General features: G+C 43.2%; 1 protein-coding gene and 1 pseudogene across 1 annotated transcript; one reads left to right on the forward strand and one right to left on the reverse strand.

Moving 5' to 3' along the window:
• Positions 1–14,768: 14,768 nt before the first annotated feature.
• LOC142434277 (integrator complex subunit 6-like) lies at positions 14,769–80,184 on the forward strand. Its single transcript, XM_075538992.1, has 18 exons — positions 14,769–15,214; positions 15,366–15,443; positions 43,189–43,338; positions 44,990–45,079; positions 45,341–45,524; positions 46,091–46,219; positions 47,456–47,619; positions 50,695–50,847; positions 55,710–55,842; positions 60,774–60,868; positions 62,129–62,239; positions 64,477–64,695; positions 66,857–66,980; positions 68,674–68,816; positions 73,628–73,850; positions 77,345–77,716; positions 78,724–78,817; positions 79,304–80,184. Exons 1-18 carry the CDS (start codon positions 15,104–15,106, stop codon positions 79,425–79,427), a joined length of 2,697 nt encoding a protein of 898 aa, XP_075395107.1. The 5' UTR covers positions 14,769–15,103; the 3' UTR covers positions 79,428–80,184.
• Positions 80,185–110,864: 30,680 nt separating this feature from the next.
• Positions 110,865–113,076, reverse strand: LOC142434195 (lipid scramblase CLPTM1L pseudogene; annotated as a pseudogene).
• Positions 113,077–144,179: the final 31,103 nt, after the last annotated feature.

Consider the following 144,179-nt stretch of genomic DNA (forward strand, 5'->3'; position numbering starts at 1 on the left):
CCTCTCCTCCACCATTGTCTACCATGTACATCCCTGGTTTTGGTCTGGTATCTGCCATACTACACAGTCTTCACCCCAAAAATGTTTGTATACAGTAGCTTTTTCCCCTATGCCACTTTTGTTTTTTAAAAATTTTTTTAATTCTTACCTCAGCGGGCTCATGTTGTACTTGTCCTTTTGTGCCTGACTTACCTCACTTAGCATGATTTCCTCCAGTTCTTCCCATGCCGCTATGTGCCTCATACGTTCATCACTGCTTTTTAGTGATGTGTAGTACTCCATTGTATGTATATACCACCGTTTTTTAATCCAATCATCAGTTGATGGAAATTTGGGTTGCTTCTAACTCCTTGCAATTGTGAACTGTGCCGCAATGAACATTGGAGCTCAGATGTCTGGTCTTGGTTTGTTTCTTGCCTCTTCTGGGTATATGCCCAGTAGGGGGATTGCTGGGTCATATGGTAACTCTATTTCCATCTGTTTTAGGTATCGCCAGATTGATTTCCATAGTGGCTGTATGTACTTACAGTCCCACCAGCAGTGGATGAGAGTTCCTGTCTCCCCACAGCCCCTCCAACACTTGTTGCTTTCTGATTTTTTGAATTGGGCTACCTTTGAGGTTGTCAGGTGGTACCTCATTGTTGTTTTAATTTGCATTTCTCTTATGGCTAAAGATCGGGAACATTTTCTCATATGTTTGTTGGCCAGCTATTATTTCTTGACTGGAGCATGTACAGATAAGAGCTCAGGCCACACAGAACCCAGGCCGGATAAACCTCTCAGGAATAGAAATGGAAGTAGCAATACCAGGAGGGTAGGGGGAAGGATCAGAGAGTGGGGAGAAAGGGAAAACTGATCTCAATGATCAACACATTACATCCCACCAAGGAGGAGGAACAACAGAAACGTAGATGTGAAGGGAGACAGCAGTAGGTATAAGATCTGAAAATAATAACAATTTATTCGTGATCCAGGGTTCACAAGAGTGGGAGGGTGGGGAAGGAGCAAAAAAAAGGGGAAGCTGATACCAAGGGCTCAAATCTAAAGCAAATGTTGTGAAAATTATGATGGCAACCTAGGTACAAAGGTGCTTGGCACAGTGGATGTAGGGATTGTTAGAAGATCTGTAAGAGCCCCCAGTAAAATGATCTTAAAAATATGTTTCTTGACATGTTCTTCCCCCAGGTCCATACATTGCCAAAGACAGTGTTTTCAGCACCCTAACCCTGCCCCGAAGAATTAGCTGCTTGTTGATTTACACACGCACATGGAAGTCGGCCATCCTCCAGGAACTCCAGTCATGTTCTTTGTCAGTGTTGTGAAGGGGCAAGGGCATGGCTGTAGGATGGATGGGGGATGGGTTTCTAATACTATTTCCATAGGACAGACCATTGATGTCCTCAAGGAATGCAGGTGCATTGTCATTACAGAAACAAATGTCTCAGCACAATTTGGACTGGCCTTTCCTCATCAATGCAAAAAAAATGTTTAATGCCTTCATTTAAATCTAAACCACCTTGGTCATCCTGTGGCCTTTGAGAAAAATCTATCCAATTTTTGGAATTCATTCCTCAACCCTAAACAGTCACCACCATACCCTTCATTGCTGATCTCTCTGTCATTTGAGGTCTCCTGACCTTTCAGAAAATCCTTGGTTCATCTGTAAAGGATGCCTTTGTGCAGGGCACCATTCTTGTGAACTTGTTGTAAAGCTTCAGTGACTTGGGAAGATGTCCACTTGAGTTTTATGGAATCTTGGATGAAATTTTTAACCTCAAAATGTTTCCTGCCCATGCTGCAAAAGGTATCCATTTTTAAAGACACCCTGATAAGACTAAGACAAGTAATAAGACTTGTATTACTTCAAGACTGTGTGGAAACTCATTTTACGTGGCCTAAACCTGGGAATGGATGAAATGGAACCCTAGTTAGGAGCAGTACCTATCCAGAACAATGCTTGACATACAAAACGGGCTCAATAAACATTTGTTGCATGAATGACTGACTCTCTCACTACAAATCTGCTTTTTTCCCATTGTGCCCTATCACAGTGAGCGACTCCACCATATCAGTCTTGACCGTTCCTTTTCCTCACATCTCATCCTTAACCAATGGCCAAGACCTGACTCTTCTACTTTCTAAGTACATGTGCCCCCCAATCCCCAAACAACATCTTGTCAACACCACAGCTTAGCTCACCTGTATTACAGAAATAGACTCTAACTGGTTTTCCTAAATCTATGTTTGCCTTCATCTTACCCATTGTTCATTCTGAAGACAGGTACACCCTTCAAAGTTTCTCAGTGCCTCCAGATCTCCATTTAAACTCTTTATTAGGGCCCACTGGATCCTTCATGGCGTGGCTTATGGTAGTTACATAATCTGTTGTCAATTTGCGACTTAAGAGTGAAGGGGTGGAGTTTATCCTGTTAATCAGGTCTCAGGTTGATGACCTCATTTGGAGGCGCTAAGGAGCTAAATAGCTCACTGAAGGGGGACACATGCTCGCTCCCTGTGAGACATTCCTGCAGACAAGACACATGGAGCTACGCAAGAGCCCTGGAGCTGGAGGAGCCACGTGGAGACTCCTGCCAGTGCTGAGATGCCTCTACTGCCACTGGATCCACAAGACTTTCCACCCACTGGCCTGTGATCTTCCTGCATTCTGTGTCATTGCATATGTTGCGTGAGTCTGAAGAGGACATTATAGATTGGTAGCAGACATATGGGCAAATATCAGATTTATGGACTTGATCTGGACTGGCTTGGATGTTTTCTCAATATTCAACTGCTCTTGTATATAAAGCTCTTTCTTATACACATGAGTGTCTATGAATTTGTTTCTCTACTCTACCCAGACTAACACATGGCTCCTGCCCACCACTCTCAGCTTGTCTCTAGTAATCTCTCTCCTCATCCTATTTTCCCACCCCCAGCAGAGAGACCTTCTTCCTTTCTTTCACCTATCTCCCCATTCTCTGTCTGGAACAGTCATCCTCTTCCCAACACCATTATTTTACAGTCTCTATAATGTATGCTTCAGCTCAGTACTGCATGTCCTCTCTCATACTCCTTCATATAACATTGCACCAATTTTTTTGGTTTTATCACTAGAATGTAAGTAAGCTCCACCGGGGTGTAGACGAAATTTATTCTTGCTTCAAAAAAAAAAAAGTCTGTGTAGAACTCACTCTGTGTTAAGAAGTTTTATAAACAATTACAAACATTAACTCAATTCATCCTCATATTGTTATCTAGATGATGAGATTGAGGCAGACAGAGGTTAAGTGACTTGCCCATGTTGAGATAGCTAGTAAATGGCAGAGCTGGAGTTTGAACACCCAAATCCATACTCTTTACCACTCCAATATGCTGGTTTCCTTGCTCTCGTGCATGTCTTCTGTGCCCACCTATGAAGTAACTGCATGAAAGAAAGAGTGGCTAAATATAGTGAATATAAGTCTTTCGTGGGGGCAGTGTGAGAAAAGGGGGTAGCCATAAAATGATACAGAGATTAAGTTTCAGAGGCAGCGAAGGAGGAATCAAATAGCTCACGGAGGAGGAGGGTGACGGAGGTGGGAAGCTTTGAAAGGCCAAGTGAGCAGGGGGCCCCAGGAGGGCAAGTGACATATAGCTCCTCCGTCAACAAAGGAACATGCCGAACAGACCATTGGCTTTGGCCAGGACTTCTGAGCAGCTTCCCTGGAGTGCTGGGGAGAGAAACCAGACTGCTCTGGGCATGAGGAGGGAGTGGGTGCTGGAGGAACTAGACAGTGAGCTGATACTCCCCTGGGAGCCACAGATAGGCTGGAGGTGGGAGTGGGTTGCCAGTAGGTTCAGTAAGGTCGCTTTGTCAAGAGGCGATGACAGGGTTTGCTTAACAGCAAGAGGTAGCAAATCTTTGGAGGGTGGGAAGTAGCCAGGCCCGACCCCGTCCAAAGCCAACGTCTGCTGCCTGATGGTGGGCCACATACAGAAAACGTAACCGGGGGCCAAGTGTGCTAACATTTATTCTGAAGGGAATGAAGGCCTGGAGATGGTGGGTGCCTGGTTGGAATGCTTTCCTCAGAAATATCTGGTAACCCCAGGCATGAGGTGGAAAGGTCTGGGATGGGGGAGTACAGTGAGGTATTGAAGTGAATCGATTTCGGGGTCAGTAGTCAAACAAAAGCAGGGAAAAGGCAGAGGCATGAAGAGGAAAGAGGTAACTTTTCAAGTTTAAATAGCATGAGCAAACCGGAAAGAAGACAGGATGGCTAGTGCGGGTCAGAGAGCTGCGATGGTAAAAGAATTCTACTAACTGGCCGGAGGCAGTGGAATGAGGCCTGAAATCTGGGAGCAGCTGGAAAGAGGATTTAGCCCCAGAGATGAACAGTGACCATTGGCTCAAAGAAGAGCCGCTTCACAGGGAAGCATGCATAGAACAAAAGCGAAGTTGTGGGGCCTGGAGAGGTGGGTGTCAGGTCAAGGCCTTGGCCTGAAGGGGTTGACTGGGCCCCAAATCCGGAAGGCCACAGGGATGGGCAGCTGGACGTCTCACCCCACTCCAGCGGGAGTTGTCAATCAGGAAGCAATGAGCCAGGCAAGACCCGAGAGCCTGGGAATATGATGAAAGAATGAAAGCCACAGCCAGTCCACAATTGTGTTCAAAAATCTTTTTTCTTTGCAGCAGACTTGGGTTGTAGGTTCTGCCTCCTCTGAAGGCATTCTCATTCTAGTATGACAAAGCCAAGCGACCTGGAACACAGGGAACTGAAGTTTTGTAGCAGAGAAAGATGTAGCCACCACCTCCCTCTCCCAAGACAACCAAGCCCCAAAAAGCCTGCGATAAAGAGGCCATTCTAGCTCAATACAGGAACTCCTTTTCTCTGGGAAATGGGAAGTGTCGCAGAGAGCTTTCATACTGCAGCCCTCGAGGTTGGTTTATTTGGAGAAAGTCTATATATTCAGGAAATAGTCATCGTTTTGCACGTTCTGTCATTTTTGTAGCTTAAAATGAGACAGGTATCTTTTTGAGATTCTATATTTATATCATTACAACTCTATTTGAGCCATGGCAAAAAGTGTCAACAAGATGTCGTGTGAAGGACAACCCAACCCAGCTCAGGAAATGTCATTCACCTACATGGAAAAAATCGTTTCCCCAGAGAGCCACCCAATGGGGCCTACACGTCCTTTACTACTGGAACCCTGTCACTGGAACCATTTATTCTTCCCCGTTTGACAGGCTCATCAGCTAACTGAAAGGCTGGCAGGTCAATTCCACCCAGAACAAAGACCTGGCCACTTACTTCCATAAAAGTAGCCATTGAAGAGTCTAGGCAGCAGTTCTCAACCTGTGAGTCGTGACCCCTTTGGCAGTCGAACGACCCCTGTGGTCGCCTGATTCATAACAGTAGTAAAATGACAGTGATGAAGTAGCAACGAAAATAATTTATGGTTCGGGGGTCACCACCACATGAGGAACTGTATGAAAGGGTAGTGGCATTAGGAAGGTTGAGAACCCCTGGTCTATGGGGATCAGACATAGTCCTTAAAGGGCAGCGTGTTTATATTAATGTGGGAGGAGTAATTCAGAAAAGGATAATGATTACCCATCTAAAAAATGGAATGCCATCAATTGGTACATGTAGAAATGGTTGCATTGGTTTATGTTTTGCCATGTATATTAGCTAAAACAACTATTCAAATAAATGCATAAACCTATGGTACACAGGAGTTTGGTAGCCTAGTGGGTTACACATTGGGCCGCTAACCATAAGGTCAGCAGTTCCAAACCGCCAGCCGCTCTGATGGAGAAAGGCGAGGTTGAGGCTGTCTGCTCCTATAACGATTTACAATCTCAGAACCCCACACGGTCAGTTCTATTCTAGCCATTAGAGTAGCAATGAGTCAGAGTTGACTCACTGGCAGTGAGTTTGGTACGGAGCCTAGTTCAGTTCTGGTACACTTGGTATCATCTTGGGTTGGGATCAATTTGATGGCAACTGGTGGTAATAGTGGTGGAATGTAAATTGTTTTAAAAAATTATTTCAATGGTATCCACATTGGAGAGTTTCTTTTTCTTCATATCTTTTATATAATTTTTTAAAGATGGCCTCTTTTCTGAGTATAAAAGTAAGTCACACTACAGGAAAGTTGGGGGAATACAAAGGAGACTTCAAAGCTTAATTTAAAATATCCTTTGTGAACTGGGACACAGAATGGCTTGGTTGTCCTTATTCTTATAGGCATTCCAGTTATCATAATAAAACAGAAACATTTTGGAGGAAATCTTGTTAATTCTTCAACTAGAGTGTAGTCATATCAGTGAATCAATCATACATTGATTGGGTGGGCTGCAAGTGATGTTTTATCCCTTGGAGTTGACATTGACAGAAATTAAGCAAAGTTGATTTCCAGGTCATCCTCCCATCCCCGTCTAACATTAGGTAGAATTCTTAGATGGATCCTATGATCTCTACCCCATCCCTGATGTTATGCCCTGTACAAACTCCCCTTGTATGAGTCAGACCTGTGACTTTCTTGCCATCAACAAAATATGGATGTGTTGGAATGTCGTTCTCCTTTATATGAGTACAAGGCTCCATCTTGATAGGCTGAAGTAAGAGCTTCTCCTGCTGGTCCTGAGGATGCAAACAGCTATGGAATGACCTATGGAGAAGCTCCATACAACTGTGCGTAATCTGCAGTACATGAGGACAGCCTCCAGCCAAAAGCTAGCATACGGACATAAGTAAGTGAGTTTGCCCTCATGAAGAGATCACTGAGGATATGGGGTACAGCAAGGTGCAGTGACCAAAAAAGATGGTGCCTGGTTATCAGAAAGAATAATGTCTGCGGTCTTAAAGGCTTGTGTTCGGGCATGTAGTCAACTAAGTGAGGTGCCAACTAAGTCCACATGGAAGAGGCACATCAACCTGTGCAATCCAAGGATTGTAAATAATGTTTATAATTGTAAATAAAACCCAAATCTGAAGCAGCAAATGGCTCCAGAACTTAAATTGTGCACATCTGGCTTTCAGAAGGCTAGGAATGACAGTGGAAGCCCAAAATCCATTTGCAGGATCCACACGTAGTTCAAACCTCTGGTGAATCCCTATGAACACAGTCCAGGGATGTGAGCTGTCTTGCTGTGTCAGACACAGAGCATTATAAAGTCGATTACGGCAGATGTGGTTAGGCTAAAATGCAATACCTTATCATGTGATCTCCCTTTTCACCCATTCTAAAGTTGTTTCAGTTTTTAATATTTTCTTTTTCCTTTGTGACTGAGGGTTTTCTCTGCTTTGTCTAGTCACTGTTGTTGGTTTTTTGTTTGCTTGCTTCCTGCTTGTGTTTTGTGTGATTTTCTATATATGAAATCCAGGCTAGGTAGATCTATAGAGATAGTAGTGACTGGGTTGATAATTCCTAGGGGCATGGCAGGGGAGAATGGTGGGGGTGGGGTAATGGGGAGCTAACAAGTATGAGAAGAAAATGTTCTGAAATGGATTTTAGTGACAATTGCACACATCTTAATATGATTGAACAATTAAATTGTATGTGTGAAATAGATGCCAATAAAACTATTTTTAAGTGAGTCCCAGCAACAACTTGGAGGAGCTGAGAAACTGGTTCTTCCCCAGAGGAACATCCAGATGAAAATCCAGACTAGTCAACACCTTGATTAGAGCCTTGTGAGACTGAGAACCCAGCCAAGTGTGCAGACTCCAGACCTGCAGAAATGGAAAGAGACACATGTGCTGTTTCTAGTTGCTCCATTTGTGGTCATTTTTTGTACGGCAATAGTAAGGGATACATGGTCCCCCACCAGTTCTAGTCCCGCACTGTTAGCACCTTAGCTTTTGTAGGTTTCATTGGATTTGTTAGGTGCCCTCCAGTCAGTTCCAGCTCCTAGCAACCATCCATTCAAAAGAAGGAAACAGCTGGCGGTCTTGCACTATCCTCAAAATTGTTCTCAGGTTGTGTCAATCCATCTTGTCAAGAGTATTCCCGTTTTTTTCACTCCTCTCTAATATTTGTTCTCAGAATGGAAATGGGGCTTTCTAGGGCGCTTCACACCCTCATTCCCTCACTGATTCTTATATTCCACCAGGATAGCCTGAAATGAATCATGCAGATTACTGTCTCTGGCTGATCTTTGGTTCACACCCTATTTATGTCTCATACAGGGAATTTTCTGAACTTCCAAACCACTGGATCACTGCTTCCATGTCACTTGTTTGTATCCGTTGTTCCTAATTGACATACTGGGGTCCCCTGGAAGAGTGCAAGGGGTAAAGGCTGCTGACGGAAAGGTTGGAGATGAAAGTCTACCCAGAGGTGCCTTGAAAGAAAGTGAGGACCAGAAAAACTAATAGTCCATGTAGGAGGTGCGCAATGAACCTGAACAGACATTTCACAAGGGCCGAAATCTGAATGGTCAATAGAGATATGAGAAAATGTTCCCGATTATTAGCCATCAGGGAAAATGCAAATAAAAACAACAATGAGATACCACCTAACACCCTCAATAATTGCCCAAATCAAAAATTCAGAAATTAACAAGTGTTGTAGGGGCTCTGGTAAGATAGGAACTCTCGTCCACTGCTGATGGACCTGTAGGTATGTATAGCCACTATGGAAATCGAGTTGGGGATATTTAAAACAGATGGAAATCAAGCTACCATATGACCCAGCAATCCCCCTATTGTGCATATATCCAGAAGAGGCAAGAAAAAAACTACGGCCAGACATCTGTGCTCCAATGTTCATTGTGGTGCAGTTTACCATCGTAAGGAGTTGGAAACAACCCAAATTTCCATCAACGGAGGAATGGATAAAAAACTGTGGTACATACATACAATGGAGTACTACGCGTCCCTAAAAAGCAGGGATGAATGCATGAAGCACATTGCCGCATGGGAAGAACTGGAGGAAATCATGCTAAGCGAATTAAGACAAGCACAAAAGGACAAATATATGAGTCCACTGAGGTAAGCTTAAAAAATGGGGCATGGGGAAAAGCTACTCTAGACATACATTCCTGGGGTGAGGCCCAGCTACTATGGCAGGGGCCAGACCCAACCCAGGGATACACATGGCAGCCAACTAAACAGGAAAGAAAAATAGAGAGAGAAAAGAAAGACATGGGGAGGGGGATCAGGGCACTAATCTACCCACGGGGAGGGTATTATTTATATCTCCACAGGAGAGGGAGAGAGAGACCAGGGCACAATCTGGTGCTCCAAGATGTGAATACAACATACTGGCATGTAACAGGGAACCAATAGAGAGGTCTTCGGAGCCAGCCCCAAACCTAACTACATGGACTCCCACAACACCCCCCCCCCAGCCAAAGAATACACTTAAGAGGACAACACTGAAGCTACAGCTCAGGGAGAGGGGCACGTCTGATCAGAGCACACAGGAGCAAACGAAGAAGGAATGCGAGAATGTGGAACACATCCTGGCCCACCAAGCCCAAGAACGATATTCCTGCTCTGAGCAAGCAATGCACAGAGAGGGCCATAAGGCCGGCCCCACCACAAGACACACATCCCTCACTGAACCATAGCTCCAAGGGGGACAACACAGGAGACACAATGGGGGACTTGTGCCTGATCTGACCCCACCACACTGGGGAAAACACTAAAGGCATGCAACAGAGCTGCAAGGGGAGCCAAGCAATGCAGTCCCCAGGGAATACCAAAAATAGACTTTGGGGCCAGAGCGTGGCACCCTATCAGACTCGACTGGAAAACACTCCTAAAGGTCATCAAACAGACCTGGAACTATTTATAGGCTTTTCCTTTTAGTTGTTGGTTTTGTTGTTACTTTGGCTCTTTTGTTCGTTTGTTTTATCTGGCTTTGTCTTGTTTTTGCGCGTATTATTGTCTCTGCATGTCTATCCAGATATGATAGGTGGGATAAAGAACTCAGAGGAGAAAACAGCAGAACCAACGGTTCTGGGGGAACACAGGAAAGGAGGATTCAGGAGAAAGGAAGAGGGATGTCAACCAACGCAGGGACAAGGGAACAACAAGTGATCTAAAATCGATGCAGAGAACACCATAGGATTCCTGGCAGGGCTTGATCAAGGGCAATGTAACCAAGAGGAATTACTGAAATCTGAATGAAGGCCAAATATGATAGTGGGACAAGAGGAAAATAAAAGGAAACAGAGGAAAGAACCAGGAGGCAAAGGGCACTTACAGGCATGTACATTTGTAAATATATTTATATATAAGGATAGGGAAATCTATCTATGTACTTATATTTATATGTTAAGTATTAAGGTAGCAGATGAACATTGGGCCTTGACTCAAGCACTCACTCAATTCAAGAACACTTTGTTCTAATGATCCAGCACTCTGTGATGTTCACCTTCCCTGACACAATCGCTGAAGACAAAATGGGTGCATAAGCATGTGTGGTGAAGAAAACTGATGATGCCTGGCTATCAAAAAATATAGCGTCTGGGGCTATAAAGGCTTGAAGATAAACAAGCGGTCATCTAGCTGAGAAGTAACAAAGCCCACATGGAACAACCACACCAGCCTGTGTGATCCTGAGGTGTCCATTGGATTAGGTATAAGGGATCAAAGACCCTGAAAAAATCATATTAATGTGAATTAGGTGGGGGGGGCGTGGAATGGAGACACAAGGCCTATCTGTAGACAAGGAAGAGGTGATTAAGCCAGGGTCCAGTCTAGCACCGATGAAATGTACAACATTCCTCTAGTCCTTTAATGCTTCCTCCCCGCCACTATCAGGACCCCAATTCTACCTTACAAATCTGGCTAGACCAGAGCATGTACATTGGTACAGATAAGAGCTGGAAACACAGGGAATTCAGGACAGATACACCCCTCAGGACCAATCATAAGAATAGAGACACCTGGAGGGTAAGGTGAAGGTGGAGGGGGAGAAAGGGAAAACCGATCACAATGATCTACATATAACCCATTCCTAGTGGGATGGACAACAGAAAAGCAGGTGAAGGGAGACAGTGGTTTAATATAAGACATGGGGACGTGATTTATAAATTATCATGGGTTCATGAGGGAGGGGGGAAATGAAGAGCTAATATCAAGGGCTCAAGCAGAAAGAAAATGTTTTCAGAATGATGATGGCAACATATGTACAAATGTGCTGGACACAATGGATGGATGAATGGAAGATGCTAAGAGCTGTAAGAGCCCCCAATAACAAGATTTTTTTTAAAAAAAGGAAGAAAATCTTTTGAAATGGAAAACAAGTTATGTTTACACTATACTGCAGTATAGGAAGTAGGCAATAACCATATGAAGAAGTGTGAAATATTGTGAAAATTACCAAAGCGTGACACAAAGACATGAAGTGAGTGGTTTGTTGGGAAAATGTCACTGATAGACTTGATTGATGCAGGGATGGCACAGACCTTTATTGAAAATGGAACCAAATTTGTAAACGAAAAAATGCACTATCTGTGAAACACTATAAAGCAAAGCATAAGAAGATGAACATGCATGTATATATAACACATTCACTGTCATTGAGTCACTTCTAATTCATAGCAACCCTATATAGGGATTTTAAGACTGTCAATCTTGACTCGAACAGGCAGCCTCATCCATGGAGTGGCTGGTGGGTTTGAATATCCAATCTTGCAGCGAGCAGTCCAACACTTCATCCACAGCACTACAAGGGCTTAATATATATATAATATATAAAATGAATATAACAGAGTAAATATGTTTATAATAGTGAGTGTACATAGAATATAGAGTATGTTAATGTGGGATTTAGTGATATAATAGAATATATAGTGACTATATAGAATTTATAGTGATATGTATAAAATATGGAACCAATATGTACATAATGTAGAGTGAATATATATACATACACGCCCACAGAGTTGTCCAACGGCTCTAAGCTCAAATAGCAAAGTTAAAATAAAAATCTGCTCAGTTATTGTGACTGTGCTTGATAGGCTAATTGAAAGTCTGACTAGAAAAACCCTGTACTGGCTGAGAGTGAGTCACCTGTTGCATCTCACCTTGGACACAAAGGGATGGCATCTTAGTCTAAGCGTCACTCTTGCTCAGACAACCTATAGTGCTTTTGTTCGTGCATTAAAACATTCGTCGGTGTGTTTTTTCATGCGTTATTTGCGTCAAACGTCATAATCCTGGTTTCTAAGGAAGTCAGTGAGCGCAGCAGTAAGGCCAAGAGGAAAACTGAGAATCACGATGGAGTTCAAGAAGGAAATCATGGCAAAATTTGAATCAGGTCACTGTTTGTCTGATCTGGTGGCTAAATACAACATGGTTACGTCCATATTATCAACATTTCTGGGGAAAAAAGAAATGTGATTAAAGTGGCAAATGTAGCAAAAGGTGTGAAATTATTAACCACGAAACAAAGAACCCAGACCGTCGAAGAGGTTGAAAAGTCATTGAGCATTTGGCTAAATCAGAAACAACTCAATAGCAATAAGTATCTGAGACAGTGACATGTGAGAAGGCTACAAGACTCCACGGTGATTTAATGCAAAATGCAACAGGACTGAGTGCTGAAGTGCCCGAAGTGTTCCAAGCCATCCATGGCTGGTTTGAAATTTTCAAAGAGAGAGCAGGTATACACAGTGGACTGAGACAAGGGGAGGGGCGAGTGCAAATAAAGAGGAAGCTGAATGTGCTGAAGCCATGGACCCCAAGGGATCCGTTCCCTAGCAAGTGTCCAACTGCAACAAAAGTAGACTTTTAATACCCAATAGGCTCTTCAGTACTAAAGAGGAAAAGGCATTGCCAGACCACAAGCCTATGAAAGACAGGCTCTGGGAATCCAGGACAGATAAACCCCTTAGGACCACAACCCTCTGTTGTGGTGTGGGAGTGCTAGTGGGGATTTTAAAGTGAAGCGCATATTAGTGTACCATTCTGAAACCCCACGGGCTTTTAAACAGCAAAACATAATGAAACAAAAGCTCATTGTATTGAGTGCATTTTTGATATTTAATGTACTGTATTTATGGCGTTTAAATGTGAGGAAGGATTTACACAATCTAGGGCTGTTAACTTTGTGTTAAAGTCCTGAGAAAATGAATTTATAAGTGCAGTTTTTGGGGCCTCAACCAATGATTAGTTTTCCCATAATATTTTATGGGGGGAAATGTTCAGTTTTTGAATTTATCAGTGTTCATACATGAATTTGGAATGAAATGAGTTCGACAACCGAGGTATCACTTGGCGGGGCTGGGGGTGGGGGGCGGTGCACACACACGCTTCTGTCCCCCAATCCAAACTTACTTCCTTGGTGTTGATTCCGACTTACAGAACAAAGGAGAAATGTCCCTTTGTGTGTCCAAGGCTGTAATCTGCATGGGAGCAGAAAGCCTCATCTTGCTCTCAAGCAATTTGTGGGTTCTAAGCACTGACGGAGCAGGAGCCCTGGTGGTTATGTGTGGGGTTGCTAATGGCCAGGCCATGGAAGAAAGAGTTCCCATAAAGCGTTATAGTCCCCGAAACTCACAGGGTCGCTATGGGTCTACATCAACTCGATGGCAGTTAGCTAGGACAGAGTGCTTCACTCCACCATGCCATAGCAGGATGCAAAATCTTTTGTCAAAGAGGGTCTTTATTTAATCCAGGATCCCACATTGCATGTTGTGTACCACGTGGGATACACACATCCACATTTAAAAGCTGTCTTACATAGCTTCCCAAGCATAGTTGGTGTAGGACAGAGTGGAACTGCCCTGTGAGTTTGTGAGACCGTGAACTCTTTACCAGAGTAGAACGGTGTGCTTTTTTTCTGCAGCGCTGGCTGGTGGTTTTAAACTGCTAACCTTGTGGTTAACTGCCCAGCGCATAACTACCACGTCACCAGGGCCCCTTGGCCCTTCAGAAGTGCTCCATAAACACGAGCTGAGTGCAAATGTAGGCTGACTGACTTCTCCAGTGAGTCCAACAACCTGGGGCGGTCCGACACTGAAAGCGCTGCAGGAGACTGAAGCCTGTATGTACGCATAGCAGTCTGATTTAGGCAACTGGGTTTAAGTTTCCTTCCAGTGTAGATCTATGTGGAATGCAAGGCCATCAACAGACTACAAATACGTGTGTGTGTGCAGGGTGTCAGGGGGGGGGGGTTTCCAAAAGAATGCAAGTAGGTTTTGCCAGGAAAGCTGCTTGCTGCTTCTGAAATGTTTTTGGTCTTAGCCACGGGCACGCTCCACTGAGTGTAGTTAGGAGAGCTTCGCCGCGCAGCCGGTGCCAAGCATCTGTTTCTGTACAACTGTTGTTCAAACCTGGTCTCCCTTTCCCACCATTGTCTGTGATGAACAAGAGCCACCCCATGCCCAAACCTCCGATTGAATCACCCTAACAGCTCCCAAGTGCTGCGGAGGAGAGTGGGTTAGGCGGTTGGTTGCTAACCACAAGGTCTAGGCGATCGCAAACTCACCCATGGAGGCTGCTTGCTCGGGAAAGAGTTAGCTCCTCGGAAACCCTGAGGGAGCAGCAATTCTGCCATGCTCCCTAGGGTCCCTCTGAGGTGTGATTGACTCCTCCACTGTGAGGTTTTGCCTTTTGGTTTTAGTCAGGATGCTTAACTTTTCCCCTTACCCCCTGCCTGGGTTCACACTTCAATTCCCAAGGTTCTTCCAAGTCCCTCCCATTGTTCTGTCATCTAATGCATATGCAAATATCGCATAATTGGCAGCCAATGGCGAGGGTCCTGGTCACATGGTGCCCATGCTAGGTGATCGGACAGAAGTTGTGTGGCGGTGAACCAGAGACTGCTCTCAGTCTGGGCGAGCGCTCCAGTGAGCAAGGACGGATGCTTGGGCAGTGGTCCCGGCAGTGGCAGTGGCAGTGGCGGCAGTAGAGGTGGCAGGAGAGTAGAAGGGGGAGAGCCCCGGGCTACACTCACTCCCACTCTCATGTTCCCAGGCAGCTAGGGGACGGTGGGGCTGTAGAAAAGCAGCGTGCAGCAGCAGTCCCATCGGTCCGGCCCTTCTCTGCCGCCCTCCGCCTCTGGCTCCCAGGCGCCAGGAGAGTTGTGGACTCTGGTGACGGGCAGGTCGGCGGGGACAGTGAGGAGCAGAGGGGAGCTGGAGCGAGGGGTGAGGAGGAAGATGCCCATCTTGCTGTTCCTCATAGACACGTCCGCCTCTATGAACCAGCGCACTGACCTGGGCACCTCCTATCTGGACGTTGCCAAAGGCGCTGTGGAGTTATTCCTGAAGGTAAATGGAGGGGAGGGATGGACCGAGGCGGGAGAGCGCCCCCAGCCCCACACCGGGGATGGGTCGGCTTCAGGTGCTTCGTTAATGTCCCTGTCGCCCCCTCCTTCTTCCCTGCGCTCATCCCTGCGCTCCGTCATCCCTGCACCGGCAGCTGCGCGCCCGAGACCCGGCCAGTCGCGGAGACAGGTACATGCTGGTCACCTACGACGAGCCCCCATACTGCATCAAGGTAAAGGGGCCCTGGGGCCGGGCGGGCAGCTTACCCGCGTCCGCCGCCCGCGGCGGTTCTGCATCGCCCGGCGGACCGCGGGGGGCGCGCCCAGGGCGAGGGCGGGCGGAGCAGCGCGGGCGGCGGCTTCCGAGGCGCCGGGGCGCGGGCGGGGAGGGGTCGGGGAGGGCGCTCGCGGGCCAGCCCCAGCGGGCCAGGCAGGCAGCGGGGCCGGGCGCCGCCGCCGCGGAAGATGGCGGACATTTTGCTTTTGTATAAGGCGGCGAGAGAGGAACCGAGGGCGCTGCTGAGAGGAGGGAGGGCGGGAGGAGGGCGGCGGCGAGGCGGCCCGCCCGGGTGCGCTCTGCAAGCGCGGGCCGAAGGGGCGGGCTGAGCGCGCGGCTCCGCCCTCGGGGCCTGCGTCGCGCGCGCTTTCGCCCCTTAGCCACGCCCTTTCCCCCGCCCCGTCTCCCTCCCTCCGAGGCTTGCTCGCCTCCTTTTTCCTTCTCCCTCCTCCTCTTGCTCCCTCCCCTTCCTGCTGAGAGCGTGGCAGCAGAGCCACGGGGCCTTCGCCACGGCTGCTTTTTCACTTCTGTCGCCTGGAACCACCCCCACCCAATGACAAATCTGTCCGCCCTGCAAGCCTCCCCACGCCCAGACGCGGAGAAAGGCTTTCTCTTTCTTCTCCGGAATTTGTCCGGTTACCTTAGTTACTGCTCCCATTTCAGGGGATGATTGCAGCCCAGGCTTGGATGGGGTGGGGGCGGGATGCTGGTCCCAAGCCACCAAGGCTAGGTATTTTAGAGACCTTGCTGGCCTATTTACATGGCAAAGGAGTTTGTGTGGGACTCGTGGGGGGTTGGGGAGGGGAAAAAAGAAAGGGAGGGATGAACCAGCCCAAGCAAATCATCCAGAGGCACATTCCAGAATTGGATTCCCAGGGTTCTGACCTGCAAGGGGAAAGGTGGGAAACGTTCATTTCCTTGGGTTCATTTACATTCCTCTGGTGAAGAGATCGGGAAGGGCTTTGCTGACCTTGGCCAGATGAGAGCTCAACACAGGTCGACCTTGCCCCAACATCCTGCTCGCATATATATTTGAAGTGTAAAAACTACGTATCACCACAAAACTGTAAATTAACCATATTCCCTGAAGCCTTTTGGGAGGCATCTAACCCTCTCCAAGCGCTCCCCCCAGGGTGATCCTAATAGTGCCGAGGAGGTGTCCTCTGGATGTGTTGTAAGCTCTTCAGGTGCTTAATGACTGTAGCAGCCCAACCAAGAGTTGTCCATACATAGTGTTTCTTCAGAAAGAAGAAAACCAAGGGGGAGGTTAATTTTTAATGCACTTGATTCAGAGTCGCCCCCAAAAGTGTTCAGGCTGAATTACATTGTTTTTAATTTCCATTTTTCTCTTTAGAAAGATGGAGATAGATGGCTTTCAAAATTTCATGATCTTTTAAAAATGTCAGTTTTCCCAACGGGCGTGACCAATTTTTTCCCTCAAGAGAAAAGCAGATGTTTGCATGTCCGGAGTCTGGACTTGTCCACTCTGCATACAAGCACAGAAAGGAACCCTTTATTTCTAGTGTGGACCATTACGGTTTTGGTCCATGCTTTTTTTCTTTCTGCCTCTCTTTAAAAATGATATTTAATTAATAAAACTTAAATAGTTGTGTGTACAGAATCCTTGGCAAAGAACAAGTCTTTACTCTAATAACCAGCACCAATGCACCCTTTCCCAAAGCATTCTTTTCTTCCCCACAGCATTCTAATTGCTTTCTATACCTTGGCATTCTGCTTTCTCCGCCTATTTTATCTCATGGCTTTTTCTGGGTTGCCACATAATCTTCATGTTTACACTTTTTAGTGGCTGTGTAACTTTTCCAGGGGATTTTTAAGACTCCAGATTGCTGTAGGAAATGGGTGGAGTGGAAAGAAAGTTCATCCATTAGCTGTTTATCCTGTTGTGTACTTACTACATTTTTTTTAAAAAAAGAAAAAAATTTCCTCCATGTTGATTTTGATACATTTTATTTTCATATGTAGGCCAGACACAGGGCAATGGTTCCTGGAATGCTCCAGCTTGACAATAATTAGATGTTTTCTTAGTCTTTATGCTCGCCCAAGGTTTAGATGTTTTCTTAGTCTTTATGCTCGCCCAAGGTTATTCAGGTTTCCCAGTTTAATCTTATGTGATAACTACATGGCCTAGGAAATGACTTATGATCTGTACAGTGTTCTTGTCATTTTGCTAATGATAGGCCATATTTCCAGAACATTTTCCTTTTCCAAGGCTTTCAGTCACCCCTCCTGCTCGCTCCCACTCTTCCCTCCCCTCAGCCTGCTGTGATGGTTGCTCTTTGGCATTTAGGATCTACCCAGTTTGAAAGGGTTGAAATTTTAGTTTCTGGTGATTTTATATATATATATATATATATATATATATATATATATATATATATAATGTAGTCAAATGTTTCACCTTCTAATGGCTTGGAGACATACGTGTCTGTGGTTTGTCACACTGATTTTTCTCAAGTAGGTCTTTCTACATTGGTCAGCAGGCACCTCAGTTCCTACTTAAAGCATCACTGTTTGTTCGAATTTTGTGGTTCTTTGGGATTGTGTGTGGAGTGAGGGCTATTTTTTTCCTCATCAAACGAGCAGATAGGTTTCTCTGTGGTCCGTTTTCCGGCAGAATCATGAGAAATGCGTTTTCAAATTTCTCTGCGGCGGGAGAGCCATTGTCTTGTCTTACAATAGCTGCTGCTTTGTCAAATCGTGGTTACAACCAACTTTAAACCCGGCAACACGGAGGCTATATATCACTGGAAAGCTCCTTGCTAATGGTGCTAAAACAGGCCTGAGTTGTGAATTTGGATGGGGCGGGGAGGATTTTCCCTAATAGGCATGTAAGTCTTCCCAGTATATCCACTTACAAGCTTGGACAATAAATCGTGTTGTGAAAAATTCACTGTGACTGGAATTTTCCCCTTGAATTTCTAGTGTTATGAAGGTGACTGTAGCGCTTCCCTGAAGACATATGCTCTTTTAACATTAGTCATATCTGTAACTGCAGTCAGCTCCGCAGGGATGGCCTTTTATTTGTCCACTACCTGTTGCGATCCGTCGATTCTGACTCACAGTGGCCCGACATGACAGAGTAGAACTACCAGTTGGCTTTCCCAGGCTGTCATCTTTACAGAAGCAGACTGCCACAGCTTTCCCCTACAGATCAACTGGTGGTTTTGAGCTACCCACCTTTCAGTTCTGCAGCCGTCCAGCACCTAACCACTGTGCTACCACATGCAACATTGGAGACACGTTTTGTACACAGTGTTAGCATCATGTTTACACAATGTTAGCATCATGTTTACACAATGATGTCTGTTAGCATCATGTTTACACTGTTAGCATCATGTTTACACAATGATGTCTTTATGGTACACAAGGGGAAACACTTGATGGATATTTTCACATTTGCAATGTGTTCTTTTAAGATGAATCTTTTTTTCAGTGTTTTCTTTGTCAAATCATTCTTCATAGGCTTGACTGAAGTTCTGTCAAGTATGTTTTGCTTTGTTATGAGTCACTACTTCCTTTTCTGCCGTGAATAACAGAGGTAGGCTTGTTAACTACTGCTAACTTGGGGCAAATGGAAAGTACCAGGCAGAAAGTGAACCAGTCGACTGGGTACCCTATTGAAGACAAAAGTGCTTCTCTGAGTTCGGGTATAGTAACTTCACATTTGAAACTACTTCTCGACATGGTAACTCTTTATTGAAGGACAAGCCATCTTCAAATAAAATGGAGCTACTTGGCTAGAAATAGCGGAAGCACCCATATAAATAGTGGTCCATGTGTGTATAGGGGAAGGGTGTACATACACATATACAAATTTCACAGAATATCCTGTCTGTAATTGGAACACATAAAGCAATCGAAAGTTTATATAGATATTCCCTTGACTGTGTGGTCTTTTCACAGCCGGTAGCTAGCTTTGCTTTTGCGAGACTTGGTCATTGTAGATCAGATCTAGGCACTAAAATGACACTTTTTGCAAAACCATGTGTTTCGGACATTTATTGGAATTTTTACCAAGGACTAACTTGTGCAGATGCCCATGAAAGTAACATATGGACCTTATGCGGAGAAGGAGCCATTTGCTCTTCGGGGGGAGAGACTTGCAAGGTCAGCGGAAGCTAAGGAAGTGAGAGCCGTCTGAGACAATGGAAGGAGCTTTGGGAACGCACAGGGCCACACAGGCAGGGCATGCACTTTTATGAAGAATTGTTTCCCTTGCAGATCTTGTTTCCTTTTTAGCCTGCCTCCACTGACCATTTGAAACACAGAATTATAGTATTTCGAACTGAGAAAAGGAGAGCATTATTGGCAGAAGGCTGGGTTTTGTAGGCCAGGGAGTCAGTACCAGTCTTTAGGTTGGAGTCCTGCCTATTTCGTGTCCTAAATCTTTCTTACATCTGGTCCTTCTTCATTTCTGAGACAGGTTGAGTGGCATATACTTCACAAATCATTCAATTCAATAGTTCAATCGTGATATGCAGAGTTGGCCCATCATCACCAGCATCTGCTCATTGTTATTTGCTCGCCCCTTGTTTCAGTCTCCCTCATTCTAACTGCTCAGTGAGGCCCCCCCCCTTCTTCCATTCTCACCCTCTCCTCATTCTTCCTCCTCCCTGCCACCAGGTGGGGTGGTCCTGATCGGAACAAAAATGGGGGAAAAAGTGAAGTAAACGTAAAGAAAAGAAAAAGTCATCAACGTGCTAAAAATCCCTCAGTGGCATTTGAGGATAAAACCCAAACTCCGTAGTTTAGCCTCCAAGGCTCTTCATGATCTGTTCTTGCCTTACCTTTCCAAGCTTCTCTCTTTATGAACCTCAGGCACCAGCCTTGCCGAGCAATGAGGCCTCTGCTCACCTTTGCGACACTTCCTGTGTCTGCTTTAGTATTCATGTGGTTTCCTCTGCTTGGAACTCATGCAGAATGACCTGGCGTGCCTCAGCTCGGCGTTGTCCGTTCTCAAACGTCTTCCTCCCCCACTGCCCCATGCACACTCGGAGCAGGTTAGCCACTCTCTGTGACCCCATAGCAGTGTGTCCATACCTTAACTATAGCACTGGACACGTTATGCAAAAACCCAAACTCACTGCCCTCAAGTCATTTCTGCCTCACAGTCCTTATAGGACAGGATAGAAGTGGCCCGGTGGCTTTCGTAGATTGCAACTCTGTATGGGAGTTGAAAGCCCTGTCTTTCTCCCACAAAGCAGCTGGTGGTTTCACACTTCAGACATTGCATTTAGCAGCCCAACTCGTAACCACTACACCACCGGTGCTCCGAGTGGGCATGCTAGATGGTGATTATTAGTGTTCGTATTGGCCACTCTAATGTGAGCTCTCTACTGTCGTGTTTTTGGACGCCTCCATATTTGTACCCAAAGGAGTGACTAGATTTTACTAGGTATTCAATGCATGGGAAAAAAGGATCTCAAGCGATTCCAAGAAGCTTCAAAGAGTTCGTGAAAAAATCCTATCATCTTTAAATTTCTGTTTTCAAGAGGAGCTGATACCAAGGGCTCAATAGAAACTAAATGTTTAGAAAAGAATGAAGGCAACAAATGTACAAACATGCCTGATACAATTGATGTATGGATTGTTATTCGAGTTGTAAGAGCCCCAATAAAATGATCTTTTAATTTTAAAAAATTTTCATTTTTCATGCACTTTTTGAAGTCCTCCCCACTCACAGGCAATACCTTCAGCCCCCTCCAATTCCAACTATTCTTTCCCAGAGGGTAATCGGTAGGAACATTTTGATAGGCTTCCATAATGTTTAGTCATTTTCGTTTAGATTCAGGTTTATCATGTGATAGAATTGTATTTTTATAAGATAAACATTTACCCCTCTGTTTCCTTTTGTTAAAAAATTGAAGCATAACTTACATACAGTAGAATGCATGAATCGGAAGAGAATGACAGGATGCATTTTAAATATTTCTATAGTCATGTAGCCACTGCCTCAGGGCAGAATAAAGCACATTTCTGTCTGTCACCCTTGAAAGTACCTCATGCTTCATCTTGAAACTCCCCCTCCCCTCTAATTTGCCTTGCCTTTTATCACCATGGTAAGTAATGTGATAAACTTGGTGTGTTTCTGTAAGATTAGCTTGACGGTGGTTTGTAAAAGGGATTAGAAAGGAGACGAATGAGTTGTGAGGCTACTATAGTAATCTAGACACTCATCGACAATGTATTTATTGAACACTCCCTCAGTTCCAGACTCTATTCCTGGGACCGCAAATGACGCCAGGAAAGTCCTGGCCCAAGTGACAGAATAGCAAGACATGGGTCTGAGGGGATAAGCATTGGGGAGAGGTAACTGGAGAAGGTGGATTAAGGTTTAGGTCAGTGCTTCTCAACCATCCTCATGCTGCGACACTTTCATACAGTTCCTCGTGTTTTGGTGACCCCCAACCATGAAATTATTTTTGTTGCTACTTCATCACTGTCATTTTGCTACTGTTCTGAATCATCATGTAAAAGTCTGATATGCAGGTTGTATTCATTGTGACAAATTGATCATAATTAAAACATAGGGATTCATCACAAAACAATATGTCATTATAGATTGTTTCTAATGACAAATAAATGACATTTTGTCTTGAAGCATGGTGTAGCATGGGTGACAGTCTTCATGCCGGGTGCTTGTAGGTGGGCGTATCTGCGTGTGGGGGGACCTGCCTGGAGACGGATAGAGGAGCAGTGTCTCAGTTCCTAATACCATCTGAAAGGGTCTTTTGACCCGCAAAGGGGTCATGACCCACAGGTTGAGAGCCGCTGGTTTAGGTGGTGTCAAGTGAAGAGAGAACCATCAACCAACAGTTTGCAGGCGAGGGAGGCCAGAGCCTACATGGGAATACAGTTGATTGGCCAAGGTTGTGTCTAGGTGAGGTTGGGTGGAAAAAATGCTTTGAACTACATTAGAGTTTGTACTTGTTCCCCTGGGGGAAAGAACTGTCCGGTGGATTTGAAGAGCCAGATGGCAACTGGCTACATGCTTACTTGCTTCAGTATTCTTGTAGAACCCCACATTGAGATAGTCCGGAGGGAGGTGAGAGACCCAGAAGCAATGGCAATTGGCTAGTTTTGCGTTCGTGCTGGCCTGATCAAGAACTGTTGGTCTGGGGGCCAGGATTGGGCAGGTGGCATGGTGGAAGGACAGGGTGCAGGTCAGGAGCGGGCAAGCATTTGCTTTGGTTTCAGAAGATGGGTTTCTTCATTCTACAGACTGGCTCACCATGGCAGCTTTCCACATCTCGGAGTGCAATGTGCTTTCAGACAAGCTCAGGATGGAAGGAACCCTGTATGGGAGGATGGATGAATAAGGAAACGGACTGGTTTAATTTCAGTCCTTAAATGAAAAAGAAAAAAAAAAAACACGACACAAAACCGCTAACATAAACATGGCCTCTAGGGTATCGGGACCTTGGAACACGTTATCTCCTGCCTACAGTGTTGGAAATGGTGATTAGCTTCCTAGACCGTGCTCCCCAAGAAAAGCCTCTTTAACCCTTAATGTCACGTCCCCCCAGAACTATTGTGTTTAGCATTGTTTCTACTGGGAAACAGATTTGGATTTCTAACGAGTTTGTTTTAAAAACCTCCTGCCCCCTTCTTCTTTATAACTCCGGGTGGACTGTGAGCCCAGTGAGGGGTGTGGGCCCCACAGAGTCTGCAGGAAGAGGGTGAAGGACCGAGGGGGCAGCAGGAGTAGTTAAGACTCTTCCAACACACCAGTTATTCATGTTTGCTTGGCTGTCTTTGCTCTGATAAGCATGTAGGACCCACTGCCATGCCATGTGGTCGTTGAAGTCCTCGAAGGGGGCGTCATCTGACTTAAGTGGTGTTGTAAGTGTACATGAAGACTTAGTATGGGAGAAAAAAAGAGTATGTCATTTTATTTGAATTCTAAGTAATCTTTAGGATACTACTATGGAGCTAGATAGTGGATAACTCAGACGGTTGTTAGCCACAAGGTCAGCAGTTGAAAACCACCAGCTGCTCCATGACAGAAAGACAAGGTTTCTAGTCTGTAAAGTTACTGTTTCGGAAACCCTCAGGGGCAGAGCTACCCTGTCCTCTAGGGTCGCTATGAGGTGGAATCGACTTGATGGCAATGAACGTTTTTGTTGTTGTTTCGGTTTTTTACATTGCTAAAGTAAATATGATCTTATATAAAATGTATTATTGAAATTAATTGGATCTCTGTTTGCTCCTATAATGCAGCTAATTGGAAATGGAATAATCTTATATATGGCTTGTGCTGGGTTTCTCTTAAACAGTGTTCATCTGTGTTCTTCCGGTAGCTTATGATGCTCATGTCCTAGAAGTTTTCGCTGAAGGAGGAACCTCCCTTTCGACATTCTGCTTAAAATGAACAACATCATGAAGGCTTCATTTTTATAGGAAGTTTATCATTCAGTTAAGAGTTGACGGGTTCATAACCCTGGACCCTGGAGCAAAATATGAAAGCATCTCATCCTAGTTGGGATTCAAAGCCAGTCAGTGTGCTTGGACTCGAATGCAGTTGGTGAGCTGCTAACCCCACGGTTAGCAATTAGAAATCACCAGCTGCTCTGATGGGGAAATACCGCGCTTTCTACTCACGTACAGAGGGAGTGTCAGAAACCCACAAGGGCAGTTCTACTCTGTCCTATAGGGTCACTATGAATGGCAGGGAGTGAGAAGTACAGTGAAATGTGCATGTCAACTCTGAATGCAACAAGGATTCAGAAATCTGTGTGTAATATGTGTTCAACAGTGGCACTGAATAGTTCATATGTTTCATGTTACTAGCAAACGTGCTTAGCATTAGGATTAGGGTGAGGGTAAGGTTTAGGGTGAAGGGGAGGGTTAGGGTTAGGGTTGGTGTCGCCCAGAGTGGCAACTCAGTGTGCTGCCTGCCCAGAATCCTTAGTTTTGCTCAGTGTCCTCAAGTAGATGCTGACTCATAGTGACTCTGTAGGACAGGGTAGAATTTCCCCTGTGGGTTTCCCAGACTGGCACTCCTTACAAGCATAGAAAGCCCTGTCTTTCTCCAGCAGAGTGCCTGATGGTTTCGAACTGCTGGCCTTGCTTGGTTCAGCTAACTTGAAACCACTACCAGAGTTCCTTAGAATCCTTAGTTAAATGTATTATCAATTTTAACCATAGAATAATACATGATACATAAACACTTATGGTGCACATTGCTTAAATTCCTTAGCTTATGTGCATACTGAGCCAAGTCAGTTCTTTCTATATCCAATCACATTCTTAGGTACACCATTATTAGTGACTTTAACAATAGGAATTTTTAAAAAAGTTTCTTCACCTTTTCCTTTAATTACAAAAAATGTTATTGAGATAGGTTCCTAAACACTAATTACCAGAATATGGTAGGTTAACACCAGGCCTTTTTTTTTAAAACAAACCAGAGTGTTAAGGGAGAAGCAACAGGACATGTTTGGAGTCCGTGTCAATGAAACCACATGATGCGAAGCTCAGAGCAGAGCCCACTAGAAAGCTCACAACGTGGATTAGTCTTGGAGTTTTTGCCTTGTAGGCAGGTGCACGGATGCATATACACTGCCCTTACGAAGAATGTTTTTGTTGTTTTAACTCAATACAGAATTATCTTTCCCAAAGCAGAACAAAACAATAGATTTCTGCTGAAACTCTGCCCAAAATGTTTTTAGATAGTCGTTTGGTGTCACCTTATCTGGCAATGTCACTCCACTGGTAATGCCCCAGACTAGGAATATAGTGCATGTTTCTTAACAGAATTACATAGTTAATCTGCCCGAGACTTTACAGAAACTGTGTTCGCCAAGAGAAGTGAGATGAAGGAAAAATTCTCCCGCGTGGCTGAGTACCAACCCTAAGAAGCAAAGCTGGGGGAAAGCGTGTATCATTGCTCTTATTCCAGGCATTTTTGATGTTCGCGAGCAGGACCATGTCTTCTGGGAAGTCATCATGAAAAGCGGGGAGGGGAGGGCCGAATGCCAGGAAGGCTACTGTCTTTATTATTATTTGCCCTCACCTTCCTGATGAGGGGTGGTGTGGGAGCTCCTGATTAGGCTCATTTCTGCCACTATAATGTTGGTGTTGTTCTTAGTTGCTGGCGAGTCGCCTCTGACTAACGCACAGCAACCCCATGTACTGCATGACTGAACGTTGCCCCATCTTCATTACCACGGAGCGGTTTCAGTCCCGATGATACGCTTGAGTTGCTGTAGCCATTGAAGTAATCTATCTCACCAGAGGGCTCCTGGGCCTTCTCCTTTAGAAAAGATGGTGTCCTCTGACTCCCGCTGACGATGGGGCCAAAGCAGGCACGTTTCCAGTGGCTAAGTTTTAGAACTAGACTACTTGATCTTTCTTCCTAGTCTGCCCTTAGTGCGGAAGGCTCGCTGAAGCCAGTACACCATGGGGGATCCTGCTGCTGGTGATTGAAGTACCATAGCCCAAGCGTTATAGCAACTCAAGGCACCACATTGAAGCCAACACAAGCTGCCAGACAGGTGGTGGGTTGCTCTAGTAGCTTCCATTAATTTCCAAGGTCAAAATCTGAGCCTGACTTAGATGCAAACAGCCATGTTGATCCATGGCATAGCTATGAGGTGGAAAACTATTTCATAGCTCTCTGTTACAGTCGGAGCTTTTCTAGCACACCCTTACACTGTATTTCAGATATGACTTGACTTATATCTATTTCCTTACATAATGGGCAATATTATAATAGGTTTCTCATAATAGCTGCTGACATTTATCGAGTAGTGCTTATATACTGGGGCATTGCGCCAATGAATCTAAAGTGCTTATTTTGTTCATCCTCTCAGCCATCTTATATTATGAGGACTATTATTATCCCCATGTAATATATCAGAACATCTGACCCCAGAGGGGTTAAAGAACAGCTGAATAGTAGCCCAGGTCCATCTCCATTCCAGCTTCTTAAGTAATTAACTACGTCCCTTTTCCTATCAATCATACTAGAGCAGTCCTTTTAATAGTGTCTCACTGGTGTTTTCTCATTATGATACATGTCCTCGAGCTATAACTTTTTGGAGAGAAGTGACATACTATTATTTATAGCTGCTTTTTAATATAACAGTGCTTGATATTATAGCAAGCACTCGGTGAATAAAATGATCATTGCTAGCATTATCATTTTGATTGTTTTCCTAGCTAAACACACACACAGACACACACACAAACACACAACCCTGTTGCCATCAGGTTGATTACAGAATGGAGCCAAACCTTTGATAGCTTCATCATTTGCATCACCCAGGCACCATTTCCCTCTCTCTACCTAAATTTCCTGTTACATTTGTTTGTGAGACACTTTTGCCCCTGATATCTCACAATTGTGACCCCTCTCAGGGACAGGGGTGGAACTCTTGATGGGCTTGATGTGGTATGTGAGAGTGGGACAGGTGACCGCGGCTGAGTGGGCTCTATAGGAAGATTGATAAAGCTACCTAGTGACCACCAGAACCGGACGTGCTATCTTCCTGTGTGGGCAAAAGCATATGTGATTGTTTTACACAATAGCTATTACGTGTCTTCCACACAGGCCTGGAACCCTTTCCAGAGGGTTTTGTGTCGCCTGCTGGGGCAGTGCTCATTTCATGCTAATCTCTCCTCCTTAAGCCACAGCCCTGCCACAGCCAGTTACCTGTGTGGAGGGGCGAGGGATATATTTCAGAACAATGGAGCTGCTGCTGTCAGCGATCACAGCAAAATGCAACCACATATCAAAGAAGACATATTTTCTCACAACTCTAGAGACTAGAAGTTTAAATTCAGGGTGTCTAGGCAGCACAAGTCTCTCTCGCTATCTATCTATCTATCTATCTATCTATCTATCTATCTATCTATCTATATATCTTTCAGAGGCAGTTCTACATTGCCATTAGGGTCGCTACAAGTTGGATTCAACTCGAGGGCAGTGAGTTCAGTTTTTTTTAAGTACTGTTTTAAATTCCTTCATTTACTTGATTATATCTACCAAGAAAAGACCCACTTTCCTCAAACAAGGTCATACTAGTGCCTAGTTTAGGGCTTTCGTTTGTCTGTGAGGGTGACGTAATTGAATCCATGAAAGCTCCAAACCAGGGACTGAGCTTTTAACCAGAGAGCAGTTAAGTGAAGGCTTGATGTTCAGAAACAAAACCAAAGGAGGCTCTGTATTTTCCGCCACAGTTGCCTGACTGTGCTGTGTATTAAAGGCGCCTGCTCTTTCATGACTTGTATCCTGTCCTGTAGGCTGAGTATTGCCGTGAACTTAGTATGAAGAGTCAAACTCTGGACTTGAATATTATGGAGCACAACATTGGAAGGTCTTCAGATTTCACTATAGGAGCTCTAGTGGGGTCGTGGTTAGGCATTGCGCGGCTAACCGCTGGGTCCACAGACTGAAACCACCAGCCATTCTGTGGCTCTTTTGATGGCCATGCTTTTCCATCTGGGACTTCTTTTTCTAAATTGGATTGTAATTGTGGAGAAAGCTTACAGAGAAAATTCGTTTTCCATTCAACAAGTCAAACACATATTGTTTCTTGGCATTACTTTCAGTACCCTCCATGTAACAGCGTTCTCCCCACTTCCTCCTGGGCTCCCCATTTCCATTGGTTCTGCTTTCCTCCCCCTTCCTGCCTTCTGAGCTTTGGTTTGGGGCAACTATTGCCCTTTTGGTCTCCTATGGTTGCGTGTTCTAGGGATTAGGGTCCTGGGGGTACGTTTGTTCACTTTATCGGCCAGTGACTGCAGGGTCATCCTCAGAGGTGGGTCCAGTTCTAAAGGCCACAGCCTCGGCGGTTCCACCAGTTTCTGTCAGACCAGTAAGTCTGGTCTTTTTAATGATTTTTATTTTTGTTCTCTATTTTTCTCCCATTCTGTCCAGAACTTTCTGTGGTCTCACTCAAAAGTAGTTGGCTACTGGAAGCCTGCCATCACTGGTAACTAGGTTCTAGTTCTTTGGATCTTTGGGTAGTGGAGGCTGTGGTTCGTGTGGTCCATTGGTCCTTTAGACTAATGGTTGCCCACCTTCAGTTTCTTACAAAGACCAACTCTGGGTGATTATAGGAGTCCCCGGATGGTACAAACAGTCCACATGCTTGGCTGCTGACTGGAAGGTTGGAGATTCGAGCCCACCCTGAGGTACCTTGGAAGAAAGGCCTGGTAATCTGCTTCTGAAAAAAAATCATGCATTGAATACTCTGTGGCACATAGTTCTACTGTGAAGCACATGGGGGGGGCAAGTCAGAATCTACTTAAAGGCAACTTATTTGGCTAGCGGACACTCTGCTAGGCTGTGGATGCTGATGTTAGCACAGTTACCAAGTCCAAAATATTACGATTGCTATTAAGTTTAATTGGATTCCTAGCAACCCTTTAGTGACCTTATAGACCTCCTTAAGCACCTCTGGTGTTATACACAGTTACATATTGAACCAATAGCCCCAAGGACAGCAGTTCAAAACCACCAGTTGTTCTGTGGGAGAAAAATGAGTCTGTCTGCTTCTCCAAAGATGTAAAAATCTCTGAAACCCACAGGGGTACTTGTAACCTGTTCTATAGGGTCGATGTAATTTGAAATTGAATCAATGGGAGTAGGTTGGAATAGCCAACACAAAAACCAAAACAAACAAAACAATCAAACTCCCTGCCAGCGAGATCAGTTCAACTCACAGTGGCCTTACAGGACATTGTATAACTGCTCCTGTGGGTTTCAGAGACTGTCAATATGGGAGTAGAAAGCTTCATATTTCTCCTGTGGAGTTCCCAGTAGTTTCTAATTGCTGACCTTGTGACTAGCCCCAACATATGGCCCATCACACCACGAGGACTCCTTTTGTAGGTTGGGTCAGACCTCCTTATACCTCTAAGACCAATCTCCTTTCCCATATTCTCCATTTTCTAGTTACACAGGATTGGAAGCCAGACATTATTAATCTTTGGTCAGTTCTTTTTTTTTTATGGTTGGAGGGGGGGGGTCACCACCACATGAGGAAGTATGTGAAAGGGTCATGGCATGAGGAAGGCTGAGAACCAGGCTTTAGAGGATCAGCATTAGCAATTGGTGCATGGGTGGGAGATAAGCGAGGTTTCTGAAAATGGTCCTTGCAGATTAGGCTTAGTTGTGGGAGATAAATGAAGACAGCAAGAAAGAGAGCGGTCAGTTCTTTCCATCTTCAATTAGACACTGACCAAGACATAACAAACCCAAAACACTCCCATCGAGTCCATTCTGACTCGTAGCGACCCTATGGGTTTCTGTTTATGGGAGTAGAAAGTCTCATCTTTCCCTCTCAGAGCAGTTGGTGGACTTGAATTGCTGACCTTGCAATTGGTTGGCAGGCCAACTCATAACCCACTACACCACCAAGGCTCCCGGCTAGGCACTGAGGCCCATCTACAATGCTTTGAAGTATCTCATATACACGTATGTTCCTTTACTGTAGTTTCAACTGCCTTTGTTGTGAACCAGGTCCTTGTGTTTAAGTACTGTGACAACCTTCTAAGTGGTGTCCCAACTGCCTCCTGAATTCCTGCTACCCACCCACAGCAACTGCCCCCATTCTATCACTCCGCTCTCACATGCCCATGGTATCAAGTCTCACTCGCAGTGCCTGCCATTCAGAGATCTCTAGAGCCATGGGGTATTTTCATTGGCTAATTTGCAGAAAGGGACCATCAGGCCTTCATTTTTAGACTTAATTTTAGAAATTCCACTGAAGTCACCACGGTGACCCTGGAAGTATTCGAAACGCTGGTGGCATAGGTTCCAGCATGATGGTGACAATGAAGCCACCAAAGGACAACACACTGACAGACCAACAGGGCTGTGGCTGTACAAACTTGGATCTCCTTATTTTACCACGGGGCCCCTGCACTTCATAACTGTATCTTTCCTCCCTAATGAGTATCTCCCCTTTCCTGCTGCCAACCCTGAGAACATCATTGAACCAAAGGAAAATCAGACGCAAGAGCAAGGTCAACTAGAGACCTGGGAGAGGAAAGGAAGTGAACTGAACATGGTGACATTCCATTTAGCGTGTGTCTTGTGGGGGAGGATGTGACAGAAGGTGCTTTAAAGCTGCTATTAGATAATGAGACCTTGCAGAAGGAAGTGGGGAGGGTGCTCAAGTGTGACCTTCAGTGGTTGATTAACCTGAACTCGACCAAGATGGTTTGATTTAAGGTGGCCAGAAGTTGCCGGAAGCGCTGCTGTTTAATTAGAAGTCCCAGGCTCTGCATTTCTGGCTCTGCAGAGCAGAGCCCACGTAGCTAGGCATTAGACAGCAGGGGAATGTCTAGCCTTTCATAGAGCCATAGCATTGAGAAGAGGCAGATATATGAGAATGGCGTGGATCTCTGAGCTCTGAGGATCGAAGCTCCTTGCTCTTTTTGGTAACAGTTTACATGTATATATAGGCACTGTGAACTCCATTTCAGAGTGATGTGTTTGAGTTTTTTGTTAGAAGTATATTTGGACTTTTGGTGGTATAAACGACTAATGGGTTCAGCTCCTAAACAATTAGTCAGGGGTTCAAGTCCACCCAGAGGTGCCTCGGAAGAAAGGGCTGACAATTTACTTCCGATAACAGCCATTTAAAACCCTGTGGAGTACAATTCTACTCTTGACACCCATGGGGTTACCAGGATTCTGAGCCAACTTGACAGCAGCAATTTCCATCCTTTATAAAATGCAGACTTTTAAAAATGTTTTAAGTCTGACTTGGTAGGAAGGAGCCCTGGTGATATAGTGGTTACATGTTGGCCTTCAATCCGCAAGCCCAATAGTTCACCAGCTGTTCTATGGAAGACAGGGCTTTCTTCTCCAGTAAAGAGTTACAGTCTCTAAAACTCACAGAGGCCTGTCTTATAGGGTCACTATAAATCGGACTTGATGGCAAATGGGTTTGGAGTTTGTTTTTTTGTCTCATATGCAGGAGCCTTGGTGCTATATTGGTTAAACATTGGGCTGCTAACCCTGAGGTTGGTAGTTTGAAGCCACCACCCATTCCAAGAAAAATGTGGCTTTCTACTCCTGTAAAGAGTTACAATCTCGGAAACTCACAGGGACAATTCTACCTAGTTCTATTGGGTTGCCATTTGTCAGAAGGAACTAGATGGCAGTGAGGGAATTTTTTGTTGTTATTGGGGCTGATAGATCGTACCATCTAATGCCATGTAAATGTGGCAAATGTGTCACTTTAAGAAATCTGCAAATAGTGCTGGACTGCAAGGCAGGAGACCTGGGTCGCTAACTTGAATGTGCAACTAAGAAGACACATGACCCTGGGTTAGTGACTTAAATTTTATAGTGTCAGTTTCCCGTTAAATGTAAAATGAAGAGATTAGACTAGGCTATCTACACTGCTCCTTCCTGTAAAGCACAGGGGAGCATTTGAATTGTATAGCTGAAAGGCCGGAAGTGGAAGCACTGGGCTCAGACTCTACGGCGATTTCAGCATTGCTTTAGTTTCCCTGCAGAGTACGTTTTAGCAGACAGCTCCTGGGTGTGCATGCTGTGCTATAACACACACTTCCTGGTTTAATTGGTAAGCGCCACTCTGAACTTGTGATGCCTTTGCTGTTCGTTGCAGACCGTTGACTGTTCAGGACAAACCCTGGGCCATGATTACCTCTGAGGAGAGTTTTGCTGGGAAGAGACACTAACTTTGCAATGCTGTTGGGTTTTTGTTTTGTGGTTTATTTGTTTTGGTTTTTTTTTTCAGTAGGTACGCATGCTACTTCTCTTTCTTTTTTTTTTTTTCTGTTTTTCGGGACTAAAGAGTTTATCAGAAAAGTTAATACGTTACCAAAAGTCAGGACCAACAAACAGTAAGGAGAGTCATTGGTCTCCTAGCCCAGAGCCAAGTCTCTCTCTTCAGTTCTCAGCTTCTCGGCCATTTACTACAAAAAGTCTCTCTCTGGTTCTCAGTCTCTCAGCCATGTGGTCCCTTAGCCTTTGCCTCCATGGGCCAGGAAGCCAGCCTGCCTGTCACTCTGTCCCACAATGCCAGGGTCTCGGGTCAGATAAGGAAAAGGTCCCCCATTGACTCTTCACTGCTCCCCCGAGTCTCCTAGCCACTTCAGACTGAGATCTTGAATGTGCTCTTCCTGGGTCCCCAGGGTTTCTCTCTAGTCCTTTTAGGCAGGAAGGGGTGGAAGGGGGAGAGTAACAACAACTGACCAACCCCCTCCATTAGTGTTGCACACAGCCTACTTGAATAGTCACATCCAATCATCTTGTAGGAGTTACAGAGACCTGGACGCAAGTGGTTGTGGTTAGGCGCCATCAAGTCTGTTGCGAACTGTAGCAACCGTACCTACACAGAGCGGACTGGAACATTGCCCATTCCAAACCATCCTCACAGTGGTTCCGATGTCTGAGTCCATGGTGGCAGCCACTGTGTCAATCCATCTCCTCGAGGGCTGCCACTTTTCTAATTAAAAAAAAAACACGATCCAATTTTTGGGGATTATTATTTATTTTTTAAGGATAATCCTGGGGGAAAAAGATGCTATTGAATACACGAGGGCTTCAAAACACTCACGGAGGCGTTCCATTTCCCTTTCATTCTATTTCCCCATGAATTTTGAATCTTCTTCAAAATTGGAAAGTAAAAAAGAAAAGAAAAACAAAAACATTCTGCCACTTCACCTATTCCAAGGCTTTCTGCCATGTTTGGGTGACTTCGTTTCATTCCTGTCCTGGGTATTTTTCCAAGGCCACCTTTGTGAACTTTTATTTTGCCTGGAATCCTCATGGTGGGCAGTTCGAAATCACCAGCAACTACTCGGGAGAAAGATTGTGCTTTCTACTACTCCCATGAACAGTTAGAGAGTTAGCGTCTTGGAAACCCCCAGCAGGTCACTATGAGTCAATATTGACTCCATGGCAGTGAGTTTGGGTTTTCTTTGTTTTTTGAGGGCCCCGTGAATTGAGATAAACATGGTGGCAGTGGATTTTGTATGTTTGTTTTTGGTGTTTAGAAAATATGTCTCCTCAAAAACAAAAAGAATTCCTTCTCTTGGAAGGCAGAATCTAAACACTTGATCACGTGCTCCGTACAACAGTGCCACACACACACACACACACACACACACACCGCCCCCAATAGGTATTGGTGAATAGCTAAGTCGGTGTCTGACCATTTCTATCTGACCACATTTGGTAACTCCTTTGCAGCTCTCGGATGTTTCATCTTCAGTAAGGGTGCCGTTGACTCTTGAATGGCGAATAAATGTTCTAAAATCCAGTTTCCACCTGTTTATCATCCACGGGAGAAGATCAAGTTACTTTTGATCATATCTGACTTGCACGTGACCTCTGAGTGGTGTGCTGATACAGAATTGTGTCTGAACTCACTGACATCGGGACTGGAAACCAGTGAAATGTATTTTGCAAATATATTGAGAGCATTCCTTATCATTAGGTAGCTGCTAAAACAAAAGCTGCTCCTTGTGACCCACAGCGGCGGGCTGAGTGTCCGTAAACTCCAACTGTAAGCCGTTTCTTTGCCCAGTGGCCTTAAAAATATGTGGTCCTGAATCTTTAACCATCTGCTGAGAAAATAAGTCAGCAGGCCTCAGGTGGTCAAATATGGTTTTGTAATATATTAGGGGATCAGTCTCTTAAGAATTTTTTTCCCTTAAGGCCTTTAAAATTTTTTTCTAAGTAGAAGACTCAAGTAAGCTAGATTTCTTTTATGTGGTCTTGACTGGCCATGCTTCCTGAAGCATGTGGCCGAAAATTGGTAGACTAAACCACAGGATGGTAGCCTTCAATGTTCCCAGGAAGAGAATGCAGTTACTCAAATAAAGTGGACTTGGCAGCATGCAGACAGGTCAGGACATTATTAAACAGGACTCTTGGGGGAAAGAACGTTGAGACCAGGGGCCCTGGGCGAGCTGGCTATGGTGCAGAAACCAGTCCTCTGATCGGAACCGCCTATGGGAGTAAGCTGGACACACAGATTAATATGATGGCGCCTTGAAACCTCAAAGTGTGTCAGCACCTGGAGAGGAAGCCACACACACACAAAAGTGAAACTAGGCCAAAGCGCTGAAGAGCATCAAGGGGGGGAAGCACCGTGTCAGTCAGGGTCAGAAAAGGAAAACCAAGGCGTTTTAAACGAAGGTGTAATAAGCAAGACATCTCCATTCTTTTTAAGAATTCACCATCTTCCTGGGGTGGGCTGCACGATTGTAACAGTCGCCTTTGGAGGACTGCTAGCTGGACACAAAAGGAGCCCTGGGGAGTGGCGAGGGTTAAACCCTCAACTGCTAACTCAAAGGACGTTGGTTGGAACCCACCCAGTCGCTCCATGGGAAACAGACCTGGAAACCCTTCGTGGCAGCTCGACTCTCACACGGAGTCGCTACGAGACGGAGTCAACTAGACGGCCCCTACCAACCACAGCTGCACACACGATTTACAAAGACATAATGCCCTTTTAAGGTTTGGCCTCTGTCACAGGGATAGCCAAGTTAGGTCCAATTGTGTATGGTGGTCATGTTCTGTTTACCCAAGAGAGCCGAGTTAGAATTCATTTTCATTGTGAGAAGAAACTTCTTGACTTTGGAAAGTTCTAACTTGCCCAAATATTTGGTATAAGGCTGAGGGGAACAAAAAATCATTTGTCTCATTAGGAGACAGCTCTGGTGGGAAAATCAGGGTTTCTTATTTTTATATGTCACCCTGTCTGTGGGTGGTGACAAAGATGTTAGAATATGACATTGGAGAATAAAGTGCACGGGTTCGAGAATGCGGCTGAAATGGATTTTTTTTTCACGTTGGTTAGGTTGTTGCCGAGCAAACATCCCCCAGACTTGTGGAGAGCAGATGGCACAAGGAAAACACTTTCTCCTTCAACAAGAGAAAAGATGGCCGGGCTAAATGTAGACTCTTGAGCTTTAACGTGGGACACGTGGGAAAACACTCAAGGCCTTGCACCATCTAGAAGAGCCCAAGGTCCTGCTCTCATTGACACACGTTCCACTATTTTATTAAAGGAAGGTCTGCATAAGAAACCTTGTGGATGAGAGGAAAGCAGCCTGGGTAGTCAGTAGGTGTGGATTTCAGTCCCGGAGACGGCCGACTAGTAGTGGTCTGTGTGGGGCTGTGTATGACCGCAGTGAGTCAGTGCCGTGGCCCAGCGCTGGGACGGGGCAGTTCTATGCAGAGAGGGTCTCTCACACTATGGACAAGTGCCTAGCTTGGGAAAATCAGTGCTATTGGAGGATTCGTTTGGCTCTTTGAAAAGATCCACCAGGGCTCCTTTTTTTTTTTTTTTAAATTTTAACAATTTATTAGGGGCTCATACAATTCTTATCACAGTTCATACATATACATACATCAATTGTATAAAGCACATCTGTACAGTCTTTGCCCTAATCATTTTTTTCTCCTCTTTTCTTTTTTTACATTTTATTAGGGACCCATACAACTCTTATCACCATCCATACATTCCCTGCCCCAATCATTCTCAAGGCATTTGCTCTCCACTTAAGCCCCTTGCATCAGGTCCTTTTTTTTCCCCTCCCTCCCCTTTCCCCCCTCCCTCATGTGCCCTTGGTAATTTATACCTCATTATTTTGTCATATCTTGCCCTATCCGGAGTCTCCCTTCCCCCCTTCTCTGCTGTCCCTCTCCCAGGGAAGAGGTCACATGTGGATCCTTGTAATCAGTTCCCCCTTTCCAACCCACTCACCCTCCACTCTCCCAGCATCGTCCCTCACACCCTTGGTCCTGAAGGTATCATCCACCCTGGATTCCCTGTACCTCCAGCCCTCATATGTACCAGTGTACAGCCTCTGTCCTATCCAGGCCTGCAAGGTAGAATTCGGATCATGGTAGTTGGGGGAGGAAGCATCCAGGATCTGGGGGAAAGCTGTGTTCTTCATCGGTACTACCTCGCACCCTAATTAACCCATCTCCTCTCCTAAACGCCTCTATGAGGGGATCTCCATTGGCCGAAACTTTGGCCTTGGGTCTCCACTCTGCACTTCCCCCTTCATTTAATATGGTATATATATATATACATATACATATATATACACATATATACACACACTTATCCTTTTTAATAAATAGCACACACCCTGTTATTGCTGTTAGTTCCCATGGAGTCGGTCCCCGGCGCATGGTGTCTCCTTGCACAGTGGGATCTGGCCAGGCCCAAACAACTGCAGGTCTCTCTCCTGGAAGGTGATAATTCTACCACTGAACCACCATGGCCTCCATCTTCCTCAACCCATTGCTGTTAAGTCAATTTGAACTCATGGCGAGCCCATGTGTAATGAAGTGAAAAGGGTCTGGGTGGCTGCCTTGGATGTCATCTTTTTTATATATATTAATTTTATTTTATCAGGGGCTTGTACAATCCATACCTATATCTATTGTGTCAAACATTTTTGTACACATGTTGTCATCATCTTTTCCAATACTTTTTCTTTCCACTTGAGCCCTTGGTATGAGCTGTTCATTTTTTATTTTGTCCTCCCTCCCCCATGTCCTCTGATAATTTATAAATTATTACTATTGTTTTCCATGTCTTACACTGACCACTGTCTCCTTTTACCCACTTTTCCACTGTCTTTTCTCCTGGGATGGGAACCATACATCGATTGATGTGATCTGTTCCCCCTTTCTCCTCGGCTCACCCTTTCCTCACCCTCCTAGTATCGCTGCTCCCCTTACTGTTGGTCCTGGGGGGTTTATCTGTTCTGGATTCCCTGTGTAGCCAGTACACATGTTCTGGTCTAGCCAGATTCATAAGGTAGAATTGGGGTCATAATAGTGGGGGGAAAGGAAGCATTAAAGAACTAGTGGAAAGTTAAAAGTTTCCTCAGTGCAATACTGCACCCTGACTGGCTCATCTCTTCCTTGTGATCCTTCTGTAAGGTGATGTCCAATTGTCTACTGATGGGCTTTGGGTCTCCACTCCACATTCCCCCTCTTTCACATTTATTTTTTTTTCTTCTGGTCTCAGCTGCCTGATACCTGATCCTTTCTACACCTCGTGATCACACAGGCTGTTGTGTTCTTCCATGTGACCTTTGTTGTTTCAGAGCTAGATGGCCGCTTCTTTACCCTCAAGCTTTTAAGACCCCAGACGCTATATCTTTTGATAGCCAGGGCACCATCAGCATTCTTCACTACATTTGCTTATTCACTTGCTTTGTCTTCAGCGGTTGTGTAGGGAAGATGAGCATAGAATGCCAATTTAATAGAAGAAAGTATTCTTGCATTGAGGGAATACTTGAGTGGAGACCCAATGTCCTTCTGCTACCTTAATACTAAACATTATCAATATAGGCACATAGATCTATTTCCCCATCCTCATATAGAAATATATTTGCATATGTACATGTCTTTATCTAGACCTCTGTAAATGCCCTTTGCCTCCCAGCTCTTTCCTCTATTTCCCTTGACTTTCCTCCTGTCCCACTAACATGCTCAGTCCCCACCTGGGTTACAGTTACATTACCCTTGATCATGCCTTACCAGGCCTCCACACCCACCTTACCACCAATTTGGATCACTTGTTCCTTTGTCCCTGGGTTTGTTAACACCACTTCCTTTCCCCCCACCTCCCCCTATCCCCTGTGTCCCCGGAACTGTCGGTCCCGTTGTTTTCTCCTCCAAATGTTCATCCAGCCTATCTTATTTAGATAGATCTGTGGAGATACTAACATGCACAAAAACAAGACAGAGCACAACCAAGCAACAATATACAACAAAACAACAACACCAAGCCAATGACAAAGAACAAACCAAAACACAAGAAAGAAAAGCATGTAGTTAGTTCAAGGATCATTTGTTGGCTTTTAGGAGTGTTTTCCAGTTCAGTCTGTTGGGGCACTACTTCCTGGCCCCAAAGTCCACCTTCGACATCCCCTGGGGACCTTGCCACTCCATTCCCTTGCTGTTCCGCACTCCCTCAGTGCTTTGTCTCGGTGTGGGGGGATCAGGGCGGGATCAGGTCGGGCGCAATTCCCACACTGTGTCTCTGGTGTTCTCTGTAGAGCTATGGTTCAGTGAGGGGTGTCATGTCTCATAGTGGGGCAGGCCATGTGGTCCTCTCTGTGGACTGGTTGCTCTAATTGGATCATTGTCCTTAAGGCCTGGTGGGCCAGGATGTGCTCTACTCTCTCCTACTCCCCCTTCACCTGCTCCGGTGTGCTCCGATCAGATATGTCCCTCTCCCGGAGCTGCAGATTCAGTACCATCCTTTGAAATAAATTCTTCTGCGGGGAGGGCCAGTCATCCACTTAGTAGTTGGTACTGGGACCAGCCCCTCAGACCTCTCCGCTGGTTCCCTACTCCACTCCGGAATGTTGCATTTACACCTTGGGGCACTGGGTTGAAGTCTGGTCCCTCTTTCCCTATGGAGATATAAACAATACCCTCCCTTGGGTGGGTTAGCGCCCCGTGCCTCTGCTACCCATTTCTTCCTTATTTTCATCAATTTTTTCCTTACCCCGCCTCCTCCCCAGTAGTCTACCGTGTGCATCCCTGCATTTGATCTGGGCCCTGCCATAGAGTTTGTTTTTTTATAGAGAGTATTTAGTCTGAAAGATTAATGAAGAAGACTACTAATAATCAGCACACATTCTTAAATGTTGATGCATTCATTGCTAAAGTACTGCCCAGATCATATCTCAACCGGTCACTAAATACTTGTTGCGAGGATTAGTTGCCATTGGTCAATGTTGCCTAGGGGACCCCATGTGTGCAGAGAAGTACTGCTCCTTGGGGTTTTCTAGGCTGTGACCTTTCACACAGAGATTGCCAAGTGCCTCTGTGTGAATTTGAACTGCCACCTTATAGTTGAGTGCTTCCGGCCTACACCACCTAGGTTATCATCCAAATCAAATGATCCACTAATGTTTCTTTAATCATACAGTGGACTACCATGTGGCTCTTCTAGAGTCAACCTTGTTATAGATAGAACTATTACATAAGGTTTCTGTGTGGAAGAAAGGTTGCTAAACCAAGAAGCCAAAACCAAAAATCAAAGTGAGCCCCGTAAAGTGACATTGGAATTATGGACCCCACTATTCCCAAGTTTGTTCAAGCCAGAAACCTCAACTGGTGCGACCCTTTCTCCCTCAACATCCCTCTAATTAGCTACTGAGTCTTTATGATGCCATCTCTGAACTATGTCTTTAATCTTAACCTCTGCTCCAGCCCCGCGGCCCGCGCCCAGGCTCGCTTGCGCCACTGTTCTCAGGAGCCATTGCAAAACACTCTCCGCAGCTGTGTCCCTGCCTCCAGCCTCAGCCTCTCCTCCACCCCACAATTTATTCTGCACCAACCAGCAAAATGGGTTTTCTGAGATGCAGATCTAATCATGCCACTCACCTAATTAAAAATGTCAACTGATTCCCTGGGCCAGTAGATAAAATCCAACTACTTAGCGTGGGGCATGTACAAAGCACCTGATGGGGCGCTCCCAGTGCATCTGATCAACCTAGCCTCCTGCCATGCACACAGAGTAATAGATAATCGCATCGCTGGCAGCTCACCAGTGAGCCTTTATGCACTCTCTGTTCCTTTTCTTTGGGCTGCCCCCTCCAGCCCTCCCCAGCATGAGGGAGTCTCCTGATCTCTCCATCCTGTCACCAGGCCAGTTGCTAGGCTATCGAGTTTTGAATAACTAGTTGTTTTTTGGTTTTGCTTCCCCCAAAGTAAATCACCACACCTTTCTTCCAAGACACCTTCTGGATGGACTTGGACTGCCAACTCAGTGTGCTAACTTTGTACCACCACCCAAGAGATCCTCATCTTTTTTAGGTTTTTACTCACCTCTCCAGCTTCCTGCCACACAGGCGATTCTGACACAGAGAGACCCTGTAGGATGGAGGGGAGCTGCCTGTTTGGGTTTCCAAGATTTGCAGATCTTTACAGGAGCAGAAGCCCCATCTTTCTTTCTCCTAAGGAATGCCTCCTGAATTCGACTCAATGACTAGGGTTCCTTCCTCATCTTATTTTTTTTAATTAAAAGAACATTTTATTGAGGGGTCTTACAAGCCTTATAACAATCCATACATCAATTAAATCAAGCATATTTGTACATAGGTTGCCATCATTCTTTTCTAGACATTTGCTTTTTATTGAGCCCTTGGTATCAGCTCCTCTTTTTTCCCTCCCTCCCCCCACCGCGCTTCTGATTCCTTGATAAATGATTATTATTTTCATATCTTACACCGACCACTGTCTCCCTTCCCCCATGGTTTCAGTTGTTCGTCCCCCTTCCTCATCTTCTAGGGCTTTCTCAAATGCCCCATATTCTGTGAGAAACCTTCCCGAACTCTCTAGTCATTTGTTCATCATTCCTTTGTGACTAACGCTGTTATCTCCAACATGAAGCATTTGGCCCAACATATAGCATAGTTGCTCAATAAAAGTCTGTTGAATTAATAAACGGACTGTTGAATTAATAAAAGTGATGTTATCTTTTCGCAGTGCACCTTTTCTGTTTCAGAGTTGACAGCTGCTCTCAGAAGTCAGTGTGATGATTCAATCACCTGCTAGTATTTCTAGGTATTTTATGAGACCAATTGAAGTCAAGATTCTTCCTTTCCACTTACATTTAAGTTGTCCAGTCCAAAAAGATTTTCCTTGATCCAGAAGGAATTATTCTCATGTCCTACTTTTCCTGGGGATAGGGAACCACAGGGAATGAAGACAATCTAGCTAAAGCCAGGACGACAAGAACCCTGGTGGTGTAGTGGTTTAACATTGGGCTGTGGTCTGCTAGGTCACTGTGAAAGCACCAGCACCTCCAAGGGAGAAAGATGGGGCTTTCTAGTTCCATAAAGAGTTGTTCTTAAAGTGCCATTGAATCGGTTCTGACCCATAGCGACCTTATAGGCACAACAGAACACGAAACCCTGCCCTGCCCCGCACCATTGTTGCAACTGCTGTGTCAGCCCATCTCGCGGAGGGAATTCCCTTTTTCTCCTCCCATCCACTCTATTTACCAAGCATGACGTCCTTCTCCAGGGACTGGTCTCTCCAGACAACATGTCCAAAGTATGTGAGACGAATTGTCACCATCCCTGCCAATAAGGAGCACTCTGGCTTCCCATCTTCCACAGATCGGTATATCCTTTCAATCATTACTGTCTCCGAAGAGTTACAGTCGGCCTTGTCTTAAAGGGGTCGGCATTGACTCCACGCCAGTGAGTTGGGTTTGGTTTTCTTGGAGCCAAGGGGGAAAAAATACCTGGAAAGGTTTTACATTTTAAAACCGTAGACCCTTTGTCCTATAGGATATGTTAAGATTTAAAAAAATAATTTTTAAAGCCCATCTTTCATAGAATTCCAGGATTTTAGCCCGGACCGTCTCCTTGAATGGTTAAGTATAGTGTACGTTTTGGCACTAGGTGGCGCCATTCCCATAGGTTATAACGGGAATAACACTCGTTCTACCCCCCCCCCCCCCACTCTGCAAGCCCTGCTAATCGATTTTTTCTTGCTTTTCAAATGAAGATTTTTAGGTCCTAAGAAACTGAGAGGTTTGAAAAAAAAAAAGAGCAGGTTTGTTCAAAGTCATATAGACTCATAGATTGTAGAGTCCAGCCTGATAGCCTCCACCCCTCCAATCTACCTCTCAGTCATTGTACCAAATCCAAATGAAAACAGCAAAGGAAAAAGAAAAGATTTGCTGTAGTTATATGGATAACGGGCACTTCGCCTTCAGCCGAACATGAAATTTAAACGATTGCATTTATTGCTACACTGCTTGCTCTTGCTAGCCAACCCCCCACCCACACCCCCGTCTCCACCCCCTGATACTGCCCTGGTTGGCAAGATTGCAGCATTCAGCATGTCACGCCGCTGAGCCAGGACGGTTTGTCAGGTGTGCTGTCTGTGCTGGCCCTTGCTGGCCTGCCTGTTCCTCTATGACCTGCCGTTGGCTTCTCCGGTTGACATTTTGTGCTGCTTTGTTTTTATAGCAATCATGGCTTAAGGAGCAGGATTTTACAAGCCAATCACACGTGGCTGGCTGCCTTTTACTTGCACCACTCATGGGCCCTTTACTGCCGTGCAGAGGCCCTAGGAGGTGCTGCTGTTTTGCTAAACCTTGTCTTTCTTTCTCCCCTTATTCTAGATCGCAGGCTGTCTGGATACTGGAAGACGCCTCCAAATGACTTAGAGTCCATTCCTATCATTACCCCTCCATTCCCAATGAAGAGTGTTTATGAGGCAGACCCTTGGTTAGAACAAGTGGTGCAATCGTTCAGTATCTGGGTCTATCGAGGACCAGGCATTTGAAAATAATTACCCCTTACTCCATGCTCCTCCTCAGCGTCGGGGCAAGGTAACAGGTGCTGTGGTAGATGTGGTGGAGTCAGAGTAGAAGACTCAACCTCTTGAACCATAATGGCCCTTCAGTCATAATGGATGAACACTTTTATTCCCCTGGAGTTCTTTGCTTTTGAGCATTAGAACTGGCAGGTCTTTCTGAACCTGGTTACTTGACCACTCCTGATGTACAACAGAATTAGGTGAAAAAGAAAGGAAGAGGAGAAAATAAACCAAACCAGTTGTCACGGAGTTGACTTGACCCGTGGGAACAGCTATTCGGTTATTAGAGGTTTGATACTTGCTGTCTGCACTTTACATATCGTTCGTTGGATAAATGAAAACTTCATTGCAAATGTTTGGTTTTCAGGCTGGTTGGAAGGAAAACCATGCAACATTCATGAGTGAACTGAAACATCTTCAGGCTTCTGGACTGACTACTCTCGGTCAAGCTCTGAGATCCTCATTCGATTTGTTAAATCTCAATAGATTAATTTCTGGAATAGACAATTATGGACAGGTAAAACTTTTGTTTTCTTTTTGTGAATGCAACTCATTATTTTGATGGCTTTGGGTAAAAATTTTAAGTGGGCCTGGTTACCAAGTTTTAAAATTTTTTTAATTTTCAAAAGCTGCAAAAGGAGGTTCATATACTTTTGATTGCAAATTTAAAAATTAGTCCTCTTTGTGGGTGTTGTATTCAACTGGGTTACAAAATGCCGATCTTAAACTAACTGAAAATGGGAAAAATAAATTGCTGAGAACTGTTGAAGCAAGACAATGGAAGAAAAACTTTCCATGTCTTTGACCCTCCCTCCCCACCCCTCCCCTCCATTCAATGAAAATGTTCTAGACCAGCGGTTCTCAACCTGTGGGGTTGCGACCCCTTGGGGGGGGGTCAAATGACCCTTTCACAGGGGTCGCTTGATTCACAGCAGCAGCAAAATGACCACAATGAAGTAGCAACAACAATAATTTGATGGTTGGGGTCACCACAATGTGACTAACTGTATGAAAGGGTCGCGGCATCAGCAAGGTTGAGAACCACTGCTCTAGAATAAGAGGAAGGCAGAAGAGCATTTGCTGCTGTGACTGCGGTTGCTGGTCACCGTGACATGGTTCACATCAGGTCATAGGACATACACCACTCAAATTACCTGTATGTGGCAGAATTTCAACTTAGATGAATTAGCCATTTGTGCCCCCTCTCCCCCAATGTATTTCTATTTTCATTTCAAAAATGAATTTTGAAACAATTTCAGCCTAAAAATGTTATAAAAATAATGTAAAGAATCCCCGTCTAAACTTCACTGAGATATTTATGTGGTTGTTACTGCCACCGTCATCTCTTGGACCTCATTCGTTGCTGATTACTTAGAAATCAGAGTGGGAGTAGGCATTGATTTGAATATTATACAGTAAACCTGTGGAAACCAGAGTCTCCGGAAGTGGGGGAAACCTGCCAGAGGAGGAACATGCAAACGTTTCCTGCTACAAGGAGCAATAAGAGGGCACACTTGGACAGCGTCGGGAGAGTTCTGTTACATTCTTTTAGGAGATTGCAGCAAATGTCATGAAGCACAATGTGTATACATGGCTGATTAGAAAACTAATTTGCTCTGTAAACTTTCACCCAAATTGCAATACAATGTGTTTGTTTTAAAATGAATGATATTAAAGTGGTAAGACTGCACCCCGTCAAAGACCGAACGCATAGGCAATGTGGAAGTACAAGGTAGCCATGTTGAATTTCTGGCTCTTTGTCATCTGGGGAATCCCTCCATTCATATGGAAAGTCGCCTCTTCAGGAATTGTCCCTTTGATTCCCACTCACTTTGGTCTCTAGCAGACCCCTGATGGTGTACTGGGTTATTCATTGGGCTGCTAGCCTCAAGATCAGTTCAAAACCACCAGCCACTCCACGGAGAAAGATGAGGCTTTCAACTCCCAGGAAGAGTTACAGTCTCAAAAGCCCACAGGGACAGCTGTACTCTGTCCTGCAGGGTCACTTTGAGTTGGGATGGACTCGATGGCAGTGAGTTCCTCATATTTCCCTTCTGATTCCTTGAGGCAAAAATAAATATTTATCCAAATAGCTGAGATTACTACCAAGGTAAATGTCAACTTTGTATTACTATACAGCACTCTAATACCTTTTCCATGTATTTTAGGGTCGAAATCCATTTTTTTTAGAACCATCTATTTTAATAACTATCACAGATGGAAATAAGTTAACAAGTACTGCTGGTGTTCAAGACGAGGTAAGATGAATTTATACACACACACATGCATATATATATAATTTCATTTAAATGGCAGGGAATATGCTTTTTCCCCCTCCCCCGTGGGAAGCATCACGTATTTCTGGTTCAAAATAAGTTTTATCAAGTCTTCAATCTTGGTAATCCATGAAGGATTGCTTCATATGATTGCGTTACATGAAAGAAAAGCGAACCCTTTCACTATGTCTTCATTTGGGTTTGGGCTGTTAAACTGAACCATCTCAATTTTTGCTTTGACAGCTTTATCTTCCCTTGAATTCTCCTCTGCCCGGAAGTGAACTAACCAAAGAACCTTTTCGTTGGGATCAGAGGTTATTTGCCCTGGTCTTGCGTTTGCCTGGAGTGACTTCTACTGAACCAGAGCAGCTAGGGAGTGTGCCCACGGATGAGTGTGCCATCACACAGATGTGTGAAGTCACCGGAGGTAATGGTGATATGAAATATTTCTGAGAGAAAGAAGTCAGGGGGAGAGGATGTCAGTGTAGAGTCAGCTCCTACTCACGTCATATATATATATATATACATATATATATTACAATGAAATGAGGCCTAGTTCTGTGTCATCTCCATGATCGTTGGTGTGTTTGAATCCATAGCTACTACTTTACACCCTGGTAACTTTGAGAGGGGCAGCAGTTTGAACCTACCAGAAGCTCCATGGTTGAAAGATCTGACAATCTGGGTCGCTAGGAATTTCAATTGACTTGATGGTCCCCACCCAGCAGCAAAAGCAACACTCGATAAAATGTAGCTTGGGAGAGAAATCTCCTAATTTTCATTCAGCTCCACATCTCATCATATTTTCCTTCAAAATAGTTATCAGGGATTTAGTTGAAGTCTGCTGTTTAAGCTCATCGTGGTGTATGTAAAGTCCTTTGCCAATGGAACAAGGATCGTTCCAAGTCAGATTTTAGGATTTCAACTGCTGCTATAATTTGATACTATTTTATTCGCTCAAACTTTTATGATTTGTTTTCCTCCCTGGTATAGGCCGCTCCTATTGTGTCAGAACGCAAAGAATGCTGAATCAATGTTTAGAATCTTTAGTTCAGAAAATTCAGAGTGGTGTCGTCATTAACTTTGAGAAAACGGGACCAGATCCACTTCCTGTTGGTGAAGGTACAGTAGATATTTATTTGATTTCATTTCCCCCCCTTAAGTGCGACATAAGCAAAATGGCCAGTGTTCACAACCCACATGTATTTGGGTGATTGTAAATATTCATCTAAAACACCTCTCACGAAAGTAATAATAATAGTAGGAATAAATATGGTCAAGAACAAACAGCTAAAAAAAACGGCTGTCATTCAACCATTGCCTTTGTGTACGGGCTGGTGGCTGAATTCTCATCACTTGAATTTCATGTTGAGTCTTTCTAAGAAAATTCTCTTCTTTTCCCTGGTCCGCGTTTGGGGATGGCACTGAGCCACTCTAGTTACAAACTGTGTGGAGATTGACCATGAACGAACGAGCGGTCTGGGGTTGGGCCCTGTGAGTGCCAAAGGCGCACAACTGTCTGTGTTTGGTGTCTGCATGGCTGCAGCACTTTATGTTTCTGCAGGAACTGCGAGTGCTCTCCCAGCTCCTGTGCTGGGATTTCTCAGGCTAATTTTTCATTGCAGAATCAATCTCTCTTGCTCGCTTGCTCGCTCGCTTTCTTTTTTCTAAATCAGATTTTACAGAAAGCTCAACATATAAAAAAACAACCTGAGGTACTTTTGGAATCCCTGGGTGTTACAAACACTGACACGCTACCCAGACGTGCCTCGGAAGAAAGGCTTGGTGCACTAAATCTGAAATCGCATATTTGCAACATTCCATCTACCTTTAAATTAATTTGGATAGCTTTTATTTTTGCCTCTGTTGTCACTGGGTCTAACGCTTTATTGAGGGATCTCCTCCCCCCAACATAGTTGAGATACAGACGTTATATAAATGGAATTTGTGATGTATTCTTGTCAGATTCCAAAATGAACAGTGTCACTTGCTGAATTTGGTAATTGAATTCTGGAAAAATAACCATAGTGTTCTGGTGGGTTTAATCTAGGAAGCTAAGACATAGAAAATGTCAAACGGACTATACTATAGCTTTCCATATCCCTGCAGATTCTGATGGTGGGTGGAGCATACATACAGTAGGGGGGCGGTTGAGAGGTTGGGTCTTGGATTGGGACCGAAAGGAGGTAAAAGAGCTGCCAGGAACCACCTGCAGAAATCCCAATAGAGTTACATTTTACCTGTTCTTCCTCGGTTTTCGACATTTTTGTTTTGGTTTGGAGCTGAAAATCTTTTACAAGAAGCCCGGCAGCTGTGAACATCCATCAGGCCTTCATCTGTCGTGTGTTTAACTTTCAGATGGGCTTCTGGATTCGTCGAGGCCAGGCAATCCCTATGCTGCTCAGCCCTGGCACAGCTGTCATAAACTCATTTATGTACGACCCAATTCTAAAACCGGCGTTCCTGTTGGACACTGGCCAATTCCAGAATCGTTTTGGCCAGATCAGAATTTACCTTCACTAGTAAGTGTCCTCAACAAAAGGTAAACATCATTCTGTATGTTGCCGATTACATCAATGTGCTGATCACAGTGAATGTCGTAGAAAAATTTCGAGGCTTTTAAGACATGCCACAGGCATGGCAGTCTTTCCTTTGCCTTCTGTCACTTGCTCAAAGTCTTCACGCATGTGTAATAACAAGAAAGGCCTTCCCTCTCTTCTGTCACGTGAATTGCCTGCTTTGGACGTTCTACTTGAGGCTCTTGTAATCTGTGACTTGGTTTTGACAGAGCAGCTACCTTGATTTGCACGGCAAACACAGTGTCGAAATCGTACTGGTAATGATTAGCATGCTCAGCCTCTGGAATTCAAAATGTGGCTTTCCACCACGTCTAGCTTCTCAGAGCATGCTCAGTGTTGAAGTCATTCTACTTCATGAAACGAATAAAACTCTGTGGGCCAATGATTCTTCTTTTTGTAGCCAACGAACAGCCACCAAATAGCACGTAGGTGCACAAGGGGAACAGTGCCACTAGGGGGATCCCCACACCTTGGAGTATTAGCAATTTGAAATCCCAAGGGCAGCATTTCCCCAAGGACAAAACTCGGAAGGGTCAGGCAAGAAGGAGGAATGAACACAAGAAGCACAGGGATCAGGTGTGGTGAGTGATGTTACGTGGAAGGGATTGTAAATCATGAACAGAAACAAGGTGTGTATGAATTAGTCAATGGACAAGTGATTTGCTCTGTAAACCGTCGCCCAACTCACAATAAAAAGATTTTTTAAAAATGTCCCAAAGCAAGGACTTAAGGAACTCTGGTGGCTCAATGCTTAAGCCTCAGCTCTTAACCCGCAGGTCAGTGGTTCGAATCCACCAGCCATTCTGTGGCAGAAAGGGGGAGCAGTCTGCTTCTGGAGAGGTGACAGCCTCAGAAGCCCTGTGGGCAGGCCAGTACATAGCAACAGCAAGAAAGCAGACTTGTCTCTTGGTCTGCACTGTGTTTTTGGGAAGAGGATTTGATGTTATGGTTGCTCCTAGGACCAGATGCATCGCTTTTCCCTCTGGTGGGATGTCGGTGCCCAGTGATACGGGAGGCTGCCTGAAACCCACTCTGTTTTGCATCTTCCGCTGTCCCCCTACCTAACAGGAAAATTATGCCTGAGAAGTAGATAAAAAATGTATCACAATTCCTCCTGTCTAATGTTTTCTACATTGTAGAAATTTCTAACCATGAATTACACTTTTTTCCTGGATTACTGATGGGAGGTTCTTGCCTTCCTTCAGAAGTAGCCATGGCTGGCCTTTCAAGCATTTCAGCCCTCACTGTGAAGCTAACTCTCCCCCTTCATTCTCTCCGAGTTGAAAGATGTTACTCCTGTCATGCCTCTGTGCCCTGCTATGCTCAGCTCCTTCTACACCTTAAGAAAATGGTTTTGCTGCCCATTTATTTCATTATTGCTAGCAGTGGGGCTTCATTTGTGTCTTTATTGCCTTTTCACATATACAGATCCAGGAAGTCAGAAATATTTCACCACTCAATGAAAACTGAAATCAAGAAAAGCTAGACTAGAAGAAATAAATCCCCAGTCGTAATTCACATAGAGCTTGTGTTCCCATTCCTTTGCCTTTAAGAGCACATTTGAAGGCTATTTTTCTCAAACCCCAAAATAACACGTACGTTTATAAGTAACAAAGGTCAATGAGCATACTTTTCCACTTTCCTCAAGAAAACACATTTTAGCAGAGCCAGGTTCACTTTATAGGTGTCATAGCAAGAACAAACTGGACTGCTGTTTGCCTTTGTCCTGGAAGCTCGCCCTATCTCCCTACATTGCCCGTGATAACACTCGTTCCCTATAGGACGCTCTTCGTTCCTACAAAATAAATCTATTAATAAAATAGATTCTCAGAACTGGACTACAGGTCTGACTGTTTCCATGATGTGCTCCTTCTTCTGTCGTGAGCCTGGAAGAACTGGATGGTGCCTTGCTGCCATTACTAAACATTGTGATGAGGAACAAGATAGATGGATCCTGATCAGAAGAGAGGAGAACTTTGAATTCTGAAAGACTCCAGACTTACTGGGCCCAATGGGACCGGAGGAACCCTTAAATCTATTGCTCTGAGACACTCTTCCCTTCCCCCTGCTTCATTATATTCTAAACCTTCAATCAAAGCTATTCCCTGAAGTCATCTTTCAACTAAAACAAATCCCAGCTTAGCTTCATTAGAACATACTGATTTGCCTTGAATATTACACTTTTTTAGAATATATATATATGTGTGTGTGTGTGTGTCTATATATATATAGCCAAATTGACAATGGTAACTAAATTGTAGGTAAGAAGTTTAGGGGCCAATGAGTTTAAGTGAATGATAGCAAAACAATTGGAGTAGACACCGCAAGATTATTAACAGAGTGAAGAATCTAGCCAATGTCTCTTGTGGACATTGTTGAATTAGTACATGTTTTGCTCTGTGTATTTTCATACATCACACCCCAAATTAATCAAATAAAACAGCTTCTCCATTTATTTTCTCTAGGACACGAGCCTATGCAATCTGGGCCGATGTATCCCAGCTCCACCTAGGGAATGCCTGGGGACGTGAGACTGCTGTAAACACTCACCTGAGTCCTGGAAATGGTCTCCATGTTGTCCTTTCTGTGCCTTTGCTAATTTTCATCTCACTTCTTAGTGATAGAAACTCTTTCATGACCCCATTATAAAGTTCCACATAGTTCTTTCTCACTAGAGTCTGGACATTGTTCAAAAGATGGAAGGCAGGCACTTCTGGAAGTTCCAAAGGAGATTTGAACTTCAGGATTCGGCCTGTGGATTACAATGAATCCTTACATTATAGTCAAAGCATGGTTAACTTCATTAAAATCTCATTATGAATGTTGTACCTTTTCCTCATCCCATTACCTAGAAAAATCTGAATTTCTTTCCCCATGGAAGACATTGGTGATGCCTAAGGATCTAGTAACCCTCTTTCTGGAAGCACCGGGGTTGAAAGCAACAGACAAGGGGTTGCAGAATTGTCAGCAAAGGAAGCTCACTTGATAACTGACCTGCTCTTTCCTCTTCCCTTCTAGCCTCCACGAACATCTCATCCAGTTGTGCGGTTCTCCTGTGTAGATTGTGAGCCAATGGTAATAGACAAACTTCCCTTTGACAAATATGAACTTGAACCGTCACCCTTAACTCAGTACATCTTGGAACGCAAGTCTCCTCATACCTGCTGGCAGGTACTTGGGCATACCTTGTAGTCAGGGGTCTATAACCACGCTGGGATATGGGAATTCTTAAAAGAACTTTCAAAGGTTAAACTGGAAATAATCTGGCTGAGTCATTTAATACTATTTCTCACAAATACCGTCAAATAAGAAACAAGGCCATGCAAAGCATTTCAGACCGATAGCGTAGCATATTATACATTCCCGTTGCAGGCTGTAGACTATGAGGTAATGTAGGTATTGAAGAGTCTGAACCCTACCAATGGACTCCCGGGTAAGAATCCCTGACTTGAAGGCAGTAGTGGTTCCATGGTAAAATCCTTGTCTTCGGTGCAAGAGACCTGGCTCGCTTCAATTTCTGGTCAATACACGGCCTGACTGCTAGTGGAGGTTTGTGTCTTGTCACACAAGTTAGATCAGAGCTTCCAGACTAAGATAGACTAGGAAGAAAGGCCTGGCAACCTACGTCTGAAAACCAGCCACTGAAATCCCTATGATCACAAAGGTCTGGTCTGTAAGCAGGATAGCCTAAGACTGGGCAGCATTTTGTTCTGTTGGGGGGCCAACTCGATGGTAGCTAACAACAGCGGAACTAGGATGAAGTCCTATTCAGATGTAGCTTCTGCAGCTGAAGCAAGGTTTTCAGCCCTGAAGATTGAACTTGGCAGATTGGAAAGACTGGATCTTTCTGGCAGAGTCATAAGCCCTGAAGTTAATGTTTATGTTGGTGTAATATAATAAAACACTTCTATGAGGCAAATTCACAGAGAGAAACTCACAGGGGCTGTTCTACCCTGGGCTACAGGGTCGCTGTGAGTCAGCATCGACTCGATGGCATAGAGTCACTGAGGTCCATACATTGATTCTCCCAGGTGTTAAGCTTCCATTTGCAAGCTGGCTAATAGGTTTACTGGGGATTTTATTTTGTGAAAATCTGGGCACAGGGTTTATATTTGTATACACCAAGGAAGTCTTATACAGTGACGATGTCTGTTCTATTTATAAACAACAAAACTATGCTGCAGTTAGTAATCATTAGTTTTATTTACAAAAGAAACGCTTTCAGACTGCCATAATTTTCATCCCGATGTGTGTAGTTATTGCTATTAGTTGTCTTTAGGTGACTTAAGCTCTACCAAAGTGAGAAAACCGGACTGAAAAACAACAAATGGCTTAAAACAAGGATGTAAAATTGCTAGTGTGGGAATTGGGAAGGGAATTCCAGAACACTTCGTTGTGTTCGTATGGAGCCTGTTCATAGGCCAAGAGGTGCTTGTTTGAACAGAGCAAGGGATGCTACATGGTTTAAAGTTAGGATGCAGGGGGTATAGCCTTTCATCATACGGACTCAATCTGAATGCTGAACAACAAATCCAAGAAGCTAGACTTTACCAAGAAGAATGTGGCATCAGGATCGGAGCAAGGCTTATGAACCACCATGGGATACAGTTGACACGCATAGCTTGCTGACAGTGAGGCGGCCTGGAAGCACTTGCTGAGGAAGATAAAAGCCTCTATAGCCTTCAACATAGATTCTACCTCAATTAAAAAAATTAAAAATCCTCACCACTGGATCAAAGAAACAATGCCATTATAAATGGAGGAAAGATTGACGTTGTCAAGGATTTCATCTTACTTGGATCCACATTGAACTCTCATGAAAGCAGCCATCAAGGAGTCAAGTGATGTATGCCACTGAACAGATCTGCTGATGTCACTTTGCAGACTATGATGCTCCTGATCCAAGTCATGGTATTTTCAATCACCTCATATACATGTGAAAACTGGACAGGAGATACAGAAGGCTAGAGAACAATTGATGCCTTTGAATTCTACTGTTGCCAAAGAATACTAAATATAATCTATGAGTCAAATCTGACTCAACGGCAGTGGGTTTGGTTTTGGCCAGAAGAGCGAACACATCTGTCTTGAAAGAAGTACAATGAGAATGTTCCTTAAAAACAAGAATGGCGAGTCTTTCTCTCACATATTTTGCACATGTTGTCTGGGGGTACTAGTCCCTGTAGAAGGGCAGCACACTTGATAGAGGGTCAATAGTAAAGAGAAAGCCTGTCAATTAGTTGGATTGACACAGGGGCTACAACAGTGGGCTCAAACATTGTAACCATCTCGAGCATGACGTGGAACTGCTGGGCAGCATTTTGTTCCATTGTACACTGAGGTCACTATGAAGCAGAACAAACTCAATGGCACCTAACATACAACAGAAGGATCTCACAAGCAAAATATTGAACACACAGAAGCGATGACATGTTGTATGATTACACTTTATATCCGTTTAAGCACAAGTAAAACTTACTTTCTGTGTTGGAAGTCAGGATAGTGTCTACAAAAGGACACACGGCGGTTTCTGGTCCGATTCGGTTTCCTAACCTGGGTACTGCTTACATGTGTGCATGAACAGACATTTGGCTCACTTTTCGTTAAATGCATTTATGCTTCAATAGAATTCATGGGAGGGTGGGGTGGGGGGAGTGCCAGAAATTAGAGATGCAAACTTAAAATCAAAATGTGAGGTCTGAATTTATAGGATGAAAAAAATTGTTTGCAATGAAAGCAAATAAATAACAAATCATACTCTCCCTCTAAAACAGCCCCTCTTTTTTGTCCAGCAAGTTTCTTGTAAACCTTCTCCAAGAAATCCTGTTCTCATTCCCTGCACCTTCCCTCAAATATGCCACATGTCTTTCCCCTGTACCGTATGTTACTTTGGTTTAGAACAGTTTTCATGTGATGAATTAGTGGGAGGGAAAAGGAATATGATGAGCCAGGAGCCAGGAAATTTGGCAAAACCATAATGGAGACTGGATTCTAGCCCTCGTTCTGCCACCAACTATGCGGCTTTGACCCAGACGCTCATTTGCTCTGCACCAGATTGTCTCTAAAGATTCCTTCCGAAACCAAAATTCTATGAATATGTTGAGTAAGAAGGTCTTTGGAAAAACTCCAGCAGTTTAACCCAAGAAAGAGAGGGGAAGAAATAAAGAGAGAAAATAAACAAAAATGTGCCAGTGATTTTCCTTTCACAGGAATCATAGGTCTGATTCTGTATATGGGGGTCTCTTAAAATTATTTACGATTGATTATTTACCCCTCCCCCCTCTTCCAATATGCACCCTCAGAAAGTAGGAAGATATATAGGACATAATAACACAATTATCTTGGTTTCTATTAATTTTCACCTTAAGACATGAAGTCTATCAATCACCGTGTTTTAGCATAACTTAGTATTTTAAAGAGTCATAAATTACATGGGAAAACTTTATTCTTAGCTATAAGGAGCTATCGAGTTTAATTATATCTCATTACATCAGTGGTATGAAAGACTAGCAAGTTAATGGATTATGTTAAATATCAGGGTTTGACTTTTGTCTTAAATTATCTTGCTGAAAGACTTTAGAAAAGGCAATGTGTAGATCCCTAATCCGAGCTCTGGTGATGTAGTGGTTACCCGTTGGACTAAACCACCAGCACCTCCGAGGAAGAAAGAGACCCTCTACTCCCATAAAGGACTACAGCCTCAGAAAGCCATAGAAGCAGCTCTATCCCATCCTATGAGATCATTATGAGTCAGAACGGACTCAATGGCAGTGATTTTGGTTTTGGTTTAGGTCCCTAATGAACCACCATTTGCCAGTGTGCCATTTCGTGGTGGCTTGTGTGTTGGGATGCTAGAAGTTGTGCCACCAGTATTTCAAATGCCAGCAGGGTCATCTATGGTGGGCAGGTTTCAGTGGAGCTTGTAGACTAATGTGAACTTTAAAGAAGAGCCTGGCGATCTACTTCCAAAAATGAGCCAATGCAAATCCTGGGGATTCCAAGAGAATGTTGTCCAATATAAAGTGCTGGAAGATGAGCCCCCTGGGTTGGAATTGACTCCGTGGTAGACCTAGCAATGGACTCGAACATATCAATGCCACAAAGCTGCCACAGGCCTGGGCCACATTATGTTCTGTTCTACAAAAAGCCACCACGTGTTGGGCCCCTTTCAAGGGCTGTCAACAAGAAGTCCCTAAAAATGCACACCATTGTCCTGATTTGTATTAAAGAGTCTTAACATGGAATATGGGGAAACTTAGTAGCTAGATGACATTGCAAACAAATCAAGTGTCTAGGGACATCCGAGCATGTGAAAATATATTAAATCCGGAATCTTGATAAGGAATAAGATGACAGTCATACAGAATAATGATGAATGTTTTCATCATTATTAAGTGTTTGCTGTATGAGCATAACTTAGAGGAGAAAGCGTCTTCCAGATTGAACCGAAGCATCTCGTTGTTACTCTACAATAATGTTTAGCAGTGTCTGGCTTACAGTAATCTACACAATAAACACAGCATTGAATGAAAACTCAATAAATGGAGCAACAAGGGGAGTCGAACAGGAAGGGGTAAACACAACTTAATAGTAGTTCATATCAGGACTATTTACATCAGCCTTTACCTGGTCTCTGGTTTTGTGAACAAGGGCTTTAGGCATGGGACCTTGTGCCATTGAGATATTAATTTGTTTTCATAGTTGGTATCCCTCAGCGGTATTTCAGCTTCCCTTTCTGTTGTGCTAAGTAAGTGAATATTTGGGGGCCGTTTTTGTTGCCTGTGGTCTCTGAAAGGCTATTGCACAGTGTGCAATATTAGGTTATATTAAGCTTCATTTCTTAACATAATTGATGAAGACATCCTAACCTAAATATTGCTTTATATCTAGGCCTAAGCGTAGAGTAAGTAAGCGCTGTTTCGAGGTTTGACTGGGCGGTGAATCGGGCCACATGTGGTTTTGGAATCCCGTATGTTGGGCTTTCTTTGAACTCCGTATGGTCCTAACGCCATCTGATTTTCCGTTCTTGCCAGGTGTTTGTTCCTAACAGCGGAAAATACAATGAGCTTGGATATCCTTTTGGTTATTTAAAAGCCAGTACAACCTTAACTTGTGTAAACCTCTTTGTGATGCCTTACAACTACCCCGTTCTACTCCCTCTTTTAGGTAAGTGCACCATGTGCCATTTATTCATCTTTCCAATGTAGCGAAGCTTAAAACTGGGTCACAGCCTAAGCATCTTCAGTGTAGCCAAGGAGTAGTTGGTATCAGGAGATAGAAAGTCTTCCCGCTGATTTGTAATAGAGGTTGCATGCTGTTTCTGTTTTGTCTTGTTATTGTTCATTGTTGTGTGATTCTTGCTGTGCTTTAGGTTGCAACGGCCAATCTCCCTCCCCCAGGTTTAAAAGCATGTAGCTTTTTTATAGGCCAGTTTGGGCCAAAATGACTGTGGATTGAGGTCAGTCTCCAAACACCACATGTTTTTTCTTCAGAAAGTAGGACTTCCATGGGGGACTTGGCTTCCATTCTTTTCTCCACAGAGGAAGCCGAGCTGTTCAAGTCAGGGCCATGAATTCAAAGGAATAGGTGCAAAACAGGCTGCGGTTCCCACGACAAAATTGTCAAAGTAAACATCCTAGAAGCTATGACTCAGATACTACTGAAAACGCCTGAAGACTGGTTTTGGTTTTGTTTTTCACTTGACAATCCACCTTTTCTTAAAGTCATAAAGTACACTGTGGTGTTTTTGTAAAGTTGTGACCATTTGATTTGAGGGGGTTTCTAAATGTTTGCGAAAGGCACCAGGCCTGTACTAAGTTTTCAGATAGTCATTAAAACCATGACATGGTTTTTCATGCCCTAAATGCTACATGCACTTAGTGTACTGAAAAATCAATATTTACACTTTTTTCAAGTTTACGAATGGATCATCATAAATATATTCGCATTTTGACTAGCTTATCTACTCTGGTTCGTATTCTAGGATCTTCTAAGAGTTGACTGTCACTGGGGTAAAATATAGATGTTTTGAGATTAATCCTCTTGAACACACCTAAGTATCTTTACTTCATGTGTTTATCAACATTTTTTATATGTGCCTTTATGACCCCGGCTTCCACAACTGTAAAGTGCAGACTAGATAATTTTGACTTAGACTCTGCTATCAATAGTATTTTTATAATTTTTAAAAGTAAACATTAAAAAAAGATAATCATAGATTCACATACAGTTATAAAACACAGTTCAGAAAGTATCCGTGAGCCCTTTACCTAGTATTTCCCAGTGAATATCTTGGAAAATTATAGTGCAAGATCAAAACCAGGATTTTGATTTTGACACAGTCAAGATACGGAACAGTTCCATCAACAAGGACCCCTCATGTTTAAATCACACCCAAAGCCAAACTCACAGCGACCTGACTCAGAGCAATCCTATAGGACAAGGTAGAACTGCGCCTGTGAGTTTCCAAGACTGTAACTGTTTACAGGAACAGAAAACCCAGTCTTTCTTCCATGGGACAGCTTGTGATTTTGAACTGCTGACCTTGAGGTTAGCAGGCCAATGCATAACCACTGTGCTACCACCTCATGTTTAACAAACCCAAGCTCACTTCCATGGATTCCATTCCCACTCACAGCAACCCTGTCGGATAGAGTAAAACTTCTGTAACTGCTGCTGTAGGTTGCTGAGGTTCAGATTGTCCACAGAGATGACCCCAGTTTCCTCAGCATTAACCCACTGTCTTCCATCAGCGAAAGTTAACAAAGGTTTGTTTACTAATTTGAGCTCTACAGCTTACCTGGACAATATGAAACATCTCATTCCCTGGTGATAGAGAAATGAGGCTTAATTGGCACCATGAGCGAACCAGAAGTATCACGCTATTAGGATGGCTACCAGATCTTTGCCATCGGCCAAGAGATTTTTGGGGAATGATTTTTTTTAATTTAGAACCTTTTTTCCCTTATTTCATGTTCAATTCACTTAGTTATTTATCTGTCAATCAAGTACTTAATCAATAGGAAAAGGAAGTGTGGAGTTAGAGAACAGGAGGATAATTTGTTGTGTCGGATGCTTTACAGTATACAGTTATTTTCCTTTTATGCCATGTTTTCACATATATAATCGACTGCCTTACAGCGCTCCTGCGTAGTAAGGCAGTTATCAGTAAATCCACATCACACAGGTGACTGAAAATGAGGATGTGCTTTCTTGAAGCTCACTCACCTAAGGATGTGACTGGGGTTGGACTCTAGCCCAGATCTTCCCCCTCCTTGAGGAGGGAAAGGGGAGGAAGAAACTGGAAGGAAAAGTGTCCGTCATTTATGAGGTGCAGACAGTATCATTTTACTCTCACTTGACACTCTCAATGCCTCATCTTACAGATGTTGGCTAGCTAATTGTTTCTGGCATCTTTACTGTACTATCCTAGAGAGACTCCATCTGAATGGAATTATGAAATCAAGAGAATAAATTTTCCAAGCTGCAGAGGTACTGACTAAAATAGTGTCACCTTAATCTAGACTGTTAAAAAAATTAGGCAAGACATAATTAGACTAAATCAGCTCCTGGATGGAATCATCGCACTTGGCATTGAGAATATGATTAACTCTGATGAGCTAATCTCGAAAAGTATCTGAAGTCTCGTGGTATTTCCTTTTGCCAGCTGCTTCCCAAAATCTGTCCCAGGTCCCATCAGGTGCCACATAAAGACGTGCTTTCCAGGGCCTCATGTTCCTTTCTTTCCATCACCCAGTTGATAAGTAATATTGGGAAGACCCAAAGTTTGGCTGAACATGCTTGCTTTCCAAGGTCACAGAAATGAAGTGAGGGGGGGAAAGAGGACAGATATGAATGGCCTTTAAAGGGCCTCTTTGCAACAATGAGGCAGAAATCTCTCCAGGTCCTTTTACTTTTTCTGGAGCAAAAGAACAGAAGACCTCCATTTTATGACTTTGTAAAATACTTTACATTTGTGTCCGTTTAAGTGACTATTTTAGCAGTGAAAAGAAGAGAATACATAGTTGCTCAACTAACTGATATTTGAAAGACATAATTCAGCATTTCTGAAACAGCCATATTTGTGCAGAAAGTGTGCATGTGGCAAAGGGATGGTTGCGTTTTTTTTAAACTAAGCACCAATACCTGCAAAACAAAACAGAAGATGAATTTATAATATCTATGATGTCTATAGCAAGTGAGGTAAGTATCTGTAATTACATGAGTGCACATGGTATTCTAGAAACCTGTTTGGTCACATGTGATTTTGAGCTTCAATTGAGTGTATGCTGTTCTCCATGGCAGCACGCAGTTCGTTGTCAAAAATATCTGAAAGACGCAGAATGACTCAATGCTTGCCTTCAAAGGTCGAAGAAATGAAGTGAGCGGGAAAATACGACTAAGCTAAAGTACAGTTTGGGCAGATTAAGGAGCCCTGGTGGCATAGTGGTTACACACTAGCCTGCTAACCGCTAGCCTCTCCATGGAAGAAAAACAGGACTTTCTACTTCAGTAAAGAGTTACAGTCTCTGAAACTCATAGGGGCAGTTCTACCCCTTCCAATAGGGTCGCTGTGAGTCAGCATCAACTCAATGACTGTGAGGGTTTTGGTTTTTATGAACAGATTAAGGAGAGAGAATCTGAAAGATAATTTAGAGTTTGCCATCAATGCCTGGAAATTAGAGGCTTGGCTTTGTTCTTTGTTGTTTTTTCCCCCACAAACCATTTAATTGGGAGCTAACACAGATATCATTCCATAGTTCAATCACTATTGTACAATTGCTACCAAAGTCCATTTAAAAACATTCTCTTTTTCTTGGATTCCATGCTATCATCCCCGCCCCCTGACACACACACACACACACACACACACACACCCTTCTTATATACTTTGTAAAGCCTTTTCACCATAGCCTTTCAAAAAAGAGTACAGCACCATCTATGTTTAAAGAAAAGAAATGCTATTCCATCAGCCAGTGATAGTGGGTTACAGTAGAGTTAGAACAAGTGACAGTTCAGAAAAGTTTTCCAGGTGGATCAGAGTCAATGTTATTACATTTTGTGTAGCTTCACAGATAGAAGAGCAAAGTATAACTTAATGTCTTAGCTTCCAAGGCTGTCATAATACACTACTGCAAAGCAGGTGGTATCGAAGAACATCACTTTTATTTTCTCACAGTTATGGAGGCCAGGAATCCAGATTCATAGTGTGGGAGAGGCCACACTTTCTCTGTCACTCCAGGAGAAGATGTCCACCACCACCACCACCACCCTTTATGTCCCCCCAGCTTCTGGTGGTCCTGGGTGTTTCATGGCATTCCTTGGCTTTTAGATGCATCTTCAGATAGCATTTCTTGCAGCCTCCATGTGCACGTTCTCGTTTTATAAGAAACCACTGAGAAGAGATTAGGGCTCACTGGTACTCCACCAGAGCTTCTGAGGGAGAATGATGAGGCGATCTTCCCTCTGTACAGATGTCCAGTCTTGGAAACCCTCCAGAGGCTTGCCAGGAGTTGGGAATCCACTGGATGGCAGCGGGTTTGATGGTTTTTGTTGGTTTGCTTGTTTGGGTGACTCTCTTGTGACCGGATTACCTTTACCGATAACATCTTCAACTCAAGAACCAAATCAGCTGCCATCCCATTGATTGTGAGTCATCGGGACCCTCCGAGAGAGTCGAGCTGTCCCTGTAGGTTTCTGAGGCTGACAATCTTGTCAGGAGCAGAAAGCCTCATCTTTCTTCTGTGGAGAGGCTACTCCACTAGGGCTCCTTAACACCGTCAAAGAAAGAACGTGCATCCAACGAATTCCTATTCACAGGGCTCAAAGCTTCCACAGATCTTTTATGGGGATCCAGTTTAAGCCCTAGCATTTAAGAACGTATTTTCCTTCCTAGAAAAAGGTAACAGCATTTTTATAAATACTGCCAGCCACCAAACACCCCCAGATCAGTGAAGAAACCCCAGTGAAAGGGTCGCCTTCTGTAACTGAACGTGTATATTTTGAGTAAATGCTGTGATAAGATGCACGTGGCTTGATTTATCTTTTGCCATACGGGTCTGGAATAATGTGATGTCTTCCTTGATTTTCTATTGCAGATGACTTGTTTAAAGTTCACAAGCTTAAGCCAAATCTGAAGTGGCGACAGGCTTTTGACAGCTACTTAAAAACTCTGCCTCCATACTTCTTATTAGTATGTATTTGTGTGTATGTATGTGTTACTGCTAGACACGGTGGCTCTGCTTGCAAGCTTTCCTCCTGAAATAAAATAGTTATCTGTTAATTTTACAAGGATTTGTGTTGTCATGATCTTCTCAATGTCAGTGTGTAAGAAGAGTTTGTCATGGCAGCACAAAACGACAAAAAGAAAAGAACTGGGTGTGTTGCTTACTTTAACTGCCATCGTTATTTTCTATCACGCGTATGTCTGTTTCTCTTATTACAACTAACCTTCTGAGATCCGACTTTTGGAATCCAAGGATGAATAGATCTGTGTTTGTGTATGACATCAGCTACCCTTTTTAGCTCTAGAAATTCTCAGTAAGTGGCTTCCTTCTGAAAACAGAACCATTTGCAGGTGGCAGCACATTTACTTGCTGCCTGTGAACCCTGGTTACAGAGCCTGTGAGAGGTGGGGGGTGCTGGGGAGAGACCTGGGAATAAACATCGACTTGGCCTCATTTTGGATTTTACAATTTGAAAAGAAAAAAAAACTATTCATGATCATATTTGAACTGGCAATCTAATCGAAAGCCCCTGGGTGGAGCAAGTGATTTAATCTTGGCCCCTAACCCAAAGGTTGGTGGTTCAAATGCTCCCAGCGGCACTGTGGAAGAAAGACCTGGCAGTCTGCTTCCAGAAGATCAAAGCCAAGAAAACCCTATAGAGCAGTTATACTTTGCGGCACATGGGGTCACCATGAGTCAAACTCAACTCTACGGCAACAGGTAACAGAACCTAAATTCAGACCATCAAACTCATTCCGGAGGTTCACTGGGTACGCTTTCAGCCAAGTTTCTAGAGGTGAAAAGGTTAAGCCTTCCCTGGTACTGTTGGTGTCACTGGGAGGAGAATGTGGGGGTGTGTTAAGATTTGCCATGGCAGGAACGGGATGCATGAAAAAATGCATTGTAAAATGATTTCAGGGCTTGGGACTTAAGACTGAAAGCAATTTACCTGTTGTTTGAATTTGCTGTTACTTGCTTTTCTGATCCCATGCTCCGCTGTTTATTTTTGTTGTTGGTGTTCTTTGTTTGTTTGTTTTGTTTTTCACTTTCTGCTCCTAACTTCTCTGCTATTTCTCCTTCTCACTTTTTAATGTTCCATGTTTGGTTTTATGTGCAGCATCTTGACTTCTAAGAAATGACTCATGTCCCTTTGCCCCTTGTAACTGAACTTTGAGTATTTGAAGATTTATACTATTCTTACTGTTGTGTATTTTGTTTCCTTATAGCCATTAAAGAAAGCACTAAGGATGATGGGAGCTCCAAATCTGATATCAGATAATTTAGATTGTGGACTTAGTTACAGTGTTATCTCTTACCTTAAAAAACTCAGCCAACAGGTAGTATTGGTAAAAACAAACAAACAAAACTCCTTTGTCCTCAGAAGTGCATTTCCTTATTCTTCAGTGTAATTGTAATTTTCAAATCAAATGTCTATGCATATTCTACACTCTATGGATTAGTAATTATGTGATTCTCTATGGCTTCTGGCTGCACCGGGAACCTGCAGTTAAGGGTCCGTCAGTAGCATTTGATGCTGTGCCATTGCTCCATTTGCTTGCCCATTTGCCCTGCCGACATGCTGGTGGATAGTCTGGGGCCTATGAGGGGAAGAGACTTAATGGAATGGTCTCCTGGATCCCATTTTTGTCTCTGCTCAATCTAGTTTCTCCTCAAATTACTTTGGACTAGTGCATCACCTTTTAAATTTAATTTAATTTTATTTTTTTAGGTCAGCACACTGAATTATGCATCATTTTCAGGCATGTGAAAGACTCACACATGCTAGCCCTTGAATAAATTACCCTCACTATCCAATTCTTTTTTCTGGGGTGGAGGGCCCGAGACCAATGTTCCTCAGACTGGAGGGTGGTAGTCTCCAAAGGGACCTAAATAAGGAGTGCCTTTATTCCCCCCCACCCAGTTCATTTTTCGTTGTTCACCTTGTCCCTTGCCTGCCCCTCTCTATCAGTAACTCATTCTCCACTCACTCACACCCCTCCTGATCATACTTCTCACCTCTACCTAGCCCATTCTTGCAGGATGCAAATGATTGAGAACTACCAAGTTAGAGTTTTACGGCCATACATACGTATTATGTGAGATGACAAACCAATGCTGCAGTTGGACTTTCTTCTTGTGTACAAATGTTGGACACAGTTGTAGCACTTGCAATGAGTCTACTGCTTCAAGATGGAGATGATTGGAGATTGTAAAACCCTAGAAAAGAGAGAGTAGTGAGCAAAGAGACAGATTTCACTAAAGAACCAAAGTGACTGCACAAGTGGGATGCTGGCACACCGTGCTAGGAACTGGCACAAACTTAAGGACAATCTGGAGTTTACTAACTCCTACCAGTCTAGTGTGCCCATAAGTGAAATGGAAAATAAAGGCAAACTCAGATTTCTGAGCTATCAAGTGTCCCCTTAACCTTTTTTTTTTCTTTTCTGCTAATAGGTTTTACTTTGGTTGTTCTTATTGTTGATGATGCTTTGTTTGGTTATTTATTTATTTCCTTTATTTGATGCTTACCTTTGGGCCTTTAAGGCTGTTGCAGCAGATCATGGCCAGAAGAAACAATAGTAAACTGAATTGAAACTAATATAAGTTCTGGGGCATTCTAGTATATATTGTTTGTATATTTTATAAATAAACTTCCAAGACCACTTAAGCAAACAGACCCTTCATTTGATCTTTTCTTATTTTTCATGCCTTAAGAATTTTTTAAGAGAACAAATTATACTTAATGATAAAAGTGGGCCACAGAAATAAATATGTATGACCAAATCCTGAGGACACCATAATGATGTTGGACTTCCTGAATTTGGGTGGAGTGCTACCTGTAGAGAAAAAGAAAGACCATTACTAATTTGTGATATGTGGACAGAAAATTCCTATGTCACCATTGTCTCCTGAACTCACTCTGATGTACGCAGAACAAAACGTGCTCAATGGACAGGGTGTTGCTACAATTGCTGCTTTTATGCAATAATAGTCAATATGAGACAATAGTGTCTATTAAGGGGATTTTTCAATGTAGGTTAGTAGGAAACTTAATGAGTACCCATTATAAATCATGTAGATGGTCCAATCTACTAAATGAAACATTCGTCTGAAATGGAAAACACATCGTGTAATTTTATTCAGATATAATGCCAATCTATAGGTAACCTGAATTTCAGCACTAATTTTAATTTTTAAATACAGGGTCTTAAAACTTGTTTTCTGGGCTGAAGATGACTATATTGACTTAGACTAGTTTTTACAACAGCAAAATGTACTTATAAATGGCCGAAAGGAATTTCTGTCCCTGGTTTCCATCTTTTCCATGACTCAATCATATTTTGACACTAGACAAGAGAAAAAAATATGAAAGTCAATGGCCCCTATAGCCTCCCCTCTGTGTGTGCCGTAGTAGTACAACAATGCCCAAGAAAATGATCATGCCCATTTTCTATGATTTCCAACGGAAAAGTTGGTGTGTTGGGTTCTTAAAGTATTACTATCTTTCTTAAATCATGAAGAGGACAGTGATAGGACAGGTCTTCTCATAATATACCTTCTACTTTCCTTTTAGACTAAACTAGAGTCTGAACGAATACTTGCTTCAGTAGGGATGAAACCTCCCCAGGAAACTGAAATGAAAGTGAGCAATCATTCTGGCGGTGGACTGGCTTTGAATCATAGTCCAAATGTCCTAAAGCTGCTGAATGAAATCACAGGCGACACTGCCCTGAGACTGGCAGAACTGAGTCCCAAAGAATTGGCTGGCTTCCAAGTCGGACTCTTAAACAAGGTACATTGTGATGTGAATAGTTTCCATTTGTTAGCGTTTGTCAGATACAGTTGCATCTTTTAACATTCGTTTTGTTTGGAAATAGTGGTTGGATGTAACAAAATGTACTTATAAATGTTCGAAAGGAATTTCTCTCCTTGACTTGGGAATTATTCATTGACCCCTTTAAGAATTAACTGGCTGATGCGCCTGCCTCTAGACGGCAATCGAGAATTTAAAGTACAAGATATTTGGGGGGAATCATCCCCCTGAAAAATAAAAGGGAGAGAAAGTAGGAGGAAGCAAGGGAAGCTTTCAGACTCCAATTGCCGATCTTGCACCTTGGAGGGCAAAGAGGGAAGGAAGGAGGATTCGGGAGTAGAAATGCCTAGCAGCAAGAATTTCCATAGGAAAAAAAAAAAAAGAATTCACATAGAAGCTGTCCCCACCCCCAGCCAGTCCTGGGGCTTTGGGGCTTGGCTCAAGGGGAATCCCTCTGGGACATGGGGTTACAGTGAATGGTATGACCCTTTGCTGGGCATGCCTAGAGAGTAGGGTATGCTGGGCCTCTCTAGGGTTTCCTGTATGGGCTCTAATAAATGTTTTCCCTTTTGCTTTAAAAAAAACAACAAAAGAATTCCCATAGAAGCAGCTCACAGTGAGCAGAAGTAGGGTTCTAAGGCAGCCTGGGAAGAAGAGGACGTCAACTACCATATGTATAAAACCAAATATCCCATGTATTTTGCAAACCGCTTAACTCCCTCACCCATTAGTTCATTGTATGCCTATGTGCATTCTTTCCATGCATGCGTTATATGTCAATGCATACATACAGTAACTGCACTGCTTGTAGGGGATCAACCATTGATTCTCGAAGGGAGACCCCAGTGGCTCACTGGCTTCTCTGACTGCCCGAGAAACCTAAAGAACAAGCCCTAGACATGCAAGGGAAACCTACATCTCAGAATTCCGTGTTTACAAAGATGTACTTGAAAATGGGATCGTCTCCAGGGTTGTAATGCCTTGTAGATGTATTCGAATGAAGGCCAAGGTCAGCAAGTGGAAATCTCCCACTAGGAAAATTCTACTGTTGTCGGGCTTACTGAATGGAGAAGTTCTTCACTAAGATTTTAGCAAGGCTTGAAGGACATCAAGGTCGATTTTTATAACAGTGCACAACCACAATGTTCTCTACATCCTTCTTTGGTGAGTTTTTAACGCAGTGGTTCTCCACCTGTGGGTCAACACCCCTTTGGGGGTCGAACGACCCTTTCACAGTGGTTTCCCAATTCATATCAGTAGCAAAATGACAGTTATGATGTAGCAGAAAAAAATAATGTGATGGTTGGCGGTCACCACAATATGAGGAACTATATTAAAGGGCCGTGGCATCAGGAAGGTTGAGAAGCACTGCTTTAAAGTTTGTGAGCAGCCTTTGAAGACGCAATTATTGGTCTCTCCCCATTTGGAGCAAAGAAGATTGAAGAAAATCAAAGACATGTGGAAACAATGAGTCCAAAAGACTAATGGACCCTACAGATTTGTCTTCAGGACCCTAAGACCAGAACAGCTCTAGATAGTGCCCGGCTACCACTACCAAGTGCTCATAAACTTTATGAGATCAAGGGGTCACATTAGAAAGTGTGGGATTGAGTGGGAGAAAAATGTGGAACAGAAATCAAAATAATTTAATGAACACATAAAAGGCCAGGCGTACTGGGTAGAGAGAGACTGGTGGAACCCCAGAGATTGTGATCTTTAGTGACCCTTCAGGCCTTGAACTAAACTCACCCTCAAGGTTCAAACACTAGACAGATCTACAAGGTGACCAACACTAGTGAGGTATCCACTCCTTAGAACAATCAATCATTTGAGATCAAAAGGGCAGCATTTGACTAAGGATGGCATTCAGAAGGTTTGAAAAATTAAGAAAGGAGGAGGAGTGGAAGTGAGAAAGACAAGGTAGAAGTGAGGTGAGTGATATTTCCATGTGGGGATTGCAATCAATAACATGAAAAGAGATGCATTTACATTGTTGAATGGAAGACTGATTTGCTCTATACACCTTCTCCCAGTTCACAATAAAATGTTTCTGAAAAGAAAACCTTTTAGGAGGGTTAGGTATTACATTTCTGTATTACATGCCTTAAGAGTAACAAATTCTTTGTTTCATCCTCAACAGGATTTGAAACCTCTGACATATAGAAATGCTTATGATATTCCACGCAGTGGTCTTTTAGACCAGTTGACCAGAATGAGATCCAATCTGCTAAAAACTCGAAAGTTTATTGTGGGCCAAGATGAAGGTAAATGAACAACGAAGCACATTCCTTGATTTTGAAAATGTCAAATCCAAGCATTTATATTTCACAAATTCTAAAGTTTAGATCGTCTAGTTCCACCAAATATCAATATCTACCCAGACACAGTATTTCTCAAGTGCAAGAAGTATGCGTTCATCGGTACTTATGCTCTACTCTCCGTAAGTTATTTCCCTTAATCCTCAAAACAGCCCATGGAGTAGATATTGTTTAGGTGCTCGCTTTAGTGTAATAGCAGCTGACTAAAAAATGTGTTCAACTTTTTCAGGTTGGAAAGTGGCAGAAGCTAAGTCTATCAGTGTCCAAAGACTTGCTCTAGAGGAGAAACGAGACCCTAAATTCAAATATAATTTATAGAGACACAATTTATTAAGTCTTTAACATGACAAAAATAAGACACAGACCAAAAACCAATTCATCCAGATAAGGGAGACCGTCAGCACGAAACCATCATGACGATCAAGAATTTACAGAAATGCTGCCCCTTAAGTAGGATTTGGAGTCCAAAGGAAACTGACTCACAACCATGATTGGTGACTGATTGATATAATGCAGTTACAAGCGGGACTACAGAAATGGGAAAGGGACCACAATTGGGATCCGCTTACTCTACTCTCTGACCCTGGCACTCATGATCACGAGAACCCTAGTCCTCCAAATGCCATGAAGAGTAGCACGAAGGCGAGTCCTTAAAGGCTAGGTTGCCCTCCCTGATTTCCCTTGGGAAGTAGTAGCCATAAAGTAGTAGCCACTGCCATGGAGTGCATTCTGGCTCCTATCGGCCCTATGGAAACAGAGGAGAACTGCCCCCATGGATTTTCAAAACTCCCAACTCCCGTGGGGCGGTTGGTGGTTCCAGATGTCCAATTTTAGGTTAGCAGCACAAAGAATGACCCAGTGTGACACCACGGTCCCGGTGAGTGGGAGTGATTCACTTTCAAACACATGGTGCCTCACATACTTTGACCAGCTATTCACGTTGCTGCTTCATGGCCGGAAAGAATGCAATGGAGGCTTAATCAAGGTGGAGACTAAAAAACAGATTTTGGGATTTCACTGTAAACTGCAGCCTTCCGTACCCCGAGTGCTCCGTGTGTAAGCTGTAATACAGACTGCATGTGCACACACTGGATCGCCCCACCAACCGCAATGAGTTCAATAAAAACTTCTACTTGAGGGTAATAAACTTAAGAGGAGTCAGGATAATTGGCGCCTACTTTCAATTTCCCTCTGTTCCATTTTGTTCCATTTAAACGGATTGTCTGTCCACTAAATTAAGCAAAGCTTATCCTAGACAGTCCGCTCAAAGTAAACACCAAGCTTTGTGTGAAAAGGGAAGAAAAATCTGTTGATCAATCAAATTCTCAAAAAGCGGTGAAACCCAACTTTCATAGGCAATTAAAAGACTGTCATGGAGCCTAGCTTCTTCCTACTAAGGAACAAATAGGTTTGGTTTTTTTGTTAATTTTTTTAGTTGGGACAGTGTCATAAAGGACAACAGCCTACTTTGAAGTGCCCGAGAAGTGTTCTAAGCTAGCAGCAGGAATAATGGTGGACTGAATAAGATGGAGGGAGAATATTGTTGTTGCCAGGATAGGATTTGAGATTCTGTTCGGTTGTAAGACAGCACTATAAGATCTGATGTTTGGCACCCATTTCTTTGCTGGTCTGTTTGCAGATTCACTTCATAGTGTTCGCATTGCACAAATGGGCAACTATCAGGAATATCTGAAGGCATTGCCTTCTCCACTTCGAGAGATTGATCCAGACCAACCCAAAAGACTTCATACTTTTGGCAATCCATTTAAACAAGATAAGAAGGCAAGTTGTCTATTTCTCTGTAAACTGTGATATAAAATAGCCCCCAACTTGTGACATGTTTGAGTTATGACGAATTGACCTGTTGACTGTCTTTTTAAAATACATCTTAGTAGTAGTATGTACTAAGTGTGATCATATATATTAAACTATATCTCTAAGTTTATCTATAATGTTTCCAACCGTCAAAGGTTAGAGGTAAACATCAGAGTTATAAAGGAACACATCAGATTTCTAAAAAATATTGGTGTTCAATTTATGTTAGAAATGTCAACAGAGTCATTAGAACAAGACTCTGTCATGGGTTGGGGAGAACCTTTATTTGCAATAATTCTTTTCTTCAGGTAAGGTGAATTCATTCAGATGTTTTCTGTGTAAAAGATAAAAAACTGCACTGAGGCTGTTACGTGGATGGAAAGTGGGAGTCTTCTGACACAGGCATCTGTTGGTTCAGCAGATGTAGTGCCTGCAGTTCCTGAGGACCTACTAATAGGGGGTGTTTTGAATTATTGCATTTAATGCTTGCAGCTGTTCTGCATGATGGTACTACTATGCACCTTGTAGTACAAAGAAGTCAAGGCTAACAGTGGTCAAATTTCTTGCCCAAAGTGACACAAGTGCTAAGTAGAACCAACATTTGAACTCACATTATTCTACGCCCAGAATTTGTATTCTTTTCCACTGTCACACACTAAAACCTTTTCTTAAAATATTTGGTCAAAATATATAATAAAAAGTGCTAGTTTAACTGTACAATTCAGTGGTATTAATTACTTTTACCATGTTGTGCCTCCATTGGTACTATCCGTTTTCAAAACTTTTACATCACCCAAAACAGAAACTTGGTGCCTCTTTGGCTGTAACTTCCATTTCCCTCTTCTCTCCAGTCTCTGGTGATCCTTGACAAACTTTCATCTCTGTGGATTTGCCCAGTCACACTCATTTACTTAAGTGGGATTATACAATATTTCACACACTGATTTCTTTAATATCAAGGTCAAAATTTATTCCCTCTGAAAAAAAATTTATTCCCTCTGGTTCCTTTATGAATATTCCATAGTGCTATATGTAGCAGATGAAATATAAGATACAGAGGATGCTGCCTTATTTGCATTGCCTTATTAGAGATCCTGGGAGCCCTGGTGGTACAGGGATTAAGTGCTCAGCTACTCACAGATAGGATGGTGGATTGAATCTGCCGGCCACTCCACACACAGAAGTAAAGATTACAATCTTGGAAATCCTATGAGGCAGTTCTACTGTCCTACATAATATGTATTGACTCAATGGTACTGGGTTTGGTTTGGGTTTTACTGGAGATCTTAATGGAGTGTGTGTGTGTGTGTGAGAGAGAGAGAGAGAGAGAGAGAGAGAGAGAGAGGGAGAGAGAGAGAGAGAGCGTGAGGGCTACTAACTTGATCATTGAAGTATGAAGACAAATGGAATTTCATTTGTACATATGGCAAATACCTTTTTCAGTAATATAAAAGCAATGATACACACGGACTTCTCCAGATGGAATACACAGAAATCAAATTGACTACATATGTGGAAAGAGAAGGCTGGAGAAGCTCAATATTAGCAGCTAAAACCAGGCCAGAAGCTGGCTGTGGAACTAAATTGCTCATGTGTAACTTCAGGATAAAGCTGAAGAAAAGTAAAACAAGTCCACAAAAGCCAAAATATGACCTTGAATCTATCCCACCCAAATTTCAAAAGCATCTCAAGAGCAGATTTGATACATTAAATGCTAATGACCAAAGACCAGATAAGCTGTGGGAGGACATCAAGGTCATCATTCATGAAGAAGGCAAAAGGTCATTAAAAAGACAGGAAAGAAAGAAAAGATAAAAGTGGATAACAGAAGAGATTCCGAAACCTGTTATTCATCGTAGGGTAGCTAAGGTAAGTGGAAGAAAGAATGAAGCCAAGGATCTGAATTGAAACTTTCAAGGGGCACCTCAAGATAACAAAGCCAAATATCACAATGAAATATGCAAACACCTAGAATTAGAAAACCCGAAGGGAAGAACACACTCAGCAAATTTTAAACTGGAAAAAACTCAAGAAAAAAATGCAAGTCTTGAGTTGTGATCTTGAAAGATTCTAGGGGCAAAATATTGAATGATGCAGGAAGCATCCAAAGAAGATGGAAAGAATGCCCAGTGTCACTGCCCAGAAGAACTAGTGGACATTCCACCGTTTCAGGAGGTGGCATGTGAGCAAGAACCAATGGCGCTGAAAGGAGAAGCTCAAGCTGCACGGAAACCGTTAGCCAAAAACAAGACTCCAGGACCAACTGGATGTTTCCACTAGCTGATGAAGCCCTGGAAGCACTTACCCATCTATGCCAGGTAATGTGGAAGACAACTACTTGGCCAACTGAGTGGAAGAGATCCATATTTGTATGTACTCATTCCAAAGAAAGTCTACCCAAAAGACCATGGAACCCTATCACTGATATTTAATGCAAGTAAAATTTGCTGAAGATCATCCAACAACAGTTGTAGCAGTCCATTGACAGGGAACTGCCAGAGGTTCAGGCCGGTTTCAGTAGAGGACATGGAACAAGGGCTATCACTGCTGAAGTCTGATGGATCATGGCTCAAAGCGGAGATACCAGAAAGATGTTTACTTGTGTTTTCTTGGCTATGCCAAGTCATATGACTGTGTGGATCCTGACAAATGATGGGTAACCTTGACAACAATGGGAATTCCAGAACGCTTCATTGTGCTCAAGTGGAACCTGTACATGGAGCAAGCGGCAGTTGGGTAAAGAGAGAAAGGGTCCACTGCATGATTTAAAATCATGAAAGGTATATATCAGGGTTGTATCCCCTCATCATAATTGCTTGATCTATGAAAGAAGAATGTGGCATCAGGACTGGAGGAAGGCTTATTAACAACCTGAGATATGCAGATGATACAACCTTGCTTGCTGAAAGTGAGGAGGACTTGAAGCACTTGCTGATGAAGATCAAGGATAGAAGCCTTCCATATGGATTACGACTCGATGTAAAGAAGACCAATATCCTCACAGCTGGAATGAGCAAATTCATAATAAATGGAGAAAAGGTTGAAGTTGTCTAGGAATTTATCTTGCTTGGATCCACAATTGATATTCATGGGAGCAGCAGTCAACAGACCAAAGATGGAGCTGCATTAGGTAAATCTGCTGCATAAGACAGATGCTATTTTGTGAATTTAGGTGAGTCTGACCCAATGCATGATATTTTCCATTACCGCACATGCATACAAAAATTGGACATTGAATGAGGATGACCAAAGCAGAATTGATACATTTAAAGTGCGGTCCTGGAGAAGAAGGTTGAAAGCACCGTGGACTGCCAAAGGGACAAACTATCTGTCTTGGATGCAGGATGGCCAGAATGCTCCTCGGAGACGAGGATGGTGAGACTGTATCTTACATATTGTGAACATATTGCCAGGAGAGCCTGCTCCCTGGAGAAGGACATCATGCTTTGTAAAGTAGAAGGGCAGCGAAAAAGGCGGAGGCCCTCAAGGAGATGGATTGGCTGCAACAATGGGCATGAGAATAGGAACAATTATGAGGGTGGTGCAGGGCTGTGAAGGGTTGTGCATAGGGTTGCTATGGGCCACCTAACAACAACAACAACAACAACATGGAACTTATTGGTATTAAGGCCCAGAATATGTCATTGTTCTCTTCTGTCAAAAAGTACATTCCACCTTCATCTTTAGTGATACTAGTACCTTTTTTCATCATGCTGGGCCTTAATTTCCTCATTTAACATTACTAATAACAATTGCACCTAATTAGGAAGGTTTTGTATCCGGAAAATGTGAGTTGATAAAAGTAGAGCCTTTAGAACAGTGCCCGGCAAATAGGAAATGATCAATTCAAATAGTTCCCCTTTTTTGCACTTTTTACAATGGGTAAACACATGGTACACGTCATTTGTTCATCACGATCTTACTCAACTAACAAAGGACGTATTCTTGTGTTAGCCTTGGATGAGAAGAGGTTAAGCTTGCCTTCTATACCACTGGCTCTCATCTTTCTTTCATCTCTGCTGAAAAATGAAAAGCTCCTCCCACCCAGCCTGGCACCAAGGTGCACGTATATTTGATTATCTGTGGAGCTGGGAATTCAGCAAATTACTCCATCGACCATTCATTGTTTACATCAAGCATTGTTCACGGTGGTAATATTTGTTAACGATGCCCTTTAAGCCCAAAATAGGATTTATCTCCCTTAACATGAGTACGTGCTTCTTCAATGCAGTAAACATGAATTTCCCCTATTTTTTAAATGATATCTGTTCATTTCCCAAGCTTTTGGATTCGCTATGGTTGTGCCATTTTTTTTCATACTCACAGCGACTTTGTAGATCTAAGACAAAGTAGAACGGCTCCCTAGGGTTTCCGAGACATAGATATTTATGGAAGCAGCTAGCCTCATCTTTCTCTAGTGGAATGACTGCTGGGTTTGAACTGCTGACCTTGTGGTTAGCAGCCTAATTCTTATAGGGTCACTATGTGCTGGAATCAGCAGTGGGTTTGGTTTTTTTGTTTTCTTTTGGTACCATATTTGGTTTGGAATAGCACGTTGTATTTTACCTTGCTTTGGACTGGGATTAAAATGGACTTACATTTTTTGAGAAAAAGTGTGGGTTGGCAGGGGTGATAAATGTTTGACCCACGACTAAAACTTAATGCTAATGATTATTGCCCCTGAAGGGTGTTTACAGTTTTTAGAGAACTGTGTCATGTATGGACTATATTCCTTGATGTTTTGTCATGTATGGACTATGTTCCTTGATGTTTTGTAGGGAATGATGATTGATGAAGCAGACGAGTTTGTAGCAGGGCCTCAAAGCAAAGTGAAACGTCCTGGAGAACCCAACAGCCCTATCTCATCTAAGAGAAGGCCGGGCATGTCCCTGCTATTGAAGAAAACTCAAACACCACCTACTGTAACGAACCACGTGGGCAGAAAGGGATCGCTCTCAACAACGTGTTCCCCATCCTATCCAAGCCTCATAAAACCAGCAGGTACAGCGTGATGGTGTGGATTCCTTATTGACCATAGAGAACCAATATCCTTAACAATCTCATTTTCATTTATATTCTTTTCTTTTGTGTTCCGTTTTCATTCTTCAAGTATACAAGTATTAAATCACATATGTGGTATTTACAATAGACCCATTGGAAAGGAGAGACCATACCTCAAGGAGTTCCATTTATATGAATGGAAATCAGATCTATACCTAAATAGTAACTCATTTGGTTAGGATGGAGAAATGGACACGCATGAGTCAGTTGGCTTTGTCAGAGCAAGTCAACAGAGGTGTGGCCATTTGGCATTGCAGCAAGCATTAGAAGGGCAAAGCAGACTCCTGAGGCAGTTGGAGGGTGGGCTAAACAGAAAGTAGGTCTGTCTGCACTCCCTGGCCTTACTTCCTGTTTATGCCTTAACCCACTACCATCTGGCATCTGCCTCCTCACCTCTGATCGAACTGTCCAAATCATGAATGCCAGCTTACATTGCCATGAATTCTTCAGCAGTACTTGCCCTGGTTGCTTACACCCTCCTTGGGGTCCCAATAAGGAGCTCTGGTGGTATAGTGGTTATGTTTTGGGCTGTTAATCACAAGATCAGTGTGGTAGTTACATAATCTGGTGCCAACGTGAGGCTAGGGAAGGAGTGGAGTTTCACCTGTCAATCAGTTTGCTGCTTGATGACCTCATTTGGAGGAGCTACAGAGATAAAGATCTCAGTGGAGGTGGGACAGACACACTCTCCCTGAAAGTCATTACTGTTTATAAGACACATGGAGCTACACTAGAGTCCTGGAGCTGGCGGAGTCATGTGGAGACCCTTGCCAACGCTGAGTTGCTTCCACTGCCACTGGATCCACTAGACTTCCCACCCACTGGCCTGAGTGATCTTTCCTCCTGAATTCAGTGTCATTACATGTGCTGTGTAAGTCTGAAAAGAATTTATAGACTAGTATCAGACATATTGGCTGATATCGGACTTATGGATTTGATCTGGACTGGGCTGGGATGTTTTTTCAATATACAATTGCTCTTTTATATAACACTCTTTCCTCTACACATATGAGTGTCTATGAATTTGTTTCTCTAGTCTACCTGGACTAACACCATCAGTAATACAAATCCACCCACCGCCTGAGGGAGGAAGATTGATGCCTTCTATTCCCATAAAGATTGGAATTGACTCTATGGCAGTGAATTTGACTCTATGGCAGATTCCCATATATTAAATTCTCCTAGAGTTCTTCCCTAATACTAGCAATTCCTTTTCATTTTCTTTTCTGTGTGTTTCTTTTCTTTTGCAATCTATGGATTACAGGGCCCCTAAAGATCAATCTTGGCTCTCTTGACTTCAATACACCCTTCTCTAACTCATCCCATGCAGTCTTTAGGCCTCAGATATAACTTACATTCCAACCTCACCCCTTCCTCCAGCCATGATCCTGAACACGAGTCAAATACAAATGCTTACCTGGGATCTCCACTGAAGTATGTAATAGACATCTGATGCTTAACTGGATCCATACATTTAAACTGAACTCCCTGGGTTAGGCCCGGTTGACTAGAGAAACAAATCCAAGGATACTCATAAGAGAGAGCTCAAGAAAACATCCCAGCCCAGCCAAACTCAAGTCCATAAGTCTGACACTAGTCTATAAGTCCCTTTTCAGACTCAGGAAGCCACATGCAATGATGTGGACTACAGGATCAACACTGGCTGATGGGTGTAAAGTCTTATGGATCCAATGGCAGTGGACATATCTAAAGGGCTGACACAGTGTCCGAGTGGCTCGATGACAGAGAGATAAAGACAGAGGGGGAGGAGGTTCCCAGGACCCTCCTTATGAAGAGACCACGCCCACAAGGAGATACCATCCGGCTGTGACCTGATTGGCAGGCTAGACTCCACCCCAACACTTTCAGTTAACATGAAATTATGTAACTACCACACTCCTCCACTCCCCTTTCTGAAGTAGCTCTATTAACAGCCACTTGCCAACTTGGTCAAGGAACACCATCCATCAGTGTGCAGAGAAAACTGTTAACACCTATCTGTTCAAGGTTTTGTGTGTGGGCTGGCAGAGAGGCCCTGGGCTGCAGTGTTGGCAGACACCTCTAGTGTAAAACTGCCAATCCGATGTCAGGCTCACTGACCACAGAATCTGAAAGCGTTGTACAGGACCTGGTCTGTGAGCTGTTCCCCTCTGGTTCTGACACATCCTGGCACCTGGTGCCTCAGGTGCAAACCTGTGGCTTCTCTTTTGTGCTTCTCTCCCTGCCCATCCATTAGCAAGAGCAGGCCACTTGTCAGCCAGCCACTGTAGACCCCGCATCTCTCTCTCCCTCTAGTTCGTCTTCCCGGGTTCTCTCCCTAAGGCTACCACAGCAGTGCCTTAGCTGACCTGCCTGCTTCGCATGCCTGATCCCAGCTAACTCCCTTTCTGTCTGGCGAGCCGATCGATCCTGTCCACGTGTGCTGCTTGCCCACCGGTCACCTCCATCCGCTCTGTCCTTTCCTCAGGCGCACCCAGCTTGCAGCTGGCCCCCTCCTCGTGGCCTCTGCACGTGCCCTTCCCACAGCCTGGAGCACTGTCTCTGGGCCTGCACCTGGTCAGCTCTTTCTCCTCCTCCAGAGCTGGGCTCAAAGCACATCTCCTCAGAAAGGCCCTGCCTACCCGCCCTGTGCACGGAGGCTCCACCCCTCCTCTCCACCACGTCCATGCTCACTGCTCTTCCTTACTCAGATTCACGCTGCCATCTTTTTGGGGTTTCCCCCCCCCCCTGTCTTACTCTCAGAGTGCACCTGCTGTCCGCTCTCCACAGGCATGTCAGAGCCACAAGGGCGGGCACTGTTTCCGCCTGTCTTGTTCACGGCAGAACCCCACATCTGGCCCAGTGCCTGGAACAGAACGGTTGCCTACATGAAGACGAGGTGCCAGGCTGTTCCGTACAGAGAGACTCGGTTCTCTGAGACGGTAGTGAAGGGTGAAGAGAGGATGGTACAGGCGGGGCTGCCTGGTGATGGAGTGGAGGCACAGTGTCCAGATCTAGCGGCCACTTGTTTTTTCTCAGTAAGCTTGAGGGAGAAAGAGGTGGAGCACTGAGAGGAGCCCGCCTTGTCTGGCTTGCAGCTCAGTAAAGGATGGCAGCTTCCGTGAGATTTGGAGAAGCCGTGGCATCAAATGACCCTGGTAGCTTTGCAGCTTGTGAAGGGCAACCAGGTGGTGCTCACCCCTGAGGGCCAGGGTTCTGTGAGTACGTGCTGATTGAGTGCACTGCCTTAGGGGCTTTCTGCACGTACTCAGAGTGCCAAGGAGGCAGGAACATGGGTTTGTCCTATTATTTTTCCCAGAACTCCACCCGAGGGTTCTGAGATTGCCAGTGGGCACATCTTGCTGCATGAAGTGGACAACTCCCTCCAAACTAAGAAGCATGGGGTTGGTGAAATGCCACTTCCCCAGAGCTCATCGTCTTAATGTGTGTTCCAGATGCTGCTGCCATTCACGATTTCCATGAGGAGGAGACGGAAAATGGTCAAACAGTCCCTGATGGCCTATCAAAATCTGTCTCTCCAAAGCTTATGAATGTGGCAATCGATGGCGTTCCCCCCAACAAGTCCGATTCTCCATCTGATGACTTCACACTTCTCAGGAAAGACGGCCTGATTCACAAACCTGGTACTAATTCACTCGGAGGAGGAACTGTAAACTGTAATCTCTCAATAGATGGCCCCCAAATCGCAGCGATGTCTGCTTTGGGACCAGGGCCAAATCCATTCCAAATAACTCCTGCTATGGCACAGGGAATCAATGCGGATATAAAGCACCAGTTAATGAAGGAAGTTCGAAAGTTTGGACGAAGTAAGTAGTGCGAGAAGGTCTACTAATAAAAAATGTTTATTATTTACACTATGTTCAAGCCAACTCTTAAGAGCATTTTGGGACAGAATTTGGTTTACATATAGAGTGGCACTTCCTTTTATAAACAATAGACTCTTCTTTCTTTTCTTTTTCCTTATGTGCTGTATTCGTTTCTATTGCTGCTGTAACAAATTACCACAAACTTCATGGCTTTAAAACAACACAGGTTTATTTTTCTTCCAGTTCTGGTAGTTATAATTCTGCATTCCTTGTCACTGGAGTACCATCAAGGTCTTTGCAGACCTGTGTTCCTTCTGAAAGTTATAAAGTAGATTCCATTCCCTTGCCTTTTTTTTTGAAGCTTCTGGAGCCTCCCTAGATGCCCTGGTAAGACAGCAAGTTACTAACTGTATCAGGCTACAAAGCTGAGGCTTTCTCCTCCAATAAAGATTTATAGGCTGGGAAATCCCAACGGGACAGTTCTACCCTCTCCGCTAGTGCTCCTGTGAGTCAGAATCAACTCAACCACAGCAAGTTTAAGCCGGTAGAGACTCTTTGACCCATGGCACCTTTATCCATCTTCAAGTCATCATTGTAGCATCTCTCGCCTCTCTGATCCCTGCTACCATCCTTCCATTTTCTCTCTCATCCTCACTTTACTCTTATAAGCATACTTGTGATGTACTTCTGGGTTATCTCCCCATCTCAAGTGCATTAATTTAATTACCTCTGCAAACTTCCCTTTCCCATATAAAGAAACATATGCGTATGTTCCAGGGATTATGGAAAGTTTTTAAGACCCATAATTCAGCCTCAGGTATTTGATTAGTGCTCATAAGAGTTTCCTTCATAGAGAAGTAATGATATCTTGACTTACGGGTATAAAATTTAAATGATACTTAACTTTCCACCCATGAAGAATGACAACTGAGACTGCCCAAAAGTGGAGCTCTCGTTCCCCTTGATAGTTTTAGAAATATTGAAGGTTTTCTTTTTAATGCCTTCAGAATATGAAAGGATTTTCACTTTGCTTGAAGACGTTCAAGGACCTCTGGAAGTCAAGAAACAGTTTGTTGAATTTACCATCAAGGAAGCAGCAAGGTGAATGTCAAGAGAAACTCTCTATTTTCTTAAGCAGTTGGAAACAGGTTGTACATTGTTTTGTTTTGTTTTGTTTTCCAAATCCTGGCCCTCATTTAGAGTTTATGCTGTTTCTGACCACATTTAGATTTGGATTCTACAAATCTAACTCATATATCCAAGCTCCTGGTACCTTCTAGGCTCCCCATAGGTCCAGGAGACTTGAGCCCTTAATTGGCATCCTTGGCATTGGATAGACTTTTTCCTTCCCTGGAGGTCCATAAATTGTGATAACACCAGCAAGCTTGGCTGCTAGCCAGAAAGTGACTTAGAAGTCCTTATGAAAAGCAACCCGCCAGGGTGGCCCTGAGTCCAAATCAACTTCATAGCAATTCGTTGATCTTTTCATGAGGATGCCTTTGACATTCCCTTGTCCCCCGCACTTCTTTGCACATTGTGGATGTTTTAAGGATCTTTAGACTGCTGAAATATTTTGTTTCTTTTCAGGTTTAAAAGACGCGTTTTAATTCAGTACCTTGAAAAAGTACTTGAAAAAATTAACTCCCGCTACCTTCTCCACAAACTTCATCACGTCAACAACAGATCAGCATGTCATCGCAAAGATCAGTGAGGAACAAGGACCAGTTTTGCGTGCTCTCTAGTGGAACCACAAGTTGCTGAAACTTCCCAGAGCGTGGCAGGCAAGGAAATGGTCTTCGGTGCAAAGATGCTGAAGTTTTTTCGTGTTATGATTCAACATCAGTTAAAGTTAGATTTTTGCCCAAAGACTTTTCTTGTAAGGCGTTGGCTTGTTTTCCTTTTAAGGAGGGCGATGTCAAGTCCGTAAAGTTTGTTGCCATGACCAAAGTGATAAGGGTTACTTCATTAAGAACTTTGCCCCTCTGCACATCCCCAGAGTGACTGCGGGCCACTTGTCAGTGGAGTACTACTTGGTGCTCACACGATGTCCTTTAGAAGGGATGGGTGCACAGAATCCAACTGGTAACCTTGTGAATGCCAAACAAAGTTTTCAACAATTCCTACTTGTGCCTTTGAACCCACGAAAGATTCAGGACAGTTTGAATTGAAGTGTGAAGAAGCTGCTATTGGGGGGTTTGTTAGACAAGAAGGGCATCCCTGTAACTTATTTTTCTGTGGGAGGGGGCAGGGGAACTCACAAAACAATCTACCTCCAACTCCCTTCTATTTTGATGAGAGACATTATGAAGTGCACTTGAGGCTGTTCGAAGCCTTGCCATCTGGCCTTTTTGCATGTAAAAAGGATCGAAAGTCTTCAGGTGGACTTGCACATTCTGTGCTTTGGAAGCACGAAAAGTAAAACTAATGTGTATTTTTTTTCCTTTGATGTTTATACAAAGCTTTATATGGAACAGTATTGTTGTTTTTTATTAATTTAAAAAAATTAAACAAAAAGATTTTGATTTTGCATATATAAAATAAATTGCTTTATTGATTTTCACAAAGTTTGTTAATGCTGGAGAAATTACTAGTTAACGTCTTGCTCTTGATTTGTTATTCCTTGCAGCGGGGGTTGGGGAAGGGGAGTACACAATTTTCTAAGAAAAAAATTAAAATATAAACCTAAAGAGTTAAACTTCCAAACATCACTCATATAATAAAGTGATTTCAGTCGGGAACTTGGAGGCACCCTGCTGGCATAGGGGTTACATGCGGGGCAGCTAACAGCAAGGTCGGCAATTCAACAAATACCCTGAGCTCCTCAAGAGATAGGACTTTCTCCTTTCATAAAGAGATACAGTCTGGGAATCCAGAGGAAACTCTGGGAAGTAGTCTCTCCTCAGAAACACCGAAAGAACATGTCAGAATCAACTTTCTCTGATCTCTGGAAGATACTTAAAGAGTACAACCACCAAATGAACACTAAATCAAGAGATAAGCCATTAAAATATTTTAGGAGAAACGTGTAGCCTTTTAACATACCCTTATAACACCACAACCTCTCCAACATGGCAAGATGACAAGTTTCATTCTGAGAATAGGTTATTATGCAGGGAGGGAGCAGAAATGAGCCTGCTCCCCCACAAAATCGTATTTGTCTGTTTTGACCTGAACGATGTAAAGGGGTTTGCCCTTGCATCAACTCTCAGAGCTGAGAAGCAGCTATGTGTAGGATATTCATCAGAGACTTTGAAAGGCAAATGGATATGTTTCTGCCACCTGAGACAGGATCGAAAAATCAAAAGCTTAGGAGGAAAAAAAAACTGCAATGGAAAATTCTTTGGCGGAATCGGCACTTTGAAAAGGTCCCACATTAGAAAATCATACACTTGTCTATGATGTAGTCATAAATGACTGCAGAGGTTTTCACCTCCGGCTAATCTTTAAGCTCAGAACAAGTGGAAAGCAAAAGCAAGGTAGAATTGCAAACAGCACGGCTAAGCATTGAAGTTCAGCATAGAGTCAATCTCAAAGTAGTTGGGGGGGTCTTCTTTCTCTCGGCTCTTGGTACTAAACATTAAGGAAATCTCTGTTGAACTACCAGCTGTCCACTAAGCTAAAATACAAAAAACCTATTCTGTGTCAGACAAAGAATACAGTCTACAAAAAAACATTTCAAAAAGAAGATAATACAACAAACAATTAGAACCCGCACCACGAGACAACAACAAAGACTTTGTAGTGGGCATCATCTGATTCCCAGAGTTACTACATATTCAAAATATCCTATTTCAACAAGAAATTATGAAATATATTAACAAATAATATAGTCTATTAGGAGGAAAAGAATACCTTTATTAAAAATGTGAATTGGGTGAAGATTTACAGAGCAGATCATAGTTTTACAATCAACAACTCATACACATTCCCATTCAGCTCATCATAGACGATTAGCCCACTTCCTCCCTTTGTTTCCTGTTTTCATTCCCGCTTTCCTTTGTCACTGGGTACATTCTGCCCTTTGGATCATAAATGACTGATAAAGCAAACAGAGATGAGTTTAGTTCCAGGCCCCAAGGGTGACTAAGGAGTCCCACTAGTTTCTTTTTATAATTTTAATTTATTTTTAAGATAATTTTATTGGGGGCTCATAACAATCGCATATATCATTTGTATCAAGCATATTTGTACATATGTTGCCATCATTATTTTCTAAACATTTACTTTCTATTTGAGCCCATGGTATCAGCTCTCCCCCCCATGACCCCTTGATAAATTATAAATTATTGTTATTTTCATATCTTCTACCAACTGCTGTCTCCCTTCCCTCATGGTTTCTATTGTTCGTCCCCCTTCCCCCGGGAGGGAGTGGTTTTGTTATGCTTGATCACTGCAACCCTTCCTTCCCTCCTTCTGCCTACCCTACCCCCTGGTATCCCTACTCCCGTTTCTGTTCCTGAGGGGTTTATCTGACCTGGCTTCCGTGTGTCGTGAGCTCTTATTTGTACCTGTTCACATGCTCTGGCCAAGCCCAAAGTGGAAGGCAGGACTGGAGTCATGATGGTGGGGGGTGAGGAAGCCTCAAGGAACCAGAGGAATATTGTGTGTTTCATCAGTGCTATGCTGTGCCCTGGTTGACTCATCCTTCTTTGTGACCCTTCTGTGAGGGGATGTCCCATTGTCTACAGATGGGTTTGGGGTTTCTGCTCCTACCAAGCTCATTCTCAACAATAAGTTGTTGTTTGTCTGTTTGTTTTTGGTCTTCTGTTGCCTGCTACCCGGTCCCAGCGACACCTCATGATCATACAGACTGATGGGCTTCTTCCATGTGGGCTTGTTACTTCTCCGCTGACCCCAGATGCTATATCTTTTTATAGCATAATCTGTGTTCTTCACCACATTTGCTTGTGCTCCAATTTTGTCTTCAGCAATCCTGCCAGGAGGGTGAGCATCAGAGAATGCCAGGTTGTTAGAACAAAGTGCTCTTGCGTTGAGGGAGGGCTTGAGCAGAGACCCAAAGTCCGTCCACTTCCTCAATGTATTGTCATATAAATATATGTATATAGGCCAATACCTCTATTTTTATGAATGACTGTATTTACATATGTACCTAAGTATGTAACACACCTATGTTTATATCTCTATCCATAACTTTGCTTCCTAGATCTTTCCTCTGTGTCCTTTTACCTTCCTCCTGCCCCCATCATCACACTCTCTCTTCTTCGGCCTCTTAGTGATTCTCACACCTAGATTGCTATGGATCCCACTAGTTTCTGTCCATCCATTAAGTGTGGTCTCTTCTATGATTTTTGAGCTCTGTTCCATATTTTCCTCCCACTATATACATGACCGTCTAATATGATCTTTTTTAGAGCCATTGGTAATGCTGGCCAATCACCACTTAGTTTTTCTGGTCTCAGGGTTGTGGAGATTGATGTGTTTGGTTCATTAGTCCATTAGACTAATTATTTTCATCTTTCAATTTCCATCACTCTGCTATCCATGAAATGACGTGAGGCCAATAGTTACATCTTAGATGACTGTTCATTAGATCTTAGGACCTCCTCAAAGTAGGGTATAGAACATTGTCTTTGTAAACAACATTATAGTCATTGACCTTGGTTTCCCCTGAGACTATGATTCTAAGGCCTAAGACCCAGTGTCTGATTCCTTCAAGGTGTTTGCTTATGTCTAAAAATTCACAATAAAAGGTATTTTTTAAAATTAAAATTAAGGTAACGTGATGATATGCCTAATACTCAGACGAAAAAAATTACCAACTAAGAAATAAAGATCAGGCAAAGTTGTTTCTCCCATACAATGATGACATTAGGGCATCCTGGATAAATAGAAATTAAGGGAATTAAAGCTGGAGCATTTTTACTGGAATTGTTAAAGAGACTCCTTCTGGCAGAGGACCAACAATGGCGAATAATAACCTAAGATAAAAACACAGACATAACCCAGAATTTTATTTAAATTGTTTTATTAGGGGTTCATACAACTCTTATCACAATCCATACATCCATCAGTTGTGTCAAGCACATTTGTACAGTCATTGCCCTCATCATTCTCAAAACATTTGCTCTCCACCTAAGCCCCTGGCATCAGCTCCTCATTTTGTCCCCTCCCTCTCCACTCCCCCCTCCATGAACCCTTGATAATTTATAAATTACTATTTTGTCATATCTTGCCCTGTCCGATGCCTTCCTTCACCCACTGTTCTGTTGTCTGTCCCCCAGGGAGGAGATCACATGTAGATCCTGGTAATAGGTTCCCCCTTTCCACCCTACCCTCCCTCTACCCTCGCAGTATCGCCACTCACACCACTGGTCCTGAAGGAATCATCTGCCCTGAATTCCCTGTGTTTCCAGTTCCTTTCTGTACCAGTGTACATCCTCCAGTCTAGCCAGATTTGTAAGGTAGAATTGGGATCATGATAGTGGGGGAGAAGGAACTAGAGGAAAGTTGTATGTTTCATTGTTACTACATCGCACCCTGACTGGCTCGTCTCCTCCCTGAGACACTTCTGTCCAGTGGCCTACAAATGGGCTTTGTGTCTCCACTCCACATTCCCACCTTATTCACTATGATAAGATTTTTTGTTCTGATGATACCTGATACCTGATCCCTTCGACACCTCGTGATCACACAGGCTGGTGTGCTTCTTCCATGTGGGCTTTGTTGCTTCTAAACTAGATGACCGCTTGTTTACCTTCAAGCCTTTAAGACCCCAGATGCTAGATAGCCAGGGCACCAACAGCTTTCTTCAACACATTTGCTTATTCACCTGCTTTGTCTTCAGCAGTTGTGTTAGGAAGGTGAGCATCATAGAATGTCAATTTAACAGAAGAAAGTATTCTTGCATTGAGGGAGTACTTGAATGGGGCCCAAGGAGTACTTGAGTGGAGCCCAATGTCCTTCTGCTACCTTAATACTAAACCTATAAATGTATGCACATAGATCTATTTCCTCATCCTCATATAAGTATATTTGCATATGTACATGCCTTTATTTAGACCTCTATAAATGCCTTTGCCTCCTAGCTTTTTCCTCTATCTGACTTTCCTCTTGTCCCACTATCATGCGCAGTCTTCATTTGGGTTTCAAAAATTCCTCTTGGTTACATTACCCTTGATCACACCCTTCCAAGCCTCCTACGCCCTCCTCACCACCGATTTGGATCACTTGTTGTTCCCTTGTCCCTGGGTTTGTTAACACCACTACCTTTCCCTCACCTCCCCCTCTCCCATGTCCCCCCAGCACTGTCGGTCCCGTTGTTTTCTCCTCCAGATTGTTCATCCAGCCTATCTTATTTAGACAGACCTGCGGAGATGATAACATGCACAAAAACAAGACAGAGCAACCAAGCAACAATATACAACACAACAATAACACAGCAATCACAACAAGAAAGAAAAGCTTGCAGTTAGTTCAAGGACAGTTTGTTGGCCTTTAGTAGTGTTTTCCAGTCCAGTCTGTTGGGGCACCATGCCCTGACCCCAAAGTCCACCTTCAGCATTCCCTGGGATCCTCACCGTTGCATTCCCTTGCTGTTCTGTTGGACCTCCTTAGTGTTTTGCCTCAGTGTGTTGTCCCTCTTGGTGCTATGGGTCAGTGAGGGAAGTCGTGTCTGGTGGTGGGGCTGGCCCTATGGTCCTCAGTGCAATGGCTGCCAGAGCAGCAATATCGTCCTCAGGGTTTGCTGGGCCAGGATGTGCTCCACTCTTTTCTCCTCCTCCCACTTCTTTTGTCCCTGTTTGCTCTGATCAGAGGTGTCCCTCTTCTTGAGCAATAGCTTCAGTGCTGTCCTCTGAAATGTATTCTTCTGGGGGGAGGGGGACTTGTTCATGTAGTTGGGATTGGGGAAGACCCCTCAGACCTCTCTATTGGTTCCCTGCTTCATGCATCTCTCTATCATTAAATTTAATTACAAATGCACTGCCATTAGGTCAATTCTGACTCATAGCGAGTCTATAGAACAGATTAGAACTGCCCTGTGGCTTTTTCCACACTGTAACTCTTTACCAAGCCCTCTTTCTCCTGAGGAGGGGTTGGTGGTTTCTAACTGTGAACCTTGCTGATCGCAGCGCAACCAACCACCAAGGATCAAGGCAAAGTATTTTTTGTTTTGTTTAAGAAGAAAACAATTCCCTCCCCCCAGAATTTATTTCAAAGGATGCACTGAATCTGCAGCTCTGGGAGAAGGATATATCTGATCGGAGCACATGGGAGCAGATGAAGGGGGAGGAGGAGAGAGTGGAGCACATCCTGGCCCACCAGGTCTTGAGGATGATGTTCCTGAGTAGAGCAGCCAGTCCACAGAGAGGACCACATGGCCGGCCCCACTATGAGACATGGCATCCCTCACTGACCCATAGCCCTACAGGGGACAAAAACACTAAGGGCATGCAACGGAACAGCAAGGGGAGCAAAGCAATGAAGTCCCTGGAGAATTCCAAAATTAGACATTGGGGCCAGGGTGTGGCTCCCCATCAGACTCACCGGAAAACACTCCTAAAGGTCAGCACACCGACCTGGAACTATTTATAGGCTATTCTTTTGTTGTTTTTGTTTCGTTTTCTTTTGTTGCTTTATTTTGCTCTGTCTTGTTTTTGCACTTATTGTTGTCCCTGCATGTCTATCTAGATAAGATAGGCGGATAAACAATGCAAAGGAGAAAACAATGGGACCAATGATTCTGGGGAGACACGGGAGAGGGGGAGGAAGGGCAAGGGAAGTAGGTGTTAACAAACTCAGGGACAAAGGAACAACAAGTGATCTAAAATCAATGGCGAGGAGTGTGAAGGATGCCTGCTAGGGCTTGATCAAGGGCAATGTAACTGAGAGGAATTATTGAAACCCAAATGAAGGCTGAACATGATAGTGGGTCAAGAGGAAAGTAAAAGGAAATAGAGGAAAGAACTAGGAGGCAAAGGGTATTTATAGAGATCTAAATATGTATGTATTTAGATGTACCTATGTAAACATTTTTATATATGAAAATAGGGAAATAGATCTATGTACATATATTTATAGGTTTAGTATTAATTTAGCAGATGGACACATTGGTCCTCCACTCAAGTATGCCCTCAATGCAAGAACCTGGCATTCCATAATGCTCACCTTCCCCACATGATCGCTGAGGACAAAGTGGGTGCATAAGCAAATGTGGTGAAGAAAGCTGATAGTGCCCGGCTAGCAAAAGATAAAGCATCTAGGGTTTTAACGGCTTGAAGATAAACAAGTGGCCACCTAGCTGAAAAACAACAAAGCCCACATGGAAGAAGCACACCAGCCTGTGTGATCACATGGTGTTGAAGGAATCAGGTATCAGGCATCTAAGACCCAGAATAAAACCATACCCAATGTGAATGAGGTGGAGACCAAATGCCCATCTGTAGGCAACTGGGCATCCTCTTACAGAAGGGTTGCGGGGAGGAGACCAGTCAACGTGCACATACAACTTTCCTCTAGTTCTTTAATGCTAACCCCACACCTCCACTATCATGACCCAATTCTAGCTTACAAATCCGGCTAAACCAGAGCATGTACACGGGTATAGATAAGAGCTGGAAACACAGGGAATCCAGGACAGATAGACCCCTCTGATATTGAGTAGTGATACCAGGAGGGTAACGGGAAGGCAGGGGAGAAGGGGGGAAACGATCGCAATGGTCTCCCAGGGGAACAGACAGCAGAAAAGTGGGTGAAGGGAGACATTGGTAAGAGTAAGACATGAAAAATAACAATTTATAAATTATAAAGGGTTCATAAGGGAGGGAGGGTGGGGTAGGGAAGGGGAGAAATGAGCTGATACCAAGGGCTCAAGTAGGAAGAAAATGTTTTGAAAAGGTGTCGAAGGGATCAGGTATAAGGCATCATCAGGAAAAAAAATCTTATCATAGTGAATGAAGGGGGATGTCAGGAGTGGAGACTCAAAGCCCATTTGTCGGCCACTTTCAGAAGGGGCTAGGGGAGGAAATGAGTCAGTCAGGGTGCGATGTAGCACAGATGATGAATACAGCCTTCCTCCAGTTCTTAAATGCTTCCTCCCCCACAGCTGTCATGGTCCGAATTCTAACTTGCAAGCCTGGATAGAGCAGAGGATGTACACTGGTGCAGATAGGAGCCGGAGGCACAGGGAATCCAGGGCGGATGATACCTTCAGGACCAGGGGTGTTAGGGGCGATACTGGGAGAGTAGAGGGTGAGTGGGTTGGAAAGAGGGAACTGGTTACAAGGATATACATGTGACCTCCTCCCTGGGGGACGGACAACAGAAAAGGGGGTGAAAGGAGACGTCGGACAGGGAAAGATATGACAAAATAATAATTTATAAATTATCCAGGGCTCATGATGGATAGGGGAGCGGGGAGGGTGGGGGAAAAAAGAGGACCTGATGCAAAGGGCTTAAGTGGAGAGCAAATGCTTTGAAAATGATGATGGCAAAGAATGTACAGATGTGCTTTACACAATTATATATGTATGGATTGTGATAAGAGTTGTATGAGTCCCTAATAAAATGTTTTAAAAAAATTGTTCCACAGGGGGGAAAAAAAAGAAAATGATGGCAACAAATGTACAAATGCACTTGACACAATGGATGGATGTATTGATTGTGATAAGAGTTGTTTGATTACCAATAAAATTATCAAAATAATAATTTAAAAAATAAATGCCCATAATTATTGGGGTAGGAGTGAGGGGGGAAGTGGACGAAATAATACACATACTAATAAATTTTAACATAAATAGGAAAGCCATAGAGAGAATCAAGAAGACTAAAAGTAGATTCTTTAGAAGGAATAAGAAATTCTAAAAAATCAAATGAAACTCAAGACCCACTGCCATCGAGTTGGTGCCACTCACAAAGACCCTATAGGACAAGACAGAACTACTCTTGTGAATCTCTGACACTGTAATTCTTTCCATTGCCAAATTTCACAAAGCAAACGAAGGAGAATATGCAAATCCCATGTAATTTTTAAAATTAGAAATATTTAAAATAAAAACCAAAACAAAAAAAATTAAATCAGCAACATCACAACAGAACCAACTGAAATGAACAGGGTAACAACTGATTAATATGAAGAACTATACTCAACACATTTGAAAACCTCTGAAAATGGAAAATCTTCTAAAGACACACCATCTACGCTAACACAATCAAAAATAGGAAATTGAACACATCCATAACAAAAGAGGAAATGGAATCGGTCTTTTAAAAAAAATCCCAACAAGGTTCAAAAGGAATAGGAAGAAGGAAGAATGGAAATAGGAAATACTGGGAGAATATTGGGATTGCAATCAATTACATGGGACAAAATGTGTATGAATTGTTGAATAGAAAATTGATTTGCTCTGCAAACCTTCACACAATTCATAATTAAAATTAAAATTTAAACAACACAAAACACCAAGAACACTCCTGGCCCAGATGTTCCACCAATTCTACTGAAACTATTCAAAAACCTAGAAAAAGAAATACTCCTGAAACACTTCTTTTTAAAAATAGGTTTATTAGCATATAAATCACATATCCTACAACTCAATCATTTAATGGTATTAAGAAGAGTTGTGCTATCATCTCAGGGACTGTGTGCTGCTGGCTGGCCCCATGCACTCCAGGCTCAGGCCCATGCACTCCACACCAGAGCCCATTTGCACCGTGGTCTGACCCATGTGTTAGATGCTGGAGGCCATGGGGTCGAGGACCAGCGGATCCCAGCCGCTTATTGCTGACACCCAGATGCTCCACTGAACCCATGTGGTCCAAGACTAGGCCCATGTGCTCAATATCAGAGCCCATACTGGCACCCCCAGTGCGGCCAGTGCCAGGGCCCATCCACCTTCACCTTGCTCTGCTATGATCGCTCCTCTATGCAATGCCTTACTTAGGATTTCCATTCCTCTGCCAAGGGGCTCTTCAAAGCTCTGAGACATTCTTATTTCACTTCTGGCAGAGTCTCTCTCAAACCCTCTATGCATTATTCTGCCCATGCTCATGGCAGATCCGAACTGGCCCATGTTCTCTATGCCCCCACCAAAAGGGCCCTCCATGCCTGCAGGGTCTGTGTTTTCCACGTTAATACCTTTGTTCTGGTGCCAATACCACCAAACCCATGGGGCAGCTCTGGATGCTTCGGATAAGGATGCTTTGCATGAAAAAAGTCGACCTAGGGCAGCGGTTCTCAACCTGTGGGTCAAGACCCCTTTCACAGTAGCAAAATGACAGTGATGAAGCAGCCACAAAAATAATTTTATGGTAGGAGGGTCACCACATGAGGAACTGGATGAAAGGGCTGCGGCCTTAGGAAGGTTGTGAAGCACTGGTCTAGGGCAAGGCCATCTCGTCCATTTTCACATGCATCGGTCTATCAAACATTAAACATGGAAGTGGCTTGCATAGCTGCCTGTTCCACGACTTTTCCCGCCTTTGTCTTCAAGAATGTCTGCCTGGCCCAGCACACTGGCCGTATGACATAAGTCCTTCGTCTTCTTCCAGCTGACGTCACCATCCAGCCTTGCACTCGGTGCTTCCGAGTCGACGACCTTTTGCATGACTCTCCTGGCACGTTCGCCGCCAGGACCTTCTTTGACTTTCAGCGGTCTCCCCCACAGACAGCAGCCTTGTTCACGCTCTCCTTGAATCGAATTCAACAACAGTACATCCCCATGAAGAGCCCCACGTGTGTGACCTGACCAGCCCTTTAAGGGACTGTCATTTGTTTGTAATGAAGGCTCTGTAATGAATTGTTGGCTTGTACAGATTTAATGCCTAAGTGACTGGTCACTATTTACAGGAACAATGAGGTAAGTGATAGAGGCAAAAGAACTCTCCTGAGCGCTCATTCACAGCGGCAGAATCAAGCCTACAGGACTAATACATGTGCTAAGAAAGCAAGGTTTGAATAGGAAATATAGATGGTAGCCCAGGCCACCATTCATTGAGCATTATTAAAACAAGCTATTCAAACCAAAGTTCAATGACCTCCAACCTTAGGACAGCAGTCATTTGCTTCTTCTCACTCTAGGGAATTTCAGCCTAAAGTCAAGAGGAGTGTGTCATTTCCTTAAATCTGCTACAGCAGATGCATTTGAGGTAAAACCCAGTTCCCTTAGTAGGGTTTTCTACATCGAGTCCTGCTGGTGTGGCCTAGGAAGGAGGTTGAACTCCTCGAAATGACGTCTAAAGTCCTTGGGCTGGCATTGCGGGTGTGAAGTAATAGTTCTTCATTGTTTCGATTTGCATCTCCGGGATGGCTAGTGATCATGAGCATTTCCTCGGGTGTTTGTCACCCATCCGAATGTTGTCCTTTGTGCTGTCCCTTGTGAAAGGTCTATTCGTGTATTTTGCCTACCTTTTAATTGGATTATTTGGTTTTTTCTTCTAGAGATGTTGCAGAGTTCTATAGATTTTAGTAATTAGTCCCTTGTCCACTGTGTCACTGCTAAAGATTTTTTCCAAGTTCATGAGCTCCCATTTTACTGTTGATGAATTCTTTTGATGTGCATAGTGTTTTATTTTTAATAAGTCTCAGTCATATATTTTGTTCCATCCACCACTTGTGATTCTTTTATTATACTTAATAGTATGTGTGTGTGCTTAATAGTAAGTTGTCTCACTGATGCTCCTTATAGCTCTGGGGTATACATTTAGGTCTGTAATCCCTCGAGTTCATTTTGGTGCGTGGGACAATGTATGGATCCTGTTTCATTCAACTATCGCTGGAGATCCAATTTTCCCAGTACCATTTGCTGAAAAGGGTGTCTTTTTCCCATGTGATGTTCTTTGGTTCTTTGTCCAAAATCAATTGGCTACAGGTGCATACTTTTATTTCTGGGTTTTCTATCCTGTTCTATTGGTCCATTTATCTGTCATTGTACCAGTACCAGGCTTTTTTGACTACCGTGGCTTTGTAAAAGGTTTTGAGGTCCGGTAGTGCAAAGACCCCCTATTTTGTTCTTTTTGAGAAGGTCTTTGCTTGTCCCGGGCCTCTTCCCTCTCCACATGAAGTTGGTAATTCGTTTTTCCATTTCTTAGACAATTCTAAGTGCCCTCTTAAAGGAAATACACGGGCTATCAGAGAAAACAAAGGAAACACACTGTGGAAGACAGAATAGATAAGTGGGACCCATTAAAAATAAAACACTTATGTACCTTAAAAGACTTCCTTAACAGAAAAGTGGGTGAAAGGAGATGTCGGACAGTATAAGACATGACAAAATTATAATAATTTGTAAATTATCAAGAGGTCATAAGGAAGGCGGGCAGGGAGGGAGGGGGAAAAGTGAGGAGCTGATACCAGGGGCTCAAGTAGAAAGGAAATGTTTTGAGATTGATGATGGCAACAAATATACAAATGTGCTTGACACAATGGATGTATGGATTGTGATGAGTTGTATGAGCCCTCGATAAAATGATTGTTTTAAAAAGAGTAAAATGAGAGCCCACAAACTGGAAAAGGATATTTAGTAACGACACAGCAGACAAAGGACTAATTACTAAAATCTATGATATTTTACAAGCTTACAGCAAGAAAAAAAACGTATAACCCTCTGAGAAGATGGGCAAAGGGCCTTAACAAATGATTCACAAAGGACAACACTCAAATGGCTAATAAACACAGGAGGAAATGCTCCCGTTCACCAGCCATCCTGGAAATGTAAGTCCAAACAACCATGAGATACCAGCTAACACCCATACTAGCCCAATTTTTAAAAACTGAGAACGACAAATGCTGAAGAGGGTGTGGTGAGATTGGAACACTTCTCCACTGCTGGTGGGCTTGTAAACATGTACAGTCACTCTCGAATTGATATGGCGATACCTAAAACAGATGGCAATTGAAATACCCTATGATCCAGCAATACCATTACTGGGCAATCAGGCTGGGTATCGTGATGTGTTGGGACACTGATCCTGGATCTTCAAGGTGCACAGCATTCCTCTGCGGGGATTCCTCTGGATGAATTGGACTCTATCTCAAAACACCTAGAACTTGAGGACATAAGCCAGAAAATACAAGGTGTCCGAGGAAGCAGAAGACAGCACCAGTTTAGGAGAGCCGTTGGTAGGTGGACCAATGAGGTCTTGCTACATCAATGCCCTATAGGTTTTCATGAGCTGGCAAATGTGGGATGATCATTCTCATGTATTTGAGTTTTGTTTGCTCATATCAGGCTATATCTCTGAGGTGCTATGAAGTAGGGAATTACCCTCTTGAAGTAGTGAGATACATTTTTCTGTTTTTCAGTAAATGAAACTGATTATGGAAGCAATGGTACTAACATTCCGCTTGACAAGAATGAATGATGCAATGAATGCCAGTTGGGTTAATTCCCAAGTAAGAATAAATTGAAAGACCAAAACAAACAAACAAAAACACATATATCCAGGAATGCTTTGGGGGCTCACACTGAATTCCAGCTCAAATGTAAGAACAATTACTTCTGACATCATGGCCCTACTCAATACTCGGTTCCAGGAAGGGAACACGGAGGAGACAAGCTATAGAAAAATGTGGTGAAGAAATTAGATGGTGCCCACCTATCAGCTAAAATAGCATCTGGGGTTTTAAAGGCTTGTCTCCAAACAAGCAGAAATCTAAGTGAGATGACGACTAAGTCCACACGGAAGAAGCACACCATCTTCAGTCACCGAAAGGGGATTATTATCAGAGCCGACAGTCTCAGAATCTCATTTGCAGAAGGCTATGGATGACAGTGGCAGCCCAAGATTGATTCATTGGTGGAACCACGTAGGGAATAAAACCCACGGTCAACTCCCTCTCTCCACAATTGAGGGTTAGGAGGAAAGTGGTCACTAAACGGAGCACGTTGTGAGTTGAGTAGAGAAGGTCAAAGGCATAGGCCAAACTTGAACAGTTAAAATTTGTCAGCAGATTCGCCCTAGGATGCACACTGGATCTGATCTGGTTTCCAAAATCTTGTTTGGGGAGATTGTAGTGTTTGGTTTGGTTTTTTATTGATTCTGGTGGGATCACGCCAGAAGAGGAAGTGAGAGGGAACTAGAATGAAATAATAGAAATATTACAAAAGAATGAAAGTACAAAAACTGAAGAAAAGTAAATAAAGTAAAAACTAAAAAACCTCCTTGTGGTTGGGGATTTCTGCTCCTTTGATTGTGTTTTGTTTGTACTTGTGTCCACGTGGGGGAGGAGGAACACTTGGGGAGGGGCGCTGGAGAAGGAGACAGAAAATGAGGACAGTAAAAAAATCACCAAAAGTGGGACTTGGGTACTGAGAATGTTGCACCAAGCTATGCGCATAGTCTGCCATAGTTGCAGGACTACCAGAGCCAGCAAGGTAAGAGTCTGGGCTGATTAGGTTGCCTCAGGGGCACAGCAAAATTGGCTGTGCAAGGTTCACATTGGTGGCTTTTTAAAATTGTCAGTGGTAAAGGAAATCTGTCCGTGGGCATTGCTGTTTTCTCACTTCCAGAAACTTTGGTCTACTTAGCTTTTAAGTTGATTTTCTCGCTGTTGGAAAGTGCAAACTATCCCTCCTAATGGAATCTCTCTAGTTGCTGTGAGAAAATCTTCCCAGGCTGGTTATCTGGTGGCCATATTTCCCCACCTCCCTGAATTCTTTCTATGATACAAATTTAACTCTGATAACAAAGCCAAGCAAATACACCAAATTACTAAGAAAATCATAGATGAATATAATTCTTGAACATGTAGTTGTTAGGTGTCAAGTTGGTAGAACCGATCAGAACAAAAATTTCTCAAAATTCCAGCCAATAGAATCCAACAATATATCAATAATAACAGTAATGCATCATGACCAAGTGGGATTCATAGTAAAAGTGCAAGCATTAAAAAGACCTGTCATCACTTCGCAGCCTTTTGGCTAGGATCCAGTGTTTAAAAAAAGCTGTCCATGTAACTCACCGTGCAAATAACACAAGGGAAAAGATTCACATGGTCACATTAATAGAAGCAGAATAGTCATTTGACAAAATGTTATACTCATTCTTCTTTTATATAATTTAAAGAGAACAATTATTAAGACTTAAAATGGACAAAGACACAAACATATCATCTGGATGAGGGAGGCCATTAGCATGAGGTCAAAATAACACCCAAATATTCAGAGTCAGGGCGCTAGTTAAATGAGGCATGGAACAAAGGAAACTGTCTCAAATTCATAGTTGGTGGCAGATCGACACATCACAGTTTTAGGTGGGACTACAGAAGCAGGAACAAGGCCATGACTGGGACACATAGACGTTATGTCAGATAGATGAACTTGCCAGGTTGGTCAAGTGCCTTCCAATCCAGGCAGTCAGGGCTGATAGGGCATATGTTCAACAGAATGAAGCACTGCTAGGTCCTGGCACTACACTATCGTCACACTCTTACCCATGTTTGATCCCATTGTTGCAATTATTGTGCCTGCTCATTGAGGGCCGTCCTCTTTTTAGCTTACCCTATACCAAATATTATGCACTTTTCCAGGACTGGTCCCTTCTAATAACATGTCTAAAGTACATGAAATGAAATCTTGTCATCTTCCTTTCTTAGGAGAATTTTGGTTGTACTTCTCCCAACATAAATTTATTCATCTTTATGACATCTGTGGCTTTCTTGGTCAACATTGTCCAGCTTTCACATGTACATGATATGGTCGAAAATACTATGGCTTGCTTTATAGCTTTATGGCTTGCACTTTATAGAGCTCTTCTGCAGCAGATTTTCCGAATGCAATGTGTCACTAGATATCCTGATTGCTACTTCCCTACAAACTGATTGTGGATTTAAGTGAAATGAAGTACTATATAACTTCAGTCTTTTCTCCCTTTCTCATAATGTTTATTGGTCCAGTTGTGAGAATTTTTGTCTTCTTTATGTTGAGGTGTCATCCTCATGGAAGACTATAGTCTTTGATTTTGAACAGTAAGTACTTCAAGTCCTCTTTATTACCAGCAAACAAGGTTTCATTATCTGCATCTCCCAAGTTGTTGAGTCTTACTCCAAATCTAATGCTCTTCATATAGCCCAGTTTCTGGGGGTATTGGCTCAGCATTCAAATTGAACAAACAAAATAGAAAGATACAAACCTACTAGACACCTTTCCTGATTTCAAATTAGACGTTATCCCCTGGTTTTGTTGGAACAAATGGATCTTGGTCTACATACAGGTTTCTAATGAGCACAATTAAGTGTTCTCGAATTCCCATTATTTGCAATATTATCCATCGTTTGTCACGATGCAGTCAGTTGAATATCCTAGCATAATCAATGAAACAGATAACATAAATAAACATCTTTCTGGTATTCTCTGCTTTCAGTCAAGAATCATATACTATCAACAGTGATATATCTCATATTATAGCCTCTTTTAAAGCTAACATGACAACCTAGTAATTCCCTTTTGATACATTGCTGCAAATATTTTTGAATTATCTTCAGCAAAAATTTACTGGCATGTGATATTAATGATTGTGCTTGATAATTTATGCATTCGTTGGGATACACTTTCTTTTAAATAGGCACAAACATGGAGGTCTTCCTTTAAGCTGTCCAGGTAATTGTTTTCTAAATTTCTTAACACAATGAGCATCTCTAGCATTGTATCAGTTTGTTGACACATTTCAGTTGGTATTCTTTCAATCACTGGAGCCCATTTTCCCACCTTCAGTGCAGCTTGACCTTCTTCCTTTGATATCATTGGTTCTTGATTATATGCTACTTCATGAAATAGTTGAATGTCAATCCATTGTTTTGCTACGTCTCTATGTATTCCTTCCACTTCTATTAATGTTTCCTGCATCGTTCAATATTTTGCCCATTGAATCCCTCATTATTGCAACTGGGGGTCTGAAATTTTTCAAGTCTTGCAGCTTGAAGTATGCTGATCATGTTCTTCCTCTTTGGCTTTCTAATGCCAAATCTTTGTAAATTTCATTATAACATTTTACTTTCCCTTCTAGAGCTCTTCCTTTGAGCTCTTTTACATAACCATTTATTCCTTTTTATTATTAATGGGGAGGTAATGTATATATATCATATCACTCCATAGTTCAATTATGTCAAGCAGAATTGTACAATTGCTACCACAATCAGAATCCAACCCTTCTTCCTTGATTCCTGAACGTCGTCTCCTTCTTAGGTCCCACCCCATCACCATCACCACTGTACTCCCTGTCCTACAGAACCCTAATTCTATGTGCTGCCCCTATAGGTTCATCAATCCTGGGTTTCGTATACCCAAAATCAGAAAAACATATAATATGAAAAACATATAACACAACTTCAAGAGGGTGCCCTCTGATGACTTAACACCTCTGAAATACACCCTAATATGAACAAACTAAAACAAAACAAAAATACGGAAACTGCTGAAAACCTGATCTGGTCCAGCATGAATTAGAAGGGAGAATCAACTGACAAAGGTGTAACTGAAACCCAGGGTCAAAGGAAATATAAGTGATTCAACATCAGTGGCGAGGAGGGGTTAAGAAGCCTGGTAGGGCTTGATCAAGGGCAATGTAACCGAGAGGAATTTCTGAAACCCAAATGAAGGATGAGCATGATAATGGGACAAGAGGAAAGTAAAAGGAAATAGAGGAAATTATAGATTTAGTATTAAGGTCACAGATGGACATTGGACCTCCACTCAAGTACTCCCTCAATGCAAGAACACTTTGTTCTACTAAACTGTCATTCCGTAATGCTCACCTTCCCGACATGATCGCTGAAGACAAAGCAGGTACATAAGCAAATGTGGTGAAAAAAGCTGATGGTACCTGGCTATCAAAAGATATAGCATCTGGGGTCTTAAAGGCTTGAAAGTAAACAAGTGGCCATCAAGCTCAGAAGCAGCAAAGCCCACATCGAAGAAGCATATCAGCCTGTGTGATCACAAGGTGTCAATGGGATCGGGTATCAGCCATCAAAGAACAAAAAAATCATATTATTGAGAATGAGGGGCAGTGTGGAGTGGGGACCCAAAACCCATCTGTAGACAACTGGACATCCCCTTACAGAAGCAAGCGTCACAGGGAGGAGACCAGCAGTCAGGGTTTGATGTAGCAATGATGAAACATACAACTTTCCTCTAGTTCCTAAATGCTTCCTCCCCCCACTATCGTGATCCCAAATCTACCTTACAAATCCAGCAAGACCAGAGGATGTACACTGGTAAAGATAGGAACTGGAAACATAGGGAATCCAGGACAGAAGTACCCCTCAGGACCAGGGCTGAGAGTGGCGATACCAGGAGCGTAGAGGGAAGGTAGAAAGGGGGAACCAATCACGAGGATTTACATATAACCCCCTCCTTGGGGGACAGACAACAGAAAAGTGGGTGAAGGGAGACATTGGACAGTGTAAGACATGAAAAAATAATAATAATTTATAAAGTATCAGCGGGGAGGGAGTGAGTGTGGGGGAGGTAGGGAGGGGAAATGAGGAGGTGATACCAAGGGCTCAAGTAGATAGAAAATGTTTTGAGAATGATGATGGCAACAAATGTACAAATGTGCTTGACACAATGGATGAATGGATGGATTGTGACAAGAGTTGTATGAGCCCCCAATAAAATGATTTTTTAAAAAGGTTTGACTGTTCAAGTCAGAGTTATGCTCTTGATCTTCTAAACTCATCTCTCCAATGCCCTCTGTTTAGCAACTCTTTTCCTCCAATCCCTCAATTGTGGAGAACACTGGAGGCTTATTTCCTATGTGGTTCCCACAAAAGAATCTTGGGCTCCCACTGTCATCCATAGCCTTCTGCAACCCAGATTCTTACACTTTAGGCTCTGCCACTAATCCCTCCTTTGATTTTGGATTATATGATTTACAGTCCTTTAGTGATTGATGATGGAGTGCTTCTTCCGTGTGGATTTAGTTGACATCTCATTTAGATGACTGCTTGTTGAACTTCTTCCTCTTGTTTTGTCTACTGAATGTTCAAGAATATGTTTCAGAGTCTATCCTGACATCCATTTTGGTCTTCCCTTTCTTTTCTGTCTTCTTAATGAGTGTCTTTCTCAGTAATGCTCACTGCATCAAATCTATTAAGATGGTTTCTAAATTCAGGTGGATTATACATAAAATGATATTTTGGCGCTAACAGACACGTTTTAATTTTCTTCAGCTTCAACTTGAACTTGCATATGAGCAATTTATAGGCTGTTCTGCAATCAGCCCCTGACCTTGTTCATGTTATATTTTAGAAATTGTAATTAGCTACATGAAACAAAATATGTATGAATTGTTAAGTGGAAAACTAATCTGCCCTGTAAATCTTTAATCAATTCACAATAAAGGTTTTTTTTAATTAAAAAAGTTATGTAGAGACTTAGGTGAAGGATATATCAAGAAACAACAGTTTCACAAGCTGATATTTTTGTTTAATAAAGATTTCTATGAATTCTTAGCAATTGAAAAAGAAAAAAAGACATTCGCAATGAATAAGTCATTAGTCTTGCAAAATCCTACCATGCCACTTCCTGGCATTGTTTCTATCACCAAGGACATATTAACATATTTTCTAAGGGCTCATCTTTCTTAGATGATTTTCATTAAATACTTCATTAGTTACTTACGAATAAATCTAGGAGAGATACAAGAGGCCTGTAAAAAGAAAACTAAAAAATTGAAACCAAAAGAGACCAACATGAATGGATGAATATACCATACTTGTGGATAGGAAGACATGTGATCTTTATTTCCCTTGAAAGTATCACTCATTTGTTGACTGAATGTATCATTCATTGTGTTTTTCTACCTGAGGAAAAGGATACTATCACCTCACTAGAGTAAAAAGGATTGCAATCTTGTTTTTGTAACGCAGGCCATGTTAGTAGCTGGCATTTATAACTTCCTGTTTTCATTGTTATTTCTTATTTCCCTTCTCTTCATCCAAAACATCAGCAGGTCATCATTCTTGGCCAAGGAAGATTACTCATTCCCGAAGGATCTAGCTATTAGATGCCCTTCCTGAATTGAGCTCTTATAATTTTCCATCAACTTTAATTAAACAAACAAATCTACGTTAGGAGGTCTAAGGAATGTTGTAATCCCATCGGACACTCCCCAAGTAGTAGCAATGCATCCCCCTTTGATAGTCAAATTCCATTACCCAATTGTAAGACAGACCTGAAGTAGAGTGACATTGATCACGTGACTCTCATAAACATGTTCGAACGGTGATATTTTTAGTGTCCCGGAATTAATGTCAGTTCAGAGCCAATATGAAGTATTACCAAGAAGTCTGATTAGTTCTCTTTCCACAATGCAGTAACTAGTCATCATAACCAATAGTGAAGAATCATCCCAGAGGAAATTATGGGTGCCTAGGCTTATCACACAAATGCATTTATTACTATCTTAATGAAAGTGACATCCTCTGGATCCTCCCTAAAGTAAGAAAGCAGGTGTGATATTATATAAATTTACTCTTGCCTTCCAATCTCCATAACCCTTTGGATACCTTCCTCTTCAATCCATCAGGCAAGTTCCTGAACTTTTCTGTAATTGACAATAATCAAGTTTGGGGTCATAATCCTGATTTGAGTCAGCCAACCAAGCAAACAGCTAGAACTCTCCCTAGCCTTCATTCAAGAACATTGATCCGATTCTCAGTTTAACAAGCCAATATCAGTAAATTTCTTCTGTCCTTCTTCTGTCCAAATATATTGTCCTTCAATCTTTCCAACCCATTCCTCCAAAACATGACCACACAACATCCCTATGTTTTTACCTAAGTAGATTGGAAAACGTATGCAGTTTTATTTGTAACTATTGCACATCTGCATGGATCACATTTTGTTCTGGCAATGTTTTCTAGTAAGTGTTTGGCTATTAAGAGCAAGGTTAGCAGTTCAAACCTACAATTCAGTCTGAAAGAGAAAGATGAGGTTACATGTGCCTGTAAAGTCTACAGCCTTGGTTATATTCGGTCCCTAGTGTCAAAAGTGCCTTAACGGCTCAAAATTCAGCTCAATGCCACTGAATCAATTATGACTCATGGCAACTCTATAGATCAGAATAGAACTGCCCCTGTGGGTTTCGAAGGCTAACTGTTTATGGAAGTAGAAAGCCCAGTTGCACAACAGTTGTTTGCCTGAGGTGCTGACTGTGGTTTCGAACTGCCAACCAATGAAGAATAAACCACTTGCTCAGGTGGGAGTTGAAGAGGGACTTCTAGACCCAAAGACAACTTGTAGCATGTAGGGGTTCAAGGACCCCAACTTGATGGCAATCTGCTCATTTCACTTTCATCTCCAATTACAGTCCTAATACTAACTAAAGCGACCCTATAGGGTTGGGAATTCAGTTTGTGTTGCAATTTGGCCCCAACAGGATTAAACTTTTGTTTTCTTTTGTTGAAATTTTGTTTCCTCAAATCTTGGCCCTGCAACCACAGAAGGTTATGGTTTTCTTCAGAGAAGTCAGAAGTTTCAAGTTGCTTATGTGGACCTTCAGCAGATAATTCAAGAGCTTGAATATGTCGTTTTATTTCACCTAATTCTCCAACATATATGAAATCAAAGAATCCATTTTATCGTACTCCTTGTGGCAACTAAAATGTTGAAGGGTAACACATCCTGGGTCTCATCAACCTGGGCTTCTCATAGAAATACTTTTGTAACTTCTTGCCATGGGTAGCAATGCCCTTGTACCATGGGAAAGTGGACCAATAAAGTCTCTAAGTCTAATTAGTGGTTTGTGTGCATGGGTTGTGTTTGTGCACACATATGTGCACAAGTACATGAGTTCATGTGCATACAGATTGGTTACAGGGATGTCCCCAGCACAATAACGAAGATTAAGCAGACTGTAAGGTTACTGTCTCCCCACCTGATGATATCTGGTGCTGGGGCAAGAAAGGCATTCAGAGGGAAAAAAAGATCACAAGAGTCTGCACCCTTGCTTGTTGGTCTTGGAAAGGATTTTGTGGGAGCTGGAGCCCTTCAGAACAGAAATAAAAGCATTAATCCAGGTCCTTTACACAGTTTTCAGTTAGATGTCTCCTCCTCAGAGAGGCCCTCCCTGACTACCACATTAAAGAAACCATTCCTTTACTTGTCACCACATAACCCTATGTCAACCTTTAGCAGACTTCTGATCATTGCCTGACCACTGCTCAGCTTGTTTATTGTCTCTATCTCCCAGATTAAACGTAAGAGCCCCTGGACTCAGAGTCTCCCCCTATTTGCCATGTGCCCCTGGATCCAGAACATTCTCTACTCATCCCTCCTCCCTGACAGGATCACTCAGGGGAGGAAAATCTCAGCTTTCACCTGACTCTGCCTGTGTCTGAGCCACCCAGCTCTGAGCCCCATAGATTGTTCTTTGTGTGGGCGTTGTGCAGAGATTCCACAAGCCTAAAACCTACCAAGGCACCCTGGTGGCATGGGGGGTTATGCATTGGGATGATAGCAGCAAGTCCTGCAGTTTAAAACTACCAGGGGAGAAACGTGAGGGTTTTGCTCCAATAAAGATCTATAACCTCCGCAAACTACAAGGGTAGATCTGCTCTGTCCTATAGAGTTTCTGTGAGTCAGAATCTACTCACTGGTAGTAAATTTGGGTTGGTTTTAATACTCTCAATCTCCCTCCAACATCCATTCAGCCTGTGTGTCTCTCCATGTTATGTAATCATAGATGACTGCTTTTGAAGAATGTTGTGTTTACCTATTGCCTTTAATTCTTGCACACCTTCCAGTGTCTTTCCCTGCCTCCATCTTTTTTTTTTTTATCCAAGCTCCCTTTTATTGTTTATTCCCATCTGCCAGTGAAGACCCAAGTTAATAGCCCCTTTCTGGTACCTTAACCCACCCTTCCTTCCCACCCCTGGTAACCATCAAAGAACATTCCTTTTGGTGTGAAAACCTTTACTGGACTTTTACAATTGTAGCCTCATGCAATATTTGCCCTTTTGTGGCTGACTAATTTCACTCGGCAGAATGTCTTCCAGGTTCGTGCATGGTATGAAGTGTTTTACAGATTTGCTGATATGCTTTAGCATGGCTTAGTATTCCATTATGTGCAGGTATCATAGTTTATTTATACATTCTTCCATTTATGGGCATTTAGGTTGCTTCCATCTTTTTCCTCTTATGAATGACTAGTACTGCCATGAACCTAGGTGTGCATTATCTGTTATTGTCACGGTTCTTATTTTTCTAAGATATAAGTAGAAGGATTGCTGGGTTACACGGTATTTCCTTTTTATGAAAATGCCATGCTATTTTTCACAGTGGCTGTACCATTTTACAATCCTACCAACAGTGTATGAGGATTCCAAAATCTCCACATTTCATCAGCATGTTTTCTGTTTGGGATTTTTATTTTTTTATTTTGATATTAATGCTGGGGTGAGAAAATAACTCATTGTGGATTTGATTTGCAACTCTGTATTGGCTAATTGTTAGGATTTCTTGGTATATTGTTTGGCCACTGAAATGTCTTTAGTGAAGTTCCTGTGCATGTCCTCTGTCCAATTTTTTATTGGATTCTTTATCTTATTTGTTATGGTATTGAAATTTTCTATAAATTTGATAGATTAATCATCTTTCTAATATGTCATATCCAAAACATTTTCTGATTCTGTCAGATCTCTTTTTGCTCTTGGTGAAATAATTTGATGCATATAAATGTCTAATTTTGGGAGGTCCCAGTCATTTATTTTGCCTTGGTTAATTTTGTGTTGTCAGTTGTTTGATAGTGTGTTTATACCCCTATGTTTACCCATATATTTTTAATCATTTTATTGGGAGCTCTTACAGATATTCTTACCCATAATTCAATTCAATCAAGCATAATTGTACAATTGTTGCCACCATCTGTTTCAAAACATTTTCTTGCTCCTTGAACTCTGATATCAGCTCCCCTTTATCCCTTCCCTCTCCCACCTTACCTATTCACCTACAATTCTGTTATTTGTTCCCCTCGAGTGGGGTTATACAGTCATCATTGCTATCTGTTCCTCTGTACTCCTCTCTCTTTCCATACCCTCAGGAAATCATTACTCCCATTATTCTTTCTGAAGGGTTTATGCACCTTGGATTTCATGCATCAAACAATCTTAATTATACAAATTATACAAGTTAGAATATATGCAGGTCTAGCAAGATTAATGAGGTACGTCTAAGACCATAATAGTAATGGGGAGGAAATATTAAAGAACTAGAGGAGAGTTATGTGTTGCATCAGTGCTGTCCAGCACCCTGGATGTATCATCTCTTCCATGTGGCCCTTCTGTGAGAGACTGCCTGATTATATCTTACAGGTGGGTTTTGGGTCTCCACTTTGTCTATGCTCCTTCATATCAATTTGATTGCTTGTTTTTTAACTTGTGATACCTATTTCTGTTAACACCTCAAGATCACATAGGCTGGTGTGCTTCTTCCATGTGGGCTTTGTTGCTTCCATGTTAGATGGCCACTTGTTTAACTTCAAGTCTTTAAGACACCAGAAGCTATCTCTTATAATAGCTGGGCACCATCAGCTTTCTTCACATTTTCTTATGCACCCATTTTGTCTTCAGCGATTGTGTTGCGAAGGTATCATGCATTGCCGCATTATTAGAACAAACTGTTCTTGTACTGAAGTAAGATTTAAGTAGAGACCCAAAGTCCATCTGATTCCTTGATATATATATATGTATATTTACATATGTACATCTCTATATAGATAGATATAATTTTTACTTTCTAGTTCTTTTGCTTTTTTCTTTTCTCCTGCCCCACTAGCATGTTTACCCATCTTTCACCATTCAGTAATTCCTCTTGGATACATTTCAAATGATCAAATATGACCAGGAGTGCTACACCCTCCTCACCATCAATTTTAGATCCCTTTCTGTTTCTGTCCCTGATGTTATTGGCTCACTGCTCCCCCCACCATCTTCCTCTCACATTCTACCTACCCAACTGTCAGTCCGTTTGCTGTCTCCTTGGGATTGCTTGTCCCGCCTATCTTATATACATAGACACTAAAAGAAAGAGAAAAGAAGAGAGAGAGAGATAGCATATAAATTGTTCTAAGTCTAACTGTGGTCGTGACCCAGAGTAGATGCATATCCCTCTGTTAATAGTGAGCAGGCCCTGCTATAAACCACCAGCCCAGTCCCCTTTCCTTTCAGGGTTTCAAATCCCAGGATCCACTTACCTAACAGCACTTATACCCTTTCAGTCCTCAGCATTCCTGACTGGGGGCAAGCCTTCTACAACTTCCTGCAGTCAGGGATGAAGCAATCTAGTGCCCCCACCCCCACACCATTGCACGTTTAGACTTTCAGTGTAGCCCCCTGTGAATAATCCCAACTTGTTCTGATAAGGTGCCAAGCACTGCCCCCACCACTCCTGCCTCCCGGGATTCCTCAGGGACTTTGTGGCTTTACTTCCATTGCTAATCTGTTGCACTCCCCTCTTGGTTTACCCCCATGTGGGCAGGTCAGACCAGCTACACTCCCTGAACTCTGTCTTCAGTGCTGTCCTCTGTAGAACTGTCATCTAGGGAGGGGGCATCATGGCTCTAGCTGAGGCCAGCCCTGCAGTCCTCTCTGTGAGATAGCTGCTTGGAGCAGGAATGTTGCCCTCAAGACTTGGTGCACCAGCATGAGGTCTACTCTTTCTCCCCCTTTCCTGAAACACTTTCTTTTTCTTTGGTTTTCCTTATAAGAATCAGGTCATTAAATGTTTGTCTTTAAAAGATTGACTGCCTTGGCTAAGCACAATGTTCTCTAGTTTTGTTCGTGTCTTGTGATATTGACAGAGTCATCCTTGTTTTTAATGACACATTGTTTTGAATTTGATGCATGATATTCCATTGTATAAATGTACTCGAGTTTGTTCATCCAATCCTCGATAATCAGAGTTTTTTGGTTGTTTCCATGTTTTTGCTATTATGGAAACTGCTGCAATAAATGTAGGTGTGCACATGTCTGTTCATGATGTGTTCTTCATTTCTTTAGGGTATATATCCAGTAGAGGGATTGCAGAATCATAAAGTAATTGTATTTGCATTTAAGAAAGCACCATACTGATTTCCAGGGAGGCTGTGCATTTCTCCAGTCCCACCAGTAATGTATGAACATTTCAACCTCTCCACCATTTAAAAGTTGTTTTTAAATTTTGCTAAGATTGTCAGAGGAAGTAGTATCTCGTTGTTTGAATTTGTATTTCTCTTATTGGTAATGAACAAGAACATTTCTTCATATGTTTTTTTGGCCACCTGGGTGCCATCTTTAGTAAATTGTCTGTTCATGTCTTGTGCCTGTTTTTTGATTGGGAAATTTGTATTTTGCTTTAAAAACTTTTATTGAGGGAGGGAGTGGGGAAAAAAAAGAGGACCTGATGCAAGGGGCTTAAGTGGAGAGCAAATGCCTTGAGAATGATTGGGACAGGGAATGTATGGATGTGCTTTATACAATTGATGTATGTATTATGTATGGATTGTGATAAGAGTTGTATGAGTCCCTAATAAAATGCAAAAAAAGAAAAGAGGAGAAAAAATGATTAGGGCAAAGACTGTACAGATGTGCTCTATACAATTGTTGTATGTATATGTATGAACTGTGATAAGAATTGTATGAACCCCAATAAATTGTTAAAAAAAACTTTTATTGAGGGCTCTTAGAGCTCTTGTAATAATCCATATATCAACTGTATCAAGCATATTTGTACATATGTTGCCATCATTATTTTCTCCCCCCACCCAACCCTCGTGGCCCCTTGATAAATTATGTTATTATGTTCTTATCTTACACTGACCGCTATCTCCCTTCCCACATGGTTTCTGTTGTTCGTCCCCCTGAAAGTGGGGGATACGTTTATGTGATCAACGCAATTGATTGATTCCACCTTCCTCCCCTCCTCTCCTCACCTTCCCCCAGTCCTCCTGGTATTACTACTTCCATTCCTGTTCCTGGATTTCATGTGTTGTGAACTGTACCTGTGCACATGCTCCAGTATAGCCCACAGTGATAGGCAGAACTAGGGTTATTATAGTGGGAGGTGAGGAAGTCTCAAGGAACCAGAGGAGTATTGTGGGTTTCATCAGTACTTTACTGCACCCTGATTGACTCATCCCTTCCCGTAACCCCTCTGTGATGGGATGTCCCATTTTCTATAGATGGGCTTTAGGTCTCTGCTCCAACCCCCCTCGTTCTCAACAATATGGTTTGTCTGTTTGTTTGTTTGTCTGTTTTGGGTCTTCTGCTACCTGTTACCCAGTCCTGGAAACACCTCATGATCACACAGGCTGGTTTGCTTCTTTCCATGTTGCTTCTCTGCTACATGGCAGCTTGTTTAACTTCAAGTATTTAAGACCCCAGATGCTGTATCTTTGGATAGCCAAGCACCATCCACTTTCTTCACCACATTAGCTTATGCACCCATTGTGTTTTCAGCAATTGTGCAGGGAGGGTGAGCATCACAGAATGCCATGTTGTTAGAACAAAGTGTTCTTGCATTGAAGGAGGGCATGAGCAGAGATCCAAAGTCCATCCACAACCTCAGTGTATTGCCATATAAATATATGTACATGGGCCAATACCTCTATTTTCATGAATTAATGTGTATTTTGCTTTTATCGCTGTTCTTTTTTAAAAATCATTTTATTAGGGGCTCACACAACTCCTATCACAATCCATACATACATCAATTTTGTAAAGTAAATTTGTACATTTGTTGCCCTCATCATTCTCAAAATATTTGCTCTCCACCCAAGCCCCTGACATCAGGTCCTCATTTTTCCCCTCCCTCCCCACACCTTCTCCCTCATTAACCCTTGATAATTTATAAATCATTATTTTGTCATATTGCGCTCTGGCCCACATCTCCCTTCACCCACTTTTCTGTTGTCTGTCCCCCAGGGAGGAGGTCACATTTAGATCCTTGAAATCAGTTCCCTCTTTCCAGCCCATCCTCCCTTTGCCCTTCCAGTATCGCCACTCACACCACTAGTCCTAAAGGGATCATCTGCCCTGGATTCCCTGTGTTTCCAGTTCCCATCTGTACCAGTGTACATCCTCTGGTCTAGTCAGACTTGCAAGGTAGGATTCGGATCATGACAGTGGGGGGCGGGAGCATTTAGGAACTAAAGGAAAGTTGCATTTTTTCATCGCTGCTAGATAGCACCCTGACTGGGTTGTCTCCTCCCCAAGACCCTTCTGTAAGGGGATGGCCAGTGGCCTACAAATGGGCTTTTGGTCTCCACGCCGGACTTCCCTGTTCATTCACTATGGTAAATTTTTTTGTTCTGATGATGCCTGATACCTGATCCCTTTGACACCTTGTGATCGCACAGGCTGGTGTGCTTCTTCCATGTGGACTTTGTTGCTTCTGAGCTAGATGGCCGCTTATTTACCTTCAAGCCGTTAAGACTCAAATGCTATATATTTTAATAGCCAGGTACCATCAGCTTTCTTCTTCACCACATTTTGTTGTTCACTCTCTTTGTCTTGTCTTCAGTGGTTGTGTAGGGAAGGTGAGCATCATAGAATGCCAATATAATAGAATAAAGTATTCTTGCATTGGGGGAGTACTTCAGTGGAGGCCCAATGTCCTTCTGCTACCTTAATACTAAACCTATAAATATATGCACCTAGATATATTTCCCCATCCTCATGTATAAATATATTTACATATGTACCTGTCTTTATCTAGACCTCTATAAATGCCCTTTGCCTCCCAGCTCTTTCCTCTATTTCCTTTGACTTTCCTCCTGTCCCACTATCATGCTCAGTCCCCACCATGAATTCAGCAATTCCTCTTAGCTACATTACCCTTGATCATGCCCAACCAGGCCTCCCACACCCTCCTCACCACTTATTTGGATAGTTTGTTGTTCCCTTGTCCCTCGGTTTATTAACACCACTACGTTCCCCCCACCTCCCCTCTCACATATCCCCGTGGAACTATCAGTCCCGTTGCTTTCTCCTCCAATTTTTCATCCAGCCTATCTTATTTAGACAGACCTGTGGAGATAATGACATGCACAAAAACAAGACAGAGTACAACCAAGCAACAGTATATAACAAAACAACAACAACAACAAAACAATGACAAAAAGACAAAACACAACACAACAAGAAAGAAAAGCTTGTAGTTAGTTCAAGGATTGTTTGTTGGCCTTTAGGAGTGTTTTCCAGTCCAGTCTGTTGGGGCACCACGCCCTGGTCCCAAAGTCCAACTGCAGCATTCCCTGGGGACCTCGCCGCTCCATTTCCTTGCCCTTCTATTGCACCCCCTTAATGTTTTGCCTCGGTGTGGCGGCATCTGATCAGGTGCAATTCCCACACTGTGTCTCTGGTGTTGTCCCCTATAGGGCTATGGGTCCGTGAGGGGTGTCATGTCTCATAGTGGTGCCGACCATGTGGTCCTCTCTGTCGACTGACTGCTCTAATTGGGAACATCAACCTCCTGGCCTGGTGGGCCATGATGTGCTCCACTCTCTCCTCCTGCCCCTTCATCTGCTCCCGTGTGCTCCGATCAGACATGTCCCTCTCCCGGAGCTGCAGATTCAGTGCCGTCCTTTCAAATAAATTTTTAAGGCATTGTAGTTTCTAATAGAGTTTTTGAAATTAACCCTTTATCTTATGTATTATTGCTAAATACTTTCCCTAATCTGTGGGTTCTCTTAAATCTTTTAATGATGTCATCTGATGTGCATAAATGTTGCATTTTTAGAAGGCCTCAGTCCTTTAATTTGTCTCAAAAAACAGTTTTATGAGCACATTTCATACAATTCAATAGTTGAATCATATCGAGAGGAGTTGTATAATCATTACCATAATCAATTTGGGAATGTTTTCTTCATTCTTGTACTCATTGTTATTAGCTCCACAATTTTCCCCGACTCCCCCTGTCTTACCCCCAATAAATCACTAATCCAGCTACCGTCTCTCTAGATTTTCCTACTCTGGATTTTACATACAGAAAAACATTTAAAAACAAAATAATAAAATAAAACAGAGAAAACCCTCAATTAAAAAAATCAGAAAATATTAAAAACTAGAATAAATTAGAAATGGGTCAAAAGAGGCGAAATGATAAGGTGTTAAATTTTAACCTAACTACATCTGCAATCATCCACTTGCCAAGGCACTCTGTTAGCAAGGCTATTCCGAATCCTCAGCTATTATCAAAGGCTTAATCTACGGGGGGACCTTGCAAATAGATTTTGAGCTTCCACTGTTATCTGTAGCTTTCTAAACACCCGGGGCTCACAACTTAAGCTCTGATACAATTTCCTCCTTCAGATTCGGATTTTATTATTTATTATCTCTGGATCGCACAAGCCTGAGCGCTTCTTCCATGTGAGCTCAGTTGATGCTTCACTTAGGTGGCTGCTTGTTGGACGATAAGCCTTTAAGACCCAGACCCATTCTTTCTGATAGCCAGCCACTATCTAGTTTCATTACCACATTTTTACTATGGCACCCATAATTTCAGTGATCTTTTCATATGAGTGAGCATCAAGCAGGGTCATGTCAGAAGAAATAGTTGTTCTTAGATCGGGGCTAGAATTAAATGCGAACCTGTGGTAGTTTACATAATCTGTTGTCAATTTGAAATTTCGGGGTGAAGAGGTGGCCGCAGCTTGATGACCTCATTTGGAGGCACTAGGGAGATAAATAGCTCTTTGGAGGTGGGACACAAGCACACTTCCTGTGAGACATTCCTGCAGAAAAGACATATGAAGCCTCACTAAAGCCCTGGAACTGAAGGAGCCACATGGAGACCCCTGCCAGTGCTGAGATACTTCCACTGCCACTGGATTCACAGGATCTTCCACCCACTGGTCTGTGATCTTCCTGAATTTGGATCATTGCATGTGTTGCATGATTCTGAAGAGGAATTTATAGATTGGTATTGTACATGTGTGCTAATATCAGACTTATTAACTTGATCTGGGCTCTGGGATGTTTTCACAAAATTTAATTGCCCTTGTATATAAAGTTTTTTCTTATACATATATGAGTGTCTCTCTGGATTTGTTTCTTTAGTTTACCCAGACTAACATATAGCCTCAAATCTATTCATATATCTATGGTTTATATATGTCTCTGGTTCACATTAGAACATCTATTTTTTCTTCCATAGCGTGAATATTTTTCACTAAGTTCAGTAGTGTATTTATGCCTTATATTAGGACCCTTAAGTTTGTCCTTATTTTTTTTTACCGTGAGAGAAATTTACTTTAAAATAGAAACTTACTTACATACATACATTAAGCTTTAAAAGAATCAAGATTTTTAACCCAAAGAGCAGAAAGGCTATTTGATCCCCGAGAGTCCGTGTGGAATGATTCAGGTAGCACCTGAAGTCCTCAGAAAGAACAGGTGGAAAAAGCAAAAGTGGACTGTGTGGAAGGGGCCCTGCGCCCTTGCTCCACTCGGGGTGCGGACGCCTGTGGCACTGGGGACCCTGTGAGCTGGCAGAGCTCCCTGCCTCGTGCCAGGTGGCCAAGCGGAGGGGCTCCAGGCAGAGGGCACTCGGTCCTGGGCCGGGCCAGGTGCGAACAGTTCTTTCCAAAGGGGACCTGGGAGAGTGACGAGGTGTGTTCAGAGGTTTTGGCAACGAAGAAGATGGTGACGTCCAGGACCCCCACCAAAGCTTCCAGAAACACTCAGTGAACCCACAGTCTGAGAGAGACGCAGTAAGCGTGGGCGGCTGGCCGGCAGTCCCAGTGGGCGGCTCCCACAGTCTTGAGGCCTAGTCTGGGTGGGGCTTGCGCTTGGGCTTGTCTTCGTAGGACTCCCCGAACTCGTTCACTCTGCTCTTATCCACGGGATAAAGCCATCTTTGGTAGAGGTAGACCAGGAAGACCACGTCGTCTCGGAAGCATGCCAGCCGGTGTGAGGTGGGCATGGTGATGATGAAGGCGAAGACGTCATCGATGAAGGAATTGAATGCTTTGTAGGTGAACGCCTTCCAAGGCAGATGGGCCACCGACTTCATCTTGTAGTTCACAAAGAGCTGGGGCAGCATGAAGAGGAAGCCGAAGGCATACACCCCGTTAACAAAGCTGTTGATTAACCAGGAATACCAACTTTTGTACTTGATGTTCAGGAGGGAATACACAGCTCCCGCAATACAGAGCGGGTAGAGCAGGTATGACAGGTACTTCATGGCCTGCGTGTCATACTCCTCAGTCTTGCGCTCGGATTCACTGGACGTGCCAAACTGAAGTTCAGGCCTGAGGCCTCTCCAGGTGACAGTCATCTTCAGTGCTTTTTTCACTTTCCACAGCTCGATGGCCGCTCCAACACCAGCCGGGACCAGCACCAGCAGACTCGTCTGCTCGTCCAGGAGGAAAAGGAAGATGACCACGGTGCTGAAGCATCGCCAGAGCACTGCTTTGGTAGACATTCCGATCATGCTCTTTTTTTTCTTCCAAAAGCTGATGTCGTTTTTAAACGCCAGGAAATCAAAGAGGAGGTGAAAGGCTGCAACGAAGAAGGTCAGCGCTAAGAAATACAGGTTGGTGTCAACGAAGATGCCCTTGACCTCGTCTGCGTCTTTCTCGGAGAAGCCGAACTGCTGCAGGGAGTACACAGCGTCCTGCATGTGGATCCAGAATCGGAGCTTCCCCAGCGAGATCTTGTCGTAGGAGACAGTCAGCGGCAGCTCCGTGGTGGAGCGGTTGATGACCATCAGATCCTTGACACGACTGCTCAGCTGGTCAATGAAGAGGATGGGAAGATAGTGGACTGTTGCCCCTAACTGGATCATCTTCATGTAGCGATGCACGTCGGCGGGCAGGGAGGACCCATCGAAGACGAAGTCTTCCACCATCACGTTCAGCGTCAGCCTGGGCCGCCAGTGGGAGACGGGCTCGTCCAAGGCACTGGTTGGCTTCTTCTCCTCCTCGATTTGCTGCGTGGTCGACTCGCCAGTGAGGAGGTTGATTTCTTCCGGTTTGGGGACCATGTAGGTGGTGAGAGGGCTGACTAGGTGCACCTGCTTCCCGTCGTGCCATGGCAGGACCCCCGCATGATGGAGGAAAATGTAGGCGTACAGTGTCCCGTTGTTTCTCGTCTTCTTGGGTACAGAAACATTTACGGTCCTCTCAAACTTGGACTCCACATCAAAGTCTTCCACATTCAGCACCAGGTCGACGTTGTTCTCTGTGCCCAGGTTGGAGCGCGTGGTGGTGTACACACTGAGCTGCAGCTTGGGCCTCCGCGCCAGGTACGGCTGGATGCAGTTGCCGTCCTGGGCGCACGGGCGAGTGTAGACGATGCCGTACATGACCCAGCAGGTGTGCACCACGTACACCACGAACACGCCCACCACCAGGCTGGTGAAGGAGCTGCGGCCGCTCCACATGGCGGCGCCGCAGTCCCCCGCCCGGCCGAGGGACGCGCCGACCCCGGCCCCCTCCCTGCCGCGGGCCCCCGCCCGCCCGCCGGCGCCCTGAGGGACGCTCCGGCCACCGCCGCTCACGCGAGAGCCTCCGCGCGCCTCCGCCAGCGCCGCGGGGGAACGAACGCGCCGCGCGCCGTGCCTGGAGGGCCACCCTGCATGCTCCTGACCCGCGGCCGCCCTCCGACCTCTGTCCTTATTTTTTAATTGATGGTCTTTATGGTTAGGGGCTTAATATTTAAGTCTTTGATCCATCCTTGAGTTCTTTTTTGTACATGGTTTGAGGTATGGATTCTCTTTTATTTTTTGCAGGTGGAGATTCACTTTTTCCAGCACCATTTATTGAAAAGGTCATCTCTTCCCCACCTTAATGTGTTTTATTCCTTTATCAAAAACCAGGTGTCTGTTTTTGACCCAGTCTGTGCACTATAGACTACTGGGATTTTAGACTCTGTTCTTTCGCGGCACCTTCATAAGACACACTAAAAGGTCTCGATCTGGAAACCCCACTAAGTGAACTGTGCTTTATCTGAAACTCGCCTGCAGCCATTGGACTTAAGGCTGAAATTCCCTAATGTGAGAAGAAGCAGATGACTACTAGCCTACGGGCATAGAACTGGCAGATGTTGGACTTTGGTTCATATCTCTTGCCTTGAGGATGCCCAATGAATGGTGGGCTGGGACTACCCTATATTTATGATTGTAATGCCCTCCTTGCTTCATATGACATGTGTTAATCTGGTAGGCATGGTTCTGCTTCTGTGAATGAATATTATTGGAAAGTTTCCCTATTGCCAACCCTTGTTGTTTGTGTAAATATTGTCCAGTCACTTGAGTTTAATCTGTACAAGTCAACAATTCCTGTATTGGGGTTCATAGCTGGCCTACACTTGCATAGTTTCCTTTTCTCAACAGTGTTTTGAATTCTGTACCATTGACTAAACTAATGACACTATCAATATGTAGGCATTACACATTAGGCTGCTGCTAACGGCAAAGTCAGCTATTTGAAACCACCACCCAGCTCCTCAGGGGAGGGATGAAGCTTTCTACTCCTGTGAAGACTCACAGGGGCAGTTCTACCCTGCTATGGGGTTGCTATGAGTGAGCGCTGACTTGATGGAAGTGGAAGTGATGAGTCGGGGGTGGGTGGGTTGGTAATGTTTTCTAACCAAATATAATGAAGTCTCTAAGGTGAACCATAGACATATCTAAACCATAGATTCATGAGTGGATTTGGGTTTGTTCTTAATTCTATCCCCAATCTAAGAACAAGTAGTTCCTATGACATGCCCCTACTTGATGTTTGTCCACATGAAGACATCACTGAATATAAGTGTGATGAAGAAACTAGACAGTACCTGGCTATCAGAAAGACTAGTGTGGGCTGCCTTAAAGACTTGTTTTCAAACAATCAGCCATCTGAATGAGGTGCCAATTAAGTCCACATAGGAAAAGCACACCAGCCAGTGTGATCCAAGCATTTTGAATAATATAATCAAAATGTAAAGGAAGGAATGGTATTATAGTTTAAATTGTGAACACCTGGTTTATAGGAAGCTATGGATAACAGAGGAAGACCAAAATCAATTTGCGGGGTCCACACATGGATTAAGCCTCTGTGTTAGTCTGGGCACTTTAGAGAAACAAATCCACAGAAATTCATGTATAAAAGAGAGTTTTATATAAAGAGTAAGTTCACATGAAGAAAAACATCCCAACCCAGTGCTGCCCAAGCCCACAAGTACATTAACCCATTAACCCATGTCTCCAACACCAATCCATAAAATCGTCCTCCATCTCACAAAACACACACTGTGATGCCGACTGCAGGAGGAAAACCAAATCAGTGAATGTGTAAGCATCTCAGCACTGGCAGGGGTCTCCACGCGGGTGCTCCAGCACCCAGGGCTGCATTGGGGTAGGTCCATGTTGCTTCTTCTAAGGGATTTCTTGCAGGAAGTGAGTCTTGCCAGCAAAAGCAGGAAACTAGCTAAGGCAGCTTCACCCTGATCCGACCATCAGAAAGCAAGAGACCCAAGAACTAGAAAGGTAAGGCTCACCCAGCCATTTATCCCTCTGCCCTTAAATTAACCCTACATGTGTTTATTGGCCAGGTTGGCACAATAAACTAACCCCTCAATCCACCCCTTGCCAACCTGGCAACTGTGCATGATTCGTTAACTTCACAATTGCAATTAAATAACACGTACACCTTAATCCTATAACCCTGTGAATATGTTCCCCCACCTATGAAAGTTTGTAAGCCAACCACTTCATGCCTTTATCCCCCCAATTTTAATGATCCAATTTAACCTCCATTGAATTCCTTCTGGGTATAATTGAGGTATATGAATAGTCATATTATCAGACAGAGAGCTTTGCAAAGCTAGTTGTGGCTGATGTAGTTAGGTGAGAATGTAATATCATTTGATGTCCCTTTTGACACTTTAAAGCTGTTTCAGTTAAAAAATAAAGTGAGGGGAAATATACGTGGATGAAGTCCCTGGTGAATCCCCTCTGATCATAGACCAGGGATCTGACTAGCTTTGCTAAAGTACCGAATGCACTGGGAAGTTGATTGTTGCAGTTAGATTAAAAATCTGCACTCTTTTGATCTCTCTTATGATCTATTTAAATTTGGTCTACTTTTTAATATTTTTTACATTCTGTCCTATTGAGATTTTTAAGCTTTTACTGATATTCTTGTTAGTTGCTTTTTAAAAAATGATTTCTGTATATAAAATCCAGGGTAGGCACTGAAAAAGGGGACCAGACAAGGATGCCCCTTGTCTCCACTCCTATTTAAGATCGTGCTGGAGGTTTTAGCTAACAGCATAAGGCAAAGAAGTGACATCAAAGGTATTCGTCTGGGGAAGGAAGAGATGAAACTATCGTTATTTTCAGATGATATGATTTTATATATGGAAAATCCCAAAAGTTCCACAAGGGGAGTACTGGAAGCAATAGAAGAGTTTGGCAGAGTGGCAGGATACAAGATCAGCAAACAGAAGTCCATCGGACTGTTATACACATCAGATAAGACCACAGAAGAAGAGATAAAAAAAGTGGTGCCTTTCACAAGAGCCAAACACAAATTGAAATATCTAGGGATACACCTGACTGAAAAAACAAAAGATCTGTATAGGGAAAACTATAGAACACTATTACAAGAAACCAAGAACGACCTCCACAAATGGAAGAATATTCCATGCTCTTGGATTGGGAGACTTAATATAGTTAAGATGTCAGTTCTGCCAAAAGCACTATATAAGTTTAATGCTATCCCGATAAAATTACCATCATCTTTCTTCAAAGAGATGGAAAAACTGATTACCAACTTCATATGGAGAGGGAAGAAGCCCAGAATTAGCAGAGAACTCCTCAAGAAGGACACCATGGGAGGGCTTGCTTTACCTGACTTTGGCACATACTATGCAGCCACAGCTCTCAAAACTGCATGGTATTGGTACAATGACAGATACTCAGACCAATGGAAAAGAATTGAAAACCCAGAAATAAAAGCACCAGCATACACACAGCTGATCTTTGATAAGGGCCCCAAAAATATCAAATGGGAAGCCGATGCCCTCTTTAATAAGTGGTGCTGGAAAAAATGGATATCAACATGCAGAAAAATGAAGCAAGACCCTTATCTCACTCCATGCACAAGAATAAATTCAAGGTGGATCACAGACCTTGAAGTTAAACCCCAAACTATTACGACCATCAATGAGGGAATTGGGACCAACTTGAGAACTTTGGCGCAGTGAATACACAGGCTGTCAGAAATAGGGAAGGACACAAACACAGAGGAGGCACAAATTGACAAATGGGATATACTGAAGATAAAACACTTGTGTACATCTAAAGAATTCATCAAGAGCGTAATAAGAGAGTCCACAGACTGGGAAAACATCTTTAGCAATGACACATCAGACAAAGGCCTTATTACTAAAATTTACAATATTCTGCTAGATTCCAAAAAGAAAAAAAACAATAGCCCACTTGAAAGGTGGGTAAAGGACTTGAACAGAAATTTTACAGGGACAGAAATCCGAATGGTCAACAAACATATAAGAAAATGTTCCCGATCTTTAGCCATAAGAGAAATGCAAATTAAAACAACAATGAGGTACCACCTGACACCCTCAAAGGTAGCCCAATTCAAAAAATCAGAAAGCAACAAGTGTTGGAGGGGCTGTGGGGAGACAGGAACTCTCATCCACTGCTGGTGGGACTGTAAGTACGTACAGCCACTTGGAAATCAATCTGGCGATACCTAAAACAGATGGAAATAGAGTTACCATATGACCCAGCAATCCCCATACTGGGCATATACCCAGAAGAGGCAAGAAACAAACCAAGACCAGACATCTGTGCTCCAATGTTCATTGCGGCACAGTTCACAATTTCAAGGAGTTGGAAGCAACCGAAATTTCCATCAACTGACGATTGGATTAAAAAACCTTGGTACATACATACAATGGAGTACTACACATCACTAAAAAGCAGTGATGAACGTATGAGGCACATAGCGGCATGGAAAGAACTGGAGGAAATCATGCTAAGCGAGGTAAGTCAGGCACAAAAGGACAAGTACAACATGAGCCCGCTGAGGTAAGAATTAAAAATTTTTTTAAAAAAGCAAACGTGGCATAGGGGAAAACGCTACTGTATACAAACATTTTTGGGGTGAAGACTGTGTAGTATGGCAGAGACCAGACCAAAACCAGGGATGCACATGGTAGACAATGGTGGAGGAGGGAGTGGGAAGGAAAACAAAAGGATGAATATAAGGAAGAAAAAGGTGGTGGGGGCATGGGGCACTAATCCACCCAAGGGGAGGGTATTGTTTATATCTCCACAGGGAAAGGGGGACCAGAATTCAACCCAGTGCCGCAAGGTGTGAATGCAATATCCCGGTGTGGAGTAGGGAACCAGTGGAGGGGTCTGGGAGGCTGGTCCCAGCACCATAAATGAAGTGGATTCCTGCCCCTCCCCCGAAAAGAATTTGTTCCAAAGGACTACATTGACTCCGCAGCTCTGGGAGATGGGCATGTCTGATCAGAGCACACGGGAGCAGATGAAGGGGCAGGAGGAGAGAGTGGAACACAGCCTGGCCCACCAGGCCGTGAGGAGGATGTTCCTGAGTAGAGCAGCCAGTCCACAGAGAGAACAACATGGCTGGCCCCACTATGAGAAATGATGCCACTCAGTGACTCAGTGACTAAGGGCGATACAGGGGACAGCACCGGAGACACAGTGTGGGAATTGCACCAGACCTGATACCACCACACCGAGGCGAAGCACTGGGGGAGTGCAGTGGAACAGCAAGGGAATGGAGCGGCAAGGTCCCCAGGGAATGCTGAAAGTGGACTTTGGGGCCAGGGCATGGTGCCCCAACAGACTGGACTGGAAAATGCTCCTAAGGGCCAGCAAACGATCCCTGAACTACAAGCTTTTCTCTTGTGAAGTGTTCTGTTTTGTTCTTTGTTGGTGGTTTGTTTTTGCTGTTTTGTTGTCTGGTTGTATACTCTTGCTTTGTTTTCCTCTGTCTTCTTTTTGTGCATGTTAGTGTCTCCACAGGTCTGTCTGAATAGGACAGGCTGGATGAACTATCTGGAGGACAAACAATGGGACCGACAGTTCCGGGGGGACTTTGGGTGGGGGGTAGGGGGGTAAGGAAGTGGGGTTAAAAAACACAGGGACAAGTGAACAACATGGGACCCCAAATGGTAGAGAGGGGGGAATGGCAGGCCTGGTGGGGTATGATCAAGGGTAAGGTTGCGTAGAGAAGAGGTATACTCTAGCCCAGGTGGCGACGAAGCATGGTAGTAGGGCAGGAGGAAAGTCAAGGGAGATGGAGGAAAGAACTAGGAGTCAAAGGGCATTTATGAAAGTCTAGACAAAGACATGTACATGCAAATATATATAGGAGGATGGGGAAATAGATCGATGTGTCTATATTTATAGGTTAAGCATTAAGGTGGCGGAAGGACCTTGGGCCTCTACTCAAACACTCCCTCAATGCATGAATACTTTCTTTTATTAAATTGGAACTCTATAATGCTCACTCTCCCGACACAACCGCTGGAGCCAAAGTGGATTAACAAGTAAATGTGGTGAAGAAAGCTGATGGTGCCTGGCTATCAAAAGAGATAGTGTCTGGGGTCTTAAAGGCTTGAAGATAAACAAGCAGCCATCTAGCTCAGAAGCAACAAAGCCACATGGAAGAACACACCAGCCTGTGTGATCGAGTGGTCCCGAAGGGATCAGTTATCAGGCATCAAAGAACAAAAAAATCATATCATTGACTGCACACCTCCATGATAGGATTGCTGAAGACAAATGGGTGCATAAGCAAATGTAGTGAAGAAAGCTGATGGTACTCGGCTATCAAAAGAGATAGTGTCTGGGGTCTCAAAAGCTTGAAGGTGAACAAGCAGCCATCTAGCTCAGAAGCAAAAAAGCCCACATGGAAGAAGCACACAGGCCAGTCGATCACGAGGTGCCAAAGGGACCAGGTATAAGGCATCATGCAAAAAAAAAAGAGAAGATATATGTGTGTATATGTATATATATGTGTGTGTATATATATATATATATATATACCATATTGAATGAAGGGGCAAGTGCAGAGTGGAGACCCAAGGCCCAAGTGTCGGCCAATGGAGAACCCCTCACGGAGGGGTTCAGGAGAGGAGATGGGTCAATTAGGGTGCGGAGTAGTACCGATGAAGAACACAGCTTTCCCCCAGATCCTGGATGCTTCCTCCCCCCAACTACCATCATCTGAATTATACCTTGCAGGGCTGGATGGGGCAGAGGTTGTACACTGGTGCATATGAGGGCTGGAGGCACAGGGAATCTAGGGTGGATGATACCTTCAGGACCAAGGGTGTGAGGGGCGATGCTGAGAGAGTGGAGGGCGAGTGGGTTGGAAAGGGGGAACTGATTATAAGGATCCGCATGTGACCTCCTTCCTGGGGGAGGGACAGCAGGGAAGGGGGGGAAAGGGGACTCCGTATAAGGCAATATATGACAAAATAACGATGTATAGGTTACCAAGGGCACATGAGGGAGGGGGAGCGGGGAGGGAGGGGACAAAATAAGACGACCTGATGCAAAGGGCTTAAGTGGAGAGCAAGTGCTTTGGGAATGATTGGAGCAGGGAATGTATGGATGTGCTTTATACAATTGATGTATGTATATGTATGGATTGTGATAAGAGTTGTATGAGTCCCTAATAAAATGTAAAAAAAGAAAAAAAATCCAGGGTAGGTAAATCTATAGAGACAATAACTAGATTAACGGTTCCTTGGGGGTTTGGCAGGGGAAGTTGGGGGATAATGGGGAGCTAATAATTATGAGTAAAAGACTGAAGAAAAAGATCTAACACTGATTGTGGTGGTGATTGTACAACTCTTCTTGATGTGCTTGAACTGCTGAACTGTGTGATGTGTGAATTTTATATGCCAATAAAACCATTGAAAAAATTCAGGTGTCTGGAGGTACTTGTTTTTCTAAAATCCCATTTCTAATCCATTGGTCTTCACGTCTTTCGTTGTACGAGTACCAAGCTGTTTTTATTACCATGCCCATACAATAGCTTTTATAGGGACCTGGAAACACAGGGAATCTAGGACGGATGAAACCCTCAGAACCAGCGGTGAGAGTGGCGACACCGGGAGGGAAGGGGGTATAGAAAGGGAGAACCAATCTTGGGGATCTATGTGTAACCTCCTCTCTAGGGGATGGGCAATGGGAAGGTGGGTGAGAGGCCGGGCAGTGTAAGATAAGATAAAATCATAATTTATAAACTGTTAAGGGTTCAGGGGGGAGGGGGAAGCGGTGGAGAGGAGGAGGGGAAAAAAAGAAAACGAACTAATTTCAGGAACCCAAATGGAAGGCGAATTTTGAGAATGACAAGGGCAACAAATGTATAAGGGTGCTTTACTCAATTGATGAATGTATGGATTGTGATAAGAGTTGTATGAGCCCCAATAAAAAGATTTATTAAATTAAAAATAATAATAAAATAAAAACAATTATGATGAATGGAACCTACACTGGTTTTTAATTGGGCAGAGATCATCTTGCTCAGCGTTGTCAAACTTAAACTTAAGGAAGCAAATCTTTTTTGTCAGACATGATAATTATTATAGTGATTTCTAATTATTGACACCAAAGTGCTGCAGTCACAATATAGTGCTAGATTTAAAAACCTTAGGTTTAGTATTAAGGTGGCGGAATGACCTTGGGACTCTACTCAGGCACTCCCTCAATGCATGAATACTTTCTTCTATTAAATTGGCACTCTACGATGCTCACCCTCCCAACACAACTGCTGAAGCCAAAGCGGGTGAACAAGTAAATGTGGTGAAGAAAGCTGATGGTGCCCGGCTATCAAAAGAGATAGTGTCTGGGGTCTTAAAGGCTTGAAGATAAACAAGCGGCCAGCTAGCTCAGAAGCAACAAAGCCCACATGGAAGAACACACCAGCCTGTGTGATCACATGGTTCTGAAGGGATCAGTTATCAGGCATCAAAGAACAAAAAATCATATCATTGGCTACACACCTCCATGATATGATCGCCGAGGACAAACGGGTGCATAAGCAAATGTGGCAAAGAAAGCTGATGGTGCCCAGCTATCAAAAGAGATAGTGCCTGGGGTCTTAAAGGCTTGAAGGTGAACAAGCAGTCATCTAGCTCAGAAGCAACAAAGCCCACATGGAAGAAGCACACCAGCCTGTGCGATCACGAGGTGTCAAAGGGATCTGGCATAAGGCATCATCAAAAAAAAATCTTACCATAATGAATGAAGGGGGAAGTGCAGAGTGGAGACCCAAAGCCCATTTGTCGGCCACTGGAGATCCCCTCACAGAGGGGTCTAGGGGAGGAGATGAATCAGTCAGGTGCGAGGTAGCACCGATGAAGAATACAGCGTGCCTCCAGTTCCTAAATGCTTCCTACCACCACCACCACCCCTCTACTACCATGACCCGAATTCTACCTTGCAAGTCTGGATAGAGCAGAGCTTGTACACTGGTGCATATAGGAGCTGGAGGCACAGGGAATCCAGGGTGGATGATACCTGCAGGACCAGGGGTATGAGGGGAGATACTGAGAGAGTAGAGGGTGAGTGGGTTGGAAAGGTGGAACTGATTACAAGGATCTACATGTGACCTCCTCCCTGGGGGATGGACAACAGAAAAGGGGGTGAAGGGAGACGCCGGATAGGGCAAGATATGACAAAATAATAATTTATAAATTATCAAGGGCTCATGAGGGAGGGGGGAGCGGGGAGGGAGGGGAAAAAGGAAGACCTGATGCAAAGGGCTTAAGTGGAGAGCAAATGCTTCAAAAATGATTAGAGCAAAGAATGTACAGATGTGCTTTAGACAACTGATGTATGTATGGATTGTGATAAGAGTTGTATGAGCCCCTAATAAAATGTTAAATAAATAAAAGCCATTTATGGATGTTTAGATAGCAATATCCGACTTTTATTAAAATTGATGTGATATGTAGATAATAAATGTGTATAATTGTTCAAATATATGTAAGAAAAATTTGGAAGTGTAATAAACTGTTACTTATATAAGTATAAAAATACAAAAAAACCCAAAACAATAGCTTTTAAAGCCTGGAAGGGAAAGACCTCTACTTTGATTTTGTTTTTCAATAGTTTTATTTGCTCTGGGCTTCCTTCTTTTCCATATAAAATGGTTGATTAGTTTTTCCTTTTCTTTGGAGAATTGTACTGGGATCTAAATTGGAATTGTATTGAATTTGTCAAGTGTTTTTGGTCAGTGTTTTGGTTTGTTTTCCACTTCTCTCATTTCCCACCAAATATCTGAGACCAGAATCAATGAGTGGAAATGGGAATATCTCCTCTCATTAGTATGTCTCATGATCCCACAGCAAAATGTTAACTTCCCATCCCCACAACTTAACAGTGAACTTACTTCTAATGGGAGAGCTGCTTTCACCAGGAAACAACGATTCCATTAAGCTGGACGATGAGAATGCCAGCTGGTCATTTTGTTCTCTTCATCTCATTCAATTCACAGGCTGAGCAGGAGGTTTCTATAATTGCTGGGGTGATTAAATTTGACAATGAAAGGGAAATTGAATTCTGATTACAAGGGGGCCTAAAAGTGGGGTTACCTCTGCAATGTCTATGGCCCTTCTTAATACTCTCATAGTTTGTAATTACAGGCAGTTGAAAATCACAACACAATTGAGGCAGAACATTGAATGGCCCAGACCTTTCATAAATGAAGGAGTGAGTCATCTCAGCAGGCCAAGAATTTTGCGCAGCTGAGATGCTGTGTGAGGGCAAAGGGCATAAGAAATGGGTGGTGAAAGAAGGCAGTTATAACAACATCCCCTCCTCAACTGGAAAGACAAACAAACAACACACTATTTTGAAGAAAATTAATGCGGCAAAATTCAACTTTTATTAACAGAATCATAGAAATGTAAAAGATTCACAGCTATTTTGTAACTTCCGGAAGGCAATTCTCTTGAATGCTACATTACAGTGCAGCAATTAGGGGCTCTCGGCGCTTTCTTCCTTTTCCATGTGCTGCTCAGACTCTAGATTTTTGAGGAATTTCTCGAGGTGGGAAATTAAGTTTCGCCTCTTAAATCTGAAAATAAAGAGATATATCATGAATCAAAGATACCTAAAGCATCTATGAAATAGGATATATCGTGAGCATACCAAAAAGAGCTTACATTCTGCCTGGGAATAAAAAATATATACAGTCATGGAATGATAATTTCTATTAAATACTGTGTACCTGAGCCTAGGGTGAGCCTGGAAGGCACTGTGGGGTGGGAAGAGGGATTTAGGTTGGATAACATCAATCAAAATGTGTGTAGAGACCACTTAAAGCATGACTGGGGGCGAGAGTTTAAGGAAAACAAGACAGCCCCTCACCCCTACCCCACCTTATCCCCCATCTACATGACAAATACAGAAGCCTTGCTCTTTTCAACGCACCTTGCTGCTTCCTTGATGGTAAATTCAACAAATTGTCTCTTGACTTCCAAAGGTCCTTGCACGCCTTCAAGCAAAAGGAAAAGCCTTTCATACTCTAAAGGCATTGAAAGAAAAATGTCAACAGGTCAAATAATAAGAAGATGAAATTGAAGTCAGTCTCAGTGAAGCCACTGTCTCAGTAATTATTGTTTTGATTTCAAATGTTAAATACACTGTGTTTTCAACACTTGAATCAGGGCCCTGCAACAACTCAAAAGGGAAAACCCTAGTGAACCTAGTAAAAAATGAAAAAGTGGACGGATATATTGAGACCAATGAGGTAAAGGAAAGAGGAATCATTCTAAGTCCCATGAAAACACAATTCTGACACAGGTTGTACCTCTGTAGGTAGCTTGTATCTATTCTAAATCTCAGAATAAGAGAGACCCCTTCTTACTGCTATAACATCAATACATGCGCTACTTACTTCGTCCAAATCTACGCACTTCCTTCATCAATTCACGTTTGAGCTCAGCATGGCTTCTTGGTGCGTTTTCTGGCAATGGATTCATCATGGCTCCCATAGTAGGCACTGCTGCTGCAGCTTTAGCATCATCTACAGGTGCGCTACTTCCAGCTTCGCCCTTCGCTCCATCTTCTATCTGATTAGCTGACTCATCAGATGGAAGGTCTAATTTGTTGGGTGGAATATCACGTGCAGCCATATTCGTGAATTCTGGAGGGATAAACTTTGATAAGAAGTCAAGAGGTGCTCTGTGCCATTTTCTACCTCCATACTCATGGAATCATAAATGAGCTTAGCATTTAGAAACCAAATTAAGACGTCAAGCTATGGGGCAGTGGCATTTCACCAACCCCATGCTTCTTAGTTTGGAGGGAGTTGTCCACTTCATGCAGCAAGATGTGCCCACTGGCAATCTCAGAACCCTCGGATGGAGTTCTGGGAAAAATAATAGGACAAACCCACGTTCCTGCCTCCTTGGCACTCTGAGTACGTGCAGAAAGCCCCTAAGGCAGTGCACTCAATCAGCACGTACTCACAGAACCCTGGCCCTCAGGGGTGAGCACCACCTGGTTGCCCTTCACAAGCTGCAAAGCTACCAGGGTCATTTGATGCCACGGCTTCTCCAAATCTCACGGAAGCTGCCATCCTTTACTGAGCTGCAAGCCAGACAAGGCAGGCTCCTCTCAGTGCTCCACCTCTTTCTCCCTCAAGCTTACTGAGAAAAAAACAAGTGGCCGCTAGATCTGGACACTGCCTCCACTCCATCACCAGGCAGCCCCGCCTGTACCATCCTCTCTTCACCCTTCACTACCGTCTCAGAGAACCGAGTCTCTCTGTACGGAACAGCCTGGCACCTCGTCTTCATGTAGGCAACCGTTCTGTTCCAGGCACTGGGCCAGATGTGGGGTTCTGCCGTGAACAAGACAGGCGGAAACAGTGCCCGCCCTTGTGGCTCTGACATGCCTGTGGAGAGCGGACAGCAGGTGCACTCTGAGAGTAAGACAGGGGGGGGGGGAAAACCCCAAAAAGATGGCAGCGTGAATCTGAGTAAGGAAGAGCAGTGAGCATGGACGTGGTGGAGAGGAGGGGTGGAGCCTCCGTGCACAGGGCGGGTAGGCAGGGCCTTTCTGAGGAGATGTGCTTTGAGCCCAGCTCTGGAGGAGGAGAAAGAGCTGACCAGGTGCAGGCCCAGAGACAGTGCTCCAGGCTGTGGGAAGGGCACGTGCAGAGGCCACGAGGAGGGGGCCAGCTGCAAGCTGGGTGCGCCTGAGGAAAGGACAGAGCGGATGGAGGTGACCGGTGGGCAAGCAGCACACGTGGACAGGATCGATCGGCTCGCCAGACAGAAAGGGAGTTAGCTGGGATCAGGCATGCGAAGCAGGCAGGTCAGCTAAGGCACTGCTGTGGTAGCCTTAGGGAGAGAACCCGGGAAGACGAACTAGAGGGAGAGAGAGATGCGGGGTCTACAGTGGCTGGCTGACAAGTGGCCTGCTCTTGCTAATGGATGGGCAGGGAGAGAAGCACAAAAGAGAAGCCACAGGTTTGCACCTGAGGCACCAGGTGCCAGGATGTGTCAGAGCCAGAGGGGAACAGCTCACAGACCAGGTCCTGTACAACGCTTTCAGATTCTGTGGTCAGTCAGCCTGACATCGGATTGGCAGTTTTACACTAGAGGTGTCTGCCAACACTGCAGCCCAGGGCCTCTCTGCCAGCCCACCCACAAAACCTTGAACAGATAGGTGTTAACAGTTTTCTCTGCACACTGATGGATGGTGTTCCTTGACCAAGTTGGCAAGTGGCTGTAAGTAGAGAAATTTTGGAGAGGGAGAGTCCAGCAGTGAAACACTGTTATACGAAAACTGTGGCATTATTAGATGTCCATTAAACACCCACTAGAGGTACTATCTAAGCCCTCGTGGTCCAATGATAATGAATACCTTGGGATTTGCACCCACCAGCTGCGCCACAGAGAAAAGATCTGCTCCTGGAAAATATTTCAGCCTAAGAAACCTATTCTGACATATAGAGTTGCTAGGAGTCAGAATCAACTCAAGAAAAGCACACAAACGCAACAACATACATATCATGTACCTGTTTAAATTTTGGTCTAGATTTCAGGAACAAGTTGCAATCTAGAAAGATAACTCTGGGGTTGTTGAAATACAAACCATAGTTTCAGGGGGGGGGGGCACTAGAACTGATTGTGATGATGTACGTACAACTCTCTTTCAAATTGACTTAACTGTAGAAGTGTATGATATGTGAATTTTCTATCAGGAAAACTACTCAAAGAAAAAAAGAAACCGAAGTTGACAAATGGTTACCATGGGTGAAGGAGGAAGAGTTTTTGCTTTGGGGGCATTAGTTTCCGTGAATGCTGGTGGAATAATTTGGAAAAGGATATCAATAATGGTTGTACAACACAAAGAGTATAATCAATGGCACCAAATTCTATATGCAGAAGTTGTGGAAGTAGAGAATGTTTTGCTGTGTATATGTTTTTCCACAGTGAAAAAAATTACATGAATTATAATAATAATATAAAGAAGAAGAAAATGTTCTAAAATTGATTGTGATCATGATTGTACAACTCTTCTTGATATGACTGAACTACTGAATTATATGATATGTGCATGAAGTGTCAATAAAAATGTTTAAAACAAAATAAACTTTAAAAACATTTTAAGAATTCATGTTTCAGCTCCAGACTACATGGGATCACCTAGCGACTGGTACAGTGAAGAGAACAGGCTCCCCAGATCCAGCTGGGCATCCTGCAACATTGGATGTGTGAAAAAGAAAACAGAAGGGAGAATGACAAGGGAAGAAATCGAGGAGAGTGTGGCTTCTAGGAAAGTCTAAACTAAAAGCTTCTATGGAAGGAGAAGTAAACAATAATTGTCAAGTTCTGCTGAGAAGGTACTGGTACTGTGTGACAGGGGCTACTGACCTGGACAAGGTTAGATCAAAGGTCAGGAGGCAGATGCCAGACTGCAGTGCATGAGGCCACTCAGAATGTGAGGGAAGACCTATCCTCTTGTTGAGGCTACCCTCCTACTGCTCAGAAGCCTGCTTTGTCCTTTTTTTAAAGTCAAAGTTGTACATTTTATTCTATTTACGTAATCATAAAGAGGGCTTTTAACAATCCATTTATTAATTATCAATAAATTTTAAAAAATAATTCTGTTGGCAGCATCCTCTTTCAGATCTCTGTGTGTGTGTGTGTGTGTGTGTGTTTACCCCCTAATCCTGGTATGGGATATTTATGTCCTTGGAAGCTTCAGTTTTCCAAGAATTTTCCCTGAAAGTTTTTTTAAATTTTGGGATATAACAACCCAGATGGTATACTGAGTTTCTACTGAAGAAATCTCAAAAATAAGGTGGTTTTAACAATATCGTCCTTGATCATGAAATAAATTTAATTGAGATTATAGTTAAATTCTATATGCCAAGTAATACTGATATGACAAAGAGCATACATATTTCAACATGTAACTTTATAGCCCTCTCTTTGTGCTTTGTTCTTTCAATGCCTGCAGCAACTCCAAATGGTTACACCTCATAAGAGTCTTTCCCTTCCACCTACAAAGGTGTCCTTTGCTCTCCATCCCTCAAAGACCTTACTACCATCTTTCTTTTACTTGATTCCGCTGTTGAAATGAGTTCCTCCCTCTCCTTCCTGTTCCATTAACAGCAGAGCGGAGCTCTTACTTTTCTTAGAGGACAGACTGTCAGATTCCCCAGGGCACTTCACATTGTTTGCAGGCCATGTTACAAGCTCATCCACTTTATCCATCTTTGCTTGCTTAAAAACATCAATGGACATACTGTATTAATGACAACAACCCAACCATTGCAAAATTGAAAACAATATTCATATGCATTTACAACCATACATTTGCCTCATGGCTGTGTTTCTCTGGGGCCAAAGATTTGCCATTCCCCCAAGAACCCTGACAGCATAGTCGTTAGGAATTGGGCTGGGATTCAAAATGTCAGCAGTTCGAAACCACTAGTGACTCTCAGGGAGAAATATGGGGCTTTCTACTCCCTAAAACAATTACAGTCTTGGAAACACATCGGGGGCAGTTCTACCCTGTCCTATACGATCACTATACGATAGCACTGGCTTGTTAGCAATGAGTTTGGTTTTTTTGAAGAAACATTCTATTCTCAGAAGTACACCCAGTTGTACTCCAATCTAAAATAAGGAACAACATTATGTATAAGGGGCTGTTGCAAGCCAAATATGAAGTAATCATCTTTTATCAGCTGAATGTCTGAGGATTGAGCAGGTATCCTCAACCAAAAGGGGATAAACAAACAATACAAACCATTCTACATCGACCTGTGGGCTAGAGAAGGTCATTTGAAGTTTAAATCCAACATTAACAAGTGTTGAAACACTTTACCAAGCACTACATTTAGATGCTGAGCCAAGAAGGAGCGCATTGGAAACTTAAATTCCCTTACACTCATCCTCTTAGCAATGTGTGTGTGTGTGTGTGTGTGTGTGCGCGCGCACGCACACACGCACACGCGCACTTTTTCAGGTTACCTCATTGACACTGAGTTGATTCTGACTCAGAGCAACCCCCTCAGACACAGTAGAATGACCCCATTAGGTTTTCAATACTGTAAATCCAAATGAGGAAGCCATGGCTTATAGACATTAAAAAATAACCAGTTGATTTGGGGTTGCAGTGAATTGGAATACCTTAACATTTGTTCTGTTACAGAAGATACGATCGCATGCTCTGTAGCTTAATATCATAGTGTATAACACCAAAGATCTGCTCTTCCATGTGTCCAGATATAATATGCTCCCTATCCCCGCTGAGAAAATTCTCCACCTCATGTCTGAGATAGAGTACCCATGGAAGAGCCCCACACCCACCAAGTTTAGAATCCCCAACGATAGCCTTCCTACTAAAAAAGCAGCCCGAGTTCACAAGGAAGGAACCCCTGCCAGGTCTGCAACAGAGCCAGAGAACCACCTTCATATGAAGATGGTACACCACAGGAAAGTTCACACTGTCAGGCTAAAGAGTAGAGAAGGAGAGCCTCCTGCACACACACACACACACACACACACACACACACACAAATACACACACACACACCTGGGAGGGGGTTGTTAACATGGAGCTCCCAGAACAATTCCCTTCCCAGGCTGAGACAGAATTTGTACATAAATCAGCCCCACCTCAGCGCTGAGATAACTATGATGCTGACCTCTTCAGGGGGATCTGCCTGTGACTCACTGAATGAGCACAACTGGCAAAACTTACCAGAAATTTGTCCTCTGAAATCAGAAAGAGAGCCACCAAGGGAGACTCGAATCCCACAGGGCTAAGCTAAAGTCCTCCAAAAGAGTTGTCCACAAACGATGAGGCTGATATACCAGCTCGTTCTAGCAGAACACCCCCCCTGCCCCCCAGTGCTGAGAAAGAATACCCAAAAGAAAATCTCCCCCTTTAGGATTGAGATCGAGCATACCGTTTAGAAATCCTTACCACAATGTTGATAAGAAGCATCTAAGGGAACGTTCTCTTCTCAGAAATCTAGATGAGTCACAAGGAAGAGTGCCCACGGGGCTGCAGTCCACCGGTCAAAGCAATCACCACCACCACCCCGCCGCCTCCCCACTCCATAGCTATGACAAGGTGATCAAGTTAAATTCTTCCCTCCAGGGCTGACAAGACCTAGAGTATCCAATGAACATTCTGCACAGGGCTTAGAGAGAGCACACAAAGAACCCTCCCCCACCAGGGCCAAAGTCCAGAGCTGGTTGGAGAAGCCCAGATGGGACTCCACGTGTGGCAGGGCCACCCTGACAGCACTCACAGGAAAGCCACTCTCTGAAACGTGACCTTTTCGTTGCAGGTGAAAGTAAAAGTCCCCCCTTCAGCATGGCAGATAGAGACTGTCCTTGCCAGCGCTCCTCCCCCACGTCTGAAATGGAGTCCTTGAATACCATCCTCCCCCTGGCCCAGTCGAAACCCTGTAGGCAAGGCAGACGAGTCCCACGCTCGGTGCTTGAAACCGTTTCCTAGTCAGCATACCAGGCAGGTGCTTCTCCTACCACCACCACCACCGCCGCCGAACTCAAAGATCGGCAATAAAGTTGAAGTTGCAGTGGGCGACTGCACCAGGGAAATTTCTAGAAACCCGTCCTCAGGAAATTGCCAGACATCCACAGTCTGCGGTGCCCGAGGTGGATCAGCAGGAGCGCTCTGACAGGAGACTGCTCTAGGGGAGGTGAAGGACCAGGGCGAGCCACGGCCCCCACCCCCACCCCCACCCCAGGAGACCCCATGTGCGGTGCAAGGCCCTACTGGAGAAGGCAGGTGCAGGAAACAGAAGCTGTCGCGCAAGCGCGCCAGAAACACCGTCTCGGGGTGGGCTGGGGGGAGGGGGTTGACACTCTTGGTTTGGTGACGACTGAGTGACACGAAAAAACTGTCCCGTACCGGGGGGGCTGAGAGAAAAACACCACAGGAAAAGTCCTTCCCGCCTCGAGCGCGGCTAGGCTAATCAAGGTTACCTCAGGAGAGCCCGCTACAACGACGACGCGGCGACGACGACAACGACGAGGACGCCGCCGCCGCCGCCGTGGCTTAAGTGTGGGCCTCCTCAACGCAACGTCGTTGGTTCTGTCCCCAGAAAGATTCCCGCCCTCCGAAACCAGAAGGGCCGGGTCTCCCCTGTCCCATTGGGTTGCGCTGCCTCAGAAGGGACTTGATGGCAGTCGGTTGGGGGGTTGTTTGTTTGGGGCTTGAAGAGTCCCCCTACCAGAGCATATCTAGCCCGAGGAGCGCACCCCCGCCAGAAAGAGGAGATCGTGCGAGGCAGACGCCCCACTCCCGCCCACAGCCCCCACCCCCAGGGCGAACGTTAGCACCCACACAAGGCGAACGAGAGTATTTTACTGTGGAGATAAAGTACCCCAAACACCCCCCGGACTGACTGCGGCCAGTCAAGGAAAAGCCCCCTTCAAACCCTGAGGTAAACCACCCCTCAGAAGTCTCCGCCACCTTCCCGGCTAAAACTGCCACTTCGTCAAAGAAGTCCGAACGGAATACCAGGAGTGGCAGTAAAAGTCTTCTGGCGCCACACCAATAGAATTTTCTAGAAATCGGGGCTTCTAGAGATATTGTACCCAAGAAGACACCTTGCCTGAAGTACTTTGACAGAATACTACCTGCGGTCAGTGTGAGAGAAGTTATCCGCTGCCAAGCGCTGCCAGCCCCTATGCCCGACTGAGCTCAGCCAGGCAGTGGAAAAGCCCCGTATGCTGGAGGAGTCGTGTATTCAGCAAGACCAGGAACCACAAAATATTCCCCCTGCAATATTTCTATAGTGCCCCCTACAGGCAGTCTTTCAAGAAACAGTCACAGGGCAAGTGGGAGGGGGGATTTAAAGGAACCCGCACCATTTTAACGGAGCGGGCAAAAAGGATTCATGTAAAGGTGGTTGTTAGGTGCCATTGAGTCGGTTCCGACTCATCGCAACCCTATGTATAACAGAACGAAACACTTTTTGGTCCTATGCCAGCCTCACAATTGTCCTTATGTTTGAGCCTATTGTTGCAGCCATTGTGTCACTGCATCATGTTGAGGGTCTTCCTTTTGTGCGTGTGTGTCGCCCCTCTCCTTGACCAACCATGATGGGTTCTGTTTGTTTTCTAGGAACTTGTCTCTCCTGATAACCTCTAAAGTACATGATATGAATGAAGTCTCATCATTCTTGCTTCTAAGGAGTGTTCTGCTTGTACTTCTTCCAACACAGATTTTTGTTGTTGTTGTTATTTTGGGAAACCATGGTACTTCCAATATTCTTCTCCAGCATCACAATTCACGTACAGATAAGAGGTAAAAAATCAATAACTCTCATTCTACCTTAACAAATTGAGGAGAAAAATCATATACTCACCCTGATTGATACAGAAAACACACCTGACAAAATGGAACAAATATTCGTGGATGAAACAAACAAAAAAAGCATTTAAGAAAGGTATAGACCATGAATCCCAGAACACATTAAAAGAGTTGAGGAAATATGTAGGAGTGGTGTTTTATCTTTTGAAATTATTGGGGTGGGGTTACGACTAATATTTTGAACCATTTTAATGTAACTTGGGGGAAGGCTCACAGAACAGATCTATTTTCCATTCAAGAGTTCACACCCAGTTCACTTTTCTCATTCATTACGATCCCCACAATGAAGTAACACTTGTTCCCCTTCAACCTGCCTTCCTCGCCCTTCTGAACTTTGTCCTTGGGTAAATGCTGTCCTTTTTATCCCAAATGGTTTATTATTCTAAGGCATAGTTTCCTAAACTTTGAGTCTACCATCCCCTTTTCTGGAAAAAACAATTACTCAGTGCCTCCTTGAGAATTAAAACTTTTGTACTACAGCCTATAATCCAGAATATAAACTGTAGATACTTGTTTTTGCAGTCCCACTGGGTGGTCCCAGCGCCCCTACCCCCACCCCGGGGGTGGTATCATCACTTTGAGAGACACTGTTCTAAGGTATACATGCCTCCCGAGTGTGACTATTCCCTTTAGAGGCCTGTCAATTCTAAACTTGAGCCTTGGGTGTGAATTCCTTGAGCTAAAACTTGAGCCTTGGGTGTGAGTTCCTTTCCAGACCTAAAGGATGACTACGGGTCATAGTCCTGTGGATTCCACCAGTCTCTCTCTGATCCATAAACCTAGCATTTTTTCCTTTTTTTCTTGTCTTTTCTTAAACCTAGCATTTTTAGGATGTTGAGTTGTGTTCCATATTTTTCTCCAACTTTATGTATAACCTAATAATGTAGTCCCTTTCAGAGTAGTTGGTAGTCATAGCCAGGCAAACATCTGGTTCCTGTGGGATCGGGATCATATAAATTAGTGTTTGCATGATCAATTAGTCTATTGGACTGTTTCCATTTGTCTTTGATTTTCTTCACTCTACTTTTCTCTGGGCAGGAAGAGACAAATGGTTGAACCTTAGAGGGCCACTTATAAGATTTTAAGACCCTAGTAGCTACTTACCAAAGCAGGATGTAGCACAGTGGTTCTCAACCTTCCCCTAATGCCGGAAACCTTTCATCCCGTTCCTCAGGTGGTGGTGACCCTCCCACAACCATCACATTATTTTCATTGCTACTTCATCACTGTCATTTTTCTACTGTTATGAATCTGGCAACCCCTGTGAAAGGATCATTTGACCCCCATTGCCTTCATGGACAGGTATGCCAATTGTTCTTGATATTTCCTAAGACCATGGACCAGAGCATCCAGGCCAAATGACTGATTCCCTCAAAGTGTTTGATTATGTCTAAGAAGTTCTCATAAGTTTACCTCCTGTATGTTCCACCACATTCATATATATATGTTCCCACTCTCCATCCCACACACACTTAGCTTGCATGTTTTTCAGCTTGTATGTCTATCCTTGCATTTATGTGTAGATCACTCTAATTTCAAAACTATATGTATAGCAGTATTTACTTTGGTTGCCTTTAACTCTTCCACTTGTCCTCATGTCTTCACCTGACCCCCTCTTTTTTTGCCAGGTTCCCTCTGATTGTGTTGTGCCCTCTCTTTCACCCAAGTTAACACTTGCCTGTCCTATAACCTATGGATTTCTCTCCTGCCCTTTCCCTCCCACCACTGGTAACTAATAAACAATGCTGGTCTTCTTTTAGTGAATAAGTTTTCTTGACTTTTTCAGTATTGGTCTCATGAAATATTTGTCCTTTTGTGAATGACTTACTTACTTCATTCAGCACAGGGTCATCCTGATCATGAGATATTCCCTAGATTCACTGTCATGCTTTACATTGCACAGTATCCCATAGTTTATTTATCCATTCTTCCATTTAGGGGCACTGAGATATTTTTTATCTTGTTGCTATTGTGCATAGAGCTGTAATGAATATGGGTATACATATCTATTCTCTCTCTGTGTGAGTGGGTGGGGTTCCTGCTAGGATATATATTCCACAGAAGGATAGATAGGTCATATAGTAATTTTATTTCTCCAATGATTGCAATATTTTCCAGTCCCACTAGCAGTGGATGAGGGCTCCAGGCTCATTACGTACTTGCCAACATGGGTTGTTGTGTGTGTGTGTGTGTGTGTCTTAGAAAATTTTTGCTATTCATGCTAGAGAAAAGTAGTCCTGGTGGTACTGTGGGATACACATTGGGCTCATAAACAAGCACAAGACCAGAAGTTTGAACCAAACAGCCACTTTTCAGCAGAAAGATGAAGCTGTCTGCTCTTGTAAAGATTTGCAGTTTCAGAAACCTGATATTGGCTCACTATGAGTCTAAATCAACTTGAAGGCAGTGGGTTTGGTTTAAGGGACTGCTCATTAGGCACTGCTCATTAGACATTAGACTGCTACCCACAAGGTCAGTAGCACAAACCCACCAGCCACTCTGTGGCAAAAAGGTGAGGCTATTTTGAAAACCTTATATAGGGACTTCAGGAGTTGGAATTGACTCAATATCAATGGATTTGGTTTGGGTTTGGTTTATTAGTATTTAAATTTGGTTTTGGTTTATTAATATTTGAAGTCATTATTTGAAATGATTGGAGTTTCTTTGATGGCTCTGACATTAATAGTGGCAGCTTGAGAAGGCAAAATAAATAGACTATAATAATGAAATGAGTACCAATCCCAAGTTAGAAGGTGAACAAGGAAGAGTACGGTCACCATATCGCAAGCTGCGAGAACCGAAGAAGCGATTAAAGCCTTGAGTTACAATATTGAGAACATTTATGGACAAAAGATTAAATGATGTAGGAAGCATCAAAATAAGATGGAAGGAAATCTCATAAAAGTGTTGATCAATGTTCAACCCTTTCAAGAGATAGTTTTTGATCAAGAACCAATGATACTGTACTAAAGGAAGAAATCCAAGCTGCACTGAAGGCATTGGTGAGAAAAAGGATCTAAGGATTTACAATACCAACTGAAATGTTTCAACAAGTGGATGAAACACTAGAAGCAGTAGTAGATCTGGAAGCACTCAAATCAAGAAATCTGGAAGACAGCTATTTGGTCAAGTGACTGAACTATCCACACTTGTGTCCAATCCAAAGAAAGGGGACTTAACAAAATGCAGAATTTATTGAACAACATTATTAATATCAAATGCAGTAAATTTTTGCTGAAGATAATTCAACAACAGTTGCCACAGAATATTGACAGGGAGCTTCCAAAGGGTATGGAACAAAGGATATCATTGCTGATATCCAATGGATCTTTTCTGAGAAGAGAGAATAACAGAAAAATATTTACTTGTGTTTTATTGATTATGAAAATGCATTCAACTATGTGGATCATGACAAACTATGAACAGCCTTGAGAAGAATGGGAATTCCAGAAGCCTTATTTGTGCTCATGTGAAATCTGCACGTGGACTAAGCGGCAGTCATTCAAAAAGAACAAACCACTACTTGTATAATTTATAGTCAGGAAAGGTGTCTGTCAGGGTTGCATATTTTCATCTTATTTTTAAAGTTTATGCTGAGAAAATAATCATAGAAGCTGGGTTTTATGAAGAATTCTATGGCATCAAGATTGGAGGAAGTTTTATTCAAAACCCAAAATATGCAGATGACACAACCTTGCTTGTGGAAAGTGAGGAGGGTTTGAAGCACTTGCAGATGAAGATCAAGGATTACAGCCTTCAGTGTGGATTGCAATTCAATGTAAAGAAAATACATATCTTGTCAACAGGACTAATAGATAGCACTATGATACATGTAGAAAAGATTGAAAGATTTCTAAAAATTTTACTAGGACTAATAGATAGCACTATGATACATGTAGAAAAGATTGAAGGATTTCTAAAATTTTTACTTGGATCCACAATCAATGCTCTCATGGAGAAAGCAGCAGTCAAGAAATCAAAAGACACATTGCATTGGGTAAATTTGCTGCACAATATCTTTTTGCATTGTTGACAAGCAAGGATGTCACTTTGAGGACTAGGGTGTGCCTGACTCAAACCATGGTATTTTCAATCACTCATATGCATATGAAATTTGGACAATCAACAAGGAAGACAAAGGGGGGATAGATGCATTTGAATGATGGTGCTGGCGAAGAATATTGAAAGAACCATGGACTGCGAGAAGAACAAACAAATAAATCTGTCTTGGAAGTACAACAGAATGCTTCATAGAAGCGAGGATGGTGGAACTTCGTCTCGTGCAGTTTGCACATGTGATCAGGAGAGAACAGTCCCTGGAAAAGGGCACCATACTTGGTAAAATAAAGGAAGAGTGAAGAAGAGGAAGACTTTCGATGAGATGTTACTTACCACAGTGGCTGCAACAATGGGCTCAAAACTAATGGTTTTGAAGATTGCACAACACCAGGCAAGGTTTCTTTCTGCTGTGCACAACAACAAATCTTTATGATTTTCATATTTTTTCATTTTCATAAGGCTTGTAGATTTTCTTTGATGTGATTCTCTAATATAAAATTTCTTCTTGAGTTTAAAACAGTCTGCTCTATCTTGAAATCTACTTGGCTCCTCTCTATTTGGAAGTCTTGTAACAACATGGTTTATTCTCTCTCTGTACTTTGTAATTGTCTTTGGTCCCTATTCTCAGGAGAATCAGAATAGGGCAAGCTAAAACTTGTGGTGGTGGTCAGCTTTTTCTCTGAGTTGACTTCTGGGTAGTATTGTCCTGCATATTAATCTCAAATCGCCTTCTCCATCAGAGAACTTCCTTTTGTGTTTCTTGTTTTGTTGGTCTGGTTTTTTCTGGAAATGTTCTAATTATGTCATTAAATTTAAAGAACAATTTTTCTTAGTATGTAATTTGGCTGATAATTTTTCTCTTTTTTTTCTTTTAAGGATTTATATGTCACCTGATTGCCTTCTTTCCTGCATGTTTTTTAACTAAGAAATGGGAGCTTGGTCTTGTTGGATTTCCTTTGTAAGTAACTACACACACACACACACACACACACACACACACACATTCTGGGAGTCTTAGAAATTTTTCCTTTGGGATCTATCTTGTTTAGGGTTCATTCAACTTCTTGAATACATAATAGAATTTCATCTTTCATATTAGGTAAGTCTTATTCCAACAACTCTTAAGCAATTTTCTTTTCTTTTTGCTCCTATCCTATTCTGGAATGTAGATAACATAAACATTACTCTCCCTATTGTTTTGTTGTTCTGTTTTATGACCTTTCAGCCAAATGAGTACTGAGAGATATGTTTTCAATCTCACTAATTCAGTCTTCCATTGATTTAATTCTATTCCTTTGGCTTTTCAATGCATTAACTATTTCTGAAATCTTAGGATTAATCCCCTGGGATTCTATTTGCTGACTCTGTGTGGTGTTTTATTTTTCACCTATTTTGTCAGTTTGTTATTATACAGCTTTCCTGATTTCTCCTAACGTTTGTTTTCTGTTTTACTTGGTTTTATCTGCAGCTTTCTAGATCTTTCTTTTAATCATTGGAAGTACCTAAATAACTTTTTAAAATTCTTTATTATGTAGTATCATGACAGATCTTCCTCAGGAAGGTTTTCTGACTGTATTTTGGTCACTTCTCTGAGCCATGCTGACTTGTTTCTTCATGTGAGCTCAAATTTGTTGTCTCACATGAAGTTGTCTGAGACCTCACAGTGTTGTTGTATCTGTCTTTAATTGGTGACTGTATGCTGATGTGTTCTTAGGCATTCACTTCCTGTCCCCTGTGGGTGTGATAGAGAATGGGAATATGGGCAAGTTCTCTGTTTGCCTTTTGTGTTAGCACAGTTGAGGATGGGTTTGGCTGGTGTTGACCCAGCTGCTGCTTTTGCTGGGTAGATCAAAAGGTGGGGAAGGGGAGAAAGAAAAACAAAACAAGTAGCAGTTTAAAAAAAGGGGGGAATAAAGCAAGCAACTAATGAGGAAAAAACAATTTAATAACAAAAAATTAAAAGGCAAGGAAAATAGGGATATTATAATTATTAGGCACCATTGAATTGGTTCCAACCCATAGCGACCCAATGCACAACAGAGCAAAACACTACCCAGTCATGGGACATCTTCACAATTGTTTTTTTGTTTGTTTGTTTGTTTGAGCCTATTGTTGCAGCCACTGTGTCAATCCATCTGGTCAAGGGTCTTCCTCTTTTCCACTGCCCCTCCACTTTACCAAGCATGACATCCTCCAGGGGTTGTTTTCTCCTGAGAACATGTTCAAAGTATGTGAGACAAGGAAAAGGGAACAAATAAAGAAAACAAGCACCATAACCAAAATTGGGATTGTGGTCAATGGATAAGAAGAGAATGAGGAAAAAAGAACTAGGGGTAGAAGGAAGAGAAAATAGAAAAAAAGAAAGAAAGAGAAAAGCAATGAAGGAAATAAAGAAAGTGAAGGAAAAGAAAATAAAGTGGAAATCTTCAGTGGATGATGGGGGCAAAGGTGAGGCCCCAAAAGCAGAAAATGGAAAGGCAGGGCATCTAGTACAGATTGTTATCCTCTGACATCCAAGAAGGTCACAGGAAGGAGTTTTTGTACCTGACCTGGAAGGAGTTTTTGCTGACCAAGGGAGTACCCGGGGACCAGCATTCTAGTTCCCAAAAGAGCTGCTGCCCACTTAGGCAGGCTACCTGTCTCATCCTGAACACTCTGTTGGTCTGAAGACATGAACTTCACAAACCTACAGACAGTTTGGTGTGCACGCAATGCCTGATTCAAGAGGTTGTGCCTCCACTTTCAGGCAAAGCGGGAGCTCTGCAAGATGTGGGGAGGTGTCACCAGCCACTGGGTGGGTGAGGGTGGCCATACTTCTGGTCCCTAGGAGGCTGTGTGGAACAAAGGGAGGATTGCGCTTTTGTAGTCACCAGCTACCAGTGTAGGCACTTATGCTGCCCTGAACAAATGGAATGGGTTATCAGGTCTCTCTTCTGATTGAACGCTGCTTGCAGAAGTTCAAAATGACCACAAGGTGTGTATCTCCTCTCTTACTGTTTTTGTTCGGCTTTCCCTCCTAGGTGGTATTGAACCCACTTCTCCATATCTGCTTCATGTCTTTGTTGCAGAGGGTCTGGGTGGCATGTCTGCCTAGTCCGGCATTTTGATAGAAGTCCTAGGAGTATTCATTGTAAGATCAAGAACAAGTCAAGAATGCCCACTACCATCACTTCTATGCACCACTGCACAGGAATGCCTAGCTTGCACCTTATGGCAGTAGATAAGGTTGTTTACGCAAAACAAGCGCTGGGACAGTTTAAATCGTGCGAATAGCACAAACCCTGAGAATGGCATTTTGCAGGGACTTGCCAAGCATGGAAAATAGTGACAATGATCTGGAGATGGAGCGTTGAGGGAAGCTCCAAATCTTTTAGGGCCCCGCCTGTGCCTGAGAAGTCGCTGATTGTCAGAGCTACACAACAGTTCTGTTACTTCTGGGCACTTTAGAGAAGCAAATCCACAGAAACTCAAGTATAAGAGAGAGTTTTATATAAAGGGTAAGGGCACATCAAGAAAACATCCCAACCCAGTGCTGCCCAGGCCCACAAGTTCAACATGAACCCCTATGTCCAACACCAATCTACAAAGTCCTCCTCCATCTCACAAAAAAACATGCAATGACGCCGACTGCAGGAGGAAAGCCGAGTCAGTGGACGTATAAGCATCTCAGCACTGGCAGGGGTCTCCACACGGCTGCTCCAGCACCCAGGGCTGCATTGGGGTGAGTCCATGTGGCTTCTCCTCAGGGATGGCTCCCAAGAAGTGAGCCTTGCCAGCTAAAGCAGGGGACTGTCTAAGGCAGCTTCACTCTGGTCCGACCATCAGAAAGCAAGAGACCCAAGAACTAGAAAGGCGAGGCTCACTGAGTTATATATCCCTCTACCCTTCAATTAATCCCACGTGTTTATCAGCCAGGTTGGCAAAATAAACTTTAACTGTCTCAGCTACCGAGGAGCCGTGAAACACCTCACAACATGGAGGCACTTGGGGGACATTATGTGCTTGAAATAAGTCAATTACTAAAGGGAAAATATTGTATGAGCCCACTTTACTAAAAGTCCAGAAAAGGTTTTCATACTAATAGAAGCAGTCTTTGATGGCTTACCAGGGTTGGGAGGGAGACAGGGTAAATCACTAACCAGAAGGTAGACACATATTAACTTGGGTTGTGGGAAAGGCGAAAAAAAATTTTTTTTAAAGAAAAGTAAATCTCTAGCCATGTCTCTCCCTTGAGTTGTTCCTCAGTCTACATACCCCTCCCCTACACCAGACACAAAGCACTTCTTAGTGGACAAGAACCTGCTGGTGAATTTCCAGCACTGGCCAAGACTCTGAAGCAGGTTTGTGAATGTGAAGAAATTGTTGGTGATGAGGAGGCAGCTTTTGTGAATTTACAGTTCTCTCAAAATGAAAGTTGAAAACCAAGCAACAACAACAACAAATGTCCCTGATGTTAAGCTCAATATTTCCAAACAAATACCATGGGTGATGGTTAATGATGGTTTTTAGTGGTTTCTTTTGTTTTTTATTATAATTTGAGTGAAATTATACAGAAAAAAATAGTTTTTCATTCAACAATTTATACACGTTGGCGTTCGTAGTAGAGTGCCTTCAATGTAATATCATTCTATTCATTTCCTCCCAGGGTTTCCTTTGTCCATTTGTACTTCGAGTCTCAACTTTGTGAACAAATCTTGCCCTGGTGACGCACTGGTTATGCATTGGGTTGCAATCTCCAAGATCAGCAGTTCAAAATCACCAGCCACCCCACAGGGAAAAGATGGGTCTTTCTACTCCCGGAAAGAGTTGCAGCCTCAAAAACTCACCGGGGCAGCTAGCTCTACCCTGTCCTATAGAGTCACTATGAGATATTTGAGAGTATTGATTTTCCTGGTGTGATGTTTAAAATATATTTATTTAATTTTAAATGGCAGCTGAAACATATATCATTCCATACTTCAATCATGTTAAGCAGAATTGTACAATTGTTACCACAATCAGATTCCAAACATTCTCTTCCTTCCTGAACTCCTTGATATTGTCTCCCTCTTACCCAGCCCCCCTCCACTATAATTCCCCTGCTCCTCCTGCCCACCTGAAACCCTTATTCTACTTGCTGTCCCTATAGGTTCATCAATCCTGGCATTCATATATTGAACGACAGAAGAACATATAACACAACTTCTCATTATTGCTGATAGGTACTGTTCAGTAGACTCCAACGCATAACTATGTCTATATGCAGCAGAATAAAGCTGGTCTTATGCTGTGCCAACCTCACAGTTTTTCCTGGGCTTAAGCCCTTTGTTCCAAACGCTGTATCAATTCATCTCATTCATTGTCTTTTTACTGAACCTCTGCTTTATCAAGCATGATATCTTCTAAGAACTGGTTCCTCATGATCATTTGTTCCAAATATGTGAGCCGAACTCTCAGGATGGCAGCTAGAAGGAAACTGTGGTGGCTGCTAGCTTAGCTGGAGCTGGGAGCTCGGAGTGAGCACGGTGTAGCATGAGCAGCACTGGGGGCATTTGAAGGGGCAGGGTTCGGGTATGAGCAGGTAGAAAGAGCCTACTCAACTGCTGCTAAACCTCAGATAGAGAGCACCAGAGACTAACTCTTTATGGAAGTAGAAAGCCTTGTCTTTCTCCCCAAAAGCGGCCAGTGATTTCCAATTGTTGGTGTTGCAATTAATATCCCCCAAATGTAACCACTATGCCATTCAGGTGAGGCTAATGTTTTCTTTATGGAGTGAATCACTTATGCAGACTTCAGGAAGTTCACACTTGTAGCAGTGGATCACATGAGGGTAAGTGAAAAAGTATTGATCCTAGGATCCTAGTTTATATTCCCATGGATTTATTCTAAGCAAAATATGTTTACACCTGCCTCTGTAATCAGAGTGTGCCTGCAGACAAGTTCTCTCAGTCATACACTTGTCTGAGTTTCAGTACCTTCAAACCAAAAGTCCAATCAAAATAGTGACTTCTGAGGGGATCAGCTGGACCAGTTCAATTCAAAACAGAGAGGTCAACTCAAAATGTTATGGTGACTTTCTTGGGATTCCAAAAGGGATTATCTTGATAGATTTTCCCGTAGGACACAAAACATTCACAAGGGCTTATGAGGCAGTTTTCAGAAAAAGGAAAACTGCATTGGTATGGAAAAGACCAGGAAAGTTGTGGCTAGGAATTTTTTCCCCATCATGACCCTGCTTGTTCTTTTAGGGTAGCAAATTCTGCCCTATGAGAATTTTATTGGAAAGCTACCTTATTTACCCCACAACCCTGACCCCACAACCCTTCAGACTTCGTTTTGCCCCCTAAACAAAAAGAACATTTAAAAGAAAAACAATTTGAACCCCTCAAGGATGCCAAAAGTTCCGTGTAAATCATAGTGTGCAGAATTCTTTGGGGGCAGGGTTAGAAAGATGGAAATATCATCTTCAGAAGTGTATAGACCTAGATGGAGAAGAAATAATCTATGTACATATGTTTATTTAAGTATTTAAGTAGCAAATGGACATTGGGCCTCTACTCAAGTACTCCCTCAATGAAAGAACACTTTGTTCTAATAACCTGGCATTCTGTGATCCTCACCTTCCCGATACAATCACTGAAGGCAAATTTGGTGATGAAAACTGATGGTGCTCGGCTGTTATTGGCTGTTTCTTCTCATTTTCAGTTGTGCACTCTCAGCAAATGAAGGTCCTAATGGCCTTACTTCCACTGGCTTTACTCCATCCAGGTCACTTGAGAAGGCAGATAACATCTATCAATAATTGGAACTTGGACTGTATGAAGTCTGAATCTAGGAAAATTGGAAGTCATCAGAAATGAAATGGAATGCATAAAGATTGGTATCCTAAACATTAGTGAGCTGAAATGGATTTGGTATTGGTCATTTTCATTCAGGCAGTCATGTAGTTTACTATACCAGGAAAGACAAACTCAAGAGGAATATCTTTTCATTCTTTTTCAAAAAAGGAAATTTCAGGGTCTATCAAAGTACATTGCTGTCCATGATAGGATTATATGTATCCATGTCCAAGGAAATCCAGTCAATACAACTATTATTCCAGTTTATTCACCAGCTACTAAAGCTAATGATCAGGAAATCTAAGAATGTTCCCAACATCTTCCATCTGAAGTTAATAAAATATTTAATCAAGATACATTGATAATTATTGGCAATTGGAATGCAAACGTTGGAAACAAAGGAAGAGTAGTTGGAAAATATGGTCTTGGTAACAGAAACTAAGCTGAAGGTACCACGATAGAATTTTGCAAGACCAATGATTCTTCATTGAAAATGCCTTTGTTCAACAACACATGTAGTGACTATACATGTTGACTTCTCCAGATGGAATACGTAGAAATCAAATTTACTACAGCCATAGGAAGAGACAATGGAGAAGCTTATTATCAGCTGCTAAAATGGGGCCAACAGATGAGTGTGAAACGCACCATCAATTACTCTTTTGCAAAGTCAGGTTGAAGCAGAAGAAAATTTAAACACCTCTATGAAAGCCAAAATGTGACCTTGAGTATATCACACTTGAATTTTGAGAACATATCAAGAACAGATTT

Source organism: Tenrec ecaudatus, chromosome X, assembly GCF_050624435.1.
Source record: "Tenrec ecaudatus isolate mTenEca1 chromosome X, mTenEca1.hap1, whole genome shotgun sequence".
Taxonomy (NCBI): Eukaryota; Metazoa; Chordata; class Mammalia; order Afrosoricida; family Tenrecidae; genus Tenrec; species Tenrec ecaudatus.

What these genes read in the sequence shown, in the direction of transcription:
- LOC142434277 (XM_075538992.1), top strand. Translation starts at nt 15,104, where the DNA reads ATGCCCATCTTGCTGTTCCTCATAGACACGTCCGCCTCTATGAACCAG. An exon ending in CTGTGGAGTTATTCCTGAAG is followed by an intron (nt 15,215 to 15,365) that starts GTAAATGGAGGG and finishes CTGCACCGGCAG; the next exon opens with CTGCGCGCCCGAGACCCGGC. An exon ending in ACCATCAAGGAAGCAGCAAG is followed by an intron (nt 78,818 to 79,303) that starts GTGAATGTCAAG and finishes GTTTCTTTTCAG; the next exon opens with GTTTAAAAGACGCGTTTTAA.